The 122,888-nt window shown below is 46.5% G+C and overlaps 2 protein-coding genes and 1 pseudogene across 2 annotated transcripts; 2 read left to right on the forward strand and 1 right to left on the reverse strand.

Annotated features, from left to right (window-relative positions):
- Positions 1–6,464: 6,464 nt before the first annotated feature.
- CD84 (CD84 molecule) lies at positions 6,465–33,113 on the forward strand. The gene is made up of 8 exons (XM_043567849.1): positions 6,465–6,675; positions 18,044–18,391; positions 24,822–25,073; positions 25,444–25,563; positions 26,214–26,246; positions 27,289–27,386; positions 28,007–28,066; positions 29,966–33,113. The coding sequence occupies exons 1-8, from the start codon at positions 6,609–6,611 to the stop codon at positions 30,029–30,031; spliced, it is 1,044 nt and encodes a 347-aa protein (XP_043423784.1). The 5' UTR covers positions 6,465–6,608; the 3' UTR covers positions 30,032–33,113.
- Positions 33,114–48,288: 15,175 nt separating this feature from the next.
- SLAMF6 (SLAM family member 6) lies at positions 48,289–70,152 on the forward strand. Its single transcript, XM_043567845.1, has 8 exons — positions 48,289–48,594; positions 60,507–60,839; positions 65,138–65,401; positions 65,842–65,961; positions 66,188–66,226; positions 67,219–67,298; positions 68,708–68,782; positions 69,146–70,152. The coding sequence occupies exons 1-8, from the start codon at positions 48,546–48,548 to the stop codon at positions 69,290–69,292; spliced, it is 1,107 nt and encodes a 368-aa protein (XP_043423780.1). The 5' UTR covers positions 48,289–48,545; the 3' UTR covers positions 69,293–70,152.
- A 12,823-nt stretch (positions 70,153–82,975) lies between these two features.
- Positions 82,976–83,830, reverse strand: LOC122475936 (annotated as a pseudogene).
- Positions 83,831–122,888: the final 39,058 nt, after the last annotated feature.

The following is a 122,888-nucleotide window of genomic DNA, read 5'->3' on the forward strand; positions in this document are numbered from 1 at the left end:
AGAAAATTTCCAGCCAAAGATGAAACACTGCAGCTCAGAATTAAAAAAAAAAAAGAATCAAGATATCAGAGTTACCTTTACTGCAGTCACACTTTGGAGTTGAGAATTAGATGAGAGGGGGGAAAAAAGCATAATTTATGCAAATATTTATGCAAATAGTCAACACTAAATGTGTGCAATTGTTCTGCAAAATTTTTTTTCTTTTTTTTTTTTTTTTAATTTTTTTTTTTCAACGTTTATTTATTTTTGGGGCAGAGAGAGACAGAGCATGAACGGGGCAGGGGCAGAGAGAGAGGGAGACACAGAATCGGAAACAGGCTCCAGGCTCCGAGCCATCAGCCCAGAGCCCGACGCGGGGCTCGAACTCCCGGACCGCGAGATCGTGACCTGGCTGAAGTCGGACGCTTAACCGACTGCGCCACCCAGGCGCCCCGCTGTTCTGCAAAATTTATACTCTTGCTGACAGTACATTAAAGTTCCTTCTTTCCCTTTCCTCAATAGCAATTGATATTAGCCAATTTTCTTGGCCAATCACATATGTGATACAACACAGTTGGGTGTGGGTTTTTTTCAATGTTTATTTATATTGAGAAAGTGCGTACGCATAAGACAGTTGGGGAGGGGCAGAGAGAGAGAGAGAGGACAGAGAGAATCCCAAGCAGGTCACGAGACTCAATCTCATGACTGTGGGATCATGAACTGAGCCAAAATCAAGAGTCAAATGTTTTCTGGCTCTTGATCTCGGCTCAGGTCATGGTCTCACAGTTTGTGAGTTCAAGCTCCTTGTCGGGCTCTGTGCTGATGGTGAGGAGTCTGCTTGGGATTCTCTCTCTTTCTCTCTCTGCCACTCATTCTCTCTCTCTCTCTCTCTCAAAATAAGTGAACTTAAAAAAAAACTTTATAAAAAATAAAAAAAAAAAGTCAGACATTTAACCAACTGAGCCATCTAGGTGCCCCATAACACCATTGTTTTAATGTTCATTAAAATTATGTCTAATTTTTAGACATGAATTTATGTCTCTTTGTAGATTATAACCTCTTTGAAAATATTTTTAAACTATTTTTCCAGTTCACCATTATAATAAAAATCAATTTGTCATCCAACGTATTAATATTTCAAAAAATCACAAGGTATTAATTAGTTAAGTGCCCTTTAAAATTTTTTTTAATGTTTATTTTTGAGAGAGAGACACAGAGTGAGTGGAGGAGGGGCAGGGAGAGAGGGAGACACAGAATCCGAAGCAGGCTCCAGGCTCCGAGCTGTCAGCACAGAGCCCAATGCGGGCCTGGAACTCACCAACCGTGATCATGACCTGAACTGAAGGCAGACACTTAACTGCCTGAGCCACCCACGTGCCCCAGTTAAGTGCCCTTTTAAATCTCAAACATTCCTTGGCTTAGATGATAAGTTATATGATTATTCCAGAAATAGGAGAGTCAAGGATTGTCCAGTAGAGTTCACAGTGTGGAGATCATTCCAGCTTACTGAGAGAAATAAATGCTACTATTTCATTTTGTTAGGCAGTAGGGATATCAATACTAATTAATTCTTTTTTTTTAATTTTTTTAACTTTTATTTATTATTGAGAGATAGAGAGAGACAGTGTGAGCATGGGAGGGGCAGAAAGAGAGAGGCAGACGCAGAATTTGAAGCAGGCTCCAGGCTCTGAGCTGTCAGCACAGAGCCCGACGGGGGTCTCGAACTCACAAACCACCACATCATGACCTGAGCTGGAGTCAGCTGCTTAACCCACCAAGCCACCCAGTTGCCCCAACACTAATTAATTCTTATTACTGATAGAAAAATACAGCTTTGGATACGTTTCTTCAAATGCAACGTGTAGTCACTAACAGAACCGATTTGTTTCAGGATTTAGGCCACGCTGTTAAGGCAATACAACGTATTGGCAAGAGAAAGAATTTTGCAGTAGAAGCAGTGACGTCTGGCTGACCGGTTTGTGGGATGTAAAGCAGGTAGCTCCTCCAAGAAGAAACTAGAAGGAAACAGTGCAGTGAGCTGGCCCAGATGCACCCTCATGACCGTGTTAAGCGGCCAGGTTAATTTGAATAAAAAGAAACACTGGCCATCCTTCCGGCAAATTCCAATTGTATTTCAAGCGATCTTTGTTTCATGAATGCAAGTGCTGTGTTGTTACGTGCCTAAAAGTTTTTGATCACTTTTAAGCAGATTGTGTGTGCCTTTTATCAGACCACACGCTACAGTGTGCTTTTTTTTTTTTTTCCTTTTTGGAGAAAGAGAGAGACAGAGCACAAGATGGGGAGGGACAGAGAGAGAGGGGGAGCCGCAGAGAGAGAGAGCGAGACACCGAATCCGAAGCAGGCTCCAGACTCCCAGCTGTCAGCACAGAGCCCGACCCGGGGCTCAAACCCATGAACCGTGAGCTCATGACCTGAGCGGAAGTCGGAGGCTGAACCGACTGAGCCACCCAGGTGCCCCACCACTGTTTTCTAATATCGTCTTAGCCCATTCGGGCTGCTGTGACAAAATACTGTAAACTAGGTGGCTTATAAACAACAGAGATTGCTCTCTCGTGGTTCTGGAGGGAAGAAAGTGCCAGATCACGGTGCCAGCAGATTGGTGCGGGGAGGACCAGATTCCTGGTGTGAATGGCTGTCTTCGCACCATGTCCTCACATGGCGGAAGGGGGAGGATGCTCTCTGGGTCCATTTTTATAAGGGCACAATCCCACTCATGAGGGCTCCATTCAAATCACTTTCCAAACCACCCCCCCCCACAACTTCCCACCTGATAGCATCACATTGGCGGTTAGATTTCAACATATGGATGGTAGGGGGACATGAACATTCATCCACAGCCGCCATTTTCGGTCCACATACACCAGCAGCATTGCAAGAGTTTCGGTGCTTCCGTATCCCTGCCAACACGTGATGTGGCGAGTCAGGTTTCTCCAGAGAAACAGAACCAATTGGATATATACACATATAGCCAGAATGGGGTTTATCCTAAGGATTTGGCTCATGTGATGATGGAGCCTGAAAAGTCTTACAGCCTGCTGTCTGCCAGTCAAAGAGGCGGGAAAGTTGGTGCTGTACCTTCCAGAGTCCAGGAGCACCGATGTGCAATCCCCAGGCAGAGGGCAGGAGGCCGATGACTCTGCCTTACTCCGTGCACCGATTCCCGCCCATGCTAACCTCCCCCAGGAACACCCTCCCAACACACTCAGAAATTGTGTCTTACCAGCCCTCCGGGTATCCTGTGGCCCGGTCAGGTTGACACATGAAATTAACCAGCACAGTGAGTTGTTGTTTTATTTATTTTTTTCATTTTACCCATTTTAAAGGATGTATAGAAGTACCTTACTGTGGTTTGACTTGATTTCCCTGATGGCTAATGACGTTGAGCATCTTTTCACGTGCCTGTTGGCCATCTGTGTGTCTTCTTTAGAAAAATGTCTATTCAGATCTTCTGCCCATTTTCTTTAAAATTTTTTTTAACGTTTATTCATTTTTTTGAGAGACAGAGTGTGAGTGGCAGAGTGGGAGGGGCAGAGAGAGAGGGAGACACAGAATCCGAAGCAGATTCCAGGCTCTGGGCTGTCAGCACAGAGCCCAATGCGGGGCTCGAACTCAAGAACCATGACATCATGACCTGAGGTGAAGTCGGACGTTTAACCGACTGAGCCACCCAGACGCGCCCCCCCCCCCCCATCATTTTCTGTCTGGATGATCTATGCATTGATGTAAATGGGGTATTAAAGTCTCCTACTGTTATTGTTTCGTTGACAATTTTTTCTTTTAGGTTTTTTTTTCGTATTTACTTTATGTATTTAGGTGCTCCTATGTTGGACGCATACATTTTTATAAATGTTATATCCTCTTGCTGGATTGTCTTCTTTATCATTATGTAATTTGATGTCTATAACTTAAGATGTAAAGGCATACACAGATGGAAGGTGAAGGGATGGAAAAAGATATTCCATGCAGGTGGAAACCAAAAGAAAGCGGAAGTAGCTATACCTATATCAGACAAAATAGTTTTTATTTTTTTAATGTTTATTCATTTTTGAGAGAGAGAGAGAGCACGAGTGGGGGAGGTGCAGAGAGAGAGGGCGGTGAAGGATCCAATGTGGGTTCAGCGCTAACAGCAAACAGTCCAACGCTCGAACCCATGGACCGCGAGATCATGACCTGAGTCAATCAATGATCAGACGCTCAACCAACTGAGCCACCCAGGCACCCCGGACAAAACGGACTCTAAAAACAAAAGATAGTGTATATGCAGGTGTAATATTTTTTACTCTATTCTGCTTTGCTTTATTTATTTTCCTGGGAATGTAGCCCCTTCCCTCTGCATGGCAGTGTGAGGGAGAAGCTGGAGCCTGCTTCAGATTCTGCGTCTGCCTCTCTCTCTCTGACCCTTCCCCACTCGTGCTCTCTCTCTCTCTCTCAAAAATAAATAAACATTAAAAAAAATTAAGCTGGAATAGGATTCATCTGTAATTAACCTAACCCCTCACCTCCTTCACCACCCGTGCCTTTTAGATCTTGCTGATATTTGAGGTGGGACAATGTTGGGTTGCAGTTTCCATACTTTTTTGTTTTCTTTTGTACTAAAACTCTGGAATCCAACTATTATGAAATACGCGATACCATACTACTTGCCTCTGATTTCCAGCCCCTCCTCAGTGCCACTTTCTCAGCAAAATTCCGGAGGGGATGGGACTCGTTGGGCAAGACAATTTGGTCTTGCACTGGGGGCTTCCAAATTCCAGCCTGTCTTGCCAGCCCACACCATCACATAAATTTCATCTCATTTGTCCTTCTCCTCAAAGTCTCTGTTTTCGGCAGACTCTCTCTTCTGCTGGTCTGTACCCCAGACCAGATCCTGCCCCAAGTCTTGAGCTGTTTGGCTCTCTGCTCAACTACGAAGGGCATATTTTTTCACCGGAATTCAGTCCATCAAGGTTTTTTTGCATACCTTGTACGTCCCGTAGAAAATCTTGATTTTTATTTTGTTGTTGTTGTTGTTGTTGTTATGGGATGGAAGGACTTGTGTATCTTTCTGCATCATATCAAGAGACGAAGTCTCAGAAGTTAGTATCTTCTTGATAAAAATAGCCTAGTTGTCAGGCAATAAGGCTGAAACACAGAGATAAGACACCGGTCCATGCCCAACAGGAGATAAATCCCTGAGTAATGTACCACTCTAGGATTTTTGAAGACATAGACATGAGACCAAGCAAGGGCTGTGCACTGTAAGGGAAGATTGAGCATCTTACAGAGAATGAAGACGGAAGAAAGAGACTACAAAGTCGGCTTTTCAGCAGCTCTTGGCAACTTCATACCCTTTCTTCTTTCTTCCTTCTCTGTGCCACGAATACGTGATTGATGTGTGTTTTTGCACGTGCAGCAATTACATATTTCAGGAAGACCTCTTGCGAAAAATATGAAAGTAATATGGTTCAATCTTGTGAGTGAAATACTCAATTTGGGAAGTTTCATTTTTATTGTCAATGTTTCTTCACTGCCAGACAGCTGCCTAGCTCCGCACGTGCTACCTTTATGTAGATAAAGGAAACCAACTACTCGATTTTGGCCAAGTATGTATGAAGAATGAGGAGGAGGATAGGTCGATGAATGACCCTGAAGGCCCAGGAAGGGGCTAAGGACTCCTCTCCATGGGAAAATCTTTACTTAGGTCTCAGGGGCCATGTCCTCTGTTTCCCCAGCACTCTCCAGAACTGCTGCGTTCGGGTTTAAACTGCTTGGCTTCTGGGCCCCAATATTTATTCCCACCACCGCTCCCTGACACCCCACACCCCTACGAGGTCCCTGATATTCTTCTAACAGGGAGTGGGAGGTCTCTACCAGAGAACAGTCAGTCCTGTGTTACATCTGGCTCGATCATAATGTAATTATATTCATTATATTATATAGTAGATGCATTGTGTACATAATATATAATGTATATAATCAACATAACTATACACAAAACAATTATATATAGTAGAATTATATATAATCCTATTATATATGATTACATATAACTATAATTACATAATGTGAGTTGTTACCATTTTTAGACTCCTATCGTGTCAACACATTCTTCCTATTCCGTCTTCCCCTACCGCCTCTCGCCCAATAATGCGAACTTGCTTTCCAGGTCTGCCCCAGCTGGACTCTCAGCTCCTCTAGAAAGCCTTCCCCACACTCACCTTGCCTGGGTTAGAGACCCCTGCTGCTCTCCCAGTCCCCCGGATTTTCTCTATTGCGACACTTACCATCCTCTGTGGGAATTGTGTGTTTAATGGTTGATCTCCCCAGCAAGAACCTCGAGCTCCACGAAGGGAGAGACATCCGCTGCTTTGTCGCTCTTTATATTGCCCACGCCCAGAAGAGTGCCTGGCACGCAGCAAGCATCCAATAAGCATTTGTTGAACAAATAGTTAATTAATGCTAGGCATTTTGTGTTATACGATGGGAAAAAAATTATCATCGTAATACATGGGCCAGTGTTTGCCCAATCCGCTAGCTCACACTTCCTTTCTTAGTCGGGGCTATAAACCGAGCAAGGGAACTTCATGTGAAACTGTCTCTTTGCCGGAGGAACGCCTTCCTGTCCACATATGATTACACGCTGGAAGAAGATGGGTCAGCACTACCTGTGGACCTTGCTCCTTTGCCTGCAAACCTGTGAGTTCTGACCTTTGTTGATGCCCTTCCTAGACTTCCATTAAGTTTGAGAAATCGCCCTTGAGGAAGACTTTGACTTGCCCTCTTGGTCTATGTTAGTGCGCACACCCTGGGTCTCAAAAGGTATCCAACTGGCTGGGGAGAGACCTAGGATCCAAACGTAACTGTCCTTCAGCTTTAGAGTTTATATTTCTGAATTTCATCTGTGCCCGGTGTCCAACAGTTTGAGACAAACCCCTCTGCTCCAGAGCGACAGCACTTGGTAAGCCCACCCAGAAAGCCATCTAAAACCTGGAATAACTTAAAAGCATTTCTTTTTGGCCTTAGATTCTGGTGCATGGTTTTTGACAGAGGTGTGCCCTTCCCGGGGATGTGTCCTTGCTCCCCCAGGTTAGAGTAATGCATGCTCGTAATTATCATCGTGGACACTTTATCTCTCTTAGCTCCCTTTGTTTTCAAAGCACATTCAGAGCTATTATTACTCTGCTTCTGTCTTCCAAAACCCTCTAAAATAATGAGGAAGAGACTGGTATTTCCATTTTGCAAGTAAGTTAGATCTCAAAAAAGAAATGGAGAACTCGAAATACTGTTTTTCTTACCTCCGGCTTAACAGTAACCTACAAGGACACATGAATATTTGTTGTTGTTAGTACAAAGAAAACTATGCAACATTAACGCAGCTCTGGGAGTGTCTTGTCATTGCCTGTATTTTCTCAGTAAATTCAAACAATAGCCTTCTGTATATAAAAATTGACTATGCTCGACATTTCTATTATTCTATTTTTTTTTTTTTTGAGAGAGAGAGAGAGAAAGAGAGCTCATGTGCACATGTGTACCTGTGTGAGCAGGGGAAGGGCAGGCGTAGGGGGAGAGAGAAATCCAAGGCAGAGCCCAATGCGGGACTCGATGTCACGACCCTGAGATCACGACCTGAGCCAAAATCAAGAGTCAGACACTTAACCGACTGAACTATCCAGGTACCCCTGATGACATTTCTAAATCTACATATAGTCTCTCCTACCCCCTTGGGAAAATGGACGAGCAAATTCCTGGCATGTGTTAGAACACAGAGAATCTGGTGGGTTGGGATTTCCTAAAAAGGTAGAAATCAATACACTTTGCTCTCTCTGGTTCCTTTGACCATTTAAAACTGTGGCTCCTTTCATCTGAGCTCCATGGAGATCGCCACTACCAGGAATAGATATTGTTAATCCCGTTGCATACAAAAAAAGTATAAGCTAAGATCAGATTAAACAATGCACCTGAAGTTTCACAGCCTGAAATTTATAAGGCTTGAAAGGGACATTGGTTCCTCCAATCCCAGAGCCAGAGATCTTTCTGCTACCCTCTTTCTGGCCTCCTCTCATTAAGTTTTCAACGTCTTAAAAAAAAATTTTTTTTTAATGTTTATTTATTTTTGAGAGACACAGAGTGCAAGCTGGGGAAGGGCAGAGAGAGAGGGAGACACAGCCTCGTCAGCAGGGCTCCAGGCTCCAAGCTGGCAGCCCAGAGCCTGACGTGGGGTTTGAACCCACAAACTGCGAGATCACGACCTGAGCCAAAGTCGGACACTTAACCGACCGAGCTGCCCAGGAGCCTCAAGTTTTCAATTTCTTGATGCTCTTTGAAGCGCTCGCAGATTTACTGTGATCCCTATCAAAATACCAAGCGCATGTTTCACAGAACTAGGGTAAACGATCCGAAAATTCAGACGGAACCACAAAAGACCCCCAATAGACAGAGCAATCTTGAAAAAGAAAGAGAACTGGAGGCATCACAATCCCTGAGTTATCCTACAAAGCTGTAGTAATCAAGACAGTATGATACTGGCACAAAAATAGACGCATAGATCAATGGCACAGGACAGAGAGCCCAGAAATAAACCAATGATTATATGGTCAATTAATGTTCAACAAAGAAGGCAAGAATATGCAATTAAAAAAAAAGAATGCTCTTCAACGAATGGTACTGGGGAAACCGGACAGCCACATGCAAAAGAACAAAACTGGACCACTTTCTAGCGTCATGTACAAAAATAAACTCAAAATGGATTAAAGTCCTAACTGTGTGATAAGAAACCATAAAAATCCTAGAAGAGAGCACAGGCTGTAATTCTAAAACATGGGCCGTAGCAACATTTTTCTAGATACCTCTTCCGAGGCACAGGCAACAAAAACCAAACACAAACTATGTGGACTGCGTGAAAAGAAAAGCCTTTTGCACAGCGAAGGAAACCGTCGAGGAAACTAAAACACAACCTACTGAATGGAAGAAGGTGCTCGCAAATGACATATGCAAAAGATTCCTCTGAAATCACTGAAATAAAAGAAGTCTGGGCGGGCAAACTCATGACTCTTCCATGTTGGAAAACTTTTCTCAAAGAACCAAGACTCACAGTCTTATGCTTCGAATGCCACTCTCTCATCATGACTTGTGACTATGATCCTGACTGACTCTGCACGTGTCTAGCCGCTCACCCTCTTGCGTAGAAGGCGGAAAAGTCCCCCACTTCTGCTCCGTGCCCGTTTCCTTCTCTGTGTTCTTTCTCGTGCTCTTTTAATTCTTCCTTTTCTCTACACTTGCTTCTGTTTCTTCAACCCCTCGCCCACCTTGCCTTTCCTGCCCTCCAGCGATAATAGTAATAACGAATCACTTATGGATCATTGCTCTACATTGTCTATAGGTATTATTTAGCTTAATCCCCACAATAGCATACGAGACGAGTATTATCCATACCCCAACTTTGCAGATGAAACCCAGAAAACTAGAGATCGTTTAGCCAAAGCGTGGAGGAAGTAGGATTTGAACGCCAAAGTCTTTAGACTGAACCACTGAACAAGACTGCCTTTGCCCACTTTGACGCTGACACGGAAGAAAATACTGCCCCCACTGTTGATCGTGATTGCATTTTGGGACTTGTCAGTGGAGAGTGGTGATTTATTCCCGCAAAGACAGGAATATTCAGGCAGAGAATGGGGCTGGTGGGCAAGTCTTTGACAACCAACAGAAGTGTAGGCAGGCCACTGAGGCAGAATATCCAAGGAAATGACCATATCCAGACATGGTTCAAGTACCAGTCATATCCATATGATGTGAGTTGACTCAAATTAGCTTCTTCAAAGTAAATAAAGAGAGAGGCTGCTAACTTTCCCAAGGTCTCATGGCTGTCCCATATCAACAAGGTCTTGATGTCCTGTCGAACGTATAACACAGTGAGTGGGAGCATTTCCGAAGTCGATAGAAGTCTAAGAGGTGAGTGGACCCACTGGGTATCTATCTGTCCACAGATAAGTCCCAACCATCATCCTGGGGGTTAGACACAAGACTTCGTGGCTGGAGAGTCCTGTGAGATCCCACTGGTCACTAGTCCAGAGTCCTTGTAGAGAGCGACTTTTGAGATAAAGATAAAGCCTCTGTTCTAGACAGAGGTTTGGGCAGGTTGTTGCCACAATCAGAAAGGCTTCCAGAGCAGAAGCCCAGTTATAGAAAAGAAAAAAATATGTATGGGGAACACTGGATATCAAGATATCAGCTCAAAAATCCAGTCTCCAAATAGAGGCTGGGAAGCTGCGTCTGTGTGCCAACATGAAACTAAGAGGAGGCGGCCCGATGCACTGAGGCAGGCCTGGAGATCAGCATGGTGACTGACCAAGCAGCCAACGTGTCTTCGCAATAGGAGCTCCAAGTTCAGTGCTAGGCCACCCAGGCTATTCAGGTGTTTCCTAAATCAAATCTTTCCTGTCCTGAACCTTAGAGACAAATGAACCTGCAAATCTGGGGTTACTAGGCTTACCTATGCGGAAGCTGGAAAAGAAAGAGGTATGAGCAATCAGTTGGGGGACAGATGTTGGTGGCACGAGGCACCCATGTTTTCTTCATTATACTCAACTTTTGATTGTACGCCACAGAGGCAAGTGGTGATAGAACAGTGGTTGGCCAGGATCCCAACCCGGGTTTGAGAATTTGTGTGCGTGTCTGTTGTCGCTTGTTTGTTTTGAAGAAATGGATCAAGTCAACCCAGACCTCAAAGAAGATGAAAGAAAGTAAAAAGAATCCAGCCGACAATAGTAGAGTATCGTGTGGGGGTGTCGGTTCCTTTTCTTAAAGCCTCGTGACCGAGGACCTGCCACCCTCATGGAGAATGACACAAAACTGGCTGCTCAACCCTTTGCTTCCTCTCTGGTCTCTGCTTCCCTTCACTCAGTGTAATCTGCTGGAGCGCACTCTCTTCCGGGGGCTGTAGGGCGCAGGCACCTCCAGCCCCCCTTCCGGGGCTGCAAAATCGGGGGGGGGGGAGGTTCTCCCCCGACTTAGTGATCTAGGAGAGGCAGTGGGTGGGAGGAGAGGAGGGGATGGTTAGTTAGAGCCTAAAAAAGCCCAAGAAATGCTTATTTGAAGGATCCTGGAGATGCCAGGGCACGCAGATGGGCGTTAGGCAACAGCACACTCTTCCTCGTTGCTGCTCTCGGTGGCAGCTCTGTTCTGGCCTTCTCCAACGTGTCTCCTTGTCCCTTTGGAGTTGCCTGGGGTGTTATTTTCATCCCTGTAACCACAGCTCTTTGCTTGATATAACAAACGCATACGAGCGCCTACTATATGCCAGGCATTGTTCTAAGAAATTTCCAAACATTAACTCATTTAACCCTTGTAACACATCTACGGGGTAAGTGCCACTAGCCGCTTCATTTTAAAGCTGATAAAACTGGGGCACAGAGAGGTTGCTAACTTTCCCAGGGTCTCATGGCTGTCCAGGCTCAGGCAGTCTGGTTTTTCTTCACTAAGGGGACCCCCAAGCCCACACCCCAGGGTTCCAGCCTTTTCTTGCCTTTGCTTCTCCTGTAGTATTGCTATGCTCTCCCCTCCCTTCTGTGGTCTGGTGTAGGAAGTCAGGAAGTCACCCTCATCGAGAGATGTTGTAAATACGGGTCACCTCTTCTTCACTGGCCTCCCAAGGCTGGTCAGCAACCCCTTTATCCTTTTTTTTTTTTTTTTAATTTTTTTTTTCAACGTTTATTTATTTTTGGGACAGAGAGAGACAGAGCATGAACGGGGGAGGGGCCGAGAGAGAGGGAGACACAGAATCGGAAACAGGCTCCAGGCTCTGAGCCATCAGCCCAGAGCCCGACGCGGGGCTCCAACTCACGGACCGCGAGATCGTGACCTGGCTGAAGTCGGACGCTCAACCGACTGCGCCACCCAGGCACCCCCCCTTTATCCTTTTAATCAATGTGTTACCGACTCTCTAGGATGTTCCTTATAGTAACACTTCCTCAACATTTTTACATTCATCGAAATAATAACGGCAACTACCATTTATGTGTCCCAGGCATTAAGCAGAGTACACATCTTCGCAATTGCATTTAATAATTATCCACATTTTAGGGGTGCCCGGGTGGTCCGACTTCAACTCAGTTCATGCCCTCATGGTTCGTGAGTTCAAGCCCTGCGCCGGACTCTGTGCTGACAGCCCGGAGCCTGGAGCCTGCTTTGGATTCTGTGTCCCCCACTCTCTCTGCCCCTCCCCTGCTCGCACTCTGTCTCTCTCTCTCTCAAAAATAAATAAACATTAAAAGATTTTTTAAAATAATTATCCACATTTTAGAGGTAAGGAAACTAAGAGAATTTCAATAATTTTCTCAACATAGCACAGCTAGGTTCAGATAGACTGGATTCAACACCCGTGCTCCCAATCTTTACATTTAGCTAGACCCGCCCTCCCCTCTTTCCTCTTAGCAGGTGGCCATACCTTCTACATTTCTAAAGAGATGCAGGCTATGGAGCGTGGCTATCTTCTCTTTTATCCTCTCTACTCCAAAATGTCTGCTATGTATTAAGCACCTGTGGGTGCCCCCCAAACAATTCTGTGAGGTGGGTGTTTTTACATCCCATCTTGTAGCAAACGATAAGGGTCTCAGTAAATGTCAGGGATTGAACTTGAATACAGCCCCACCTGGCTCAAACCTGCATTCCCTCCACCCCCCCCCCCAAGCGGCCTCTCTTCTACCCCCACACCTACAACAATGTACGAAATGCCCCGCCCTTTCAGGTATCATCTCCTTTTTCCACACTAAGACATGACCCTCCTCTGATTGAAAACCTCTGCGTTTCCACTGCCCACCATTTCCATTCTATCTTTTGTTCAACGGCAAGTGTTAGTGGTCTGTGTCTCTGCACTGTCCCGGGTCTGGGGATTTGAGGGTAAAGTCCCTGCACTCAGGTCATTCACAGCATCCAGAAACACACACAGGTTCACGACTGCCACATAACAGGGCACACATACCGTGAAGGGAAAACACAGAGCTTCAGAGAGCCCATGAGTAGGAAGGAACACCCAACCTAGAGTGGGGCCGATCGGGGAAATCTTCTTCTTTATGTGAAGACTCTTTGTCATCTTCTTCTCTACCACCTACCCCAACTAATCTCTTCTCTTCTGTCTTTTTTTTTTTTAGATAAAATTGGTATATAGCATTATATAAGTTCCCAGGGTACAACACTATGATTTGACATCTGTATACACTACAAAGTATCACCACCGGAACTCTAGTTACTGTCCATCACCGTGTCGTTGACCTTCACCCATTTTGCCCACCCTCCAACCCTTTATGGGAACCATCAATCTGTTCTCTATATCAATGAGTTTGTTTTTGTAGTATTTGTTTAGTTGTTGTTGGTTTTTGTTTTTTTTTTAGATTTAATATACGAGTGCAGCCATACGGTATTGGTCTTTCTCTGACTTACTTCACTTAGCATAATACCCTCAAGGTCCATCCATTGCAGACGGCAAGATTTCATTCTTGTTTATGGCTGGGTAGTAATCCATCACCATTCATATCCATTGATGGACAATTAGATTATTTCCCTATGTTGGCTATTGTAAATAATGCTGCAATGAACAGAGGGGTGCATATATCTTGTTTGAATTAGCGTTTTCGTATTCTTCAGCTAAATACCCAGAAGTGGAATAGCTGGACCGTATGGTAGTTCCCATTCTTAATTTCTTGAGGAATCCCCATACTGTTTTCCATAGAGGCTGCACCAGTCTACATTCCCACCAACAGTGGATGAGGGTTCCCTTCTCTCCTCTTCCTCTTCAGCACGTGTTATTTCTTGTCTTTTTGATAATAGCCATTCTAATAGCTGTGGTTTTGATTTGCTCTTCCCTGATGATTGGTGATGTTGAACATCTTTTCACGTACCTATGGCCATCTATGTCTTCTTTGGAAAAGTGTCTATTCAGATTCTCTGACCATTTTCTAGTCAGGTTGTTTGTTTTTTTCATTGTTGAGTTGTATGAGTTCTTTATATATACTAGACATTAACCCCCTATGAGATATATGATTTGTAAATATCTTCTTGCATTAGTGGGTTTCCCTTGTGTTTTGATGATGGTTTCCTTCACTGTGCAGCAGCTTTTTAATTCTAGGTAGTTCCATTTGTTTATTTTTCCTTTTGTTTCCTTTGCCTTTGGTGTCTCATTCACAAATACATCACTCAGGCTGATTTCAAGGAACTTGCCACGTATGTTGCCTTCTAGGTTTTATGGTTTCAGGTCTTACATCCAAGACTTCGATCCATTTTGAGTTCATCTTTATGGTATAAAATAGTGGTCCAGTTTCATTCTTTTGTGTGTGGCTGTTCAGTTTTCCCAGCATCATTTATTGAGGAGATTGTCCTGTCTCTATTATATGTCCTTGGTTTCTTTGTCCGAAATTAATTGACCATATACATGTAGACACCTCTTCTATTTTAAGACAAAATCAAATAAATTAGTTTTACCTAATTCTGTAGCTACCATTCTATTTTATCCCCTTTCTTTCATGATCAGGATTTTCCACTTTTTACCACTTATTCTATTCTCAGTCCTCTAGACTCTGGCCTCCAGTTGAATCATCTTACTTGCACTACATTCTTAAAGGCCATCAACAACCTGCTAATGGACAAACCCAAGGTCTATTTTCAGTCTTTATTCCACTTGAACACTCTGAATCACTAAACATCTGTTCTTGAGACTCTTTCTCCTCTCGGGTTCCATGATACTGTCCAGTATTGGTGCCTCTCTTGCCACTTGGTCTATTTAGGTTTTTTTGGTAGTGCCTCCTCTATGGCTGTGAGCACTGTTCACAAAGCAACCTTGGACTTCAGCCTTACTCTTCCTGAGTGGCTCACCTCTCCTTCCATCCCTTCCTCTTTGCGGATGATTCCCAAACCACATAGATTTCAGTTTAATGGCAAGTGACAGTTCTCAAAAAGAAGGGCGGCTTAAAGAAAGAAGTTTATTTCTTGCTCATATGAAAAAGTCTGGAGCTGGCAGTTCCATTGACTGAATAGTTGACAAAGTTGTGAGGGATACTTTTTCAGCCTTCCTGATCCACTGTCCTCAGCACTTGGCTTCCTCTTCTTGATACAAAATGTGTGTCTAAGATCTGGCTGTCATAACATCCCAGCCTGCAAGAAGCAAGGAAGAGATGGAGAGAGCAAAACGCCCTCTTCTTAAAGACACAGAAGTCGTATACGACACTTCCACTCTCATCCCCTCGACCTGAACTTAGTCATATGACCAAAGTTAGCTAGCAGAGCACCGGGCAATGTAATCTTTATCCTGAGTGACCATATCCCCTGCTAAAAATTAGGCATTCTCTTGCTAAGAATGAGGGAGAGAACACATATTGGAAATGATGGGCAGATTCTGCCATAGTCCCCAGGCAATACTTTGAGCCCATTCTCCTTCCTTACCTTCCATCCTTCCAACTACTTACTGAGATGGTCCACCATCATCTCAAATTCAATACTTCTGACACTAAATCTGTTTTCTCCTTTGGACTTTTTTCCAGCACAAACTTAGCGTTCCAGTATCTATCAGTTTTCACTGACACAAAGTAGATGCCCACAAACATATTGTTGAGCGGTTGAATTCTCTCAGATTCCTCCTTATTCCTTGCCTTTCTTTGCGTTATCTCTCAAATTCCGCACTTCCTTTCCATTCGCATTTTCACTCTCAGGTTCATGTGCAGATGGCTACAATGGCCTCCAGGAGGGTCTCTCAAGCCCAGCTTCTCTTTCCTCTTATTCTTCCTACACATCATTACTGTAGTACCAGGACGCAAAAATATCATTTTAATCTTCATTCTCAAAAACTTTAATAGTTCCCCTCTGTGGTATAAGCTGCCTCATATCTAAACCAGATATATATCTCCACCTTATCTCTTTCTACTCCGTTATGCAAATCCATATTCATGCAACCCACACGCATGTTTTTCTGCTTCAGAACTTTTATTCAGGGCCCAAAGACCTGAGACACCCACCCTTCCCCTTTTTATGCAGTAAAATTCTATTCCCTCTTTCAAGGTCCTCCTCAAATTCTGCTTTCTCTAAAAGGTTTTCCCTAACCTCTGTAGCTCAGTGATCTCTCCCTTCTTTAGATTCCTACTGTAATTACTGTCTCTACCATTCACTTGAATTTACCACTTACTACCTCATTTTTCAAAGGAGAGTTATGTATATCTGTGTGTCTGTGATCTGGTTTGCTGATCGCTAATTAGGTAGCACAGGTTCTAGGGTTATTATTTCCATTCTATGGAGGAAGCAACCGAGACCCAGAAAGGTTTTGTGACTTTGTGAAGGTTGTCCGGCTGATAAGCTGCAGGGCCAGCGCCTACATCTTCAGCCTCCTTATCTTTCCACTCCATGCGGTGCGCGGTGGCCACCTCTCTGAGACCACAGCTGGAGGGTCTGAAGGTGGCAGAGGCCGCGTCGGGTGCGTGTGTGAGCCCTGGGCCTTTCCTTAGCGAGCCTGGGGTCCTCACCAGCTCCACCTACCTACCCGTGCGCCTGCCTCATCACCATATGATACACCGGCATCACTTCCGGAGCAACTTGCTCTGGGGGCGAAATCGTGTTTGAAAAACAGCATCACACACCCTCCGCTCTGTGGTGGCACAATTACCATGAACTCTAGCCCTGGCTCGTCTTCACAAACTGCCTCCACACTCCTGGGGTTGGAAGAGAGAAACCACATCCTGTTCTCACATGTAACTGGAATCTACAGACCAGACGAGCACTTGGGTGCGAGGGCTTGACTTTAAAAAGGCCATGGGATATCTGGCCCCAAGTGCAGAACCCAGTGCAACCTGGAGACATCCACGCCCTTCCCTTGTTCAAATCATATTAAGAATTTCAAGGTTGGGGCGCCTGGGCAGCCCCACTGGTTGAGCGTCCAACTCTTGATTCCGGCTCAAGTCATGATCCCAGGGTCGTGGGATCGAGTCCCAATTCTCTCTCTCTGTCTCTCCCTCTGCCTCTCTCCCCAGCTCATGATCTCTTTCTCTAAAATAAAAAGACAACAAGGAAAATCATAACGAAGAGAAAATACATCAACAAGACTGGACTGCATTTATGGAAAGAATGGATGTATAAGCGGAGCCTCACAGCTCAAATCTGTATTGTTCGAGAGCCCACTAAATATTTTGTATCTGAGCATCTGTGGGTCTCTGATCAACACTGATCTCTTCCTTTAACTGTAAAAAAGAACAGGAACTTTATCAATTTTTACTCGCCACTGTATCCCCCAGCTCCTTACATTATGGTCAGCAAACATGGGTATAGTAAATGTAATTAATGAATACCTGCTGTAGTATCTAGAATAAAGCTGACTTTGAATAAATACATGCATTCGTTCACAAATGTATGAATGAATAAATGAATTTTGCTTACTTCAGAAGTGGTTCCCAGAGATTCCAGGCAACACAGAGGTGAATTCCATTTATTAATTCATTCCACGAATATTTTCTAAGCACCCACTACATGTCATGGACTCTTCCAGAGACTGGAGATTTAGAAGTGAACAAAAAAGACCTCCCCCTATCACCAGCCTGGGGAATATTTACTCCAGAGCCTCTAAAGCGCTCTCTGCCAGTATCTTCCCAGAATAAAGGCATAAATGTAACTTTCTTTTTGCAGAGACCACAGCAGCCAGGCTCTGTGTCGCCTCTTCCGTCCTTGGCAATATGATCTGGGGAAAGAAAGACGTTTAATTCTCGAACCTTCTGGAGGTTTATGGTCGTCATCCCTCAAATCTCTTAGAGATGTGGGTCTGTAAGTCTAGACAAACGTTTCTGATGAACTAGATCCCTTGAAACTCACTGGAAACTTAGTTTTTGAATGAGAACCCTTTAGCCAATTTAGCCATCATAACATTATATGCAGAGTAGAATATCTAAAAAAAAAAAAAAAAAAAAAAAAAGGAAGAAAAACTTCCAGAAGCTGGATGAGCTGTATCTGGGGCGGATCCTCAGGGAGGCTCAAGTCTGGGGAGATAGGGAATTCCCAAAGGTACAGTCAGATGGCTATGGTTTTCTTTGTATGTCCCCAGGTCTGGAAGCAGCTGGGAGTGACACAGACATCCTGCCGGTGACTGGGATCCTGGGGGAGTCGGTCACTTTCCCCCTAAACATCCAACAACCGCAGCAAGTTATCAACATCGCTTGGAATTCTGAGACGTCTGTTGCTTTCGTCACGCCAGGAGACCCAGGAACAGCACCCAAAGTCACTGTGACCCACCAACATTACAATGACCGAATAAATGTCTCCCGCCAGAACTACAACCTGGAGATCAGTAATCTGGGGGTGGAAGATTCGGGCATCTACAGGGCTGACATAAATCTGAAGATGGCTGAAACGACAGTCACAACCACCAGGCGCTACAACCTGCAAGTCTATCGTAAGTTGCGGGAGCCCAGGGGGCTTGTTTTGTTTTGCAAATTTGCTGTCTATAAAAGGCCTTCATTTCTGACAATTGGCTTCCCTAAATCTTTTTGCCCTTGTACATGCTTGTATAAACACATCAATGCTAACAAAGAGGAGGTGCCTTTTCTTGTTTCTAGCCACGGAATCTTCAATCAGCGGTGTGTCCCATGGGCCTGATTTTTCTTTCCTATAAAATGTGACTAATCATACTATTCACTTCCCACAGTCACTGAGAGGATCAAGGGAGATAGGGCATGGAAAGTACTCTTTTTTTTCTTTTTTAAAAGTGTTTATTTATTTTTGAGAGAGAGAAAGACAGAGACAGAGAGTGGAGGGGTGGGTGCAGAGAGAGAAGGAGACACAGAATCCAAAGGAGTCTCCAGGCTCCGAGCCATCAGCACAGACCCCGACGCGGGGCTCAAACTCACAGACCGTGAGATCATGACCTCAGCCAAAGTCGGACGCTCAACCGACTGAGCCCCCCAGGAGCCCCACCTTTTGGTCTTCATAGGTCATTGTAACTTCTTTTTAATGCTTATTTTTGACGTGGGGGAGGGGCAGAGAGAGACGGGGACAGAGGATCCTAAGCAGGCTCTGTGCTGACGGCAGCAAGCCCAATGTGAGGCTCAAACTCATGAGCCGTGAGATCGTGACCTGAACCGAAGTCAAATGCTGGAAAGTACTTTAAAAAAAAAAACAAAACACACACTTTTTATTTTAAAATAAGTGTAGATGCATTGCGAGGTGTAAGGAACTGTACCGGAAGGTTCTGTGTGCCCTTCACCCAGCCTCTTCCAGTGGTAACATCTGACGCAATTGTGATACGATATCAAAACCAGGAAGCTGACAATGTACGTCTATGGAGCCTGTTCACGTGTGAGTATACGCGTAGCCTGCACCGGGCAACCGCTATCACAGTGAAGGTACTTAACTGTACCATGGCGACAAGACTCCCTCAGTCCTTCCTGGTCATCCCTCCCCAACTCCTGGGAGATGCCCGTCCCTTCCTCCTATCTATCCTTCTGTTATTTCACGAATATTACAGAGATGGACCTCGTGTGGCATGTGTGCTTTTGAGATTGGTTGTTTTTTCGCTCAGCATAATGTACTTCTGAGTCATCCTAATTATTACAGGCCTCAATAGTTTATATCTGTTTATTGCTGGATAGTATTCCCTTGTATGGATGTACTAGGTTGGTTCACCATTCCATCGATCAAGGGACATTTTAGTTGATTCCACTTTGGAGCGATTACGAACACAGCGGCCATGCACATTCACGTACAAGTTTCTGCATGAAACAAGTTTGTGTTTCTCCAGGATAAATGCCCAAGAATGAAAGCATATGGTAAATCCATTTTTCTTTAAAAAATGTTTATTGTGACATGGGGCGCCTGGGTGGCTCAGTCGGTTAAGCGTCCAACTTCGGCTCAGGTCGTGATCTCAGGGCTCCCAAGTTCACGTTTCGGATTCTGTCTCCCTGCTTCGGATTCTGTCTCCCTCTCTCTCTGCCCTTCCCCCGCTGGCTCTGGCTCTCACTCGCTCTCAAAAATAAATAAACATTAAAAAAATTTATTTTGATAAAATATACGTAACATTTAATATTTTAACCATTTTTAAGTGTACTGTTCAGTAACATTACCTACATTCACAGTGCTGTACAACCACCGCCATTAGCGTCTCCAGAACTTTCTTCTCTCTTTTAAATAGCTCTATTTTTAGAGAAGTTTAAGGTTCAGAGAAGAGCTGAGTAGGAAGTACAGGGAGCTCCCATACGCACCTTGCCCTCCCGGCACACACTTCCCCACCCCCCACCCCTGGCACACACACATTACCTCCCCCATGATCAGCATCCCCGCCAGCGGTGCATTTGTTACAGTGAAAATGTACATAAAGTCACCATCACCACCCAAAGTCCAGAGTTTACATCAGGGTTCACTCTTGGTGTGGTACATGTGACTCTTGAGTATTTGAAATGTGGTGAGCCCAAAGTGAGATGTACTATAAGTGTAAAAGGCACACCAGATTTCAAAGTCTCAGCACCAAAAAAAGAAGCTAAGATACCTCATTAATAATTTTATGTTGGGGGCGCCTGGGTGGCGCAGTCGGTTAAGTGTCCGACTTCAGCCAGGTCACGATCTCGCAGCCCGTGAGTTTGAGCCCCGCGTCGGGCTCTGGGCTGATGGCTCAGAGCCTGGAGCCTGTTTCCGATTCTGTGTCTCCCTCTCTCTCTGCCCCTCCCCCGTTCATGCTCTGTCTCTCTCTGTCCCAAAAATAAATAAACGTTGAAAAAAAATTTTTTTTAATAATTTTTATGTTGGTTAGCAGTTAAGATAACATTTCGGCTATATTAGGTTAAGGAAAATATGTTACTAAAATTAATATAATTCATTTTCACTATTAATGTGACTGTTAGAAACATTTTAATTACAAAAGTGATTCCCTTTTACAGTGAATTACAATAGTTTTGTTTCTATTGAGCAGCCGTAATTTCTAGCATGCATCATCCTTGAGCCATGTCTCAAGGATTTCACCATCCACCTGCTCACGGCAGAAGAACACAGACATGTGGCTAAGCCACACTGTGATAGATAGATACCATTCAGGTATATAGTTAAGCCACCGAATTCAAGTTCCATAAAGGCGGGGACTTTGTATATGAAGTCCATCCCTGTATCCCTAGCACCTACCCTGTCAGGCACATGGTGGGTGCTTCAGAAATATGTGTTCAATGAAAGAATGAATGACGCATAATAAATCCCAGATCCCAACACGGTGGCGGACAATTGTAAGTGCTCAATTCATACAGCATGATTGACTCAGGTTGTATCCGGATGGAAGGCATAGTGGAAAGGGCATCAATGCTGACATTGGATCTCTTGCCAGTTGTGTGACTTCAGCCAAGTTGTTTACCCTCTCTGGGCTTCCATGTGCTCATCTGTAGAATGTAGCTTATAACAGGTGTGATTAAATGAGAGAGCTCCTAGTATAGCCCATGCCTTACAGTTGATGCCTAATGACTAGTCATTACTAACTTTTTAACCCTTAGTCCTTATTTTAAATTCTAATTATGAAGGGCTTCCTAGATGGAGGAGGCTCTGGATTGGGCACGCGTAACACAAAGAACCGCACCCTGCCGTGGACACTTTAGAAAATATCTGGTTCATTCAAAAACTTTGGTTGGGAAACTAAAGAGGGTGTTCAATTTCAAGACGTTTGTTTTCATCTTTTTATGTTTAGTTTTACCCACTCGATCTTTGGAAGGTATTATGCCACCTGCGGTTAGGACAGACCACGGGAAAGTCTCGGAGAAAGTCAGATTGCCCACATACCAAAATCTGTACCTTTTAGGGAGGTAGCTGAGCAGATGAAGAGAAGGGAACTGACATTTATTGAACTCTCTGTGTCTGGCATTCTACCACCTAATTTTTAAAAATATAGAGAAATCACACATATTTAGGCAATAGATGCACAGAGAGAAAGACAATACAGTGCATTGCAATTCTTCCTTCTCCAAGGCAGTTATTGTTGCTAGTTGATTTTGATTTTCCCATAGATAATTAATGTAGATGGATAGATAGATGATAGATAGATAGATAGATAGACAGGTATGGTAGATATATAGATAGATAGATGATATGATGGATAGATATGATGGATAGATAGATAATAAGTAGATAGGTAGATAGATATGATAGATAGATAGATAGATAGATAGATAGATAGATAGATAGATGGTAGATAGACAGACATTTGGGTGTTAGAGTGTTCTTTCTTTCTTTATTTTTTAATTTTTAAATTTTTTCTCAATATATGAAATTTATCGTCAAATTGGTTTCCATACAACACCCAGTGCTCATCCCAAAAGTAGAGTGTTCTTTATATACAACAGCTCATTCAGTCCTCATGACAAACAACACTGGCAGGAACAAAGCATCCTCGTGTTGTAAATGACAGAGTGAAGGTTCAGTGAAGCTGTATGTGTCCTCACTCTAGAAAGCAGTAGAGCCTGGTTAGACACGGGTCTCCAGTGGCTTTCCCACTCGTGACCACAGCTCTGACCTCTGCCCAGCAGCTTGGTTCTGGTACCCTCTCTGTTCCTGCTGAAAAAAACGAGATAGGCTCTTATTCATTACCAGTCCTCCCCACTTCAACACCCAGCAAAAAAATTTAAAAAATGGTCTTTCTAAAAATAAGTAAATACCAAACAGAGACTTCAACATTCTTGTAAATCAAGTTTCTAAAGACACACACACACACACACACACACACACACACACGCTTATTTTTTTGCTGTATACATCTGTACCTGTCACCTTCATAGCTCATCAAGGTTACTTCAAACTTGTTGGGAGTTTTTTCGTAAGTCACCACTAATTCTGCTCTGGAATAGACCCCTCTGAGAGGACCCCTCTGCTTAGGACCAGGGTTTCTGGTGAGGTTGGAGTAAGAAGCCTTGACAGCTTCTTACTTCCCATATTCTCCCTCACATGCACAGACAACTTTAGAAACACCACATGAATTAGAAAGCTACATGCCGGTTCCTTCTGAGCCCTTCCCACGTGACTATGGTGGAAGGAAAAAACCCAGCACCGCAGCTTGGCCAAGCATGAACTAAAATTACCAACTCTGAATGTAGGCGTTTTCTTATCTGCTGGTAAAAGAGAGAAGATCTTCCCCCTTCCTTCTGCTGGCCCCAGATAGCTCTTACTTCAAACTAAATATAAATTGTTCTTCAGTTAACCCTTTCCTAGCCTACAACTTGTACAGTTTACCTTTTGAGTGCTTTGGTAAAAACATTTTTATTTTATTTATTTTTTTTTTTTAGTGAACTTTTTAAAGAGATTGTAACTGGAAGGCACTTGTTGGGATGAGCACTGGGTGTTGTATGGAAACCAATTTGTCAATAAAGTATATTAAAAATAAATAAAAATAAAAGAGGCATACAGTCAACTCCCCCCAAAAGAGAGAGAGAGAGAGAGACTGTAACTTTTCACCATGGGCACTTCAAAACAAAACAAAACAACTTAATGAAAATACACCATGAAACAGAGTAAAAAAACCTCTTTAAATGCTTACTTATTTCTTTTGAGAGAGAGGAAGTGTGAGTGGGGGAGGGACAGAGAGAGAGAGAGAGAGAGAGAGAATCCCAAGCAGGCTACTCGCTGTCAGCACAGAACCCAACTCGGGGCTCAATCCCACAGACTGTGAGATCGTAACCTGAGCCGAAATCAAGAGTCGGTTGCTTAACAGACTGAGCCACCCAGGTGCCCCCCCAAATGTTTTCAAAGACTGTTTCGTGCAGTGGGGTGCTGATAAATGTTCAGCGGGTTCTCGATGACCCGTATGTGCGTGCTCACACGCAGAGATTTTATTGACACAGAGGATGTGCGACACACAATTTCATAAATGATAATAAAATATACAGCAGTCTTTATTGTAAATCCCATAGAGCCAATTATATTTGCAGATGCTTCCACAGATTTTTGCTGGACATTTATGCCACTCAACCTACGTTGCAATCGATGAAGAAGCCAACAGGAATATTGGTTGGTATTTTCGTTACATTAACCGATAAGGAAAAAGTGATTCAACAAACTCATTACAGAGCTTCACTTGCACATCGATGTGAGCACCTTCTGAATTGGATAACAGTTTTCAGACGCCGAAAGAAGATTTCCTCGTTTTTTGGTGCTGTTCACAATGTAATGGCTGCAGACTGGAGGCATTTTTCAGCCGAATCTGCTTTAGTAATCCTTCTCCTGCTGTTTTCTTCAGTCCAGAGCGACCATCAGCAACACAGTCGGTCCAGCCCAAGTTTGTAACCTTGGCCAATTTCTGCGGTGTAAATATCCCCATTGCGCGTGGCTCATGTTAAGACAGGCAGAATTGGGAAGACTTTGTAAAGCGTGACAAAAGACAGATAACGACAGATGTGAGTAACTTTTAGAGCACAGATAATTGTAATTGTCCAAAAAAGTAGAAAGCGGTGAGTTTTGAGTATGTATTCGCTTTTTTAAAAAATGCAATGTAGTTCTTTGTGAGTTTTTATAATTTAATTTTTCACGATGGCTGTGTTTAACCGCCCTCTTGAAAAAATTTCTGGGGGCGCCTCGGTGGCTTAAGTCAGTTAAGCGTCCAACTTCGACTCAGGTCACGATCTCATGGTTCGTGAGTTCGAGCCCCCCACTGGGCTCTGTGCTGACATCTCGGAGCCTGGAGCCTGCTTCGGATTCTGTGTCTCCCTCTCTCCGTGTCCCTCCCCCGCTCCCACTCTCTCTCTCTCAAAAATAAATAAACATTAAAAACATTTAAAAAACATTTCTGAAGATTTAACAGTTGGCTCTCACAGGCTGGTATAGGCCGGCTCCAGCTTACTACAGACACATGCGTTTTCCCCTCCCAGGTCGGCTTGGGAAGCCAAAGATTACTCAGAGTTCAATGGCATCTGTCAACAGCACCTGTAATGTCACACTGACATGTTCTGTGGAAGAGGAAGAAAAGAATGTCACATATAGTTGGAGCCCCTTGGGGGAAGAGGGTAATGTCGTTCGAATCTTCCAGACCCCTGACAACCAAGAGCTGACTTACACGTGTACAGCCTGGAACCCTGTCAGCAACAGCTCCGACTCCATCTTGGCCCGACAGCTCTGTGCAGGTGAACAGCTCTGTCCGTCTCTCTTCAGCCTCCGAGCGGCGAGGCCTGAACTGGGCCTCGTTCCCCAGCGGAGTGTCCCTCCCTCACGCCAGGCCCGGTCTCCAGGGACATCTCCCCCCAGGAGGACCTGGCAAAGAGCCCAAAGCTGTCCGAGATAGGCCAGGCACTTGGGGTGTTCCGGAGGCCGCCCCCGCTTGGCCCTCTGATTCCGTGTCTAATCCTGACCTTTGATAGCAGAAAGGAGAGTTTCCCTTGGAGCTTTGGCACCCCACCCTGGAGGGGACCCCATTTTTGATAGTGCCCCTGAGTGGGGGCAAGCCCGTGGGCTTATTTCCTGAGAGCCAAGTCTCCTTGTGTCTTCTGTTTCCAGACACAGCAGCGGGCCTCCGTCCCCGCCACACTGGGCTGCTGAGCGGGCTGGCCGTGCTCTTTCTGTTTGTTGTCATTGTGCCTTCAGTGCTTCTGTGCCTTCTCTGCAAAAGAGGACAAGGTAAGATTTTTCCAGAAGGTAAAGTGTGGAAACGCACCTTCCTTCTTCCTGGGGCTGGAGTCATTTATCCAAGGTGGTGTGGAGAGGTCCTCTGTTCCAGGGAACCTGCCTTCCTCTGAGCCCCACCCCACCACCTCCAGTGATGACCCCTCGTCCTGGATGCCAGTGCCCTGAGTGCGCTTCAGAATCTCTTCCTGAGGTCGCCAGTATCTGGTGGGCTCGGAATTTGGGTTTGAGTTGAGTACTGCAGTTAAGAGGCTGTGCTTCACGGGATAGGTGTCTTTACCTCTCTGGCTCAGTGCTGTCAACACGTGAAATGAGATCTGAACTAGAGGGTTTCCAGGGTCACTTCCAATTCCATTTTGTCTATGACCTTTGGAGAGTCGTTGAGGGACATGTACTAACTTTGCATTCCATGGTCATCGCTAGGTACCTCTGGATCCTTCTGGATCCTTCTGTGAGTGTGCCATTCGCAACTCAGAAACCCTGATCTTGGGGTCCCAGAGGATCATTATACCCTCCTGTGCCTCCCAACCCCACCATCTCCCGAAACCTTCCTTCCCCACCAATCCTAATAACAAGCCTGGATGTAGAGAGGCCCCACCTCTGCCTCCATGTTCCTTGACTCTCCTTTGGGTCTGATTCCTTAGGTTCCTACCTGAAGACCTCCAGGAAGAACTCTGGTAAGTTCTCAGCCACGCAGTTCCCCCTGGATGACAACTGGGAGAGATGAGTTCACGGCAGATTGCTTAAGACTCAGCTTCTGCTTTGCAGACAGTCTGGGCGGAAGGTCCCAGGTGCTCTGGAGTATGAAGGCCCTAGATGCTGAGGCCCTAGATTCTGGCCATCTCTTTTTAACTTCACCGTGAAGTGTTCCAAGGAGAGGAACACACTGGGGTGAATGCCTTTAACAGCTCAGGAATTCTTAAGAGTAGGGACTGGTCTCTTCCGTCTTTGCCTCTCCGTGGCCTCACACACAGCCCGGAGCACAGAGGGAGCTTAGGAAGTGTTTGACCGTGTAGATCTATCAAGCAACCATGTGTGGATTTTTGTTGTTTATTTATTTGGGGGGGGGGGGCAGGGGAGGAGCAGAGAGAGGGAGGGAACAGAGGATCTGCGGTGGGCTCTGGGCTGAGAACGGAGAGCCTCATGCGGGGCTGGAACTTAGGAAGCGCGGGATCATGACCTGGGCCAGAGTTGGACGCTTAACCCACTGAGCCACCCCAGGGGCCCTACAACAGCGCATGTTTATAGAGTGTCTTCTATGTGCTTAACATTGAGGTGGTAACAGTGAAGGAGCCCAAAACAGTGTCTAACTAGAGAGAATCAATCTGGTTGAAGAACCAAGACCTCACGGGAAGAGGCAATTGGCCAGCCAGGCGGTCAGCACGAAGTGCCAGAGACGCCCTGGGAGGAGGAGGTCCTCTGCCGGCCCACTCGGGGCTGGGGAGAATGTCATCAGCCTAATGTGGACCCTAGAGCAGGCAGGGTCCCCACAGAGCCCTGGGTGAGCGAGGCCCCGGGCCAGTGCCTCCCACAACACATGAAATCCCCAGAAGACAGAGAGGCAGTCCAAGGACCCGAGCATCTGTCTCAAGACAGTGGGAGCCATTTGACCCTTTAGGGCTTTATTTCTTTATCCGAAAAAGAGAACGTTACAATAGCTCATCTCTAGACTCCAGCCACCTGTCACACCCTGCGCTCCTCTGTTTATTTGTGACACAGATGCCATCTCTAGGAAAACGATATACGCTTACGTCATGGTCACGAGAGATGCCCCACCAGCAGAGGGCAGAATCTATGATGAAATCCCCCAGTCCAAGGTGAGCTGATACTACTCATGGGCCACTCCCCCCCCCACACACCCCCAGGAGTCGGGGAACAACAGGCCAAGGATCTGGAGTCTCCAACCAAGAATCGTCATGTCAGGAAAATGATGCCAGGAGCCCCTCCACGAGGACAGGAACATGGTCAACTGTCACCCCATGGCGGCCTCCAGGGCTGGAGGCCATCAGTTTCCACATGGGGGCCTGGCTGTGGATGAGGCGAGAGGCTTCCTTAGGGATGGAGCACCTTCCATGGGGGACCTGGTGTGAGATGAGGGCTACTAGGTGGCCACTGGCACAGGAACAGGGGGCTAAGGGGCCTCCAAGGGCACAGAACTGAAAGGTCCCCTTGAACTCGACTTCCTGTTCTGGCTGCAGCACAGCCCCTCCTCCCATTGGCCATTCACCCGCCTGCCCCTCCCTCACCTCCCCATACCCGGCCCTGACCCTCGAACCAGAGCTGAGGCGGGGGTTGGGGGCCGTGAGGGGGTTGGGGGTTGGGGGTGGCTGACTAGTGACATGGGAGCAGGGGGCAGGAGGCGGGGCAGAAGCAGGAAGGGGAACTCCAGAGGCTTTCGCCTGGGCCCCTCACTGAGGGGAAGATGGGTGTTTTACAGGAGCGCCCCGCCAAGGAGGAGCCCGTGAACGGGATTTATTCCACACTGCAGTCTGAGAAGGTGAATCCTTGTTGTGTTTTTATTTCTGTGGTCCCGTACTCCGGCAAGTGCTCCGGCCACTCTGCTGTACCCTGCCCACCCCACCAGGGGCCAGCGGGTTCCCTCGGTCCCCTTCTGTGTACTTCCCGAGACTAAGTGCCCAGGGCCTTGGTCTGCAGGTATCTCACGCATGAGTCCTGCTCCCCAGGTCCACGGCCATCCGACAGAAGGCCTGCATGTAAATGCAGGAGCCTCTGAACTCTGGTGTGGAAACGTCAGCCTCTAGAGCACCTGGGGCCATACCAGCTCACAGGGTAAAAATCAGAGAAACCAGGTGCCCCCCTCTGGACAGACACAGACCCACACCAGTCACCCAGACCGGCAAGTAGAACACAGGCTGAATTTCAGTTCCACATTCCCTACATTCGGTGGACTTTTACAGTATGCAACCTGTACAACAATCTGCGACGGAGCAGTGACACTCACAGGGCCCCGGGCCTCAGTGTCCTGCTCTGGAACACACAAAGAGGAGAGGTAGGTCCTGTGCTGTGACAGGACTTCCAGTCTGGGGGATGTCACTGTCTGAGGATCCTTTTTCGCTATAGTCAGAAGGACAGATTAGAGGTCTCTTGGCGAATCAAATGTTTTGTTAGTGTGCCTGTTGAGCAGCTGGGCAAAATCATCGTAAGAGATCCGTATGAACCCGGGGAGTCTAGGGGCAAGGGAGAAGAGGGAGGCAATGAGAACAAATCAAGAGCGGGAGGAAATATTAGGAAATTGGCTAATCGGGATCGGGAGTAAGAATTAAGCGCTGAACCGGTAGGGCGTCTGGGAGTTTGCAAGAGAACTCCGTGCACGGGTCAGTTGGGGTGTAAAGATAAGCCGGTGTCCTGGAGAATGAGACAGAAGGACCTCTTCTTCCTCAGTGCTCAGGAGCAGGAAGGAGGGAGGGGGAAGGAGAAGCGGGCAGTGAGGGGCAGGGTGGCCGCCTGTTTGAGCCGGGATCGGAAGGACAGCGGGAGGACACGGGCGATGATATGGGCCAGGACTGGTCAGAGGAATCGATCAGGGCTTCCCGGCTCGCGGCATCTTGAAGCGTGTCCTCTGGACCAGGTGGACGGAGGTTAGGGATTGGTCCCTACGTCCTTTGAAAATTCTTTTTTCCTCCTGGGCCCGCTTTATTTGGGAGCGGGCTGGGGAGGGCTGCGGGTCTGCCGGGCCCAAAGCAGAGCTCACACCTGCCAGTTCCACACTGGAGCACTCTCACCGTGGCCTTAGTCCCACGCGCGGCTCACTTCCCTTGAGAACACGGGACCCTTCACGGACCAGGCAGTAGGGGAGGTCGGTGGTCAGAACGTCAGGACTAAGGGCCCGTGCCATGTTCTCTTGGGGGATCTGGGGGGGGGGTGCCAGTGGGGGAGTGGGGAGTCCTGGGAACCCCCGGTGGCGAAGCCGCCAGCCCCAAGCCCAAGCCCTACCCCCAAGGCTAAGACTCCGCCAGCCGGTGGGAAGGTTGCCTTCAGAGCTCCCTGCCATCAGACCACAGGACACTAGTGGCAGTGACCCTCCGCTGTGTGAGGTGCAATTATGGGGGTTCAGAAGGAGCTGGCGCTTCGCTGCGAACCAGGAATACTGGTAGTTTGAGCCTATGATCAAAATCAGAGGGAATACCCCCATTCCCGCCTGCTGCTTTTGTGTGGGCCACGCACTTGATTGCACAAGGGCTTCCGAGAGGGAGACTGGAGCAGAGGCAAGGGACCCAGCAAAGGGTAGAGCCCTGCTGGCCCAGATTCCGCCAGCACCAGGGAAACGGAGGCACCTCCCTGTGCCCTCTACAGAACCGTCCTGGGTGCCGCCCGGGGCTGGGGTTCCCCAGCGGCAGCTCACGGTTAACCTGTCGCTCCATCTCCTCGTACTCAGATGGGGAAGACCAGCACTCAGGACGGCAAACCTCCTGGGACTTCAACCTATGAAAATGTGATCTAGGCTCCTGGACGCCATTCACTCTACAGACACTGAGCTTCCCACATCATGTGTTCCAGCAGATGCTCCAGACCCAGACTCCCTCTGTTCGGATCTTACCTGGAGATAGCAAACCATCACCCCAATACGGGACTTTTCGTGACTGGAGGTGATGACCCTTCCCAGCAACCCCATATGTAGAAAGGATTGATGTTTCGCGCACCGCCTGGGACGCCCTGACCACGCTCCGTGTCCGGGAGGGGCCCCGGTGCACGGCCTCCACGGTCCACACAGCACCTTGGGCAAATTAGGCAAAAACCCCCTTTTCCGGAGGCGGATACACCCCCTCCCAAGTGTGTGTCTTGACAAGCAGAGGGTGGGCTGCATTTCAGCCTCCTCTTGCCCCTCTGCCCGGGAACTTTTGTGCAGGGGACAGCTGGCTGGACCAGCCCAACCAACCACATGTGACGGTGTCGCCTGGGAAGCCATGGGAGGGGTAGCTCTCCACTGCGCAGACGCACCCTCCAAATGGAGTGTTGGAAAGTGGTCTTTCTGTAGGGACGAGGTGGTCGGGGCATATTTCTTCAGGCTGTACTTCAGAAGCCTCTTCAGCTTTTCTTTCTAGCCAAGCTTTCCACGTGACTGGGCGCTTGAGTGCCCAGATATTAACATTATTCGAGGGTGTTCCGGGATGAGATTAACATTTGGACTAGTAGACCGAGTAAAGTAGGTTAATCCCCCCTCCAGTACGGGCGCCCATCACCAAATCCATCAAGAGCCTGGGTAGAAGAAGAAGGCAGAGTAAAGGAGAATTCGTTCTCTCTGCCTGACCGTCTTGGAGCTGGGACATCAGTGCTCCTGCCCTAGGATTTGGATTTGGATTTGGACTGGCGCTTTCACCATCAGCTCTCCAGCTGGCTGACTGCAGACCTGGGGATTTCTCAGTCTTCGTCACCACTCAAGCCAGCTCCTTGTTGTATATATCGCTTTCCTGTTGGTCCCGTTTCTCTGCCGAGCCAGACTAACACCTATTCCAAGCAGCCTCAGCAAGAAGAGACCATACCCAGTATCCTACTGGCCAAAAGGAATTGACTGGCTATATTTCTGGCACTTTAGGAGAACTGAGTACAACCCAACCATCGAAACAATCTCCAGTCAAATTAATCATGGCTTTTTAAAACTCCTTTCCCCCCTTGGTCCTCAGTTCTTTCTGCCCCACAGCATACGTCATTATTTGTTTCCCTCCACACTGTATACGCTTAGGGGCAGGATCCATGACGTCATGACATTAAAGAGTGACCACGAGAGATGAGAGTGTCAGTCACTCGTGCATCCACCGCCCCAGACACCATGCCTTGGGCCCTGATGTGAATAAATGTGACCGAATAGAATTGAAAATGACCAGCCAGCTCAAATGGAAGGTACACGTTGCAAGTGTGGATAGACAGAAGCCAATACGCGTGGCGGCATCCGATCGTGGCAAGCGTCAAATGTCAGAAGGCAGACGTCAGTGTACGGCCATGGGGGTGGGGGGGAGACTTTCAGAGTTAGACCAACGTACACATGAACTGAAGCAGTGAACCAGGTGTGAGGTGAGAGGCAGTCACCCTAGGGAGACACGTGAAGGAAGAAATAAAGAGACTTGTCCTAAGGATGGAGAAGCCCCAAAGTGACATTCAACAGACCCTAAAATAGAAGCATGTCTCACCCTCACCTGAGTTGAGGGACCCCTCCTGAACATCGCCCTTCTCTAACCCGCCCCGCCTCTCCCTGGTGCGCTCAGCCAGTCAAATTGCTAGTGTCCTAGAGCCCCCCTGGCGAGTGGGGCAAAAGGAAAAGAGCCAGAGGCCAGAGTCCCTTGGGTCTCCCGTGAGAACACGCCGGGAATTCTTCACGTGGCCTTTGGGACTGAGGACCACCGAGCTCCTGTCTCTCACTCTTCCCTTCCCGTGGATCTTCCGATTTATGAAGATGGAAGCTACTCACCCCATCCCTTCAGGGCTCGGTGTTCAGATTCCCCTTCTGTAAAATGGGGGTGATCTTCATTTCCACAGATTTAAGACGAACTAGATTGTGACCGACGGGTCTATGCAACTATTCCTTCGATGGAACGGAATCTCATATCACGCCCAGATGGGCCAGCTTTCCCAAATGGGTGTTGAAATTGAAATCTCGGGGCCCCTAGGTAGCCCAGTCGGATGGACATCTGAGGTCGACTCAAGCCATGATCTCCCAGCTCTTGAATTCGAGCCCCACATTGAGCTCTCTGCCATCAACACAGAGCCCACTTCGGATCCTCTGTCTCCTTCTCTCTCTGCCCCTCCCCTGCTCGCGCTCTCTCTCTCTCTCAAAAAGAAATTGAAATCTCAGGGGCAGGGCCCCCTAGTGGCCAGAGCAGGTAAGGCAGCACCTCCCCAGGGGCTTGTGGGTCCACGTGGGCCTTTTCGGTAGAGAACTTGAGAAAGAATGCAGGGAATGCCTTTCAGAAAAAGAAAGTGAAGCCGATTTAAAACGGGATGTTTTCAAAAAAGCTATAGAATGCTCTAAACTACACAGCCCACACGAGAAGAACTTGACTGGGCCACTTTGGAAAACGGGCAAAGGAAAGGCGACCGACCTGTCTGGCATTTGTCAGATTCAGCCCGGAGAAAAGACATGGCCGGGCCATATTTTCTTCCAGATGCATTACTTTTCTTCTGCTTGACTTTTCCCTGAGTTTTCCTTGATTTGAGTAATTTTTTGCAGAATCATTAGTGAAAGTCTCTACTGGCTGTAAAATGGAGTTTGAAGAAGGAGACAGAAGGAAGAAGGGTATTGACTGGTCCCAAAATGCAGGCCTCGATGCTGGAGCGCCTGCGTCGGCATCCTGGTTTCTTGGTTCTGAGACGTCGGGCAATTTAGGCTCACCTCTCTGGGCCTCAGTTTCCCTGCTTGTAAAATGGAGGTAATAATAGCTCCTACCACATAGGGTTGATGTAGGGACTAAATGAGGCTGCCCTGTAAGAACGTGCCTGCAAATTGTTCTTATAGGCCCAACACCTCCATCGGATGCTAACTCTGTACAACAGGGTTCTTGTAGCACAAATGTAGCCGATATTGTGCTAAATTAGTGTTGTGTGCCGCACTCTTAACTCTCAGCCCTCCCACATCAATGCTTGTTCCTTCCATCATTTCGCTTACCACGCTGCCCTCCTCTGCCCCCAGCTCCCCAGCCAGACGACAGAACGGGGCTGGTCCGAATAATAATAATAATAATGCAAACAGAGAACTCCTGAGGGCCAGAGACTGGGACAGTTCATTAAGGGTTTAGTTTGTGTATCAGCTGCTACACTAGATGCTTTATACCTCATTCAAAATTCACAACAACCCTGTAGAGTAGAAGTTAGTTCTTCTAGGGGCGCCTGGGTGGCTCAGTCGATTGAGCGTCCGACTTTGGTTCAGGTCATGATCTCGCGGTTCGTGAGTTCGAGCCCCGTGTCAGGCTCTATGCTGACAGCTCAGAGCCTGGAGCCTGCTTCGGATTCTGTGTCTTCTTCTCTCTCTGCCCCCCCCCACTCTCTCTCTCTCTCTCTCTCTCAAAAATGATAAACATTAGAAATTAGTTCTTCTAGTCTCCGTTAAGACAGAGGGAATAAATACTTAGCAAAATCAGTCAGCTTGGGAAGACAGGACTTGAAGTCAAGACCCTGTCACCAAGGGTGACTCCCAACACCCAGCACTTTGCTTGACCCTTCATAGGGGGACGACAAAATATTTGTTGAATGACTGCGTACATATAATCGTATTTTAAAGTCACCAAGAGCAGCTCCAAGTAAATGTATTCATGTATTAACTCCATTGTGTGGATAACCACTCAACCCCTCTATTGGGAACACCCATTAAAGAATCTTACATGGAGCTCTCCGTCTGCATTTTGGGTAGGGCTGGTTTCACAGCAAACAAGGGATCCAGGTCATAAGCACTTCTGCTGAGTTTCGCAAACCGAGAGAAATAGAGTACGAATTTCCACTATTAATATCAGAAGAATAACAGAAACAGAGGAGGAAGGCAGAATTGTGCGACACTATTTAATAGTTTAAAATCAGCTGTGTACCAGGGAGTCTGGGTGGCTCAGTCAGTTAAGTGACTGGCCCTTGATTTCTGCTCAGGTCATGGTCTCACGGTTTGTGAGATTGAGCCCGGCGTCGGGCTCTGCCCTGATGCCCAGGGCCTGCTTGGGATTCTCTCTCTCTCTGCCCCTCCTCTGCTCGCTCGCTCTCTCTCTCCCTCTCTCTCCAAATAAACAAAAACATAAAAAAAATTTTTTTTAATTATTTAAAAAACCGAGCTGTGTACCTTTAAACTTTCATGACCCGCCATAATCATAATGGCTAACATGGATTAGTACCTACTGTATGCCATTTCCCACCCTGCTGTTTTATGTGTACTAACTCATTTAAAGCCCACAAGAAACGCTGAAACTCATCGACTCCCTGAAGTGGATGCAACCCTCCTCCATTTCACAAAGGAAGAAACGGAGTCACAGAAAGGCTAAGCTCGTCCAAGTTAATATTGAAACCAGGATGCCACTCGTGGCCCGCCACGTCCCGGGGCTGTTTGCGGAACCGCTGTGCTCGCTGCCTCCCCAGCCCGCAGCTTCCCAAGGAAGAAAACGTACATTCTTGACTCCAGAGCCCCTACATCCAAAAGTCACTAGGTCTTGTCAAGGGCAACTCAACCATGTCCCCTCACACTGCCCAGCTCTCAACACACCCTCCCTCCCGGTGCCCACTCTTCCAGATCATTCCCTATCACTCAGTCCTTTATCGATATTACCTGGGCTCTCACCACATAATGAGCAATCTCCAAACCACTGGCCTTGTCCTTTGTTTTTCTGCTGAAAAATTTTTCTTGTGGGACCAGACTCCTGAGCAATCTGACCCATCAGAACTTCCAGGCCTTCCTCTTGCTTTCTCCCTCGGCTCCAGTCACACGGAAGTATGCGAGTCCATGAACCCACCAGACCCTTTCCTGCTCCACACCTTTGCCGACGCTGTGTTATCTGCCTGGGGTATGCCTTCGCCCCTTTCCATCCCTAGCTATTTCATGCTTCAAGGATCAGTCTGAGGACCCCTCTTTGTGCAGGCTTCTAAAACCTCCCACTCAAAGCTAAACATATAGCCCCCTTGTAAATTTCCATTAATAAACGATTTGTTGTGCATAAATTTGACTTTGCCAGTGCCTACGAAAGGAGACTACCTCCTCCGTGCCAGCAGGTGAACACAAACTATCCGATAATGCACGGACTCCTTCTGTGTCTTCCTTGGTTTTGTTTCTCAAGAGAAGACACCAAGCATGTAGGAAAGATACAGGCAAGACTCCGTGGCCTGACAAAGGCCCTGTAAGTCCTCCTCTTAGTGAATCAGTGAACATGGAAGTGGTCTTGAAAGCCCCTAACACACCTCCTAAGTGTTTCTGCAGTCTGTCTAACCCCTTTCATCTACCAGGCGCTGCCGCCATCTTGGTCCCCATCATCTCTTCCTGGACAACAGCGCTTTCCTTCCAACATTCACACTTGTCCCAGGCCGACCCATTCTCTACACCATAGACAGAGTGGTCTTTCCAAACACAAATATGATACCGGTGGCAGGAGGAACCAGTAGATTGCTGGTGTGTAGCTTTATATCTGTAGGAGTTCATAAGTTGAAAGTTTATAAGTAGAGGGCGCCTGGGTGGCTCAGTCGGTTAAACATCCGACTCTCGGTTTCGACTCAGGTCACGATCTCACAATTCATGGGTTCGAGCCCTGCCTCAGGCTCCGCGCTGACAGCTTGGAGCCTGCTTGGGATTCTCTCTCCTTCTTTGCTCGTTCTCTCTGTCTCTCTCTCAAAATAAATAAATAAACTGAAAAATCTTTTGAAATAAAAAAATTAAAAAGAAGAAAGTCTGTAAGTAGAGAAAAATCGGAAAAGACATTCAATAATCTAATTCCCCAAAATGTGCCAAGCCCACGTGGCCTTATGAAAGGCCACTAGTTCTACCACCTTCGGTGAAAGGATACTTTCCATGTAATTTTAACTGCTCTGAAGCATAGAAACTTCAAAGTTCATTGAACACCATTAACGTAACACTGATTCCAAACTAGATGAGGATGATTCTCCAAAAAGAAAAAAATAGGGCAGGGATCAGCCTGTGGACCAATCCAGCCTGCCAAGTGTTTTTACATGACCTGTGGCCTAAGAATAGTCTACCATTTTCAAAGATTGAAAAAACTCGAAAGAATAATATTGGTAACATGCAAAAATCGTATGAAATTCAAATTCCAGTGTTTATAAATACAGTTTTATTGGCACACACACAGCGATCATCTGTTTAGGTGTTGACTGTGGCTGTTACAACAGCCAAGTTGAATAGCTGCAGTGGAGACTGTCTGGTTGCACAATGTAAAATATTCACTATCTTGACTTTCAAAGGAAAAAATTGTCAGCTCCTGATAATCTCACTTATAAATATGAATCTTAGAAATCTCAATTCAGAAATTAAGAATAAAAAATCTTAATTTAAATTTTAGTAAATTGAACCAAGCAGTGCTCTAAAAGAACAAAAAATGCAACCAAGCAGAGTTTATCCCCAGAATGCAAGAGTGATTTAAGAAATCTTCTATTGTAATTTACTGTTTAGAAACATTAAAGGGAAGGAAAAAACTATAATAGTCTTGACAGATTCGACAAAATAGTTCTGATAAAATTCAACAACCACAACTGATTAGAGAAAAAAATAGCAAGCTAAAAATAGAAGGTGTTTCAGTCAATATCCAATCAGAAAAACTGAAACCATGTTAAATATTGAAAACCTAGAAACTGAAACATAAGAAACGGAATACAAAAGTGATAGAAGGGTTTGAGGACTAAAACAGGGAAGATGAGGTTACTTAGCAAGTCCGGGAAGCCATTACCACTCTTGGGGGAATTTTCATTCAGAACCAGTGCTGCCCATTACAGGATGCCAAAAGTCCACACTCCAACCCAAACCATATGAATCTAGGAGCCTAAATTGCCCTACTACTGTAGCTCCCAACATTGGAGTCAGAGCCCACAAATACCACACTGCCAGGACTTCTGGAATGACTGCAGGAACTGCAGTGCTAGACCAGGAACCTTGGAGCCATATTCATTTTCCATTATTACTGCCACTGCTGGGGACATTATCAGAAGCCAAGATGAAAAAAACATGTTTCCCTTCTTCCCACCTTCCAGTCTTTCACCAGGACCACCCATTGATAAAAGTACAGAATGTACAGAAAGAATATATAATTATTAGGTATCCAACCAAGTCGGATTTATTCCTGCAAGGCAAGGATGGTTCAACCTACAAAAACCAATGAATGTAACAGAACACATGATAGAACGAAGAAGGGGAAAACCACACAATCATCAGAACTTATGCAGAAAAAAAAAAGGACCAAATTCAACACCCTTTTCATGATTGAAAGCAATCAACAAATTAGGACTACAAGGAAATTATGTCAACATAATAAAAGCCATGTATTGGTTTGCTAAGGCCGCCATAACAAAGTACCAAAGACTGGGTGGTTTAAACAATGGAAAGGTATTTCCTCATAATCCTGGAGGCTAGAGGTCTGCAGTGAAGATGTCAGCAAGGGCAGTTTATTGTGAGGCCTCTCTCTGGCTTGTAGATGGTTGTCTTCTCCCGTGTCTTTATATGGTCCTCTCTCTGTGCATGGCTGTGCTCTAATCTCCCCTTCTTACAAAGACATAGGCCATACTGAATGAGCCCACCCATATGACCTTATTATAAATACATTATCTCCAAATTGGGGGTGGGGGGACACATTTCAACCTATGACATTCTGCCTTCTGCATCCCCCAAATCCATGTCCTTTTAACAGGTAAAATGTGCTCACTCCATCCCAACAACCCCAAAGTCTTAACCCATTCCAATATCAACTCTCAGTCCAAAATCTCATCTAAATCTCATCTAAATCAGGTGAAGGAATCTCAAGGTATGATTTATCCTGAGGGGAAAAGTCAACTCCAGCTGTGAATCTATAAAACCAAACAAGTTATATCCTTCCCTAATATAATGGTGAGACAAACAAAGAATAGACATGCTCACTTCAAAGGGAGGAATAGAAAAAAAGGAAAGGAGTCATATTTGGTTTTTTTTAGGCTCCATATACAAGTGAAATCATATGGAATTTGTCTTTATCTAACTTATTTCATTTAGGATAATGCCATCAGGGACCAAACATGTAGTTATGATTTCCCTTATATGTGGAATCTAAAAAACAAAAAAAAACAAAAAACAAAAGAAAACAGGGGCATCTGGGTGGCTCGGTAGGCTAAGCGTCCAACTTCAGCTCAGGTCATTACCTCGCAGTGTGTGAGTTCGAGTCCCATGTCGGGCTCTGCACTGGCAGCTCAGAACCTGGAGCCTGCTTCAGACTTTGTGTCTCCCTCTCTTTCTCTGTCCCTCTCCCACTTGCGCTCTCTCTCTTCAAAAATAAATAAACAAACATTTTTAAAAATAAAAAAAAATCAAATTATGACAATAACAACAAAAAACCCAAGCTCGTGGACACAGATAACAAATTAGTGGTTGCCAGAAGGGAGAGTGGCATGAGGGGAGGTTGAAGTGGGTGAAGGGGTTGAAAAGACAAAAACATCCAGGCATAAAATAAATAAGTCATGGGAGGTAATGTATATAATGGAAACGACAGCTATAATACTGTATTCCATATTTGAAAGTTGCTAAGAGTAAATCTTAAAAGTTCTCGACATAAGAAAAAAGAAATGTGTAGCTATGTATGTTGACCAATGATAACTAGACTTATCCTGGTGATTATTTTCCATTGTATACAAATATGGAATCATTATGTTGTACACCTGAAGCTAATAAAATTATATGTCAATTAAACCTCAATTTAAAAAAAAGAAAGAAACGGAGTCACAGGTCCCAAGCAAGTCTAAAACCTAGCAGGGAAGATTCGAGTGGATTTTAAGACATGGGAGTAATCCTCTTTGGCTCCATGCTCTGTCCTTTGGATCCACCTGGGTGGCCCTGCCTTCTGGGACCGCTAGGTTCATCCTGTCCACCTTCAGCAGTGGCCCCACACCTCTGGAACTAAGGATAAAGTAGCCCTGACCCCTGAACTGTGCCCTATGGCCCATAGAGGCAAGATCAGCCCTGCCAACCCCTGAGCCACTTTTGAGTGGCTCATTTTTTCCTCTTCTGGAAGGTCATTTTTCCCTCTTCTGGAAGGATAACACATGTTTGCAACTGGATAACTTTCCTGGTCTGTCCTGTAGAATTCCAGAAATCCCATGGCCTTCCTTCATCTAGTCCTGTCTCTGTCTCCTTCAGTCAAGTTGACAGCATTTCTGCTGGTATAAAATTCCCAAAAGCCTTCTTGGTCTCCCCTGAAATTCACAGAGGCCCATGGCATCAGACAAGAGGGTCGTCCCCAGATCTTTCCTGGATAACCCCATCTCTATCCCTGGCTTCTGCTGAAACGAGTAAAATGACTGATTGTATCATAAGTCATAGACCTGTGATTCAGCCCACAATAGGCCATATATGAAAAACCCACAGCTAATATCATACTCAATAATGAAAGACTAAACACTTTCCCCCTAAGATAAGGGAGAAGACAAGGATGCCTATTTTTACCATTTCTATTCAAAACAGTATTAGAAATTCTAGCCAGAGCAATTAAGCAAGAAAAAAGAAATAAAAGCATCCAAACTGGAAAGGAAGAAGTAAAATTGTCTCTGTTCATAGATGACACGATCCTGTATATAGAAAACCCTAAAGATTCCATGCACACAAAACCTATTAGAGGTAATAAACGAGTTAAGCAAAGTTGCAGTATACAAAATGAACACACAAAACCCAGTTGTTTTCACACACTAACAATGAACCATACAAACAGGAAATTGTGAAAACAATTCCATCTACAATAGCATTAAAAAGAACAAAATACTTAGGAATAAAATTAACCAAGGAGGCAAAAGTCTTAAACACAGAAAATTATAATACATTACTCAATGGAATTAAAGAAGGCAAAAATAATGGAAAACATTCTGTGTCCATGAATTGAAAGACTTCATACTATAAAATGAAAATAGTATCCAAAGTGATCTACAGATTCAATGCAACCCCTACCAAGCCCCAACAGTGTTTTTTTGCAGAAATAAAAAAAAACTCATCCTAATATTCATAGGAATCTCAAGGGACCCTGAATGGACAAACAATCTTGAAAAAGAAAAACGAAGTTGTTTGATTCACACTTCCTGGTTTCAACACTTACAAGAAAACTATAGTAATAAAAAATGGTACCACACAGGCATAAGACAGACCAATGGAATAAAATAGACAGCCTAGTTATAAACCCTTGATTTTTGACAAGGATATCAAAAACAGTCAATAGGGACAGGACATTCTTTTCAACAAATTATGCTGGGAAAGCTGGACATCCACATACAAATGAACGAAGTTGGGCCCTTATCTTATTCCATGAACAAAAATTAATTCATATAGATCAAAGTCCTAAATACAAGAGCTAAGACTAAAAGCACTCTTCGAAGAAAACATGGAAGGAATCTTTATAACATTATATTTTTGAATATAACACCAAAAGCATAAGCAACAAGAGTAAAAAACAGATAAATTGGCCTTCATCGAAATTTAAAACTTTTGTACCTCAGAAGACACTATCAAGTGAATGGAAGACACAGTCACAGAATGGAAGAAAATATTTGCAAATCACGTATCTTATAGGAGACTAATATCTAGAATATATAAAGAACTCCTATAACGCAGTAACAACAACAATAAAACCCAAACGAACAAATTTTAAAAGGGGCAAGGGACTTGAGTAGCTATTTCTCCAAAGAAGATACACAAATAGCCAGTGAGCACATGAAAAGAAGCTTCATATCTCTAATCATTAAAGACACGTAAAGCAAGGGATGCCTGGATGGCTCAGTCGGTTAAGCGTCCAACTTGGGCTCAGGTCATGATCTCACGGCTTGTGAGTTCAAGCCCCGTGTCAGGCTCTGTGCTGACAGCTCAGAGCCTGGAGTCTGCTTCAATTATGTGTCTCCTCTCTCTGCCCCTACCCTGCTCACACTCTCCGTCTCTCATAAATGAATAAATATTTTTTAAAAATTTTTAAAAAGGGGAAAAAAAAGAAATGTAAAGCAAACCACAATGAGATACTGCCTAACATCCATGAGGATGACTATTATATATAAAAAACACACGCGCAACACAGATGTTGGCAAAGAGGTAGATACACTGGAACTTTTATGCATTGCTGGTGCAAACGTAAAATGGTATAGCCACTATGGAGAACAGTTTCGTGGTTCCTCAAAAAGATGACTATAGAATTATCAAATGACCCAGCAGTTCCAATCCTAGGTATATATCCAAGGAATTGAAGGCAAGGACTCAAACAGATACAGGTACCCCAGCGTTCATCACAAAATTATTCACAATATGCAAAAGGTGGAAACACTCCAGTGTCCGCAAACAGATGAATGAATAAAGAAAATGTAGTATATGCAAACAAGCGAATCTTTGAAATTGTCTTATTCAGCCATAAAAAACCAGGATGAAATTCTGATACATCCTCTAACGTGGATACGCCTTGAAGCCGTTATGCTATTTGATATAAGCCAGACACAAAAGAGCAAGGGTATTTCCACTTATATGAGGTATAGAGTAGGTTAGGTTAGCGGGGGCTGAAGGAAAGGAGAGATGGGGAGTAATTGTCTAATGGTTATAGAGCTTCTGTTCTGGGTAGTAAAAGGTTCTGTAATTTCATTGTGTGTCTTTGGTAGGGGGAGGGTGTCTGAACAAAGAAGGGGTTTTCCAACACCAGCTTGGTGTCCTATAATTCAACTCCATCCTGACACCATTTACCTGGAGGTAGCATCCGTTTCTACAGGTTAAATGTTTAGTCTCACAGGCTGCTTTCCCCCTGCCCACCACCACTTTTTCAGATACCAGTCACAAATGCAGGTTGTCATCAGGGCCACTGACCCCCAGGCTATAGATGGAAGGTTCCAGCAACCATCTCCTCAGGTTCAATTAATCTGCTAGAGCATCCCCCAGAATTCAAGGAAACTCTTCACTTACCAGATTACCCGTTTATTATGAAAGGGTATAACCCAGGAATAGCCCAAGCACCCACAGGGCACGGGCTGGAGAAAGGGTGAGGAGCTTCCATGCGCTCTGTGAGGTCACCATTCTCCCAGATCTCCAAGTGTCCACCAACCCAGAAGCTCTCCCAACCCACCCCCTCCGTCTGGGTTTTCATGGAGATTTTGTTACCAAGGCATGATTGATGAACTCATTGACCACTGGTAACTGATTCAACCTCCAGCCCCCTCCCCTCCCAGGAGGTCAGGAAGTGGAACTAAAATTTTCAACCCTCTAACGATGTGGCCGGTTCCCCTGGCAACCAGCCCTCATCTTAAGGTGCAGTCCAAAAGCCACCTCATTAACATAAATCCAGTTGTGGTAAGAAAGATTTGTTATCCACATGACACCCGTTTCACTTTTAAGGCTCTGAAGAGACTTTAGGAACTGAAGCTTAGAGATCTTCAGATCTTGAGATCTTGATCTTTAGAGACCAAATATTATAACAAAAGATACCTCCATTGCTCTACTCACTCAGAAAATTCCGAGGGTGTTGGGAGCTGTGAGCCAGGAACCATGAACAAAGACCAAATATATACAAGAAATGAATGACCCAATACGTATTTCTCACAAATCACAGTATCACAGGTCATGAAAACATTTTGGACCTCAATACAAGCACACCTCAGACCTCAGAGATATTGCAGGAACATCTCCAGAACACCGCAGTGAAGTGAATCTCACAATAAAGCAAACCAAGTGAATTTTTTGGTTTCCCTGTGCATATAAAAGTTATGTTTACGCTACATGGTAGTCTATTAGGTGTGCAATGGCATTTACATCTAGAAACAATACATACCTTCATTTAATAATACTTTATAGCAGGGGGTGGTGGGTGCCTGGGTGGCTCAGCCGGTTAAGCGTCTGACTTCAGCTCGGAAGTCATGGCTTGTGGGTTCGCGCCCCGCGTCGGGCTCTGTGCTGACAGCTCAGGGCCTGGACCCTGCTTCAGATTCTGTGTCTCCCTCTCTTCTGCCCCTTCCCCTTCTTGAGCTCTGTCTCTCTCTCAAAAATCAATAAACATTAAAAAAAAATTAAATAAAAATACTTTACAGCAGGGGAGCCAGCCTGGCTCAGTCAGTAGAGCACTTGACTCTTAAACTCAGGGTCATGAGTTCAAGCCCCACATTGGGCATGGAGCCTACTTAAAATAAATAAATAAATAAATAAAATATAACAAAATAAAGGACACCTCCAACTTGATACCAAAAACCCCCAATCAATGCGATTAAAAAATGGGCAGAGAACCCAAATAGACACTTTTCCAAAGAAGACCGACAGATGGGCAATAGACACATGGAAAGATGCTCAACGTCACTAATCAACAGAGAAAAGCAAATCGAAACCACAGTAAGATGCCACCTCACACTGGCCCGAGTGGCTAGTGTCAAAAAGATAAGAAATAACAAGCGTTGGCGAGGATGCGCGGAAAAGGGAACCTTCATGCACTGTTGGTGGGAATGCAAACTGGTGCAGCCACTCTGGAAAACAGTATGGGGGTTCCTCAAAAAATTAAGAACAGAACTACCCTATGAGCCAACTATTTCACTTCTGGATATTTACCCAAAGGAAGTATAAACACTAATTTGAAAAAAAATATATGTATTTCCATGCTTATTAAGAATTATTTACAACAGCCAAGATAAAGAATTGAATGCCCACTGATAGACAAATGGATAACGAAGATGTGGCGTATATACACAAGGAAATATTACTCAGCCATAAAAACGAATGAAATCTCGCCCTTCGCGACAACAGGGGTGGGCCAAGGGGGTATGAGGCTCAGTGAAATAAGTCAGGCAGAGGAAGATCAATACCATATGCTTTCACTTACATGTGAATATAAGCGATTCCACCCTATGTGGAATCCAAAAAAACACCACCAACAAAAACAGACTTATAAATACAGGGAAAAAACTGGTGACGGTCAGTTTGGGAAGGGGCTAGGGGCCTGAGTGAAGTAGGTAAAGGGGATCAGGAAGTACAAACTTCCAGTTATAAAATAAACAAGTCACGGGCATGAAAAGTACAGCATAAGGAATACAGTCAAGAAATTGCGATAACCTTGTATGTTGGCAGGCAATAACTATACTTATAGTACACCTGAAACTAATGATACTAGCTTTATAGTCGACTGTAGTCGATATCCCCAACTATGCTTCAATTTTTTTTAAAAAAGGGGGAAAAAAAGAAAAAATATCTTGTAGTCCTTATGTCGGGTTACATTGCATTGCATGTATTCATTAACTTCATAAATATTTACTAAGTGCCTGTTGTGTTCCTAGGTGCTGTGTTAGGCTGTGGGTAAGGATGGTCATCAACACATTCCGTGTCCTCAATTAGATTATAAAGAAATAAAGGAGACAGGCCAGTGGAAACATGCTGAACCATGCGAGAAATGCCAGGATGTGAATAGTAAGAAGTCACTTCACCTGGTTTTCAGGATGCTGGGGGAAGCTTTTCAAGGTAGATGATATCTTCTCTGTAAAATTGTGCTTCATGTGCTGCAAGAGGATTGTAGACACAACCAAACATACCTCAGTTTCAAGGTGATCGTGGTTGGGGTGCGTGGGTGGCTCAGCCGGTTAAGCATCCGACTTCGGCTCAGGTCATGATCTCGAAGTTTGTGAGTTCGAGCCTCGCAAAAGGCTGTGTGCTGACAGCTCGGAGCCCGGAGCCTGCTTCGGATTCTGGGCCTCCCTCTCTCTGCCCCTGCCCCACTCACACTCTGTCTCTCTCCAAAAATAAATAAACATTAAAAAAAAATTTTTTTTTTTTTAAAAGGTGATCATGGGGGGCGCCTGGGGGGCGCAGTCGGTTAAGCGTCCGACTTCAGCCAGGTCACGATCTCGCGGTCCGTGAGTTCGAGCCCCGAGTCAGGCTCTGGGCTGATGGCTCGGAGCCTGGAGCCTGTTTCCAATTCTGTGTCCCCCTCTCTCTCTGCCCCTCCCCCGTTCATGCTCTGTCTCTCTCTGTCCCAAAAATAAATAAATGTTGAAAAAAAAATTTTTTTAATAAATAAATAATAAATAAATAAAAAGGTGATCGATCATGGTTTCGAACAGAAGATAAAAGGCAGGTCAATGAGGTGTTGGATAAAAAGTAAAAATATCCACTAGCATTCGAAGGACAAGGGGAAGCCTTTCCGAAAGAAAAGATTTTTTAATTCAAAATTTCCAGAGCTGCAGAGGGCCAACAGCGTCACTTACCAAGTTCTGGGTAAGGGAGGAACAGGGCTACCACGGCTTACTTATATGGGGACTTCGAGAGTCTCTTCCGAGTATCAGATACGTGTATACCCAGAGACAAAAGACATCGTTCAAGGTGCTCTCTCTCTGTTCCTTGACTCTCATTATCTCTGCTCGTCTGTGGTGACCTAATTCTTTTCTCCAGCAAACACCCCTAAGTCAGCATCTTTACACCTCAGCCAGCCATGCAGATACAAAATCATATCTCTTTATCTCTTAACATGCATATATCAGATTTCTCTGCCACAGCCATGCTGTTTGATAGCATCTTTTTTTTTTAGTTTTTTTTTTTTTTTTAACATTTGTTTATTTTTGAGAGACAGAGTGAGAGCAGGCGAGGGGCAGAGAGAGAGGGAGACACAGAATCGGAAGCAGGCTCCAGGCTCCGAGCTGTCAGCACGGAGCCCGACGCGGGGCTCGAACCCACGAACCAGGAGATAATGACCTGAGCTGAAGTCGGATGCTTAATCGACGGAGCCACCCAGGCGCCCCTGCTGTTTGATAGCATTTTACCCGCAGCAGAACTTCTTTCAAAACTGGAGTCAATTCTCTTCATCCCTGCCACTGTTTTTTCAACTACGTTGATGGGATAGTCTCAATCCTTTGTTGTCATTTCAAGGATCTTCATAGCATCCTCCCCAGGAGTAGATTCCATCTCAAAAAAAAAAAAAATTTTTGTTTTCTTTTTCTCTGCTCCTCCATGAGAAGCAAAGCTTCATCCCTGAAAGTTTTATCCTGAGATTGAAGCAATCCATCCCGTCTAGAGACTCTGCTTCTGATTTTAGTTCTCTTCCTGTTTCCACCCCATCCGCGGTTACAGCCTCCACGGAAGTCTTGAACCCTCAGAGTTATCCGTGAAGGGCTGTGATCCGCTCGCTCCAGTTCCTGTGAGTGTTGATGTTTTGACCTCTTCTCAAGAACCATGAACGTTCTGGATGCATCTAGAATGATGACTCCTTCCCAGAAGGTTTTCAGTTTTGTTTTCAGGTTTGCTTTGTCCAGCTCCATCAGCAGAATCATTATCTAGGGCAGCCACGGCCTCACAAAATGCGTTTGTCAAATAATGAGACTCGAAAGTCGAAATGATTCCTTGACGCGTGAGCTGCAGAACGGGTGTTGTGTCAGCAGGCACGACAACAGCACTCGTCTCGTTGTCCATCAGAGCTCTTGGGTGCCTGGATCATGGTCAAGGAGCAGTGATATCTTGAAAGAAATTTTTTTTCTGCACAGCAGGTCTCGACAGTGGGCTTGATATTTGGTAACCCGTGTTGCAAACAGATGTGCTGTCATCCAGGCTTTGTTGTTCCGTTTCTAGAGCACAGACATGGTATATTTAGCGTAATTCTTAAGAGCCCCGGGATTTGGGAAAAGGTCAATGAGTCACCAGCTGCGTTAGCCTCTAACGAGAGAGGTGGCCCATCCTTTGAAGCTGGGGAACAAGGCATTGGCTTCTGTCTAGCCACGAGAGTCGTAGATGGCCTCCCCTTCCAATATGAGACTGTTTTGTCTACACTGAGAATCTGCTGGTGAGCGCGGCCACCTTCTCTTTGCCGGATCTTCCGGAGAACTTGCCACAACTTCTACATCAGCACTGGCTGCTACTCCCTGGGCTTCGCTGTTCTGGAGGCAGTTTCTTTCTCGAAACCTCACAGACCGGCCTCTGCCAGCTTCTCGCTGTGCCTGCACAGCCTCCTCCCCTCGCTGGGCCTTCGCAGAATGAAGACAGTCCAGGCCTTGCCCCGGACCAGACTCTGGCTTACGGGGACGTGGCGCGTGTGATGTTCCGTCCAGACCACTCGGACGTTCTCCACGTCAGCAGTAAGGCCATTTAGCTTTCTCATCATCTGCGTGTTCCCTGGAATGGCACTTTTCCTTTCCTTCAAGAACTGTCCCTTTGAGTTCACAACCTGGCCAACCGTCTGGCGCAAGAGACTTAAGCGTTCAGTGTATCTCAGTTTTGGATGCACCCTCCCCCCTGAGCTGAATCACCGCCAGCTTCTGATGTAAAGTGACGGGCACGAGACTCTGCCTCTCACTTGCACACTTACCGGCCGTTGCAGGGTCCGTGATCTGCCTAATGTCACTGCTGCCCTGTCTCAGGGAACAGGGAGGCCCGAGGAGAGGGAGAGAGACCGGGAACAGCTGTCGGTGAAGCATCGGCACACACACAACATCTAGCAAGTTCGCCGTCTTATAGGGGCACAGCTTGTGGTGCCCCCAAGTCATCACAATGCTGACATCAAAAATCACTGATCACAGATCACCGTAAAAATATAAAAATATGGGGCGCCTGGGTGGCTCCGTCGGTTGAGCGTCCGACTTCGGCTCAGGTCACGATCTCACGGTCCGTGGGTTCGAGCCCCGCGTCGGGCTCTGTGCCGACAGCTCGGAGCCTGGAGCCTGCTTCGGATTCCGTGTCTCCCTCTCTCTCCGCCCCTCCCCGGCTCGCTCTCTGTCTCTCTCTGTCTCAAAAATAAAGAAACCTGAACAAAAATAAAATAAAATAAAAATAAAAACCGTGACGAAGTTTGAAGGACTGGGAGAATTGCCAAAACGTGTCACGGAGTAAAGAAAGGTTGGAAAATGACACCAACAGTCTGGCTCGACCCAGGGTGGCCACAAAACCTCAGTTTGTAGAGAAACACGATGTCTGCGAGGCTCAACAAGGCGGAGCGCAACAGAACGAGGTAAGCCTGTAATATTGGCCTCGAATGCCATTCATGCCACCGAATGGGACGGTTACAACAGTGACTCTTGGGTCACCACACCACAACCTGTCATTTGGGCCATTCCGCGCGCCCCCCCCCCCAAACCCGCCGGCAAAAAAAAGTCAAAAAAGGAAAAAAGGAACTAGACAGAAAATGAAAATTGCAACTCACGTCGCACTCTTAAGAGCGTTGCACTCCACTCAGAAAAGAGTAAACAGAATAGTAGGCAAATGAGGACTGTCAGTGCGCAGGAAGGCTTACCACACCTCCGAGAGGAAGGAGAAGTCCGGGTGAGAATCACTTTCAGTTGATGACAGAAAAGTGCCAAGGGTGGACACCGGCCGCAGGAGGCCACCGGCTCCCGTCTGCCCCGCCGTCATGCTCTGTCTGCTCCTGCCTCTCACGTTGGTCTCCTGCCTCGGCCCAGGTAAATGCGGGGGTGGGTGGTCGCGCAGCCCCCGGAGCGACTCTCTGGTTTTGTGCAGCTCGCTCAGTCTACACCACTCATGCATAGGTGTCTGTCTGTCCCCCGCGGGGCCGGGTGGGTGTCACCGCCTCTCCACTTGGCACACGAGGCGCTGCCTTGGAGCTGACAGCTTCCCCTGTGTCTGCATTTATCTGCGGGGCATGGGAGGTGAGCTTGTTCTAAGAGCAGACGGTTTGGAGTTTACAACCAGCATGCTGTGAAATACAGAGTTCTGCCGTTAGGAAAGTGAGTTCTCTCCCCAAATGAGCTACTCTCTTGCTGGGTGACCTCAGGTGGGTTCCTTATGCCTCTTGAGTTTCAGTGTCCGCGTCGAAAATATTGACAACCCTATGGTCCAGTGTGGCCAAAATTTCTAGGCACAGGGCAAACGCTGGAAATAGCCCTATTTTATTACTGTGATCGCTGGCTCTCCCTTCCTGTGATTCATATCAGAGGCTAGCTAGGCTGCCAGAACTTTATATGGCCACAGAAAGTCCTGGCCCGTCCTGCCTCCCCGTTCCCCACTGACCAGTACGTGGAAAACGGGAAGGTTCGCGTCATGTTTGGGGAATCGCCGGTGGTAATTGGAACCAAAGTACAGGCTTCAGGGACAGACGGGGCAGGAGACGAGACAGAAAAGCTAGGCCAGATGGGGCACCCGGGTGGCTCAGTCGGTTAAGCGTCCGACTTCAGCTCAGGTCACGGTCTCAGTCCGTGAGTTCAAGGCCCGCATCTGGCCCTGTGCTGACAGCTCAGAGCCTGGAGCCTGCTTCGGATTCTGGGTCTCCCTCTCTCTCTGCCGCTCCCCCGCTCACGCTCTGTTTCTCTCACTCTCAAAAATGAATAAATGTTAAAAAAAAAAAAAAAAAGTTAAAAAAAAGAAAAGAAAAGCTAGGCCAGGGTAGCGGATGAAAATAGCGAATACTTCCTGACGCCTTCTGTTCAGGGCCCTGGGCCAAGTACTGTGCACGCATTATATACATAAGCCTCAGTACAGGTCTCGGGAGCTTGTGCTATATTGACCGCATTTTACAACGAGAATTTAAATAACTGGCCCAGATTTCGTTAGCCAGCAGGTGGCAAGCTCTTGTAACAGTTCTGAGAAACAGTGACCAGTGCCCAGACACAGCCGCAGTGCAAGAGAAAGGGCCGCGGTGACAGTCACCGTGGATGCAGAATTAACAAGGAGGGTGGGGGAGGCTCTGCTTGTCTAGCTTCTGGGGACACATCGTGAACAGAGCGGGTGAAAACTGTTCCCCGTGAAGCTCACATCTGAGCAGAGGAAACAAGTTACCTAAGTGAAATGGCATAGTGGACAGTGACAAATGATAAGGAGGAAAAAAAAATCAAGCGGGGAATGGGGATGTGAAGGATGGTGGAAGGAAGGGGCAGGGAGATTTCAGACAGAGTCGCCAGAGGTGATAAAGTTGGGGGACGAAGGGAAGGGAGGCGGGGAGTTCAAGGTCGGATCTACTGATTTGAAGACATCAGGGTGATATCCGTGAGATTTCCGGGGAGCGGCTGGAAATTGAGGACTAGAGGCTGGAGGCGCGGACATCACGGCAGAGAGATCATCACCGAAGCTAAGAGGAAGTTCAAGGAGAACAGAGCCGTGGGAGATAACGTGTCCGTCCTGTCCCGTCTTTCTAGAGGCCTCCAGGTACAGGGCATGGCCTCCACGTGATGTCCCCAGCTCTGTCTATCCCAGACGTGACCTTTGATGGGAAAGTCAATGCATTATCACTTTGCAGCGACCTCAGTAGCCCAAATCAGGGGAATATCCATTCTGATAAGGGCCTTTGTTACCTCATTTGCCATTCCTGCCCCACAGGGAGAGGCCTCAATCCATCTAGTGAACGTAACTACAAATATCCAGTATTTGAAACCCCCAGGGGCTGCTGGCATGACGGTAAAACCCGTTTGCCAGTCTTCCGCAGGCAGTGTCCCCCTAGCCTGACTTGCCTCGGCTAATAATAATAATCTCTTTCATCCCTGGACCGTATATTGTCTCTGCTGACCACAGGCATGAAGCTTCTCTGCCACCGTCAGTTGGATCTTGTGCACTCTTTAAACGCTTTTTTGTAATGTTTATTTATTTTTTGAAGGAGAGAGAGGTAGGGACAGAGAGAGAAGGGGCGGGGCAGAGAGAGGAGACCCAGAATCCGAAGCAGGCTCCAGGCTCCAGGCTGTCAGCCCAGAGTCCGACGCGGGGCTGGAACCCGGGAACCGTGAGAGCGTGACCTGAGCTGAAGTCGGATGCTTAAGCGACGGAGCCCCCCGGGCGCCCCTAGATCACGTGCACTCTTAAGAAGCCCCCAAGAAGTCTGCTTGGGCCCCTGGACTTTCCCACTGCTCTTTGTCATCTGATTATCAGGGCCCATCCTCAGCCCGGTTTTGCTGCCTCCTCTGTCTCCACATGGGGGTAGGTTGGGGCGGACTGATAAGGAGGCAAGGAGGTTATCGCTGTGCTGCAAAATCTCCCGTGACCTAGCAGCCCTTCCTGTGGCTGCGGCCGCCAAGCTGCCTGCCTGTACGACTTCTGAATTTCCTTTCTGGTGGCACTCGCAATGCACCATGGGCACCTTGCTCGACTTGTGCGCGGTTTCCAACACCCCGCGGGGCTCTCTGCCGAAGCTGGTTTCTTTATATCCAGGTTTCGTAAGCCTTTCCTTCCATTTGGCTCCATGGGCATGGAAGACAGAGAAGGTGTATTTAGAATCTTTTATGTAGAATAAAGTGCCAATTGGTAGCACTTTATGTCTGCCTTTCGGGCCGAGGGGCCTGGGGTCGGCCTCTTGGCCTCTACAAGAGCATTCAGGGACACCCCGTCCCTGCCTTTCTCGCCCATCTACAGATTGGCCTTCCTCCGCCCTGGCCGGGGATCCACTTGGGAGATCTCTGCGACTTGAGACTTGACCGGTTCCTTCTGGGCAACTGTGGGGGGTGGAGGAGCGAGGTCAGGAAGCAGGGTAGCTGGGTTTAAAGTGTGATGTGGCTTCAGCCGTAGCTGAGGGGGATCTGGCAGGCGGCTTGATATTGTCGTGTTCTGTGTTGGGACAGCCACAGATGTCCTTTGGTTTCTGATAAACCGGAGACCAGGTGCAGGGTCCAGACTGTCCTAGGTGGACCCATACTTTCTCTTTACCTCTTTTATCAAAAGGCACGTGGCTGCCCCAGCTCTCAGGCAGGGACACCAACTCCTGGCCACCATGTCCGGATGTTCAAAGAAATCAGCCACCACGCTCTTATTTAAGGGCCCCAGCATCTGTGTTAACACCCCGACAGCCACGCCTTATCTTTCACGTCCATATAAATCAAATGCTTTTCAAGGTCTGGTAACGCTAAGGTTGGGGCTTCTGAACACAGGGGATCTCTTACCTTTCTACAAAATAGTTTCCATTGCAATGTGCTGTTGAGTTTTAAAGTTCCATTTTCGGGGGGCGCCTGGGTGGCTCAGTCGGCTGAGCGTCCGACTTCGGCGCAGGTCACGATCTCGTTGTCCCTAAGTTCGAGCCCCGCATCAGGCTCTGTGCTGACAGCCCGGAGCCTGGAGCCCGTTTCAGATTCTGTGTCTCCCTCTCTCTCTCCCCCTCCCCCAGTCTTGCTCTGTCTGTCTCTCTCTCTGTCAAAAATAAATAAACATTAAAAAAAATTTTTTTAATAAATAAAGTTCCATTTTCTGACCATTTTCTTCCATCCTCTAAAGTCTATTGTGGCCAGGCTGCTGCAAAACAACATCACTCGCTTTCACATCAAAGGGGAGTATCCAAAAGCCTTCCAGGGGCGCCTGGGTGGCGCAGTCGGTTAAGCGTCCGACTTCAGCCAGGTCACGATCTCGCGGTCCGTGAGTTCGAGCCCCACGTCAGGCTCTGGGCTGATGGCTCGGAGCCTGGAGCCTGTGTCCGATTCTGTGTCTCCCTCTCTCTCTGCCCCTCCCCCATTCATGCTCCGTCTCTCTCTGTCCCAAAAATAAATAAACGTTGAAAAAAAAAATTCAAAAGCCTTCCAGTGCTGGAGGCTACAGGCTACAGGCTGTTGTTCAGAATGGAACTTGTCCCATGTTCTGGGAACCTTCCTTAGAGCCTCTGAACTCCCAAAGGTCACATACAGTGATTAGGGGTGACACAAATGCCACACGATCTTGCTCACAGAATATTTAAGCCTCGAGTGGCTTGTCCTTAAGAAAAAGGCCATGGGTGGCTCCGTCGGTTAAGTGTCCTACTGCGGCTCAGATCATGATCTCGCGGTTCGTGAGTTCGAGCCCCGCCTCAGGCTCTGTGCCGACAGCTCAGAGCCTGGAGCCTGCTTTGGATTCTGTGTCTCCCCCTCTCTCTGGCCCTTCCCCTCTCTCTCTCTCTGTCTCTCTCTCTCTCAAAAAATAAACATTAAAAAAAAATTTTTTTTAATTGTAAAGAAAAAGGCTAGAGAAAGAAAGGTCTTGGGGACTGCCGAGGACTCTGGGCATCTATCTTAACTGTTAGTAAGCGAAGTTACACCGGAGAACTGGGGGCCTTACTTACAGATCGCCAGTACCGAAAAGAAGGGAAGGACAAGGTATACAACGGCCAGGCACTCAGGGTGGAGATTCAGACAGTCGACAACACTCAATTGAGTAAAAACATACTCACAGATACTAGACCAGCCGGGACGGAGACGTCCGGCAAATCTCCCGGACTCTAAGCACGAGACACCAGCACAACAGGGTCCAGTGTCCCCAGCGAAGAGGTCAAGTTTACCCTCTAACTAGTCTCAAGACGATCGCTCCCGTTCCGCCAGGCTGGAGCATCCAAGCCTCCCGGATAGCCAGGTTGTGCAGTCTTCCTAATGGTCTTTCCCAGCTCACCCAGACTTTGTGAGACACTCTCTAAAATCTGTGCCGTAGACCCGGCCTATGCCAGCAGAGAGCCTTCCGAATAAAAACACTCGGTGCAGCCGCTGGATCTCGGGGGAGGTCCCAACACCGGTGGTCGTTACAGGCACCAAGGAGGGGGAACCCCGCAAGGAATCCACTTCCAGCCCGGCCCCGGGAGCTTGAATGGGTTAGCCCAGGACGAGGGGACACTGCCCTCTACTCCATTCACCAGACACCAGGGAATCGGAGGGCAGAGTCGCAGAAGGACAAGAGTCCCACCTGGGTCACCAACATGTGTTACCCAGCCAATGTGGGTGGGCCCCTCGGTGAGTTACAGAGAGAAGCTACGCCGGCCGGAGCTGCCTTACCAAGTCCTCTATTTGCAGCAAATACGGAGAACACGGAGAATAATTCCCAAGGCGGTGACTGCCCAAACAGGAGTGAGCGGACTCCTTTTTTCCTTTTTCAAACCAATTTTTTAAAATTCAAGTGTAATTATTTTATTTTATTTTTGTTTAATTATTTTCTTCGTGAAATTTATCGTCCAGTTGGACTCCACACAACACCCAGTGCTCATCCCCACAGGTGCCCTCCTCCATGCCCCTCACCCACCCTTCCCTCCCTCCTACCCCCCATCAACCCGCAGTTTGTTCTCAGTTTTTAAGAGCCTCTTCTGATTTGGCTCCCTCCCTCTCTAACTTTTTTTCGAGTGTAGTTACCAGTGTTACATTCGTTTCAGCTGTACGACGTAGTGATTCAACAATTCAATACATCACTCAGTGCTCATCACGATAAGTGTGCTGTTCACTCCTTTCACCTCTTTTCCCTATCGCCCTACCCAGCCCCAGCTCCCCTTTAGTGCCCAGCAGTTTGTTCTCTGTAGTTAAGAATCTGTTTCGTGGCCTGCCTCTTTTTTTCTTTGTTTTATCCCTTAAATTCCACACAGGAGTGAGACCATATGTATTTGTCTTTCTCTGCCTGCCTTATTGATTTCACTTAGCATTATAGCCTTCAGGTCCACCCATGTTGTTGCAGATGGCAAGATTTCGTTCTTTTTTATGGCTGAATAATATTCCATTGAACGTACATGCCGCATACTCTTGGTCCATTCGTCCGTCGATGGATGCTTGGGCTGCTTCCATATCTTGGCTATTGTTAGCAATGCTGCTGTAAACACAGGGGTGTGTGTATCCCTTTGAATACACACGTTTTTGTATCTTTTTGGTAAAGACCCCGTAGTGCAACTGCTGGGTCGTAGGGTGGTTCTATTTTTCATTTTTTGAGGAACCTCCCTCCTGTTTTCCACAGTGGCTGCACCAGTTTGCATTCCCACCAGCTGTGCACAGGGTTCCTTTTCCTCCACAACCTTGCCAACACCTGCTACTTCTTGTGTTTTTTTTATTTTAGCCATTCTGACGGGTGTGGGGTGACATCTCCTTGTGGTTTTGATTTGCATTTCCCTGATGACGAGTGGTGTTGAGCATCTTGTGTCTGTTGGCCATCTGGATGTCTTCTTTGGACACTGTTCATTTCTTCTGCCCATTTTTTCACTGAATTATTTGGTTTCGGGGTGTTGCGTTGTAGAAGTTCTTTATATATTTTGGCTACTAACCCTTCACCTGATAGGTCATCTGCAAGTATCTTCTCCCATTCAATAGGCTGTCTTTTTATTTTGTCGATGGTTTCCTCCACTGGGAAACAGTTTTTATTTTGGCATAGCCCCAACGGTTCAATTCTGCTTTTGTTTGCCTTGCCAAAGGAGACGTATCTAGAACAATGTTTCCATGGTTGACGTGTTTTCTTCTAGGAATGTTATGGTTTCAGGTCTCGTATTTAGGTCTTTAATCCAGAGAGTGGTCCAGCTTCTTTCGCATGTAGCTGTCCAGTGTTCCCAACACCATTTGTTGAAGAGACCTTTTTATTTCCCATGGCATGTTCTCGCCTCCTTTGTCAGAGATTAATTGACCATATAATTGTGGGTTTGTTTCTGGGCTCTGAGCTCTGTTCCTTTGACCTGTGTGCCTACTGTGTGCCAGTAACGTGGCGTTTTGATTACTACAGCTTTGTGGTATAACTCAAAATCTAAAATTGTGATACCTCCGGCTTTGTTCTACTTTTTCAAGATTGCTTTGGTCATTCAGGGTCTTTTGTGGTTCCATCCAAATTTTAGGATTGTTTGTTCTGTTCTGTGAAAAATGCTGTTGGTATTTTGACAGAGATTGCATTACATTTGTAGATAAGCAATCAGTCAGAGAAAGACGCTATCACATGACTTCACTCACATGAGGAATTTAAGACACAACACAGATGAACATCAGGGAAGGGAAATACAAATAATATAAAAACGGGGAGGGGGACAAAACATAAAAGACTCTTAAATATAGACAACGAACAGGGTTGCTGGATGGGTTGTGGGAGGGGGGGATGGTCTAAATGGGTAAAGGTCATTAAGGAACCTACTCCTGAAATCATTGTTGCACCAAGTCAGTTGTAAATTAAACAATAAATACATTTTTAAAAAGGGAGTAAAAAGGCAATCCACAAAGTGGGAGAAACAGATTTTCGAAATATATTTTGTATCTAGAATACACCAAGAGCTCCTAAATAATAAGGAAAAAAACTGAGAATCCGTTCAAAAGTGGATCAAAGATTTCAACAGACAAGTGACTAAAGTAAATATTCAAATGGAAATGGCCAATAAATATATTAAAAGGTATTGAATGTAACTGATCGTAAGAGAAAGGTAAATTAAAACCACAACAAGCTACCAATATATCCGCATCAAGCATTGGGACCTTTATAAAAATCTGGGTAATGGAAAAAAAATGGTAGATAAGCAGGTTCCTCTTACTGGGGTCTGGGATGGATACGGAGAGGGGGAGGCCTGATCATCACGTGTCATGGGCAGGCATAGACCTTCACATGCACACCCAGAAAACGTGCCTGTACATATATTATACGGTATGCTAATGAAGTTTATGCCCGTCCCAGGGCAGGGATTTTAATATTGTCCTAGAGCTGAGGTACCTGTCTGGCACTTTATGACTCAGCTGCCCAGGCATGTCCTGGGGGGTCCTACTCAAAATGTTTCTTTTCCTGTTCCATCAATGCATTAGTTGGTTTCTAAAAGATAAAACCGATAGCTGGGCAGAGGCTTTGAGGAGTTTCCGGAGCGGAGGGGTTCTCCCTGCTGACAGAATCACATCGCCTGGACCCCAAAGCAGCTCTCCTTGTGCCAAAATTCTCACAGAAGGGCTTTTGAACATTTCCTGTAACTTCTGACCTTCCCCTTCCCTGAGCAAAGCGCCCTAAGCCTTTTTCTTCTTCTTAGACCTTCAGGGGACTAATTCTCCTTCCCCTTCTCTACCTTCTTCCCCTTGGTCTCTTTTTCAGCCAGACTCTTTTCTCCTTCCCCCGAACCAAAACAAACTCCCCACAAATATAAGCAGAGGCAAACAGATATTTGAGCCCCTCCTTGAAGGATAAATAGGGACTCAGCAGGTGGAAAAAGCGACAAAGGGCATTCCGGGCAAAGGGAACAACGGGGCAAAGAAAGAGCGGGGCACTCTTGGAAGAATCACAAATAGTTGGGCCATAGGAACCCCTTGTTTTTATTCAGAACCCTGCTGTGATGTTATCGCCCCTGTGAAGGGTTCCCTGACAACCCCCAGCTCCCCCAGCCCCGGATGCTCATTTATTTGGGCTCCTCTACAGCGCGTACCTCTGTTGGGTCAACATTTATTGAGCTAGAAATTGTGTTCAGTGCTAGGAACACAGAGATAATAAGCACAGTCTCTATCCCCAAGATGCTGGAAAAGAGAGGAAAACAGTCTCATAATTACAACAAAAAGAAAGAAGTACTTGGTGTTGAGTGTACCGGGTACAATTGATGGTCCGTACAAGGTCAATGCAGAAGTCAGCCCCTTCCTAGCTCCAGACCCAGCTCATTGCACTGAAACTACTCACTTGCCTGGTAGGCTCCTCTTCGACATGGTGAGCCCAGAGGACCAACATTTCTTATTCATGTTCCCAATCTTCAACCCAGAAACTGGTCCATAAAAGGGATCTGGTCCATATGGTCTGAATGCCGTGAGTTCTAAAGCTCTACTCACTGAACTGGCATAGAACTGAGCAAACGGTAGAAAGAATGACTTGTTCAATGAATAGTTGCCATCTATAAAAAAAAAAAAAAAGGAGGCGTCAAGGAATGTGCTAGGCAGGAGGCAAGAGCTCCTGGGGAGTCCTTGGGCCCCAGGGTATACCCAGGCTCCTTACAAAAGAGAAACTGCTCCTTAATATCTTGGACAGAAAACCTCCAAGAGAAAGAACGGAGTGTCCAGTCACTCAACAGATACTCACTGGATGAATCCTATGGGCCTATGCTGTGCCAAGCAGTGTTCAAGAGTGATCACAACAATGAAAAAGACAGACGGAAACCTTTGCTCTCAGGGAGCTTACGTTCTAGCAGAAGGGAGAGAGAATTTTTTTCTTTAAGGCAAATTATAAAGTAGGCTAGGTGGTAAGTATTACGGAGAAAAAGAAGTCCAAAAGCAGCTGAATGTACAGGGGTGAGGGGTGGTGATAAGGGAAGAGCGGTCCTCTCTGAGAGGGAATGTGTGCATTAAAGACCTTCTAGAGGTGAGAGAGTGAGCCACATGCACACCTGAGAGACAACACCCTTCCAGGCAGAGGGAACGGCAGGTGAACCAGCCCTGGCTTGCTCCAGGAATGGCCAGGCCAGCGTAGTTTGAGCAAAGTCAACTGGTCTGGGGAGAGTTATAGAAAAAATAGGTCAAAGACACAAACATGAGCAGATCATTTTGGTCTTTAAAAAAAAAAGTTTTCTTAATGTTTATTTTTGAGAGACAGAGAGAGAGAGAGAGAGAGAAACAGAGGAGAGCAGGGGAGGGGCAGAGAGGGAGACACAGAAACCAAAGCAGGCTCCAGGCTCCGAGCCATCAGCACAGAGCCCGACGCGGGGCTCAAACTCACGAGCTGCGAGGTCATGACCTGAGCCGAAGTCGGACGCTCAACCGACTGAGCCACCCAGGCGCCCCACCTTTTGGTCTTCATAGGTCATTGTAACTGTTTTCGTTTGGTTTGGGTTTTGTCGTCATTCTAACATTTTTTTAACTGAAATATACACATGATGAGAAAGCTGTACAAATCCTAAGTGTGAACTCAATGAATTATCACAAAATGAATAAATCCGAGTATCCAGACCCAGGTCAAGAACTAGGACATTTGCAGCACCCCAGAGTCCCCCTTTTTGCTCCCTCCTACCTGCTCTCTCTCGCTCCTCCTCAAAGGTAACCACTGTCCTGACGTCAAGCAACAGATCTGTTTTGCCTGTTTTTAAACTTTCAGTAAGTGGGATCAACAACAGGAAAAGGCAAAATACATCTTTTGCTCAAGACTTTGCTTGGGATCGTCCCCCATGGCGTTCCTAGAGGGAAAAGAGGTTAAGATGAGAAATCTTCCCCATCACGTTAAACCCCTGATGGGAAAGATGGGGTGCGGGGCGGGGGGGGGGGGGTGGGAATGGCCGGCGGCGTTCAGTGCCTGGCTTCTGCACGACCATCAAGGAAGGAGAGAGGCAGTGTGAGCTCGCCCAAGAGCTGAGCGTCAGGATCCCGAGAGGTAGTTCCTCCCTGCTTAGATCTTCTCCTGAGAAGTAAGAGATCTGGAGAAGGTTGGGGGTCCCGGTTACAGTTACATATTCACCGACTCACTCAAACATTTCCAGATCCTCCTTCATGTTAGACACAGTGCCGAAATAGAAAGATAATCAGGGCACGGCCAGTTAGACAAACAAGCAAACACAGGACCACAAAATGGTGTGATGCATGCTACGTATTTGCAGAGGATGCTCGGGAAGCATCCTCTTTAAAAATCGTTGTGACCAGGGGCGCCTGGGTGGCTCAGTCGGTTAAGCGCCAGACTTCGGCTCAGGTCACGATCTCATGGTTTGTGAGTTTGAGCCCCACTCTGGCTCTGTGCTGACAGCTCAGAGCCTGGATCCTGCTTCAGATTCTGTGTGTGTGTGTCTCTCTCTCTGCCCCTCCCCTGCCTATGCTCTCTTTCTCTCTCTCTCTCTGTCAAAAAAGTAAATAAACATTTTTAAAAATTAAAAAAAAAAAAGAATCATTGCGACCATTTCACTTTTTTTGCTCAAACATGAATGGCTCTGAGATAGGCTCACGAGAACAGGACTACCGTCTATTCCTTTGAAGTTATATTTATTGCTTCTGTATTTATCAGTTTTAGCTCCTCCACTTTGAGAATAGAAAAGATATTTTCTGGTATCACCAAAAGAGCAAAAAGCAAGTGAGGTCAAAATCGTTGGGTCTGAATCCTGACCCTTATTCTGTAGCTGTGTGGCCCTGGGAAAAAAAAATGAGTTAAACAATCTGTGCCCCCGCTCTTTTATGTATAAATGGAGATGATAATATCCATCCGATCTGCCTCCCAGAATTGCACCAGCATCGAAGGAAATAATGAATGTAAAGAGCTATAAATTCCTAGTATCAGTCCTCTAACCACCACCCCACCCACCCACAAACCTACTATGTTGGGCACAGCAGATAATCAGTGAGTGTTGAGCTTTCATTAAACTTCATCAGCAAAGACTTGTGATTGCTGGAGTCTATGCTAAGGAGCTGACGCAGTTCCCTCTCTCCCTCCACCTCGGGCCCAGAGAACTCAGAGGCTGGAGTCAGATATTGTGGTCATGACCCAAGAGTGACCAGCCAGGATAGGAGGGTGGACTGGGCCAGAACCATCTGGGCCAACTTCCCATTATCCAAGAACACCAGACATTTTGTTGGGGGTGGGGGCCCTGTGATTGTCCATTTCCACACTTCTCCTAACCCTGTGTCTCTTCATCATATGTCCGGGCATCAGTATCAGAAGGCTCTAACAGATGGGCAGAGGTAGGGAAAGGGTGTGGGGAGCAAGGGGTGAGCCGGCGGGGGGGGGAGGGAGGGGCGCGGTGAAAGCAATTTCTCTTCTGTGTTTACAGGGAGCACAGCTTCACAAGCCAGCTCAACCCCCCTGATGGTGAATGGGACTCTGGGGGAGTCGGTAACTTTCCCCTTGAAGCTTCCTATATCTGAGGATACACATTCCATCACCTGGCTTTACAACGGAACATCTATAACCTTCATACAACTAAGCGATCCTTCAGATCCCCGGATCATACCGACGAATCCAAAATGGAAAGACCGACTGCAATTCACCAGGAACTACTCCTTACAGCTCAGCAACCTGACAATGGCTGACGCAGGATCTTACCATGCCCAGATAACCACACAAACCTCTACAGTGTTTTCCAGTTACAAGCTGAGGATCTTCAGTGAGTGAAAGCATGGGGGTTAATTGTGTATGGACTGAAAGGTAGGACGTATGTCAATCCTATGTGACAGCCAGTATCCACCATAGCCCAGTGGTAAACAGCCGTAGTAATTCGAGTCAGACTGAGGTCCAGCAGTAAACAATCTCAATGGCATTGCTCGGCCAGTGAGTGACAGAGTGGAGAATAGAACCTAAGTCTTGTGACTCCTGGCCCCCAATCACATCACTCTCCCTCACCCAATAAAATAGTCCCTCTTGGGGCACCTGAGTGGCTCAGTCAGTGAAGCATCTGACTTCTCATTTCGGCTCAGGTCATGATCTCAGAGTTGTGAGATCGAGTTCCACGTCCAACTCCACGTAGACATCACGGAGCCTGATCGGGATTCGCGCTCTCTCTCTCTCTCTCTCTGCCCCTCCCCTGCTCTCGCTCACTCACTCTCTCTCTCTCAAAGTAAATAAATAAACTTAAAAAAAAATAGTCCCTCTTGACCAGAAATGTAATGGAAGTGGGGCACCTGGCTGGCTCAGTCAGAGGGGCATCACTCTTGATCTCGGGGTCACGAGTTCAAGCCCCACATTGGGTGTAGAGATTACTTAAATAAATAAAACTTAAAAAAAAAAAGAAATGTAATGGAAGTAACAGAATTGAAATAGCTGTGACTCTGTTACCACGTGCATTACCTGTATCTGTTGGGTAATCTTCACCAAACTCCACGAGGTAGATACGAACCCTTAACCCTGAGGCACAGCGTCAGTCACAGCAACCTGCCTACAGTCACAGAGGAAGCAGTAAGTGGGAGAGTTTCCCACATGACTAGCTGGCATGACACGTCCCTTTACACAAAGGCTCGTCTGGCTCAGTGGAGAATGATCAGTATACAGAACAGTGGTGTACCTAGAAAGTGCTCTGTAAGGATGAGTTGATAACGAGAAAGATCTTTTCTACAAGGTTATTTAATTTCCAAGAACATTTTCCCCAGACGGTTCACGTCCTCAACATAAAATTATGGAAACCATGAGACAGCTTGCCAATCAGTATCAGAAAAAAAAAAAAAAAAGATCCTTCTGGCAATCAGTGGTGTTCGAGATGCCTTGAATGCCTTTAAGACCATCTCTTAGCAGGAATGTTGTATAGGAGATTCAAGCTTGAACTGGCAACTTTGAAGGTCACCGAGATTCCGTACGTCTCATCTACCCGAGAGCCTACAGTGTCTAAAACTCACCCAGAGCCCTTTGGGTTAAGACGTGGAATCCAAAAAAGCACTTCAGTTAAAGTAAGATGTCACCACAAATAGGTTACTTGTGAACCTTTATAATCCCCTAAATATTTGGCAGATGTACCGTGTTAGATTGGTCAAAGTCATGTCCCTAAAAGAACAGGACACAGAACAGGTAAATATGATAGGAAAGAGAGGTTGTCTAGAAAAGTCTGCCACAGGAATTCCAACCAAACGGGCAAAATCACCCTGGGACAGTCTATTGATATCTTGAAGCTGTTAAACAAATCACCACAAAGTCGGTGGCTAACATCAGAAATTTTATTCTCTCACAATTCTGGAGGCCCAAAGTCCAAAATCAAGGCGTGGGCAGGGCCACCGTCCCTCTGGAGACCCTAGAGGGCAATCTGTTCTTGGCCTCTTCCAGCTTCTGCTGGAATGCTGCTGGCACTCCTTAATGTTTGTTGGCCTGTGTCTGTGTCACACGAGTCTCTGCCTCCCTGTCACATCGCCTCCTCCTTTCCCTATGTTATCTCCTCTTCTGTCTCAAATATCTCTCTGCTCTCCTCTTGCAAGGACACTTATCACTGGATTTAGAGCCCACCCAGATAATCCAGAATCATCTCTTCATCTCACTTAATTACATCTACAAAGACCCTTTTCTGAATAAGATTCTGGGAATTAGGACGTGGAGATATCTTTTGGGAGGGTGTCATCATTCAACCCACTACAGGCAGAATCACTCTGGGTGACCAGAGGTCATCAAGTCAGTGCTAGGACCCTGGAGAGAAGAGAGACATCCGGTGGAAAGTCTGAGAACAGACCCCGTATCAGTCTCCATCACACTGTTGAGATAATGTTCTTTAGCCACTGGTCAGAAGACAAAGCATGACTTCTGCAATAACCATACTCATGAGGTTCAACGCCAAACCCTTCTCAGGACCTTTTGGCATCAGGAGTGACAAGGAACAGAAGTCATTGTTAAATGGAGTGGTCATGGGGTGCCTGAGTGCCTCGGTCAGTTGAGACTCCGACTTTGACTCAGGTCACGATCTCGCGGTTCATGAGTTGGAGCCCCGCGTCGGGCTCTGTGCTAACAGCTCAGAGCCTGGAGCCTGCTTCAGATTCTTTGCCTCCCTCTCTCTGCCCCTCCCCCATTTGCAGTCTGCCTCTCTGTCTCTCTCTCTCTCTCTGTCTCAAAAATAAATAAATATTAAAAAAATTTTTTTAATAAATGGAGTGGTCATAATAGGCTGAGAAGATAGCATTTGAGCCAAGAACTGTTGGAGGTGAGGGAGTGAGCCATGCAGATAGTTGAATGGAGAGGCCTCCCCTGTGCCTGGCAGGCTCAAGGAACGCCAAAGAGGTCAAAGGCCAAGGAGCAGAGTGAGGGGAGAGGAACAAGAAACAAGGTCAGTATGGAAATAGAGGCCACATCACGTATGGCTCTGAGAGCCTTCACAGGGGCTTTGGTCTCTACTCTTGGTGAGACTGAGAACCATCAGAGGGTTTTGTGAAGTGCTTGGATTCTGGATATACTTTGGAGGTGAAGCCACCAGGGTATCCTGATGTGGTGGTGTGAGACGAAGATGTAAGTTTGTATAAGGCGTGGAGAGATTTAAAAATGTCTCCACGGTCACATAACCAGGAAATGACAAAGCCATAAGTCTGGCCAAGGTCTTCCTAACTCCAAATCCAACACTCTCCATTCCATGAAATTCCTTTCTGTCAGAATATGTCCCACCTCTACTCCACTAACTAAGCTTAGAGCATTGCTCAATATCTTCCCACCAGACAGTCGGGGTCATTCCGTTCTTTACTGGGTCATCGTTACCTCAGGCCAAGCCCCGCTCAGTGGCCTTTTTCTGTACCACTCCCACATCCCTACTGATTCGCAGCTCCAGACATTTGTTAAAAATATCTTTTGGGGCGCCTGGGTGGCGCAGTCGGTTAAGCGTCCGACTTCAGCCAGGTCACGATCTCGCGGTCCGTGAGTTCGAGCCCCGCGTCGGGCTCTGGGCTGATGGCTCGGAGCCTGGAGCCTGTTTCCGATTCTGTGTCTCCCTCTCTCTCTGCCCCTCCCCCGTTCATGCTCTGTCTCTCTCTGTCCCAAAAATAAATAAATGTTGAAAAAAAAAATTAAAAAAAAAATATCTTTTAATGTGTATTTATTTTTGAGAAAAAGAGACAGAGCCCAAATCGGGGAGCGGGGGCAGAGAGAGAGAGAGGGAGACACGGAATGTGAAGCAGGCTCCAGGCTCTGAGCTGTCAGCACAGAGCCTGATGCGGGGCTCGAACTCATGAATCACAAGATCGTGACCTGAGCCGAAGTCCGATTGAACCACCCAGGCACCGCGCTACTGACGTCTCAATAGCCAATATTTTCTAATCTTTGCTCTTAGAAATTTCTCAAATGCCTGGATATATTGTACTTCTTGGTTCTCCAGAATTACTTGCTCGTTCAGTTCCCTCACTTCTTTCTCTAGTTTTTTGGCTCTCGACATTTCCCTTTCCGTCTTGCTGACATTCCGCATCAGGATCTCTTTGTCCTCGCTGGAGCCAGCATCTGATACAATGAGGACCGGCATTCCTGCAGATTCGTGAGAAGTACAAGTCCCCAAGGACACCGAGCTTTTATCTTCCACCCCAGCTAGGGAACTCTGATGGTGGAGAGAATAGGGCTCTTGAGTCTGGTTTACTGGCTTCTGCCCTGACTAAGGGCCAGTTGGCCCTCAGCTGAATTCCCCAACGTCTTCACACAAGGCCAGTGTACAAGGCTGGAAAGGATGCCAGGAATACACTGGGGCCCAGAAAGTAAATTGAGCAGCCCAGTATCACGCAACTAGTTGGTGATGGCCGTCGTGTGTCCCCACTCACTTCTCCCCCTGGCTGCTCTGTCTCGTGCTGATGTCCCTCATCACTTGGCAATACAAGCCAAGTTACTTACAGAGTAGACAGGCCATAGCATACAGTAGAGTGTTGGGAGGAATACAGAAGCATTTTGCGGTGGGAAGGGTATTTTTCACAATGGCCTGAAGACCAAGCCATTTGGTCTCAGGCCGGGCCTTTTCCCCACGTGCAGGACCACTGAGGAACTTAGAAGTGGCCAACCACACTTGGCGATCCGAGAATGGGACCTGTGAGATCCACCTGACCTGCTCTGTGGAGAATATGAATGACGACAACCTAGTAAGGTGGGAGGTCGCAGGAAGCATATCTATAAGAGAAGCCAACCTCACTCTGTCCTGGGACCCCAAGCACTCCAGCGAAGAGAAGTACACCTGCATAGCTGAGAATCCTGTCAGCCAACTGTCCTTCTCTGTTTCCACCCAGAGTCTCTGCAAAGGTAACAGTCGGTCTCAGGTCTCCCCGAGAGCCTTGAGCAGCTGTGGGATGTGGTATGTCCCTCCTGTCCAAGGTGACTTCCCAAAACAGGGGCTCAGGGGGAGGCCACCCAACACTGCTGGGGTAGGACTAACACCGCCCCCCCCCGCCCCCCGCAGCTCTGTACCTCTCATTGCCTCCAGAGGCCTCTCCTCCCTCCCTCCCCCTAGTCCTCCAGCCCACTCAGGGCCCCGGGGCCAAGTCCTTGAGAAGTCGGAACTGCTCCCCACACCGGCTCTACCAGGCTCCTGCCCCGTCCACCACGGGGACTCCCACTCCCAGAAAGGCTGCCCAGAGCCGGAACCCACCCAGCCCCCAAAGGTGGCCTAGAAGAGGCTCAGCAGAGACCCTCAGGAGGGGTCTTTTCAGAAGAAAGACGCTCTTCTCTTTTCCTTTTTTCAGATTTTTTGAATGATGGGTCCATTGGTACCCTATGGATTGCACTTGTGACTATTATTTTGATATGTCCAGTCATCGTGTTACTTGTTGTTTGGAGGAAGAAATACTGTTTGTGCAAGAGAGGTAAAGGGAGGGAGGAAGGTCCACTGGGACGGCCCCTGGGATGTGACCGCACACGTGCTAATTTTCTCCAGAAAATGCATGACCAAGCCTCAAGGCCTGGCTGCCCTTCCCCTTCGGGTCCCCCTGCACCACATCCTCTAGAGAGACACCTGTGGGCGAGGGGTAGGGCGTGGGGGCCTCTCACACTGCACTCACAAGTTTCCATTTCCCTGATTTTATTTTTCAGGCATCTTTCATTTCTCTGCTCAGCAAACCCAGACTTCTGGTGAGCTTGTAGACTCTTAGCTCCCAATCCTAAGACAGAGGCGGAGTCCTAGTGAAGGAGGAAAGGGGCCAGTCAGAAGGCTGGGTAATGAGAGAGGAGGGAGTCAGAATACCATTACTCAGGGGGACCAGATGGTGAAAGAGAGGTGACCCATAACTATGCATGTCTGTCCCTGAAGGATCTCAGGCGTTGGGAAGAGGGTGGCTCCCCACCCCGTTGATGAGAAACCAGGTACCGGTGAAAGGCTCACTGTCCATTATCAACCAGCAAGTCCAGGGCAGGGACAGGGTTAGAGCATCAAAGGTCCAAAGACAAACTGCCTGACCCTGTCACTCTTTCAGCCAGGGGATTTGAACACTGAGTAGACCCAGTCCAAAAAGAACACAGGCTCTGGACTCAGACTGGCTGTGAGTCTCATTTCAGGGGTCAGAGATACACGACATCGTGTGTAGAGGACGAACGTGAGGTTCAGAGTCAGAAGCCAGGCATCCGAGTTCCTGTTCCATCACTTCCTCTTTGACTTTGTGCCAAGTTAATTGAGCTTCCTGAGCCTCCGGTTTCTCATCAGTAATAATAAATATAATATAATATAACTATCCATAGTACAACCATCTGTAATAGAGTCTGAGAAGTTTCCTAATACTTTATATGTGACATAACCCGGCTCCATTAAACTTGCCAGTGGCGTTCCCTGGCCCCTGTGGAGGCAGTGCTCTTTGGTCCCGGGAGCTCACTGGTCCACATGTGAATCCAGAGGGAGATGCTGAAGCTTTAGGACACCTCAAGACCACGTCCCCCCAAGAGATGAGGTCAGAAATAGAGCACACAGCTGAGAAGGCTCTAGTTCAACCCAGAACTTCAAAGAGTGTCAAAAATGAATGAACCCTAAGGAAGGGCATTGCCTCGACCAACTGCCTCTTTGGGGCCACAAAGTGCCGTGGAGTGGGACACTGAGAGAGTGGGACACTGACTGTGCCTTCCTGTGTTAACAGCAGAGAACATGAATAACTTAGAGTATGTCTCCATCTCTTCGGGGAACACCGTGTATGCTCATGTCACTCATCCAAAGAGGGTGAGTCCCTTCAGCTTTATATTCCATCATTGGCACGGTTTTTAGAGTCTTCGTACGCAAACTTGTCACCATAGTCATCTCTTTAATCCAATGACCCCCCACTGTGGAGGAGAGGAGAGGCAGTGGCAGCAGCGACGACGTTGCATGGGGGACCTTGCCAGCCCTCAGGGCTCTCGGCCCATGATGTGTTTGCTCACGCCCTACTTTACATGGTCCTCTAACTGCGTGACGCATCAGTAAGTCTTGTCCCTTGGCAGCTTAATTACGAGCTGCCTGGAAGTGAAAATGATGTTTTCCTCTCTGTTCCCTGAGCACGGTTCCCAGTAAACACTTGCTGAATAGATCGGAATTCAATGAAATTTGAGAGTTTCCAGAGAGCACAACTGTGTGGCAGGGGGGTTTCTTGCCCTGGATGGAGTAGAAATAGAGGAACTGAGAAACACTCTCTCAAGGGGGGGAGGTGGGGCAAGGATTCGCAACAGTAGAAGACGGTAAAGGCATGAGCAGCCTTCAACGCTCCCCTCCCCTCTGCAACATAGCAGATGGCCTTGGGCAGCCACCAGGAACTCCTTTGCCACACATCAGCAATTTCCCACCACCCCCAAAGTAAAGCATCCGCAGGTCGACCCTTCTAAATAACACCATCCACCTTCTGAAAAGTAAGCCAAGATAACTCAGCACTCACCCACTGATGGAAGCGATGATCCCGCTAGAAATCTTAGGTTCCCCAAGCAAATGTCCCTTCACACAGCTCCTCGTGGTATTTCCAAGGTAGGCTCCTCGAAGGGAGGTGACAAGAAGGGTACTCCCCCTGGTCCAAATATCTCTGCTGCCTTTCTAATTCTCTCTTGGGGACAAGATGCATCACCCTCAACAACCCAATAAACGGCTCTCCAGCCAACTTGCTCACTTCTTCAGAAAAAAAAAAAAAAATCGCACTCTGGAGAGTTTCAGAGGTTTTCTCCATGCCCTAAATATTCCTTAGTTCGTTTTAAATGTCAAAACCCATGAGCACGGGGGACTTCTGCCGAAGGAGCTAAGACAAAAGATACAATACTCCTATACACTCTGGCATAAGGTGGACGAAGGACAGCAGAGTCCGATGCAGGAAAGAACGCTTCCCTTTCTTCACACACCCGCCAACAAGGTTGCCCTCCTGTCCCTCTCTGGCTCTCGAGCCCACTGGTTTGCCGGGGTGTTGTGCTTCTTGTGTGGGCCTCGGGAAATGTCACTCAACTTTCTCTGGCTTGAGAGCTCGTGGTGTTTGGTCGCCAGCCCCTCTTGCTACATACTCTCTTACCCTTTCCTCCTGGAGGATGTTGACATCGCCCCTCTGTGTTGCGTTGTCTTTCTCTGCACAAATATCTCTTTGTCTGTGAGCCGAATGTCTATGATTATTTTTTTTACAGCAAACAAGTAACCCAACGCCTATGAAAACCACTGATTCCTCCACAATTTACTCCACGGTTCATCAGTCCAAAGAGGTGAGCCAGTGAGTGTGCCCTGTTCTCACAGCTTACCTCTCTCCTTAGACTTAGAACTTTATAAGGGAAGTAAAAGTAAAGGGGGCCACGGGATAGATGGCACAGACACCAGCGGAATGTAGAAGGTCTCAGGGCATCACCAAAACGTAGAAGTTATCTTGTAGGAGGCCCGTCACCCATCACTGAGTTTCCAACCTACCTGAATTCAGTTAAATTGTTTAAATTAAAATTTTAAGTCAGTTTTGCCTTAGCTCCGTATTCCTATCTGTCACTTAGTGCTTTCCAGACCTCCTCTATAGCCACGAGAGATAGCCCGAGACACTGGTCCCCATTAACCTGCTTGATTTTCCTTTTTGCCATTAGAGTAAGCCCATTTCTCCCCGGACGACTGCCCTCGGCAACGTCATCCAAGTGGCTGAGGGGTCTCAGCAGGAATGCAGGAAGCACATGGCTTCTCCTGATCCCTTGGGAGAGAACAAACACAGCGTGGTTTCTGCCTGGAGAACTTGAATATCTAGGATCCTCACTTCCAGTTCAGAGGACCGGAACCTGTTCGCCTACGTCAAATATCGAAGGAATGACATCGTTTCCAACATGGGACCCAAATAACATTTTCTAATGTGCTCCGGGTCAAAACACACCTCGGCGAACAAGCCTGGATATTGACTTTCTCTTTGGCAACGGATGGGGTTGCGGTTGACAGGGACTGGTAATTCAGAAGACAACGACTTCTCTCCTTGTAGAGAGCAGCAGGACTGCGATTCGCTGGGAGAGAGTACCGTGTGTTACGTATGTTGTCTCCGGAATCGGACGGACCCATCCCCAAACCCTCACGCATCGTTTACTAGACATACCTCCCGGGACCCGTGACGGAACCTCTTGAGCTCTGGTCTGCTAGACTGAAAAATGGGGATCAGCCTGTTAACTCAAACCAGGAACCGGAGTTATCCTTGACTTCAGCTGTTTCGTCACCAGGCCCTTTGGACTCTACCTCCACACATGTATGTCAGATCAACCCGCTTGTCTCCAAACCTTCAACCTCCATCCTGTATTAATTAACCCACCATCATCTCCAACCTGGGCTACAACAGTAAACTCCAAACAAATGTCCCCCAGGTTTGCTTTATCTCCCTCCAGTCCATTCTCCACAAGACAGCTGGAGTAATATCTTTAATATAAATCAGACCCTTCACTTGTCTGCTTAAGATGAACCCTGCGGGACTTCCCGGTCACTCAGAAAGAAACTGAGTCTCCGTGGCTCTGGATGGCCTGGCGCCTCTACAACCTCGGCCGTCACCACTCACCCCTCTCTCTCTGATTTGGCCTCTCTGATTCTCTTTCAGCTCCTCGGAGGAGTTTGCTCACATCTGCCTCCAGACCCTTCTCTGCCTGCCTCCTTCCTCCTCATTCTATAGGTGTCGGTGCATATATGTCACTCTCCAAGAGAGACCTTCAGACCATTCTATCTGAAGTGCATCCCCTGGTATTCTGTCACACTTTCCATGTCGTCTATCACATGCCATCGACTATTTATTATATTTAACGTCTCTTTCTCCGACTACTCCATACGCTCTCGGGGAGCAGGGACCACAATGATTTCATCTCAGTATCCTGACCACCTAGCACAGGATCTAGCACCTAGAAAATGTTCAGCCGAGCTCCTGGGTGGCTCGGTCGGCTAAGCGACTGACTTCGGTTCAGGTCATGATCTCGCGGTCCGTGAGTTTGAGCCCCGCGGCGGGCTCTGCGCGGACAGCTCGGAGCCTGGAGCCTGCTTCGGAGTCTGTGTCTCCCCCTCTCTCTGCACCCCCCACCCCCTGCTCATGCTCTCTCTGTGTCTCTCAAAAATAAACAACCGTTGAAAACAGTGTTCAATGATACTTTTTAAATAGATAAACGAGCATCTAGTGGAGTCCTGGAAGAATTAAAGACAATGTGCCTGCAGCCCTTGGTGTATTCACAGAGCCCGATAAACGTGAGCGTCAGTGTTGCGTTGTTACCATTCCTGTTGTTAAATTGCGTCCTCCTGAATTCTTACAGTCTTCTCACAAACCCTCACCACAAGAAAGGAGAAGGGATACATTGTCTGGGACCCACTTCCCTGCCGGTTTGCCAGTTTACATCATTCCTTACCAGTCTATTCGGCTCAGATTTTAAAACTTCATTCTTTTATCCCCAGAGCAGAATTCTCTGACGTTTTTGTGCGTTTGAGATCTTCAAGATAAGAATTTTTTTTTACAACACTCTATGGAGGTGTGATCGACATACAAGAAGCTGGACGTCCTTCATGGCACACAACTCGATGAGTCTGGAGAGAAGTATGCATTCGTGAAACTGACCACAGTCGGGACTATAAACATAACTGGCACCATGAGAGGTGTCCTCTAGCTTCTTTTACTTTCAATTTTTAGTTTTTGGTGGGACGCGAACACTTAACATAAGACCTACCCGATTAGAAAAATGTTAAGTACGATATTGTTAATTATAGGCCCTCGGATGTACGGTGAATCTCTCTAGGACTCGTTCCTCGCTCATAACTGAAATTTTATCCCCTTTCTCCCAACTCTGCGGAGCCACGCCAAGTGCCGAGGCACCGGGTCTATCTTCCCCAGGGCAGCACACAGGTGTGCCAGGATAATGGGTGCCAACTCCTACCTCTCCTTCCCTGGTGAAGGAGCAGTCGGGGGTAAGGTGCTTTCTCCCCCTCCTGTAGAGCCAACGCCAACTGCTGGGATCCAGGCTGGCTGCCGAGCTGTGCATGCGAGTCGTGTGGCTCCCCACTCTGGGGGACCGCCTGCAGGGGTGGATGCGGGCCTGCTGTGGGGGTCCACTGGTGGACCAGCTCACTGGCAGGGCCCCTAGGCTGGTTTCTGAGACCCACACGTCAGTTGCCCTGGGCCCCAGCCCCCTTGCTTTGTTCTTAGCTGCCCCCCAATGAGACAGAAATGCAACGTCCCTATGCATTCCGGGGGACAGAAGCAAGCCTCCCGGGCCCATTGCGAAAGACCGGGGAAGGAGGATGCTCATTTCATGGGGTCTCCTGTGGGAAGAACCAGACTGAGGGAGTCTCTCTAAGCACTGAGCTGTGCCAGCTTGGGGTGATGTGAGTAAAGTGAAATTGTTCTCACCCTTTGCAATGTGTCCGTTCTCGGATTCTGTGCTCCACTCAGGCGCTAGGACCTCTCAACGGGACCCCGGAGCTCTCGTAAAAGTGTATTTGTCCAGGAATGGCTGTTAAATCAGGGTTCCCCTGGGAGGACCAGGGCTAAGGCCCTCGTATCCACCATCTAGCTGATGTCACTCGAATACACCATTTTTCAACGTGTCTCCTTCTGATCACAAAAATAATAAATACATGCTCCTTATAAATGATTCAAACATTCCATAAACAGAAATTCCATACAATCCCCAACATAACTACCACAAATCGTTCCCTATCAAAGGTATAAGCTTTTTACCAAAATGAAATGTTTTTTACAATTTTTCTGCTTCAGAATATCTCTTCAGGGGTCCCTGGCTGGCTCAGGTGTTAGAGCATGAAAGTCTTTGTATTTATTTATTTGTGTATTTATTTATTTATTTAGAGAGAGAGAGAGAAAGAGAGAGAGAGGAGTGAAAGAATCCTAAGCAGGCTCTACGCTGACAGTGACAGAGACAAAGCCCCAGGTGGAGCTCGATCTCACAAACTCTGAGATCATAACCTGAGCCAAAATCAAAAGTCAGACGCTTACCCGACTGAGCCACCCAGGCACTCCTAGCGTGCAGCTCTTGATCTTGGGGTTGTGGGTTCGAGCCCCACACTGGGTGTAGAGATTACTTAAAAAATGAAAATAAACAAACAGTTTTTAAAGAAAGAGTATCTCTTAAACAAGTCTCCAATGTCAGAACATGTAGTTGTGCTACATTTTTTTTTTGCTTTGGATTAATTTTCATTAGTTTTATCTACAAATAGTTCAAATAGTGCTTTAAAATGCATATAACAACTGGGGTGGCTGGGTGGTGCAGTCCGTTAAGCATCCGACTCTTGACCTCAGCTCAGATCATGATCTCACAGGCGGTGAGTTCGAGCCCAACATCGGACTCTGTGCTGATGGCATAGAGTCGGCTTGGGATCTTGTCTCTCCTTCTCTCTGCCCCTCCCCTGCTTGTGCGCTCGCTCTCTCACCCACGCACTCTCTCTCAAAATAAATAACTACACGTAAAAATTTTTTTACATGCATGTGACAACTAACTACAGTCTCTTGCTTTATATCTGCCTCTCCCATACTGTCCTTTCTACACACACACACACACGCCCCACATTATCTACTGACATCTTATCTGTTTAGATTCATTCTTTCCTTAATCCATCCTCCTAATATGAAGGCATCTCAATTTTGGCTAGACACATATTCAGATGCTTTCATCATTATGCCTGTAAAATACTGCTGATTACTGAGCCAAGAAGCGACTATGATTGCATTTCCCTTCTTGCACAATATTTAGTTTTTCTTAGAGTTAATTTCCTCATTTTCCTCTTTGCTTTGTTTTCATTAAACATCTATATTCCCATGCCCTCCATTATCTCTGTCAATGTGATTCTCAATATAATTTTCCACTTAGTTAAATCTGTTAAATAATTTATCCGCTTTACGTTCTTCTAGAGGCATGCCTGTTGGAGCATCTGACCCCATATTCCACCCTGAGCTGGTTATTTTCTATGCCTGACACAGAGCTATTGTCCTGGGACTCCCTCACTGTCACCTTTGACAACGCTTTACCTGTCTCCTCTGTGAGATGGTCCAGCTTTTGTACCCTATGATTTCCTTTATGCATTTCTGAATTATTTAAGTAGCAACAGGAATAGTGTATTGTTTTGTAATTTTAAACCAATTCAATTCTTCTAAAATTTTCAATCCATTTTTATTTTTTTTAATTTTTTTTAACGTTTATTTATTTTTGAGACAGAGAGAGACAGAGCATGAATGGGGGGGGGGGGTCAGAGAGAGGGAGACACAGAATCTGAAACAGGCTCCAGGCTCTGAGCTGTCAGCCCAGAGCCCGACGCGGGGCTCGAACTCACAGACCGTGAGATCATGGCCTGAGCTGAAGTCGGCGGCTTAACCGACTGAGCCACCCAGGCGCCCCTCAATCCATTTTTAAAGTTACATGCAAAATTTGGGGGCACCTGGGTGGCTCAGTCGGTTGAGCATCCGACTTTGGCTCAGGTCATGATTGCACGGTTCATGAGTTCGAGCCCCGCGTCGGGCTCTGGGCTGACAGCTCAGAGCCTGGAGCCTGCTTCAGATTCTGTGTCTCCCTCTCTCTCTGCCCCTCAGCTCCCTCACTCTGTTTCTCTCTTTCTCTCTCTCTCTCTCAACAATAAGCAAACATTTAAAAAGTTGATTAATTTTAAAGTTATATGCAAAATTTTAAACAGACCAGGACTGTTGGAGAGAGCCCATGTGCTAGAAACTATGTAATGGAGACCAGCTTTTAAGACCTCAAGATTCAGTGGGGATGGGTGGGGGAGTCCAAAGGGGGAATAACAGAGATGATGGCTGCAAACAACAGATGAGCCAAGCAGAATTCATCAAAGTTAAACTAATCTCACATAGTGGCTATCAATTACATTAACAGTGGAATAGGACAGGACTGGAGAAAAAATTTGATCAGGAAAAGGAAGAACTTCTAGGAACAGAGTTGTGGAGACATGAAAGCAAAGAGAAGAGGGTTACTACCGTGCCCATGCAAGATGGCCTCAAGCTCAGAGGAAATCTCTTTGGGCACCAAAGGGCATCAATCAAAAAAAGTAAGACTTCTAAGGGCCTTCAGAGGGGAAGCAGGAATAATCTGTGACGTCAGGGCAGGTAGAGAAATGTTTTTCAACATCTAGGATGCCAAAGCCCCGTCAGAAAATTAGAGATCGTGTCATGGCAGGGATGCTAATCCATCCAGAGCAGAAAATCTACGAGAATCTACCTTGAGTCGGGACAGCACTGAGGAGGGTCACCTACCAAAACAAGAATTAGAAATGTGTCCACGAATATCTGACAGGTGAGTGAGAAAAGAGCTTATAAGAAAAATTAAGCTGGGGCACCCGGGTGGCTCGGTTGGTTAAGCGTCTGACTTCAGCGCAGGTCATGATCTCACAGTTCGTGGGTTCGAGCCCCACGTCGGGCTCGGTGCTGACAGCTCGGAGCCTGGAGCCCGCTTGGGATTCTGTGTCTCCCTCTCTCTCTGCCCCTCCCCTACTTGCACTGTCTCCTCTCTCTCAAAAGCAAAAATTTAAAAACATTTTGAGAAAAATTAAGCTTACATTTCACTATAGACCAGGTAATAAAATATAGACTTCTTGAGTCTTATGTTTCCTTAAACCTTTTAAACATCCTCATATTTATTATCGGTGCCACCCTCTCTTCTCTTGGCTTCTGTGACACCACGTTCCACCTAGTTTTCCTCCTTCTTTGCCAGCTGCTTCTCAGTTTCCTTCTGAACCTCCTTCTCCTCTGTGGGACCAGTAAACACCGGAGCTGAGGCTCAGACCTGGGCCCCTTTCAACTCTTCCGTCGACACGGTCTTGTACAATGTCAACCAAGCCCATTGTCCTAATACTATTTATATGCCAGCGGTTCCCAGATTTCTATCTCTAGCCCTGGCCTGCGGGCTTGTGTCACTAACTGCCTACTTGGCACCTCCCCTTAGATGTCCACCACACGTGTCAAGTTCAGGATGCCAAAAAGCAAAGAAAGAGAAAAGCATCAGATTTCCTTCTCCAAGTCTTTTCTGCCACCACTCTTTCCCATATCAGTCAATGGCACCATTGTTATGGGACACGGTCAGGTCTCCTCTACAGGCCCGGAGACCACCCAACGCTCACCATATAATTAATCATTTTTTTTTCCCTTTCTGGGGGGAAACAAAAAGAATTAGCCAACTGTAAGTAATCCATTGTTATGAAGGTAAACACATTAAGACCTGGATGCCCCATTCCCAAGGGATAGAAAACGCATTTTGCAGCGGGGTGGGGGAACCAGGCAATGCCTGCATGATTCCTACAAAAGGAAAACAGACATCTTTCTTTGGCCAGAAAGTAAGCTTGTTCCTCAATGTTTTCATTGTAGAATGAAGAAAAGAAAAGGGCACCGCAGTTCAACTGCTTTCGCTGAGGGAAGAAGTCTGTGATTGGCTGTCCCGGGAAGATAATGGAAGGGAAGAGAAACACTCCCCCCTTTTGAGCAGCCCCCCCCAGTCACACCCACCGGCGGTCCCACACCTTTGGCGTGACCTGCGAGAGCCTCTCCACCCTTTCGCAGCATCTCAGCCACACTTGTTTTCATCCGCTCCTGGACTAACGCCAACCCTCTTTCTTGCCTCTGTGCCTTTGCACATTCAGTTCCCTCTACTAGTCTGCGAACGCACGCATGCGCACGCACACACACAAGCCAGCTCCTAGGCATCCTTCGGGACTCCGCTTCTACATCATGTCTCCAGAGAAGCCTTCTCTGACATATTCTCCGTCGCTATTCCCGTGATGTGGTCTCAGAGCCCCGTGTGTTTCTCCAACCATTGGTACAAATTCAAATTTTATGAGCATTTACGTAATTTTGTGTTTGATGCATCTAATATATCTCATTGCGTTCAAAGTTCCAAGAGAATAGTGACTGTGTCCCAGGAACCTCACGTGGTCCCAAATCTATCGAAGTAGACATTCACTAAATAGTTGTTGAATAAACAAGCAAACAATAGATCAGAAGTAATTTGGTGGCTGGAGGTGGAGGAGGGAATTTAAAGGCTAGAGGAAGGAGGGGCACCTGGGTGACTCAGTCAGTTGAGTGTCTGACTCTTGATTTCAGCTCAGGTCATGATCTCACGGTTCATGGGTTCGAGTCCCGCATCAGGCTCTGTGTTGGCAATGTGAAGCCTGCTTGGGATTCTCTCTCCCTCTCTCTCTGCCTGTCCCTCACTTATTCATTCTCTCTCTCCCTCTCTCTCTCTCTCAAAATAAATAAATAAACATTAAAAAAAAAAAAAGACTAGAGGAAGGACCGGGGTACAGAATGAATGACAGTAAGATTGTTAGAATACAGGGCAATTCTGATATTGGGTAAATCAGTCAGTTAACTGTAAGCCTCTTGATTTCAGCTCAGATCATGATCTCACTGTTCGTGGGTTCGAGCCCCACATCGGTTCCATGCTGGCAGTGTGGAGCCCGCTTTAGATTCTCTGTCTCTTTCTACCCCTCCCCAGCTTGCATTCTTTCTCAAAATAAATAAATAAACTTCAAAAAAATTGTTAGAATACAATGAATTTAGGTGAATGCTGGAAACACCAGAGGGGGTTCCTTGTATACAGAGGGACAGCTCTCCAGTCAAGTCATGCCCGGATGACAAACCCCAATGTCTCTCGTCACAATGCCCTGATCTGCCTCTGACATCTGAAATTTGAAATCACCACTCTTCCTTGTCCTTATATTTCCCCTACACTCACTGGTGTTTCCTCCCCGCTTCACTCATTGTGAGTCACCAAGACCCTTGGTCCCTATCTGAATATCCTTCATTCCCTGTCCACAGATCAATAAAGTCATTATCAACACTCTATGTGCTCTCTTCCTTAGCTTTCCATATTGCTGGGCCAGCATCCAATCCAAAGGATTGCCTGTCCTCCATCTTGATTCCCCAGTGCAACCCGCAAAGTCCAGAGGAGAAAGCCCATGAACCATGCAGCACATCACAAATCCACACAATTCCTCTTTGGACCTTGGCTCTACTCAGTGACGCTTTTACTCCCCCAGCGAATCCAAACTCCCCCAACCTTCAGTATTCACCTATCCAGTGGTTAGGTGCTTAGGTGAATATTTTCAGTATTCACCCATCTGGTGCTTCTTAACCCTTGACTGCTCACTAGAACCTCACGAGGAGCTTTGAAAACCACCAGTGCAGGAACATCCAGAGATACTGATCTAATTATTCTAGACTGGGATGCAGGTAAGCAGTTTGTTTGTTTGTTTGTTTGTTTGTTTGTTTGTTTTTTAACTCTCTGGGTGACTCCAGTCTACTTAATAGCAGAAACATTTTCCTGTGCATGGAGACTACATGGGGCTGTCTTTGAGAGGAGAGTGATCCTCCTGGGGAGGTAACGTGTTGATCTTCAGGTATTCTAAGAGAACGCCAAAGGCATGCTTGCGGACTTGAGAGACTGAGCTAGAGGTCCATAGACCACTGCCCACTTGCTCTGTCCCTCAGAGCCAGCACAACATACAGGAGGAGAAAACAATCTCAGTCGGTGAAGGGTTGAGGAAAGGAGCATGGGAACCATGACGGGGGTGTTGGGGGCTGGGGAGGAGTCGGTAATGGAGCAAGGAAGGAGGAAAGTAGACCTCGGCATATTTTCTTAAGTCCTACACCAGAAATCACAAACTGGCTGCTGGAGACCAGGATCCTATCCACAGATATTTGGCCCCACAATGCTCTAATTTTGTTGTCGTTGTTATTGCCGTGCTGTGCTCACCACAAGGGTAGCCACCATTTGTCGCCGTAGAGCACCATTACAGCACAATTGACCATATGCTCTATGCCACCCCCTTCATCCCCATGACGTAGTCATTCCACAGCTGGAGGCCTGTATCTCCCACTCCCCTCCACCTTAATTTTAAAATTAGTAACATGAGAAATTGAGGCAATTTACCTGGAGATCCTCATTTCTCACTCTTCCTTAAAAATGTTTTCCAGATACCTGACTACATTGGGACCACATGCCTACAGGGCAACAATGTCTGGTGCTGAGGGACATTTGTCCTGTTCTAAACGGGGCCCACACTCTACACTTCATCCTTGGCCTGGCCTGCCTACCTCAGTCGTTTATTTGATCTGCCTGATATCTAGAAACATCTAAGCTGTCAAACACCGGCCTAAGCCATGAAGCTTTGCCCCATTCCATATTGGTCAAAGAAGCAAATCAGCAAGTCAGGCAAAGTCATAATGCCTGATCTCCCTTGCCCACTCCCATCCCCCCCCAAACCAACAGTTGGACCCTGTGCGGCTTTTCTAAACGTTTTTCTAAAGCTCTTAGTAAAGAACCACTGAACGTCCACCAGGGTCTAGTGTATCTGTCGATAGGAGGAAGATCGTCACAGATGGACGCAGAACAGAGAGAAGGCAACTTTGCTCCAGAGTCTCAAGGCAGACATCTCATTCTAAACTTCACAGTGATGAGGGGCACCTGGGTGGCTCTGTCAGTTAAGCGTCCAACTTAGGCTCAGGTCCTGAACTCATAGCTCACGGGTTCGAGCCCCGCGTCGGGCTCTGTGCTGACAGCTCAGAGCCTGGAGCCTGCTTCGGATTCTGTGTCTCCCTCTCTCTCTGCCCCTCCCCTGCTCACACTCTGTCTCTCTCTCCTTCAAAATAAATAAATACTTCAAAAAATTTTAAATTTCACAGTGATGAGAATGAGCTGAGAAGTGACTTCTCAACTAGAGAGAGAGAGAGGAAGTCTGAACCCCTGATCCCCCTCTTCCCAGAGATTACCTAAAGACACTTCCTGTGGGGAAGAAGGAGGGGGACATTGTTACTGACCTCTGACCACCAGACCATACCATAAGTGACTATGCCCAAAGCTTTCACTTCCTCCTACTTGGTCCAACACTCTTCTGAAGTTTCCCTCTTAAAAGCACCAATGTCCAGGTACATGCTGGTGCCCCCTGTGGCATTTGACATTACAGAGTCCCCTCCACCCCTAAAGTTTCTCTCTTTGGCTCTCAGTATATCTTGCCATGCTAGCCCTCTCCTCTGTCTTTCTGGCTCCTTCTCACCTCTCCTTGGCTTGGCTTCCCTTACAATTCTTGTCTCATAAATAAATTTGTTTCCCTAGATCCTGCTGACAGGATACTTCCTGGATGTCCAATAATCACCTTAAATTCTGCTTCTCTCCCGCCCTTTATTTCCATAGACTATATATCATAAATATTCCTGGTAACTCCAAGAAAGGAGAAAATCCCTATCAAAGCCCCTCTCGGGATCTGATAACAATCCCAATCATAGGATGAGTTCATGGCGATCTAAAACAAAGGGGAAGGTACCTTAAATGTTGAAGCTCTCACAACAGAGATTGTTGAGAGAAGAAGCGTGCAGGAAAGGAGTCTGCTTCTGACAGAGGGCAGAATATGCTAGTTTGCAAAGGTGTAGTCAGTATTACATTCAGGGTTTACATTCCGAAAACAAAATGCACCTCTTCAACAGCTAATCCTATAGATGATCATATTTACTAAGCAGTTGTTACCTAGTTATTTATTCATTCAGTAAACTTCCCTCTTCCCTGTGGGCCAGGTACTAGGTGCTAACCTTTAACAAGACGGGGCCTCGGTCCTCGGGAATCGCGGGGATAACAGGCGCTAAACAAATGTATAGTAGATCCAGGTAGATAAACACAAATACACGATTACCTCCAAGGTAAGTGCTATAAACGAGTCCTTCAGAGGTACTGGCGGTATCGTTGAGCCCACCAGGCTCTACCACCTCAGGGCCTTTACACCTGCTACTCTCTCCATGCACGTCTTTATCCCCAGGTCCTGGCGTGGCCAGCCCTTTCTCACTATTCATTACAAGGAGCTTTTCTCTGATTTTCCTACCTGTGCTATAGAAAGGGAACCTCTAACCAACTAGATGTTCTAGACTTCCATGAAGCTGGGAAGTGCCTTTCTGTTTTTCTTCACCAACTTTTCATTGCACAGATATAGGTTTGAAGGAGGCAAAGGGCCAGACTCAATCAGGGTTGACAAATCAGATTTAGAACTCAGAGTTCAGAAATAGAATTCACGGAATTGGCGACTTGCCTATATATGGGAGACGAGGAAGAGAAACATGACCGTGATGAGTCAAATACATCAGTGATTGATTGAAATTCAAAAACAAAGAGAAGGAAGTTTGGAGAAGATGATTAATTTAGTCTTGGATGAATTTAAGCTGTCCGAAGGACATCCGAAGTCTCTTCAGTGAACAGTCAGAAATCAAGGACTAGAACAAGAGAGCACAGTCAGGGCTGGAGCTACAGATCCAGAAGCCTTTGGGTGGCGGCCAAAGCCATGGGATTGGGGGGGTGGGGGGCCACCCAGGAAATGTATGTACAAAGAGAACAGAGGAGGACACATTGGGACCCCTGGGTAACTGAGACGGAAAATCCAAGAGATGACAGCAGAAGGAATTGACAGAGAGAGACGGCAGAACCAAGAGATCTCAGAGTCACAACAGTTCAAGATAAAAGAAGTTCAAAAAAGTGGAAGCGATGACAAATTCTGCAGAAAACTTAAGATAAAAGTTGGGTAAACAGGAGATCATGCATGACCGGACAATGAGTAATTTTAGCTTCGAATCTAATGTTGTAAGACTGGAACGCTGTCATCCTTCCTATTAGAGTCACCTGCTATCCTCGGGTCACTGCCCCCCAACTTCTTGAAGAGTTCAGCTCCTGGCTGACTTGTACGCTCTCCGACCCTACTCCCCTTGAACTTACATCCATGTGCATGGTCCTTCCATTAGCCTCACTCTTCAGGTCTCTGACCTCTTCACCTCCAATGAGCTTGTCTTCCACTCCTTTCAGTCCATTAGCCTTTCGGTTCCTCCATCTGGGTTTTCTCCTCTGTCTTCCTGGCTCCCTTTTACCGCTCCTTGGCTTGGTTCCTCTTGTGTGCGATTCCTGCCCCTTAGGCTGATTTGTTTCTCTAGACATAGCTGATTAGACATCTCCTATAGTCATGCTCTAATGCCAAAATCTACAATCTTTCTGTAATCTTAGTTTTAAGCATCCCACTCTCTCTAATCGCCATCTTCTATCTTTCCATTTCCCTCCGCTTTTACCCCAACTCCGACAATCCCTTCACCTCCGTGCCCCAACCAATAGTCCATTGATCCAACTACCTCTCGCTATCTCTCCTGACCCTTGTGGCAACACTCTTCTCCTTACCCAGTTTAATGTCCATGGTGACTCATTACCACCACTCCCTCCGATACGCCCTCACCTCCCTTGTTCCATTTTGAATTGTACTGCCCGGCCAAAAGCCAATTTAAAAAATCAATACTGCTTAATTCCAACTGGGGCTCATTTGTACCTGAATTGGCACCACTAGCTGGAAAAAAAGCATGCAACCATGCTATGACCAGTCTCACTTAAATGTATGATCCTTAACTCCAATGCTGCCAGGCAATTATAACTTTATTTCTCTCGTTCATTCTCTTACTCTCCTGAACGATCAGGAGGTGAGAGCAGACAAGCTGTAGAGGGCATTGCCTTTCAATACTTCTTCCACTGTCCTCACTCTCAGTTTCCTCACTGAAAAGACAGATGCCATCTGAAAAGTATTTCCTCATGCTTCCATTGTAACATCTATCCACCCCCCCTTCCTTTGTGTCCTGCTCTGTCTTCTCTTCCTCTCTGCATCTTTCTCCATTCTCCTGTTACTCTGGACGAATTGAACTGTGTCAAGTAAGGGACAGCTTCTCTACTTATGCACTAGAACCTAGCTCCTCTCACCTGCTCGAGGACATTGCCCCGGTAATTCTTCCCGTTTACACTTGACCTCAGCCAAAAGGCCAAGAGGCAATGCAGTTCTTCCCTTTTAAATCTGCTCTCACAAATTCCCTCTCTGCTAGATCATCCCCATCAGATTACAAACACATTATTTCTCCCGACTAATAAACAAAACAAAATTCTTCTGATCCTACTTCTCTCCCTAGCTACTGTTCTATTTCTCTCTTCATTTACAGCAAAATTCATACTTTTCTCCTCCCACTCTCTTGACCCATTGAAATATTCCGTCCTCAAAGTACATGACCTATCAGCATCATTCGATTTGGTCCATCCCTCTCTCCTTCTTGACATATTTCTGAAGTCATCCCCCGGGACACCACACTCTCCTGATTTTCTTCCCACTTCCTTCCCGCTCTCCCAGCTCCCTCACTGGTTCATGCTCATCTTCCCGGCCCATTAACATTAAATTACTCCAAGGCTCAGCTCTTAGAACACTTATCTTTTCTATTTAATCTCATCCCAATGATGATCTCATCCATCCTCATAAGTTTACATCCACCCGCAGGATGTTGACTCCCAAATGCCTATCTCCAGTCCCTCGACAGCTAAACTCCATTCTTTATCCAGTTCCCTCAAGACTTCATCTACAACTGAATGTCTTCTAATCACCATCTTATATTTCATTGGTACAAACCCTACCTATCTTTCTTTGTGTTGTTTTGGTTTTTTTTTTTTTTTTTTGCAGCTTTATACTTTTGTTTGACAGTCAGCAATTAGTTCTCGTCCACATTAACAGTCTGTAGATTTTGAAAGTGGTGACAGGTACGTAGATAACCAAGGTATAGAGTTTATTTGATGAATCTCCATCCTCATTACATTTTCTGAACAATCACACACGGATATGGTATGGAACATTTCTTATTCCTTTGGCCCAGACAGGTTTTTTTTTTTTTTTTGATGTTTATTTATTTTGGAGAGAGAGAGAGAGACAGAGCGTGAAAAGGCAGAGAAAGAAGGAGACACAGAATCTGAAGCAGGATCCAGGCTCTGAGCCATCAGCACGGAGCCTGATGTGGGGCTCGAACCCACGAACCATGAGATCGTGACCTGAGCCGAAGTCAGATGCTCAGCCCACTGAGCCACCCAGGCACCCCAAGGGCCCAGACAGCGTTGTTGAGCCTGGGGTCGAGGTGCACATTTGGAGTTCCCATCTCCTTCATAGCAAATTTCCAGATCTCCTCGAGTGCCCGAGGGGCACGCTTCTTGAAACCCACTCCATGGATGCGCTTGTGAATCCTGATGGTGTGTTCTCGGGTCACTACCTCGTGGATGGCAGAACGGCCCTTCTTCTTCTTGCCACCCTTCTTTGCAGGAGCCAGGCCCGGGTTGGAGAGAAGTGCGCCAAACCCTCTCTCTTAATCTCTCCCCCCAACCTACTTTTCCCACGGTACTCCCCAGCTTGGGAAACTGCAGCTCCGTCCTTCGGTTCCTCAGGACAAAAATCTCTGCGTCCTTATTTCTCAGACCCCACATCCCACCTCTTATCATGGGTTATCGGTTCTTCCTTCAAAATAGATCCATAACAGGTACTTCACTGCCACCTCCCTGATCTAGGTCACCATCATCTATCATCTGAATTATTGCAACAGCTTCCTAACTAGGCAGGCCCTGCTTCCTTTCTTGCTCTTTTCAATCTATTCTCGACACAGGGGGATCCTTTTTATCTTGTTTTTGAACCCATTTCATTTATTTTGGACAGAGACAGAGACAGAATCTGAAGCAGGTTCCAGGCGCTGAGCTGTCAGCACAGAGCCTGACACGGGGATCAAACCGACAAACCCTGAGATCGTGACCTGAACCGAAGTTGGAGGCTTAACTGACTGAGCCACCCAGGGGCCCCCAGAGTGATCCTTTTAAAATTTCAGACAGAACGTATCACTCCTCTGCTCAAACCCCTCCAACAGTTTTCCAGTTTACTCACAGAAGTTGGGGCCATTAAGATGGTCTAAAAGGCTTGACGTGACTTGACCCTCCTCCTCTCCATTACTTCTCTGACCTCAACTCCTGCTCATCTTTCCCCTCACTCTCAGCTCCAGCCACACTGGCGTCCCGGCCATTCTGAAAACATACCAAACGCTCCTACGTGGGGCCTTTACACTTGGCTATTTCCACTCCCTAGAATGAGTGTGGTGAGTAAGACATCATCAGGGACCTTAGCAGGGGCAGTTTCCTTGACACGATGGGTGAAACGAGTGAGAAGGTAGTTGAGAAATGTTTGGAAAACGTGGAAATAGAGACTGAGATTGGTGGCTACTATTTCAAGAAGCTCGACTCAGTAGAGAAAGAGAGAAATCAGACGGTAGCTAGGGCGTAGATGCGGGGACATGAGAAGGAAGATTTTTGTTCTTCTGGGATTTCTGTGTTGGTAGGTGGGGGGTGGGGAGCTTGAATTTGTTTATAGGCTAAAAGGAGGTAGTAGAGGGAGAAGTGAAAGATGCGGTAGAGGATCATCGATCCAGCCCAGTCCTGCAAAGAAGATTCGATAGCATCCAACAAATACTACTAAATGATGCTGTGTTAAGATATGATGACGCATGAAATCAACATCAAGCGGCACAAATGGATGTGAGCAAGGTTAAAACCACAACTGTAGATTCTGGTCTTAAAGCTGAAAGGAACAAAGAAAGGAGGAAAGGATTGCTTATAGGAAGTTGAGAAACTTCTTCTATTATTTTTACAGCCTCTCTTTTCTCAGCATGCAAGAGACTGCAGTCTGTTGTCAGGGAGGGGAAGGTGAGAACGGGGCGTAAAGAAGGTATTTTGGGTCAAAGATCCACGATAATAAAGGGAATAGGAGAGGAAGCTAATGAAACCAGGAGGAAAAGAAAGATCAAGCAGCTCCGAATGCCTACATGAAACTGACTGCCATTAACTCGTAGAGGATCCATGCTCTCCAACCGTGTCATTTTTATCCATTAACCCTCAGCACTCAAGTACAGAATGGCTTGTAGAACCAGCAGGTGGTTGGTGGCTTCCGGGGCAGGGAAAGAGGTCAGGTGTAGTGCTAAGATCCCGGAAACAGCCAGCTGAGTTGTGTATTTCCAACCCATCTGCCTCTAATAAAGAGACAATAAATGCCAAACACTTAATGCCCCAGCTCCCCTACAGCTAGGGGAAGCCATGCGTCGATGAGACATGGCAGAAGTCTACACACGATGCCCTTCTGTTTTCCTTTCTAGTGTCACCAGCACAGTCATGAGGCCTAGAGAGGCAGCAGCCATTTGGTGACCTTGAGGCCACAAGAAGGCGCATAAATCCAGCATAGTAAGGACGTCAGGGCAGAGAGGGGGAAGGAACATGGGTTCCCGATGGCGTTCAGGGCTGCTGTTAGCTCCGTTGCCTATGCGGAACAAATAAACCCTTATTTATGTAGGACATGGGTGGTATGTTTTCTGGTCGTTTGCAACCCAACGGGTTCGTAACTGAAGGTTAGGTAAGTACCAGGCTAGGTAAGTACCAGGCTAGGTAAGTGTGTTAGTCACGATGCTTTTGGTTGTAAAAAAACATTAGGTAAATGTGGAAGCTTCTTTTGTATCCCAGGCGTGGGATACAAAACAGACCAAGCTGCAATTCAGTATTGACCGGAGAGAGCCGCTACGTCAATGACGTCTGTCTCAAGATGGCTCCAAATGATTTCCGTACTGCAAAATGAAGCCAAACTCGGGATGGGGGTGGGGGTAGGGAGGGATATTATAAAATAATATAAGGGGAAAGAAGTGGGAGAGGATTTAATGAGTCCTATGGCTGCAACAGGCAAGAGATAGAATTGGCTTCAGGTCCAGGAGGATCCATAGCTCAAATAATATCCTGAGAAAAATTATCTCCCTTCATCTCTCAGCTCTGCTTGCCTCTGTTTGACTCGATTCGTTCCCAAATCTCTCCAAGTATGCACAACTTCCAGCAGCTCTGTTTTTACACATTCCTTAGAGCTCATGACCCCATAAGCTGACCCCGACCCTTTCTCTGACAGTGTCCGTATCAATCCCCAACAAGCATTGCTTGGACGGCCTGGGTCAGGGGCCCACGTCTATATGGTGGAGGTGGTTAGGCTACATGACCACCAGCCCCACCAGTACCATGTGAAATGGAAGAAGGGTTCCCAAAAGATACAGGTGTTCAGCATACTAAGAAGCAATGGGCCAACTATGGCGGGAAAACAAAGTGAGGCCGGGAAGGAGACGAATAAACTGGGGGGAAAAAAATGAGTGGGTTATTGGACTAGAGCGATTGACCAGGCTTCTAATTTGTATGGAGAAATGACACAAGAGTTGGAACGATAAAAACTTGTGGTCACACAGTAAGATACAGACGTTCAGTATTTCAGACAGGTAGAACAGTCCTAGATGATAATTGGCAAGGTGTGCGTAGTAGAAAGTAGTAGAAGATAGTGATAGAAATGAAGATCTGAGTCGGAAAAACAAAACAAAAAAAAAGATCTGAGTCGACGACATTAAGGTCGTAGATCAAGAATCAAGATTATCAAGGATAGATTTATATCTTAAGGCCTTAAACTAGTAAAATATTTACGGTACCTGTGTTCATTACATATTCTTATGTAACAGGTTCCCCCTGGGCTCAACCCCGTTGTAGCTTATGACAGAATTTCCTACCTTGTTAAGGCTGCGTATCCACTGAGTTTTTCATTTCGGTGATCGTATGCCTCGTGTCTGGAAATTAAATTTTATGAAATCTTGCCTTTTGTTTTACTTTTTGTTTTTAATGATTGACGTATAAATATTTTACGATCTGTTATAGGATGTCAACCTATTATTTTAAGTGCTTGAGGGTTCAAATTTTCCCGTTTTAAGTATGCTGAATTTTACTCGTAATGAATTGCTCCCTTGTGTGCTTTGAATTTCCCATCAAAGGAAAAATGGGAAGTTGTTTGTCAATGAGTATAGTTTCAATTTTGCAAGATGAAATAGGTCTAGAGATCTGTTATACAACAATGTGAATATAGTGAACACCACTGAGGTGTATACTTTAAAAGGGTTAAGAGGGTACATTTTATATTATGTATTTTTATTACAATTTAAAATTTTATTTAAAAAAAAAAACTAGCCATGGAACGCCTGGGTGGCTCAGTTGGTTAAGCATCTGACTTTGGCTCAGGTCATGATCTCATGGTTCATGAGTTTGAGCCCTGCATCAGGCTCTGTGCTGACAGCTCGGAGCCTGGAACCTGCTTTGGATTCTGTGTCTCCCTCTCTCTCTGCTCCTCCCCCGCTCATGCTCTGTCTCTCTCTCTCTCAAAAATGAGTAAACTTAAAAAAATTTAAAAAAAACCCTCAGGTGCTCCTGGGTGGCTCAGTTGGTTGAAAGTGACTTTTTTTTTTAATTTCTTTTAAACGTTTATTCATTTTTTGAGAGACAGAGAGAGACTGAGTGGGGAGGGGCAGAGAGAGAGGGAGACACAGAATCCGAAGCAGGCTCCAGGCTCTGAGCTGTCAGCACAGAGCCCGACGTGGGGCTCGAACTCATGGGCTGCAAGATCATGACCTGAGCTGAAGTCAGACATTTAACTGACTGAGACACCCAGGCGCCCCTGAGCATCCGAGTCTTGATATCAGCTCAGGTCATGATCTCTCAGTTCACGGGATCCAGGCCCCTGTCAAGCTCTGTTCTGACCGTGTGGAGTCTGCTTTGGATTCTTTTCTCCCTCTCTCTCTCCCTCCCCTACTCAGGCATGCTCTTTCTCTCTCTCTCTCTCTCTCTCTCTCTCTCTCTCAAAATTAAAAAAAAAAAAGAGCATTTTTTTCCTGATTTGAATATATTTTATTTATTTTTTTTAATTTTTTTAATGGCAAACATTTTTAAAAAATAAAAATTCAATAGACATGTCCACCAAGATGAAGTTGGCCTACTTTTTTATTCTTCCCACCGAGTACAACGTAAAACCTGAGACGTCATATATAAAACAAACCTAAGATGCTGAAGGTGGAGAGAAGGCAGACAGGCTAGGGAACCCAGGACCCAAGGAACAACTCAGAGGTGAGTTTCCTGGGTTTTAATTTTCGTTTCATATATCCCAAACTTGGACCTGAAGAAGTCAGTGACCTAAACATACCAGTGGGTATAGGCAACTTATACCTGGAAATCACCAACACGTGGGTAATACTTTAAGGCACGAGACAAAATGTGGTCCCGTGGAGAGTTAGTATAGATTGAACAGAGGAGACGCAAAGCGGACTGTTGCCTCTGGAAGAAGAAGACATAATAAAGGAGTCTGACAAGGAGCCGTCAGGTGGGAGAGAAACCATTTACGTGCCAGGCATCGGACTCCTATTATACACAAATTGTCTCACTTAATCCTTACAACAGCTCGGTGGTTTAGGCACTATTGTTGTTTCCCCTTTACGGATGAAGAAACGGAAGCTTAGGGACTAAATTTCCTGCTCAAGGTCCCACAAAAGAGAGAGGTAGCGTTAGGCCTAAAATCCGAGACGAAAGCAAATCCCACGCTTTCCATCAGTACGTAGCAGAAAGCAGTGGGTTTCAAAAGCCTCAGGTGACGACAGTCAGTGTATGGGATAGTCTGGAGAAAGGGTCGGGACGCCAGAAATCGTTACGGTGAGAGAGCTAAGGAATAACTTAGGTGTCAGAGGACCAGGGCTAACCAGGGGGGTAAAAATGGGGGCACAGAGCCTTACCAAGGAAACACTGGGCAGAACTTTAAAACTGATGACACATGGGAAATAAGGGTTCTTCAGAGAGGAATCCAAGGCCTCATCTCATGCTTGGTGATTGTGACATTGAGGTAGAAACTTGGTAGGTTGGAGAAGTCAGCTTGAGAGACTAACGGTGTTTCTCCTTTACTCCCTCCACTACCACATTGGCCACACCCTTGACACGAGCTTCGTAGGGGCGCTTTCCACACACCAAGCAATTCTGGGACACCAGCTGGGATCCCCACAATGCGATTCAGTCCTGGCACGACCCGAAGTTCGTGTCACATCCCACAGGGTAAGGGCTCAGTCCCACAGAACTGTCCCCACCCCAGCTCCAGATACCAATTGAAAGCCCCAGCTTGTCACCCGTACTTCTGACCAATTGACTATCAGTTGAGGTGCCCACGCCGCCCTCACTGAGTTTCATAATTTGCTAAAATGGCTCACAGAACTCAAAGAAACTTAGTTACATTTGCTGGGTTATTATAAAAATATATTACTTATTATAGGAATACAGATGGACTTCCAGACAGGGGAGATACATGAAGGCAAGGAGATGTGGCGGAAAAGACGTGAAGGTTCCATGCCCTCGCCTTGTGTGCTGTCTTCCCAGCACTCCATGTGTTCAGCGGCACGAAAGCTCTCCAAACCCCATACTTGGGAGGTTTTTATGGAAACTTCACTACATAGGAATGTTAGGTCATTAATTCACTCTCCAGCCCCTGCCCCACTCTTGGAGGTTGGTGGTGGGGCTGAAAATTCCAAGTTTCTAATCAAGGCTTGGTCTTTCTGGTGACCAACCCCCATCCTGAAGCTATCCAGAAGCCCACCCAGAGTAATTAGGACCAAAAACCAACCCTATCACCCAGGAAATTCCAGGACTCAGGAGCCCTCTGTCAAGAACTGGGATCAAAGACCAAATATGACAACAAAAGATGTTCCCAGTGCTCTCCACACTTAGGAAACCACACGGATTTAGGAACTCTGTGTCAGGAACTGAGGGAAGAGACACATATATGTATATATTTTCTGCCATTTCACAGGAGAATCTATGAGTTTGGTTGTAGACAAGTTGAGCATTAGATGAAAGCAGAACATTCAGTGAAAAAGAGTAGTCAGAGGCGTAATGTAGCCAGAGGCATAATTAACTTGTTAATATTCAAACACACAACTCTGACAAATGAGGAGAGTGGTTACAGATGGGTTTTTATTAACTAAAAATGAGATAGTAAATCTTAACTTAAGGAACAAAGTGATTTGCATCCACGCATTTTTTTTCCAGATAACTGAAGTTTACATCGTCAAGTAACTTTTTTGTTATAAACATTTTTTACAGAAATGTCTAGAATATTTCATTAGCACCCTTCCTCTTAAATAGATGATAGTAACTATCAATTCACCGCCTCTTGATTAATCATGTTTGTCATTATAGCTATGAATTACAGTAGTCTCTTCGGTTCTTCTACAATCTCCTAACCTCCGGGAGGAACAGTAGTTACTTCTTGTGTCGTAGAGCCTGTCTCTTATCAACCGGTCCCTTCTAATCTGTTGTTGCATTTTTGCTGTGGTCTGAGAAATACAATTACCATCAGTTCCATATGAATTAAGAGTTGGTGGCTCTGATGGTTGGCCTCCCACCCCGGGCTTTGGGACAAAGACATGGTGGCTGCCATTTTGATGGGTTAGCTCCTCTCTGCGTCCAGTTTCTCCTGGCCTGGTAATCGGTTGTTGAAAGTTTCTGGTAAGCTGACGATCTTCCATAATACTTTTTGCTGGCATAACTTTGGGAACTTGCTTTTAGTACAGTCACATGACTAAACTAAAACTAAAAACGGGTTGGATGTCCTTTGTTCAAAGGCAAGTGGTCCAGGGATGGGGGAGCAGTTGGAGACTCTTCCTGAGGGATTTTGGCCAGAGCGAGTTTTATAGAGCGTTAGAAAAGGCAACGTGGAAACAGGCATGATTGGCTAGGAGGTCTGAGACTTCCCAATGAGGCTAATGGTCCTCTTTTCTAGAGTCAGGTAAGCTACCCAAAGCTGAATTAGAGGATCTCGATTGGTGTATGCGAGGTTTCCTTGACAGGTGTTTCCCTAAGGCACAGGCTGACTTGGGTTTAGATTTGTGACGTGGGCCAGGCCACTGGGAAGGGCGGCGGGGGCACTCATTTTGTGGGTCCCGCCACACAAACCAACTTCATCAGTACACATTGTCGGGCATCCCTGTTGTCAAGAGAGAAATGAGGATCAGAGTGGCCCCTCTAAATTGGAATAGCTCTTCATGTATCCAGTCTCCAAAGAAAATCATCAAGCTTCATTCATCTCTTTGTGTCATGCTGATTCATTTAAACTATTTTTACAATGAAGTGTTTTTTTAAATGCCTTAACCAAATGTCTCTAAGCCCTGTAGCTTTCTAGGGTCACCCTTTTATTTACTATCGCAATAGGACAAGCCCATCCTACCCTCTGCAGACTACCCCTCTTTGTGAGGAGGGCGGGGAGGCAGGGAGCCCCTGATGGGCTGGGAGGGGCTTGGAGCTGGGGCTTTGGAGTCCCCACCCCTCGTGTCACCTCCCCTCCAATTGCTGTGTCCCTCTCCCCGCCACTTGGTCACCAGCGTGGCCCCTGACCCTCGAAGCGCCACCAAACACGAGTCTGTGTGACTATCACTCCCTCGCATGTTGGAATAACCGTCGAGGCCTGAGGCAGCCGCCCTGCCGCCCCCCGCACCCCCACCCCCGCACCACATCAGCCAGCCGAAGGGGACGAGGCTCACGTCCCTGGAAATGCTCCACAGCATGTCCAGTCACCCGAGCCCCATCCCCAGGCCACCCCTGGGCTCTGGGCCAGTTTTCTTGCTCCTCATTCTTTATCCTATAAAGGCATCCTGCCTCCCACCCCATTTTGCAGGGCTCCCAACGGAGACTGCCCGCTTCATGAAGTGTTAGATAACGTTTGTTTGTCTCATCGAAATGGTCTTTTTAACCGTTTTTTAAAACACTTAATGATTTGGGGCTCCTGGGTGGCTCATTGGGTTAAGCAGCCTGACTCTTGGTTTCATCTCAGGTCATGATCTCACAGTTCGTGGGATTGAGCCCCGCATCTGGCTCTGCCCTGAAAGCACAGAGCCTGCGTAGGATTCTCTCTCCCTGTCTCTCTGCCCCTCCACCACTAGTGCTCTCTTGCTCTCTCTGTCAAAATAAATAAGCCTTAAAGAAATTAAAAATTTTAAAAAAAAACACTTAAAGATTTGAGGGAAAGGGCCGGAGTCCACAGAACAGCACAGAATAAGAAACAAATTAAAACTGAGTCCTTCAACCTTAGCTTGTACTACAGAGCTGTGATCATCAAGACAGTAACAGACACGTAGACACGTAGACCAAAGGAATAGAACAGAGAACCCGGAATCGGACCCACAAATCTATGGCCAACTAAAAGCTATGGCCAACAAAGCAGGAAAGAGTGTCCAATGGAAAAAAGACAGTCTCTTTAGCAAATGGTGCTGGGAGAACTGGACAGCAACATGCAGAAAAATGAAACTGGGCCACTTTTTTACACCAGACACAAAAATAAACTCAAACTGGGTGGAAGACCTAAATGTGAGACAGGAAACCATCAAAACCCTCGAGGAGAAAGCAAGCAACAACCTCTTTGACCTCAGCCACAGCAATTTCTTGCTCGACGTGTCTCAAAGGCAAGGGAATTAAAAGCAAAAATGAACTGTTGGGACCTCACCAAGATAAAAAGCTGCTGCACAGCCAAGGAAACAATCGACAAAACTAAAAGGCAACCGACAGAGCGGGAAAAGATATTTGCAAGTGACATATCGGATAAAGGGTTGGTATCCAAAATCTATAAAGAACTTCTCAAACTCAACACCTGAGAAACAAATAATCCAGGGAAGAAATGGGCAGAAGACATGAATAGATACTTTCCCCAAGACGACATCCAGATGGCCAACAGATACATGAAAAGATGCTCAACCTCACTCCTCATCAGGGAAATACAAATCAAAACCACACTCAGATATCACCTCACGCCAGTCAGAGTGGCCAAAATGAACAAGTCAGGAGACTATAGATGCTGACGAGGATATGGAGAAACGGGAACCCTCTTGGACTGTTGGTGGGAACGCAAACTGGTGCAGCCGCTCTGGAAAACAGTGTGGAGGTTCCTCAAAAAATGAAAAATAGAACTACCCTACGACCCCGCAATAGCACTGCTAAGAATTCACCCAAGGGGTCCAGGAGTGCTGATGCATAGGGGCACATGCACCCCCGTGTTTATAGCAGCGCTTTCAACAATAGCCAAATTATGGAAAGAGCCTAAATGCCCATCAACATGAATGGATAAAGAAGATGTGGTTTATACATACAATGGAATACTACTCGGCGGAGAGAAAGAATGAAATCCTGCTATTTGCAACAATGTGGATGGAACTGGACGGTATTCTGCTAAGTGAAATAAATCAGTCAGAGAAGGACAGATATCATATGTTTTCACTCATACGGGGAATTTGAGAAACTTAATAGAAGACCATGGGGGAAGGGAAGGGGGAAAAAATAGTCTCAAACAGAGAGGGAGGGAAGCAAACCATAAGAGACTCTTAATACAGAGAACAAACTGAGGGTTGATGGGGGGTGGGGGAGGGGAAATGGGTGATGGGCACTGAAGAGGGCACTTGTCGGGATGAGCACTGGGTGTCGTAGGTAAGCGACAAATCACGGGAATCTACTCCCGAAACCAAGAGCACCCTGTATACACTCTATGTCAGCCAACTTGACAATAAATTATATTTTTAAAAATAATAAATAATAAAATAAAAAAATAAAATAAAATAAAATAAAATAAAACAAAACAAAATAAAATAAAATAACATTGAGTCCTTCAAATCACTGCCCTCGGAATCCCTCGGCCATCCGTGGAGACTTTCTCCCTGGTGACGTTCTCCTTAGGCTCTAGTGCCTTCTTGGGAGCTCTGACTTCTTGGAAAGTGGCCTTCTTGGGAGCTCTGACTCAGTCTCTCCCTGCTCCTCTCGCAAAGTCCCAGAGCCCACAAGCCAGAGGCTGCTCGTACAGGTTCACATAAGTCAACCGGTAAAATTTCGGGAATTTTGCAAACCCATTGCTCAACACAACCGCTGTGAGCGACCGAAAGGTACCAGCTGGCATTTAAATACATTCGTTTTTGAAAAGGTCGTAAGTACCCAAAGGGCATCGCTTCCTAATTATTTGGCTACACGTTGCCACTCTATGGCCCGGCGCTGACTTACGTCTATGGTACCCGTAGGGTGGAAATAGCGTAGAAAGGTGCGCGTGTCTACGCAAAGGCTACCAGGGGCCAGGGCTGGGAGGGGGGGGGTTGTTGTTGTTGTTGTTGTTATTGGACAGGTGGTTGTTAAACTTCCTGGCACCCCCTCCCCTCCTCCCCCTTCCCTGCTCCCTGGAACACACCTGTGATTCCAACTGCAGCCCAATTTAAGCTCCTCTTGACCCAAGTTCCCTTTTCAGAGCAGCCACCAGGGCCCAGAGCTGAACACAGGCGGCCTCCCGAGGAGCTGGAGGACCTTCCACCTCTCAGATGGATTTTTCCGTCCGTAACGTTTGCACCTGCCATTGAGGGTTGTCTACACGGTGCGTTTACGAATCTTTGATGAGTCCTGTCTCCTCTCAGCAAACACAGAACACAAGCATTCGGTTTCAAGACGGCTCGCGAGAAACGCATGAGAGAAGACCCCCAGGAAGCGTGTCAGGACTTTGGAAAAACTGAATCTCCCTCACAGGAGGGAGTCGGGAAGGGACTGTGTTGTTGTTGTTGCTGGGGGGGGGGGGGGAATCCTAAAAGCAAAGCGAATGGAAACACGGCTCTCTGTGAGGGGGAGAGTAAGAGGGAGGGAAGCGCCCCAGTCTATGGTCTATGAGTCATTTCCTGTTTGAATTCTTCCTGTTTGTCCTTGGTTTTTCCGCAAGTAACCGTTGAGGCTTGACCTTGCACCATCACCTCGCCTCCCAGGGCACGACCAACACAGTCCTGGTGATCAGCAAAGGGCTGGGGACTCTGAGGCACTTTGATGTTCAGAGCTACTGGGGGGGTGGGGGGGAGTGCAGAAATGACTTCTCAATTTGCAAACTTTCCGGTGGCTGTGAGCCTCTATTTGATCGAACGTGGAGATACGGGCTCCAGATCAGCCCCAGCCTGGACACCTTCTGTCTGTCTGTCTCTCTCTCTCTCTCTCTCTCTGTCTCCATCTCCCTTTCTCTCCTTTCTTCCTTCCTTCTCTCTGTCTTCCCCTCTTCCTTTCCCTGCCTCTCCCTCTCTCTTCCTGACCTGTGCCCCTCCCCCCACTGCCTCCTTTCTTCCTTTTTGCTTGGCCGTTGCTCTCAGTACTTCAGATGCACCTCGATGGGGGGGGGGGGGGTTCTATCACGAGGAGAGAAAAAAGGAGTCTGAACATGCGATTTTGAGGCTCCTAACTGAACTACCGCTCGTCCTGGGAGGCGTGGGAAAGACACAGATAAGACAAAGGAGAAAAACACTGTTCCTTTGAAAGAGGAAATGTAAAAACGAAACTTACAGCCCTGTTTACCTTTTTCCAAAATAACATGAGTACTGGCATCTGAGAAGAATAATAGTTCTGCCGCTGTGTGGCTGCTTTCTTTTGAAGTGTTCTTTGCAGTAGCTGGAAAGAGCTTGGGCTTTGTTGTGGGACCGCACTTGGGGGGGGGGGGGGGGGCCGGCCCCCTCGCAGGCTGTGTGACCCGTGTGGCGGTGTGACCCGCGTGGGCTGCCAAGCCGGTGTCCTCAAGGCCCCCGCATTCAGGCTGTCAGTGGCCGGCGTGGTCCTGATTGGTGGCTGACTGTGTGGCGTCCCTTGCTGAATGAGTCTAGTCGATCCCGATTTGACAGTGCGCGTAAAGGACCGACTGGAGCCGAGTGTGGACGTTCAATAAATTTTAGCTCTGTCGATTCTTTTCCTACCCAGCCACCCCCAAACATTTTCACCAACACAGTTCTGTTAGGAAGCAGTAAAAAATACACGTAATATATTACCATGATGTTCCGCAGCTTCCGTAACGGAAAGCAGAGACCCAGAGGTGAGTGGGTTAAGAGCACCAATGGTGACTCAGACACGCCGACACCTGACCACGGCTCCTCACACCCAACTCAGACCATTGATGGCAAGACTCGAGGCCTCCCTGGTAGTCAATTAACAGTTTTAAAGTGGAAAGAGCACAGACTTGGGAGTCGGAAAAATCTGCGTTCAGACTCTATCCCTGTCACTTCCTATCTGTATGGCCGTGAACAAGTCACATAACCTCACTAAGCCTGTTTCCCCACCTGGGCAATGGGACCAATGTGCCTCAATGTTTCAGTGGGATCATGTATGTGTGAAAAGAACTTAAAATGGGGATTCTTTCTTTTTCAGTGTGGGCTAAGTCTCCAAGAAGCGTAAATAAAACAATAGTTGCTAAACTCGGCACGCGTTACAGAGCTGGCCCACTTTTTCGGGAACCTACAAAGACGACGCGCAGAGGCTGGCTTTGTGGCCCTTAGCACCTCCCTCCTATCGGGAGCCGACACCAAAGAGGAAGAAAAGAAAAGAACTTCTGCAAAGAGCCCACGTTCTTCACAGCATGGGACAGACGACGTGCCCTCACCTCAAGCCGGTTGGATGGCCTCCACGGAACCATACGTGGCAGATCCCTTAGAGTGACACGTGTCCTCGAGAGTTTGGAGTGTGTAAGGACTGTGAAGAGAGGTTGAGGTTAGGTGAGCCTAAGGCCACAGAGCACAGGACTGACCACCCGCAGACGGTGGCACAAATGTAGGAGCGTTCCCTCAGACAAGACATCAGCTCCTAGAGGTGGTGTTGACCTGGAGCCAGCTTGAAAGCTCATCACATTGGGGCACCTAGGTGGCTCTGTTAAGCACCCGACTTCACGGTTCATGGGTTCGAGCCCTGCATCGGGCTCTGGGCTGACAGCTCAGAGCCTGGAGCCTGCTTCGGATTCTGTGACTCCCTCTCTCTCTGCCCCTCCCTTGCTCACGCTCTGTGTGTGTGTGTGTGTGTGTGTGTGTGTGCCAAAAATAAATAAACATTAAGAAAATAAGAAAGAAAGCTCATCCCTCCGTAGAGGTCCCCCATGACCAACTTTGGGAGGCTCAGCCCTGAGAGTTGAAGTTCAAACCAGCCAATCAGATAAGAGGCATCACCCACAGCATCCCGGGAATTACAGGTAAAAGATTCCCAGCAGGGGAATCTTGGAAGGCTTTACAGAATAGTCAGTAATGTCAATCTTCCCCAATCCGGGTCACAGGGATAGAAAGATGGGCTCCAACCTCTATCCTACACCCTTTGTCAATACAATGCCCTCTTTCGCTGCATTGTCCTTATGGTCACCTTTGGCTCTAAACTCTTGCTTCTGCTAACTTAGTGCACTTTATGAATCGTTGGAGCAGCCGTGTGTATTTCCCTATTCCCTACCACCTTAAACCCAGAAAAGATCTGGATCATTTCCAGAATGTCTGCCTACAGAGCCCCACTCACACAAAGCTGTTGCATGGATAGAACATTTTCACTGTAAGGAAGGTTTTAGAGGGTGAGGGGCCTGGCTGACTCATTTGGTGGAGCGTGCAACTCTTGATCTCGGGGTTGTAAGTTTGAGCCCCACGTGGGGTGTAGAGATCACTTTAAAAAAATAAATCTTGGGGCGCCTGGGTGGCGCAGTCGGTTAAGCGGCCGACTTCAGCCAGGTCACGATCTCACGGTCCGTGAGTTCGAGCCCCGCGTCAGGCTCTGGGCTGATGGCTCAGAGCCTGGAGCCTGTTTCCGATTCTGTGTCTCCCTCTCTGTCCCTCCCCCGTTCATGCTTTGTCTCTCTCTGTCCCAAAAATAAATAAACGTTGAAAAAAAATAAAAAAAAATAAATCTTTGGGGCATCTGGTTGGCTCAGTCAGTTAAGCACCAGACTTCAGTTCAGGTCATGAGCTCATGGCTAATGAGTTTAAGCCCCGCGTCGGGCTCTGTGCTGACAGCTCAGAGCCTAGAACCTGCTTCAGATCCTCTGTCGTCCTCTGTCTTTGCCTCTTCCCCACTCGTGCTCTGTCTCTCTCTCTCTCTCAAAAATAAAGACACATTAAATAAATAAACAAATAGATAGATAGATAAAATCTTTTAAAAAAGAAAGGATTTTGGAAGAAAGGTTGGTTTACACTGAAGCAACAGACTCAGCTGTTATTTTTATCTTCCCAGAAAGCATTTCTATCCCCATTCTTCTGGTAATAGACCCTTCCCCTACCCCAGGCAAAAATGCAGTCACATGACCTGCGTTGGATGATCGGCACCCTATTCCATCAGTACTGATGATTGGCACAAGGAATGGACATAGAATCCAAACAAGGCTAATTAGAACATGTCTCTGGAATTGTTACATGCATGCTGGGACCCCCTCCCACAAAAAGCTCTCTCTTTATGGTTGCTGAGTTGGGTCTGGCAGCAACCAGGCTTCTTGCCACATGGTCAAGTCCTGTCTGCGGTAGGAAAGAAGGAATTCAAAGAGGAAAAGAGTCAAAGAGAGGAGCAAGGCCGGAAAAGAAGGAAGGGAAGAAGGAGAAAAAGAGAGAGAGAGAAAGAGAGAGAAAGATCAGGTACTGTTAACCCAAGACTCTGCTTAATTCTCTGCAGCACTGGTTTCCGCCATTGTTCCTTAGTTGCTACAAACCCACCTAGTATCTTTCCAAACTCTGTAACCCACTAAGATCCCTTAAAAAACAATTTTTTTTTAACGTTTATTTATTTTTGAGACAGAGAGAACAGAGCATGAACGGGGGAGGGTCAGAGAGAGGGAGACACAGAATCTGAAACAGGCTCCAGGCTCTGAGCGGTCAGCACAGAGCCCGACGCGGGGCTGGAACTCACAGACGGAGAGATCATGACCTGAGCCGAAGTCGGACGCTTAACCGACTGAGCCACCCAGGTGCCCCTAAGATCCTTTTTAAATTTAAGCTTCTTTGAATTGGATTTGTGTCACCTTCAAACATAAGAAGCCTAATGAATACAGCAAAAACCTTCCAATTAAACGCTGGGTATCTCTGGCCTTAAAAAGCCCTTTTCCTACTCCGCCCCAGAATGTTCACGCCATGCAGGTCTCAGTTTTGTACATTTCTTATCGCTCCACTCCCTTCCTTTGCTCTTCCCCTTCTGCCTTCTCATTTCTGTTGCCTCCTAGAACCAAAAGTAAATTCCTTCCTTTTTGTAGGCCAAACAGTTCGACCACTTTTTTCATTTCATTTCATTCGGTCCTGAAATCCATAACCTCAGATCATATCCTTTACCCTAAGTGGTTTATCAAGGCATTTTCCTAAATACAGTTCAACACACACACACACACACACACGCATAGAGACTTGGGCCATTTGTTGGCTATTAGGAAAAAAATCCAAATCAGATATTCCGTAACAACTTTTTGGACGATTGGCCAGGTAAATTACTTAAGTCTTCTCATCTACAAAATTACATGTCAGAGCTAAAGAGGCCGTACAGTTGAGCTATCCTAACCCCTTTAATAAACTTAGAGAAGTTAAGTAACTCATCCAGTACCAAAAAGGAGTTAGTAGTGTTATCAGGGCTCCTGATTCATTGTCCAGGGCCCCAGGTCACCAGGCAAAAGAACAAGCCCTTATGATTTTGACAAGGGTCATAACATAGGCTGGTTTAGGTTTGCACATTCGGTGTTCAGAAGGCACCTCCCAGCTACGGTCCCTCAACTATAAACGACGTAAGACAGACCACCAGTTCTCAAACACTTTTCAATCTGGAACTTCTTCTTTAAATGAAATCATATACTGATTGCAAATAAAAGCAAAATATAATCATAATCATAATCAATACATTAGTTCAAATGCTTCGAGAATCAAGGTGCCAAAGATATATACTCTCCAGGCCATGATGCAGATCTGACCCTTGGGAAAAAGAGAAGAAAGGAAGAAGGACTGAGTAGAGTCTCAGACTTCTATACAGTTCTATGAAAGTTCCATCCGGGCTGATGAGTCCTCAGGCCAAAGTCACCCATCAGAGGTATCTGCACCTCCATTAGCATTCATATCACATTCAGTCCATGGCTAGGGGCAGCCCATCAGCCCATGAAAAGGGGGGCTTTAGGACAAACACAATGTTGTGTTCAGAGCACGCTGCTGGAGTCATTTATCAATTAGGCTTTCTACAACAAAAGATCTGAGTGTGTGCTTCCATGGCTCCCTCCAAAGGAAAAAAAAAATTTAAACAGAAGTTGCATTTGGTTCTTTTCTCTATCTTCCACTTCTCTCCTTATTGTATTTACGTGGAAATAAATGGGAGATACAGGAAAGAACCAGATGGGAAGCTATGGAGTTGAAAAATACAATATCCGATTGGACAATTCACTAGCTGGGCCTGACAGGTGTAAAAGAAACGATCAGCAAACTTGGTGGCCTAGTAGGAGAAACCATGCAAACCAAAGAGGAGAGAGAAAATACTCTTTTAAAAAAAGAGAGGGGCGGGGGGGGAGAAGGAAGCCCCTCAGTGAAGTGTGGCTGTTAAGCAGCACAGCACGAATGTAATCAGAGACCAGAGAAGGGGATGGCTGAGAAATATTCCAAGGAAAATGATCTAAAATACTTCACATTTGCTACAACGATCAACTCACAGAATCCAAGAAGCTCAATGAACCACAAGCAAGAGAAACATAAAAACCACCCAAGTAATTTCATAACCAAATTGTTGGAAGCCAGTGATAAAAAGAAAATACAAAATGTACACAAAGAAAAAGGAACATTACAAACAAGGAAAAAAAGATAAGAATTATCGCAGTCTTCCAGTAAAAAAAAATTTTTTTTTGAAGTGCAAGCCAGCAAACAACATCTTTAAAGTGTCTCAAAACAAAACAAAACAAAAACACTAAATCTAGACCTCTATCCTGAGAAAAATACAGTTCAGAAAAGAAAGCAAAATATAGACTTTTTAGGAAGAATAAAAAGGTTAGAAGAATTCATGGCTGGAAGAACTAAACAACAAGAAATGTCTTTTTTTTACTTTAAATGTTTATTTATTTTTGAGAGAGAGACAGAGACAGAGCATGAGCAGGGGAGGGGCAGAGAGAGAGGGAGACACAGAATCGAAAGCAGGCTCCAGGCTCTGAGCTGTCAGCACAGAGCCCGACACAGGGCCTGAACCCATGAACCACGAGATCATGACCTGAGCTGAAGTCAGATGCTTAACTGAGTGAGCCACCCAGGTACCCCAACAACAAGAAATATTAAAAGAAGTTCTTGGAGCACCTGGATGGCTCAGTCAGTTGAGTGTCCAACTCTTCATTTCAGATCAAGTCATGATCCTAGGGTCACATGGGGGTTGAGCCCCGTTTTGGGCTCTGTGCATGGAGCCTGCTTGAGATTCTCTCTCCCTCTGCCCCTCTCCCCTGCTCCTGCTCCCTCTCGCTCTCTCTCTAAAATAAAATAAATAACAAATTTAAAAAGACGTTCTTAAGGCTAAATACAAAGATTCCAGATGGAGACCTGGATACACACAAAGGAATAAAGAAGAATGGCTCTCACCTCACCTAACGAAACTTGAAAGCATGCCTCAAAACATCAAGCAATTCCCAAGTAAATTAACCTCACACACAACTCAAAATTATTTAAAAGAATTCAAAGAATTCCAATAACCTAAAATTCACTGTATCTGGAACCCAATAAAAAATTACCAGATACTGCAAAGAGGGTAGAAAATGTGACCCATAATGAAGACAAAAGCAAATTAAATATAAATAGAATTTTTAAATGATCCAGATGACAGAACTGGTAGAAAAAGACATTTAAACAGTGATTGGGGGTAGGAGGATGCCTGGCTGGCTCAGTCGGTAGAACATCCAACTCTTGATTCCTGGGTAGTGAGTTCAAGCTCCATGTTGGATATAGAGCCTACTTAACCAGTGATTATAAACACATTCTGTATGTTCAAGAAGCCAGAAGAAAACACAAGTATATTAAGGAGAAGCATGGAAAATATAAAACAGCCCAAACTGAACTTCTAGAGATAAAAAATATAATGTCTGGCATCAAAAAATACACTTGGTAGAATTAAGAACTGATTAAACACTGTAGTGTTTAAAAAAAAAAAAGTTTAAAAAAAAAGACATGAACTGGAAGACACAGCACTAAAAACCGTCCAAAATGACACATAAAGAAAAACTGGGAAAAAAATAACTAGGAATCACTTACTTTCAGGGCAAGTTCACATGGACCAATATGCATGTAACTGGAGTCCAGAAAAAGGGAGGAGAGGGGCAAAAGGTTTGAAACACTAATGGTCAAATTTTCCAAGTTTAATGAAATTATAAAAGACAGATCCAAGAAGCTCCATAAATCCCAGCCACAAGAAACTTGAGAAAATGATGCCGAGATCCATCATAACCAAGTTGCTTAAAACCAGTGATAAAGAGAAGAACTTAAAGGCAGTCAGAGAGGGTGCCCGAGTGCCTCAGTCAGTTAAGCAGCTGACTCTTGATTTCGGCTCAGGCCGTGATCTCACGGTTTGTGGGTTCGAGCCCCAAGTAAGAGCCTACTTGGGATTCTCTCTCTCTCCCCCTTTCCGTGCCCCTCCCTCACTTGTGCTCCCTCTCGCTCTCTCTTTCTCTCTCTCTCAAAATAAATAAACATTTTTTTTAAGTAGCCAGAGGTAAAAGACACATTATATACAGAGGAATAAAGATGAAATGGTAACAGGCTTCTCAGTGGAGACAGTGCCAGCCAGCAGACAATGCCACAACATCTTGAGAGTGAGGAACAAAAACCGTCAACCTGGAATTCTATACCTAGTGAAAATAGCCTTCAAAAACAAAGCTGACATGAAGAATTTATCAGACATGCAAAAGCTGAGCAGACCATCACTGTAAGAAACGTTAAAGAAAGCCCTTCAAGTAGAATGATAATGATAGACTTTACCCCTTATCGCTCTACTGAGATGCCCCAGCTGGGGACTCTGGAGATGACTCAGAACCACCTCCAATGATTTCTAAGAGCCCTTCCAGTTCTCACCTTTTAAAATGACTTGATTCTGGATTGTGTGTCCTCCTGGGTACTTTCCCTAATAGCAGAAGGAACAGCCATCAGATAAATGTTAGTGAGTGTGTCATAGTTTTGTGTTGCAAAGAGTCAGAAATGAACTTAATGAGGTGATTACCCAAAAAACATCCTTTCTTCTGATATTAGTGATATATACCGGTATTATTTTGATCATCAGCCATCAGGGGTGTGGCAAAGAGGCAAGGTCTGTGCTAGAACTGACAGTCAGACAAAGCCAACAAAAGCAGGCACAGTACAGAGGAACTGCAAACACACTGAGGCTGACTCCTAAGAAACTGAGTGCTAGGTCCATAGAGCAGGTGGTTACACAGACTTGAGACCCACTCTTCCCTTCGCGACCTCAGTTTCTTCCTATCTACAATTAAGATTTTGGTTAAATGACCCAGAAGTTCCTCCCGGTTCTAACTGCCTGGGAGCCGATACGTGTGGCTGAACTCAGACAAGTCTCATCCTGTCTGTGACTGCCTGGCCCTTCTCAATCTGACTCGTTATCAGCAGGGAAATTCCTGCCACCCCGAAGTGGGCATTATTTTTATAATTCAAAAATGTAAACCCCACAACACGGATGGACCTTGAGGGAATATGCTCAGTACAATAAGTGGGACAGAGAAAGACAAATACCGTCTGATTTCACTTAATGTGAAATCTAAACAAAATGAAACAAAACAGACAAGCCGATGGATAGAGAGAGCAGATCGGTGGTTGCCAGAGACGAGGGTGGGCAAAATGGGTGAAGGGGCCCAAAGGTCAAAACGCTGCTATCAAATAAATAAGTTACGGGGGTGTGCTGTGCAGCACGGTGACAACGGTTAATTGTATTTTTGAAAGTTGCTAAGAGAGTGGATCTTAAAAGTGTTCATCCTGAGGGGGAAAAACTTTGTATCTATCTATCATCTATTAGATAGATATAGGTATGACTGTGAAGTGATGGATGTTATCAACATACTGAGGTGATCATTTCACAATACATGCAAATATCAGACCATTATGTTGTACACCTGAAACTAATATGATGTGATCTGTCAATCATATCTCAACTTTACAAAATAAAGTGGATAATGGTTACGTTGGAAAATCTTTCCAAAATTTATATATCATATAATGTCCTTGCAAAGGCACGGAGACCAAGTCAATGATTGCCAAGGTCCGCAGGTGGCGAGAGGAGTTGACTGTACTTGAGCAGCACAGGGGGAGCTTCAGGAACGACGGAAATGTTCCTATCTTGACCACAGTGGTGTTTCCATGATTGTATTCATGTGTGAAAACCCACAGAATGATACACCCTCAAAATGAATTTTGCTGTTTGTTCATTTAAAACTAAGTGATTTCTGGGGCCTGGGTGGTTCAGTCAGTTGGGCATCCCACTCTTGATTTGGGCGCAGGTCATGATCTTACGGTTCGTGGGTTTGAGCCCCGCATCAGGCTCCGTGCTGACAGTGCGGGGTGTGCTTGTGCTTGGGATTCTCTTTCTCTCCCTCTCGCTCCGCTCCTCTCGTGCTCTCTCTCTCTAAATAAATAAATAAACTTTAAATTAAGTGATTTCTAAAAGAATAAGCTATTAGTCCCAAGTTGATTCATGTTGTTTAAAGTTTACATCATTTTAGGGGCGCCTGGGTGGCTCAGTCGGTTGGGCGTCCGACTTCGGCTCAGGTCATGATCTCTCGGTCCGTGAGTTCGAGCCTCACGTCGGGCTCTGTGCTGACAGCTCAGAGCCTGGAGCCTGTTTCAGATTCTGTGTCTCCCTCTCTCTCTGACCTTCCCTCATTCATGCTCTGTCTCTTTCTCTCTCTCAAAAATGAATAAATGTTAAAAAATAAATAAATTAAAAATAAATTTTAAAAAAGTTTGCATCGTTTTAATAGATACTAAATGATTTTCTAAGCAATTACATTTAACTTCATATTTGAATCCTAAAATCTCTTAAAGTCTCTTCAAAACATCCCAATGCATAGCTTATACTTTAAACCATTTAACGTATAATGTAAAATAAATACGTTATTTTTAAAATATGACACTTTGAATAAGAAACTTTGAATAAGAGACTTTGAAGAAACAGATTTATTGAGGTATAATATATACACCATAAATTCATCTATTTTAGGCATACAGTTCAATGATTTGGGGTAAACTTGCAAAACCGTGCAACCATCACCAATATCCAATTCTAGAACATTCCATCACCCCCAAACGTCCCTTTACACCCATTCACAGTTTAAGAGATTTTCAAACAGTGGTAAAGGAGGAACCAATCTGATAATAATTTGCAAACATAGAATCACCGGATCTCAGAGTCGTAAAGCTCTTAAGACAGACTAGCTCAAACCTGCACCCACATTCAAATGCCTCTCTCACACGTCTGATGGATGATTAGTGAGCCCGGTTAGACAGCATGCAGTGACTAATTTTACAATCCATTTCATCCTTGGCCCATTTCATCCTTCAGCCAGGCCTATTTATTGCAGTCAGTCCTTCCTTCAAAGCCTTGAAGCCTCACACGCCTCCCCCTGCCACCGCTTGCCGTGTGCCCTAACCTGCGGCTGAATGTTGGGAAACCCCAATTCCAGCCATCTTAGGAAAGTATCTCTGTTCTAGGGACAAGCTGGGAATCTTAGGGACTGAGAAATAAACTAGTATCCAAGGAAGGTACCAGGAAGAGTCTAAAGGAATGGTTCTTAAGCACTCAAGGTCCAAACTGTGGTGGGCAGGGAGAAGGGATGGGCACACAGGATGTGGCCCGCAGAGCGAGAAGTCAGCTCACACCCATGGAGGGCCCCAGGGACTGTTCAGAACCGCTCGAGGCAGAAATTTGAAGTCGGTCAAGTCAAGAGGACCCATCAGTAAAGTAGACCAAAAACATGACTATCCAATTAAAAATGAAACTAAAACAAAGATCATTTATATTTTGGTATGTTGCCCCATTCCACGAGCTCCCTGCTTCCTGAGTGGGTAAAGCCTGCGTGACTGGTCCCCGTGGATTGCGCTGGACGAGTAAAAAGAACAATGGGGAGGTCACAATCCTACAGACCTCCATGGAATGCCAGGAGAGCAGGTGTGCTGGCAGCCTGGGAAATCACAACACCACCAGGGCTTGGCTCCGTGGGCTGGGAATCTGTGCCATCACACAAAGCCACACACCCAGATGGTCCCTGCACTTGGTTCCATGCTCTGATGTTGCCCTCTTCAAATTTTTTTTTAATGTTTACTTATTTTGGGGAGAGAGAGAGAGAGGATGAGTGGTGGAGGGACAGAGAGAGGGGGACAGAGGATCCGAAGCAGGCTCCAGGCTCTGAGCTGTCAGCACAGAGCCGACGTGGGGCTCGAACTCACAGACTGCGAGATCATGACTTGAGCCAAAGTCGGACGCTCAACCGACTGAGCCACCCAGTCGCCTCCCCTCTCGCAATTCTTAATAATTTTTTAACAGGGGGCCCAGGTTTCATCTTGCGACGGGCCACATAAACTACACAGCTTGTCCTGAAACCCACTCACCCCAGGAGTGAGGTCAGGGGAGACATAAGAGGCACACGTCACAGTCACGCGGCCCCTTAGTATTTCCACGGCCTCTTGCACATCCCACTTGACCTTGACAATGACTCTTTCAAGGAGGCAAAAAAGATGAGGTCATTAGTTGTAGTCTGTCCAAGGGCACAGAACCGGGGACTTTTAGAAGAGATCTTATCTGCTATGTAATTTATCTTTCCGCACCTCCTTCCACAAATAAAAAGCTCGGGCTCAGAGGAGTTACAGGACTTGTCCAAAGTCACACAAGTGGATTTACCGGGAAGCGGGCTTCGCGCCGTTGTCTCTGGAAGTTCTGGACCGTGAGCTCTGTGAGGACGGGCGCTGATTACGTGCTCCTTGTTCGCAGGCTCAGAGTAGGTACCCAGTGAATGCACATCTAACTGCTTCCGCTTTTAAAATACTTTATTATTTCTATTTCATTTGACCTTCCCAACACGTCTAGAAAGTAAATGAGGTAGGTATTGTATCCTCGTTCGCAAGTGAAGGAAACCATTTCGAAGGGGCACGGGTATCCTTACAGAGCTATAGAGTGACGAGGACAGGGAGGGGCGTGTGCAGACTGGATGGGCCTTCACCCCTCCTCATCACCTTTTCACCAGCTCTCCCCACACGGGAGACCTTCTTTCCGGTTCCTCCTCCAGGGTAAGAAATCAGTTGTCTATTAAGCACTGCACCCGTCCAAATGGGCACTGAAAGAAACCCTGGACCCAGAGGAAAAGAGACTAAAATCCACATATGTGTGATACGGATGGTCACATAGAAAGATGGTGGTGGAATCCCACTGAATTCTAGCAGAGGATGCCCATAGTCCAACAAATCAGAACACAAGTCAGCCTGGGGTCCCGCAGGACGCAGTTACAGAAAAGACTTGGGCCTTCTTGCTTCTGGGTAGAGCTGCTATGGTTCATTCTCCATGACTTGAATTATCCTTCTGTTCCCTCAAAGTATCAAAACCTTGAGAGGCAAGTATTGGGGGCGGTCACCCACAGGTGGCCCTGAACTGTGTGACTTGAGCAAGGCAGCAGCTGGGGCCACGGCATCCCAAGGAACTTACAAGGCACGAATGTGGCAGTCTGCTTAGGACTGACTCAAGGAATACTCAATACTGATTGTACTTTAGTATTTTCATAATACCACAAGGTAAAATAACCACATGGAAACCATCAATGGGAAGAGGAAAGAATGGCTATCCGGAGTCAACAATTCCATTGTTCTCAGGGGCACCCCGGTGGCTCAGTCGGTTGAGCATCCGACTTCGGCTCAGGTCACGATCTCACAGCTCGTGAGTTCGAGCCCCATGTTGGTTTTTTGTGCCGGTTCTCTGTCTCCATCTCTCTCTGCCCCTCCTCCACTTGTTTTCTCTCTCTCTCTCTCTCTCAAAAGTAAAAATAAACATAAAAAATAAATAATAAAAACAACCAACAATAAAATGAAATAAATCACAATGGAGCAACCACACCCCCACTACCTGACCCTGTAAACAAAACTCAGTTCCTTGATTATTAAAGACCCGGATGCAAGAGGCAAAAATATAAAGATCTTATAAGACAATGTAGTAGAAAACCTTCATGATCTCGGTGTAGGAAAGGACACGAAAAGCATGAACAGTACTCATGTGTTAAACATTTTTAAGTCTGTTCACCTAAAGACATTATAAAGAAAGTGAAAGGCCAAGCCACGAACTAAAACCCATATATATGTGATGCATAACTGACAAAAGAATAATATCCAGAAACATTTCGTGAATTCCTGTCAACACATATGCACATAAAGAGAGATGGAAAAAATAAAATAAAATAAAATAGTGGCAAAGACACGAACAGGCATTTCCCAAAGGGCAAAGGGGAAATCCACATAGTCAATAAAGACACACGAAATTGCTCAACCTCTTTAATAACCAGAGAAATGTGCATTAAAACCACAAGGACGTACCATTGCACACCCTCAGATAACAAAAATAAAAGAGATAACAAAAATGTAAGAGAGAACGTGGAGCAAAGGAAATTCAATATGAGTTATGCTTGCCGAGTGCAGAGTCGTTTGGCAAGTTGGTCTTTTCTTGCCCTCAGCAATTCCACCCATAGGTGCATACCCTACACTTGAAGGGGTTCCAGTCAAGTGCGCCGTGAGACAGGCAAGAACGTTCACAGAAACCCCGTGCTTGTTAGCTCAAACCCAGGAACAGCCCGAATGCTCTTCAATAGTAGAATGGATAAATAAACAGTGATTTCTTCAAATCGTGTACTATTATACAACAACCCCCCGAAACTGTAACCGGGAGATCAATCTAGCTCAATCGCACCAACAGAGTAATGAATAAGAGAAGCAACTCACAAAAGAACAGGTGCAGTGTGACCCATTTATATAAAGACACAAACGAGCAAAAATAAGCTCTATCCTTTAGGGATGCCAACATAAGGAAAAGGAATGAGCACCACAAAACTCAGGGTGGTGTTACCCAGGGGGGCAGGAGGGACATGTCACGGAAGGGGCGTGCGGAGGCCATACTCTATTCTTTGACCTGGCGGGTGTTCACACTAGCGTTTGCCTTAACTTCACCAGTTCATTGAACAGCACGTAGCATGGGAAATCAGGAAATCGTCGTTTCTATGTGTCAAATCTGAGCAAATACTGACAACTTCAAATGGTTTGATATAAAATATATGTGTGTGTTTACACAGTATGATCTGTGCATGCTACACTTCCCAATTAAAAAAAAAAATGAAAAGAAGAAGGAAAGAAAGAAGTATTGAATAGGAATCAGGAAACCTAGGTTTCTAAGGTGACTAACTGGGTTCCAAACTGCGTTCTAAGACCACACAGAGCTCTTTACCTCTGTTTCTTTTTTTTTTTTTTTAATTTTTTTTTTAACGTTTATTTACTTTTGAGACAGAGAATGAACGGGGGAGGGTCAGAGAGAGAGAGGGAGACACAGAATCTGAAACAGGCTCCAGGCTCTGAGCTGTCAGCACAGAGCCCGATGCGGGGCTCGAACTCACGAGCCGTGAGATCATGACCTGAGCCAAAGTCAGACGCTTAACCGACTGAGCCACCCAGACGCCCCTCTTTACCTCTGTTTCTACAAAGAAGCAGTGTAGGGCAGTGATTATGTGCGAGGGCCCTGGGGACAGGCAGCTCTGGGTTTGAATCCTAGCCTTACCACTTAGAAGCTGCATCTCAGTGACTCGATTAATTTACCGAGCCATCGACCTCATCTGTAAAGCCGCTGTGGTAGTTGTACCTATAGAGTTATTGTCAAGTGCATGTGTAAATTTAAATGAAGCAGCTGTAACCGTGTGTAGCTAGCTTAGAACAATGCCTTGTGTTTTGTTTTTTGTTATTGAGAGAGAGAGACAGAGTGTGAGCAAGGGAGGGCAGAGAGAGAGAGGAAGACACAGAATCCGAAGCAGGCTCCAGGCTCCAAGCTGTCGGCACAGAGCCCGAGGTGGGGGGCTCAAACTCACGACGGACGCCTCACCGACTGAGCCACCCAGGCGCCCCAGTGCAATGCCTTGTAAATAACTGATCAATGGTAGTCCCTTCATTTGGTCTCGTTCTCTTCCCTCACATTCCTTCACGAGTTTCAGAAAGGTACCAAAGAAAAACTTATGCGAGCACGTTCTGGAAATGCACACGATTCTGTGCAAAGCCCCGCGGCTATTTTTGATCCTCCAGGAGTCTGTTCTCAGACTAACGTCCGAGAACTTTAGTCTGTTCTCATTTATCACAAAGGTAGCACCATCACCGCGACCACCGGGAGTTAGGAAAGAATCAGCACTGTCTTTCACACACGTCCGACGTGATCACAACACTTGTGTTTCTGCACAAGGAATTCAACCGTGCTCCTCCTAACCCCAACCTCCTAGTACAAAACTGATTCTTGAACTCCGGATTACAAACTTAGGTCCAAGGAGATGAAGACAGAAGCAAGACTTTCTTGTAAACAAATGGGCGGGGTGACTACCGTCCCCCCGGAAATTGCCTTCGCCAGGGGTCACAGCACGGAACTTCCCTGCAGCGGGTCTGGGAAGTGTTTGGATTCTATAGTCAGGATTACGTAGAGGGTCTCCCAGCCGTCCTTAGGCCTCAGGAGACCATTCCAGCTTTGTGTAAGTTGCCCATGAGCCTGAACCCCAGGGAAGGGGTGGGCTGGTTGTTAAGTCTCAATCAATGTCTAAGGAAAAATGGAGATTAATAACAAGTGGTCGCTCAGACGAGTAGGGATGATATTGCCTTACCATGACACGCACGGATCTGACACAGAGGCCTGGTGAACAGCTTGACTTGGTTAGACCCCTCTCCGCAAGGTTCAATGTCGTCTGAGAACCCACCTTGATGTGAACGCACGGAATCACAGTCTCCTGAACCTGTGGATGAATTGCCTTTAGCACTTATAATAAGTTACCACAAACGTTATCCACCCCGTGGATGCTTCACCAGTACCTGGGCGTTAGTGACCAGACCGCTCAAGAGCCTACTGATTCATATTTCATGTGGGAAGAGTCCTTGCGTTCTGTCTGCTCTAACGCTCGTGTTCATTACAATGAAGGACAGCCCATCTGGCCACTGTAGTTTGGATAAATAGACTGGCATAACCCTCGGCCAACTTGGTTTCTTCAAAGTCTATGTGGGTGTTTTATTGCCTCCCTTTAAGAAATGGACAGGGAAAGCATTGAATCCCGAGGCAGTGAAGGCACAGCGAGGTTTTCAAATTTTATAACCTCTCCCATAAAATATGTGCCTTGATTACTGCTCATAGACAAAGATATTGCAAACGAAGAGATAACGTCTTTCAGAAGCCATTTGCCGACCGTCACCGGTCACAAGCAGTTACTTATGAACTCGCCAGAAAGATGTAAGCGTTTACACAGTCACTAAAGCGCAAGCAGGTAAACAACACTTTGCTTGTATAAAATCAACCCAAGTATTTAGCAAAGCCCCCACGAGGAAAGGCTGTGCCTTCTTAACCCTCTCCTGATAGCAGAGAAGTGCATACCATCGCATCAAACAACTCTGGACACACGGAGCAAACCAGCCAGCCCTAATAATTCGTGGAACCCTTTGTTTGTTCAGGGATGCGATAAGCTACCCAAGCTTGGTGTCACCCAGCAGCCGCCAAGGTGCCTCAAAGGTGATATGGGTGCGAAACAAACAAACAAAACAAAACAGCACGTCAGCCTCCAAGAACTCTGAACGCGGGATTTGATTTTGGAGAAGAGCGGTGATAGAATGGCCAGGGGAATAGAGTGAGATGTTAATGTAAGAGTGAAGAGAACTGTTTACAGAAATGTCCACAGCCCCGGAGGTGTCATGGACCAAGCTAACCGTTTTATAACAACCAAAACAGAAAGTAAGAAAAGAACCTGGGAAATGCTCATTGGTTCAGAAGTGAGAAACGCTTGTTTTTAGAATTCAGGAGGTACCCCAAACCATAGCTGGAGTCGGTCTCAAGAGCCCCGGCTCTGATGGGGCGGTGTTTTCGCTCCCCGGGCAGAATACGCAGAAACAAACCAACAAAAAGACTCTTAACCGCCGCACGGTGAGCAGAGACTGCCAGCCAGAGGCGAATTTTCACTTCCTCGTCCTCTAGTTCTCTCCAATCAAGTCTACACATTAAAAAAAGGGTGGGGGCCTGGGCGGCTCAGTGAGTTAAGCGTCTGACTTCAGCTCAGGTCACGATCTCATGGTCTGCGAGTTCGAGCCCCGTGTGGGGCTCTGTGCTGACGGCTCAGGGCCTGCTTTGGATCCGCTCTCTGCCCCTCCCCGACTCATTCTCATTCTCTCTCTCTCAAAAAGAAGTGAAAACATTTTTTAATTAACATTAAGATTAAACAAGTGGGGGTTGGCGTGCCTGGGTGGCTGTTGGTTAAGCTTCTAGCTCTTGATTTCCACTTGGGTCGTGATCTCACGGTTCATGGGTTCAAGCCCTGTGCGGGGCTCTGTGCTGACAGCGCTGAGCCCACTTGGGACTCTCTCTCTCTCCCTCTTTTTCTCCCTCTCTCTCTGCCCCTCCCTTGCTCTCTCTCTCAAAATAAATAAACTTAAAAAAAATTCAATGTACTTTGTAAAGGAAAAACCGACTCCTACCGTCTGTGTTACTCACATGACCACCACATTCCACGAGACTTCCCTTCTGACACCAGTTGTGTGGGTTTTCCACCCGTCGAGCAATCCTCTGAGACATCAGTGGTTCAAAACAACCCACCAGTTCAGGACCGACACGAACCTGGGTTAGCAGTGGATTCTGCATGTTAGGGGCTGCGTCCCCAAGATTGTCCTCACATCAGGCACCAATCACAAGCCCACGTTTGCACCTGTGCTTCTGGCCAATCACCTAGAAATCAGGGTCCCCATGACTCCTTCTTTGGGTTTAGTAATTTGCTCTATAGAAAGAGACACAGGACTCAGAGCAACACTTGATTACGTTTACCACGTTATTATGTAATATAGGATACCATAAAGGATACAGATGAGCAGCCCGATGAAGAGATACATGGGGGCGAGGTCTGGGAGGGTCCTGAGCACAAGAGCTCTTGTCCCCGCAGAGTCGGCGTGCACCATGAATGGGTTCCCGAACCCAGAAGCTCTGTGAACCCTGTACTTGGGGATTTTTTTTTTAATTTTTTTTTCAACGTTTTTTTATTTATTTTGGGACAGAGAGAGACAGAGCATGAACGGGGGAGGGGCACAGAGAGAGGGAGACACAGAATCGGAAACAGGCTCCAGGCTCCGAGCCATCAGCCCAGAGCCTGACGCGGGGCTCGAACTCACGGACCGCGAGATCGTGACCTGGCTGAAGTCGGACGCTTAACCGACTGCGCCACCCAGGCGCCCCTCTTTGGGAATTTTTATAGAGGCTTCATCACGTAGGCATGATCAGTCATTAACTCCATTTCCAGCCCCTCCTCCCTTTCTAGAGAATGGGGATGGTGCTGAAATTCCAAGCTTCTAATCAGGGCTCTGTCTTTCTGGTGACCAGCCCCCATCCAGGAGCCCACCCAGAGTCACCTCATTAGAACAAAAGGCACTGCTGTCACCCAGGACACTCCAGGGGACTTGGGAGCCTGGTGCCAGGAACCAGAGTCAAAGAGCAAATATCAGAAGAAGGCAGGCCCCTGGTGTTCTTACTACTTAAGAAATTACAAGGAATTTCAGGAACTCTGTGCCAAGAACAGGGATGGGAGGGGCAGAGACCAATGAATATATACACATTTTTTTTCTATTATTTCACAGCCTTGGTATGACATTCACATTATTTGACAGTCAAAACAATATTTTTAATGACAGTAGTTATTTAAGCCTTTCAAACTGTCCCTTCCGAAACACAATCTCATCAAGTATTTTATAAGAAACTACACTGATTGGGGCGCCTGGGTGGCGCAGTCGGTTAAGCGTCCGACTTCAGCTCAGATCACGACCTCGCAGTGTGAATTCAAGCCTCGGATCTTGTGCACCCTGACAGTGCAGAGCCAGCTTTGGGATTCTCTCTCTCCCTCTCTCTCTTCCCCTCCCCGACTCACGAGCATGCTTGCGGGCTCTCTCCCTCTATAACCCACAAAGATATATTAACTAACAAATTCAGTATTACAGCGCGAAGTCAATTAAGAACCTGAGAAAAGATAATTAATATTCGGATGCGATACAATAACTTAATATTAAGAAATTACCAGAAATACAGTCATTTCTTAAAGCTTTACACAGACGATAAACCTGGGTTAACTCCATAGGGCCGCGCAATGTGCAACATTGCCTAAAGTTAAAAAAAAGGACCGACCTAAGGGCGCCTGGGTGGCTCAGTTGGTTAAGTGTCCGACTTCAGTTCAGGTCATGATCTCACAGTTGGTGAGTTTGAACCCTACGTCGGGCTCTGTGCTGACAGCTCGGAGCCTGGAGCCTGCTTCCGATTCTGTGTCTCCCTCTCTCTCTGCCCCTCCCCTGCTCATACTCTGTCTCTCTCTGTCTCTCTCTCTCTTCCTCTCAAAAAAATAAAACATTTTTAAATTCTTGTTTATTGATTATTTTGAGAGAGACAGAGACAGCGCTAGTGGGGGAGGGGCAGAGAGAGAGAGGGAGAGAGAAATTCCCAAGCAGGCCCTGCACTGCCAGCCCAGAGCCAGATGCGGGGCTCAAACCCATGTAGCCATGAGATCATGACATGAGCTGAAACCAAGAGTCGGAGACTCAACCGACTGAGCTGTCCAGGCTCCCTTAAAAAAAGTTTTTTTAAAAGAACGAATATAGACGGATACTACATATCTAAATTATAATTCAATGTGGTGGCATATAACTATGCTTATATTTACATACTTTTAAACAATAGAATAAGGATTTGACCTATAAGACAAGTATAAGAAATTTAGATAGTTGCATACAATCTAATTTTTTTTTTTAATTTTTTTTTTCAACGTTTATTTATTTTTGGGACAGAGAGAGACAGAGCATGAACGGGGGAGGGGCAGAGAGAGAGGGAGACACAGAATCGGAAACAGGCTCCAGGCTCCGAGCCATCAGCCCAGAGCCCGACGCGGCCCGGACCGCGAGATCGTGACCTGGCTGAAGTCGGACGCTTAACCGACTGCGCCACCCAGGCGCCCCACAATCTAATTTTTTGTGAAAATAGAAACAAAAGATTTGAGCTGGCTAACTGCTGCGTTTGTATGTGAGTTTCATGCTGTGGCGAACACACGAGAAAAAAAGTAGCCATCATTTAAGCCCACAGCCACAAAATAATTTTATGTGTCGCAAGGGTCGTTTTAATTAGAAGCGTAAGTAAAAGTGAATTTAAGTTCAGCTGTCTTGTGTTTATTTTACCAAGTAATACCAAAATTTGGTAGAGCTTGGTAGAAAAGAACTTCTCCGAACCTCTTAAAGGACAAATAAGCCTTTTTGTCATTTTTACCTGTTTTACAAAATAAACAGTTGGGCCCAAAGTCTCTTGATGAATCCGTAATCAAGTTTAGATTGATGTTTTCCCCCTTAGGAGTCTGAGATCCCTAGAGATTCGCTGTAACCTCATGCCCCTTGTGCTGCTATCCTTTCTCCATTTGAAGAGCAGTTCCTGGTTTGCTTCTGGAAGCTGGTGGACCCTGAGTGTTAGTTACCATGGGACACCTGAGTGTCGCACAAATGGCCCAGCATGAACGGGGTGTTGTCTGAACCACCAAGGATACACCTGCAGAAGCGGGTGGGGTGGCTCAGAGACGGCTCCACACTTTCCCATCTCTTCCCCTCACCCCCACGCCTACAGCCTCCCGGTGGGTTCCCTCTGAACCATCAACGGAGGAAGAAAATGTACGGTCTTGGGTCTGTGCTCCGGCCCAGCTCTAAAGGGAAGAGAATGGCCTCTCTCCTACAGCCCACTCAGTGGTGGCTTCCAAGTCACGGATGAGCAAAAATCTCTCCAGTAGGAAGCACCCCAAGGAACACACCGAATCATCCACTTTGGTTGGAAGGAGATTGCCTGAGGTACATATCTGCGCGGCCCGTGAGCCACATCTAACAGGCTGGCCGACTGACCGGAGACTTAAAAGAAAAAACAAAACATGAAGACCGGTAAAAGGAAAGTCTAGGGAAGAACTATGTGAAATGGCCAGAGTGTGAAGGTATTTGTGCCCCATGTAAGTGTTCTTTAAAGTACCGGGGTTCCTCAGCTGTGACACAAAACTGCTACATGCAGAACATTCACCGGGCTTCTCAGCATCAGCCAGTGGGAGCTGGAGGCAAGGCGAGCCAAGGCAAACATGAATTCTGGCCGCTTGCTGGGCCACGAGCGATAAAGTCCTTTGTCTCTGACCCAGGGCTCTCGTGTCTTCTGCCAGCGTCCAGGAAACGGCGGCAGGCAAGCTTGTTAGCCTGCAAGTGGGACACGAATCTCAGATCCTTGACAGTTGTTAACAGTGTGGACACTGAGAATGAGATGCTGACAGAAACACGGCTTTCTGGAAGAGGAAGTACAAGGGCCCTTTGTGGGCTGGGTTGGGAGACAGGAGAGGCTGCCTGGGATCTGGTAGCAAATGCTCTCATCCAAGTAACGGGCAAGAGGTGGGGAGCAAGGGTCCCCACTGTTCCACCTGTCAGTGAGGCCGAGGGGTGAGAGTTAAGATTGAAGCGAGCTGCCCGGTGGTGTTCGGCTGCTCTTCATCTTCTGGAGTGGGAGGGGGAAGGGGTGTCAGGCCGACAGGTGTACCAGGGAGCCCCACGGCAGCGGCCAATTAGTCAAGATACCCCCAGAGCTAACACGCGTGGTGTCGGCGATGTGGGAACCACAGGCAAACGAAAAGTGAAATGTCCCTACTGCCTACAGCCCATCGACAAGTCCTTGAGACAGGCTGAGGGACCTTCGTCTGAGAGGTGTCAGCTGCCTCGCTGTTGACACGTCGCTAAGGGCAAAAGGCAATCTCAGCCCAGCCCCCCCAGGTTCCTGTAAGTCAGCTCGAACATAGAAAGAAAAGTTCCTTTGGAATTTTTGGAATTCCTTTGGAAACCCTCCACCCCCGCCGCCCCAGACACATGCTGATAATCAGAGTCCAAGCTTACGCCCTCCTGATACACATCTGAAGGGTCTCACGACAATTTTTACTGAACAGTAGTAAATGACCTGTTCGCGGCAACAGCTAGCCCCCTCAAGGTCCTGGAAACCTTGTTTCCAAAATACCTTAGAGACTTCTGCTACCGCTAACCCCGTCCCAGCTTGAAGGTCACTCCTCACGACCCCAGTGCAGGTCTTTCTGGCCCCAGTCCTGTCCCCGTGCTTTAACAAGCCACCTTTTCGTACCGACGGTGTCTCAAGAATTCTTTCTCGGCCATCGGCTCCGAAGCCCAACATTTTCCGCAGCATCAGGGGCTGAGAAATAGAGTTGGGGCTAGACAAAACCAGAAGTCTGTCTAGTTGAGCCTGGGCCACCAGCGGTCACTTGACACTGAAAAGAGAGTGCAAAGCCTTGCTTCCCGACACAGAGCCGCACTCAAGGATCTGGTTAAGTCACTGCCATCTGCCCCAGAGAGAAACACGATCTTTATCTTCCAAGGCTATGACAGTTGTTTATAGAAAGCCTCTCTGTGAGGTGACATTAAGCTGACATCTGAATGACGAGAGCCTGGTAAGTGAAGATCAAATGGTAAGCATTCCAGGCAGAGAATGCCTGATGCAAAGGTCCTTGGCCGAAAATGAGCATGGCATGTTCCGGAACAGAGAGAAGCACTGAATGTGGGGAAAGAAGGCAGGGCAGGAATGAAGGATAATTCCCATGTTTTTAGTTTGAGCCAGGAGGTGGAGAGTGATGCGTTTAATGAAACATGATCACCAGGGAAGAAGCCAATGTAAACAGGGAATCGGTTCTGTTGGGCCGTATTGAGTTTGACATGACTCCTAGATGTCTTTGTGAAGAAAGCAATTGGATTTCTTCTTGGATCCAGGTTCTGGGTAGAAATCAGGACAAGGAAGAGAGACTTGGGAGTACTTGGCATACGATTAACATTCATCAGGTGCTTCCAATGTCCCAAGCACTCGCTGAGCAATTTATGAATATTTCCTTAGTTATACTCTCACAATCCCTGTGGGGTTGGCCCTGTACTATTATCTTCATTTCAATGATGAGGGAGCAGAAAATTTCCCCATGGTTGTTCAACCAGCAGTGGTAAAGCCAGAAGAAAATCCCAGGCAGGCTGACACCAGAGCCCAAGTTCATTACCGTTTGGCTGTGCTACCTGGGGCACAATGGCATTTAAAGCCACGGGACCAGAGGCACCTGGGTGGCTCTGTCAGTTGAGCATCCGACTCTTAATTTCGGTTCAGGTCACGATCCCGGGGTCATGGGGATTGAGTCCCAGGTTGGGTTCTGTGCTCAGTGTGGAGCCTGTTTAAGATTCTCTCTCTCTCCCTCTGCTCTTCCCCCTGCTTGCTCTCTCTCTAAAATCTAAATAAGTAAATAAATTTCCAAAAAAAATAAATAAGGCCAGGGGACCAGATGAGTTTCCCCAAGGACGGCGTGTAGATAACAAGAAAAGGACACAGAGAACAGCCACATCCAGTAATGTCTCTTTGGAGCTCCCAATTCCCTGTTTGCTTTTGTACTTATCAGACAAGTCGCTGATAAGTTTCCATTTGATCCGTCTGCTCAAAAATGTGCCCATACAGATGACGAACCCCACTTCCCAAACCAGATCCACTGGCTGTTATAAATGAACAGAGTATCATTCTTACCTGTAATTACTCTCTCGTATATAAGGCTGGTTCGATTCTATCCCCCAAACATTATTTCCCTTTAGTTAATTGATAAAAATGTAACATCTGGACCCGCCACGACCTTCCGGGATGCCAACACTCTGTGGGAGCCTACCAGAAGCACCCAGCAGGCTTTCCTGGGCCTCTCTTTACCTCCAATATGTGCCATGCCAGGAATTCTGGAAAGCAGAGTTTCTATGTGGCTTACTGAAGAATTCAAGGGGAAATAAAATTCTGAACTGAAAATGCTTAACTCAGAATTTTCCTCAAACGATATATACTGTTTCAGCAACTATGCACAAGCTTTGGCAACTCAGAGACTCCCCTCGGGAAGAACCATGGCCCTTGAGCAAGCACCAGGCATGGGCTGTGTGGTCTAACCATCAGGGATTTCCACAAAGTTCCTCCTTTCTTTAGTACTGAATAATGGGTGTGTGTATCAGCAGGGCATGTTAGATGCTCCAACTCTTCCTCTCTCTCTCCTTTTATTTTATTCTTTAAAAAAAAAATGTTGTTAATGTTTATTTATTTTTGAGGGGGGGAGGGGCAGAGACAGAGGGAGACACAGAATCCAAAGCAGGCTCCAGGCTCTGAGCTGTCAGCACAGATCCTCACACGGGGCTCGAACTCATGAACCGTGAGATGGTGACCTGAGCCGCAGTCGGACGCTTAACCCACCGAGCCCCCCAGGCGCCCCTTTAGTTTACTCTTAGAACGAAGGATTCATTTGTAACTTTTATTTCGGTTGCCGTATCTGTTTGTGAACAAAGACCACATCTGTACTCTTCCCTGCCATATACCTAGCACAGCTCTGGGCACAGAGAAGGGCTCAACAAGTGTTTGTTGAATGACTAAACGAGGAAAGCACGGGACACAGATGAGGCAGCTCCCAGCAACATCAGCCATAGATCATAATGATCTTGAAGCCTGTGTAGCGATCACAACGATTTTGACAAAGAAACTTGAGAAGGTATCTCTAGGGGCACCTGGGTGGCTCAGTGGGTTAAGTGTCTGACTCTTGATTTCCACTCAAGTCATGGTCTCACGGTTCGTGAGTTTGAGCCCCACATCAGGCTCCAAGCTAATACCTCAGAGTCTGCCTGGGTTTCTCTTTCTCTCTCTGCCCCTCCCCTGCTCGCTCTCTCTCTCTCTCTCTCTCTCTTTCTCTCTCAAAATAAACAAATTAACTTTAAAAATAAATAACCATAGGGGCGCCTGGGTGGCTCAGTCAGTTAAGCATCCGACTTCAGCTCAGGTCACGATCTCATGGTTTGTGGGTTTGAGCCCCGCGTCGGGCTTTGTGCTAACAGCTCAGAGCTTGGAGCCTGCTTCGGATTCTGTGTCTCCTTCTCTCTCTGCCCCTCCCCTGCTCATGCTATGTGTCTCTCTGACTCTCAAAAATGAATAAACATTAAAAAAATTTTTTTAATTGGGGAGCCTGGGTGGCTCAGTCGTTTAAGCATCCGACTTCGGCTCAGGTCACGATCTCGCGGTCTGTGAGTTCGAGCCCCGCATCGGGCTCTGTGCTGACAGGTCAGAGCCTGGAGCCTGCTTTGGATTCTGTGTCTCCCTCTCTCTCTGCCCTTCCCCCGCTCATGCTCTGTCTCTCTCTCTCTCTCTCTCTCTTTGTCAAAAATAAATACACATTCAAGATTTTTTTTAATTAAAAAAATAAAGTAAAACAAAAAATAAATAACCGTAAGAGTAATAATTTTAAAAAGGTATTTCTAAATTATGGATACATATTTCATTCTGTACCTGTTGCAATTAAGATAAATACTGAAACACATTAAGGCATCTTATCTGAAATTCCACACTTGGTAAAACTGAATTTCTTCTGTTTTATTGATCATGTTGGCAAGATATTTGTGGTCAGCGATAATTTATATTGGAAGCTGGTCCTTTAATTTCTAAGGCCTTTAATAATAAAATCTCACCAGCTTGGCTCTTTTTTTTTTTAATTTTTTAAGTTTACTTATTTATTTTTGAGAGAGAGACACAGTGAGCAGGGGAGGGGCAGAGAGAGAGGGAACGAGAGAATCCCACGCAGGCCCCACACTGTCAGCACAGAGCCCGATGCGGGGCTTGAACTCACAAGCTGTGCGATCATGACCTGAGCCGAAACCAAGGGTCAGACGCTTAACCGACTGAGCCACCCAGGCACCCCTGCTTGGCTCTTTTTTAGGTCATTACGAATGTCTCATTGAATCAGTAAGCTTTTGCATAAATTCTACACATCAGGCCAACCTAGAAGAATCTGACAAATAATGTATCTTAGTGGTAAGTAAGGCAAGTTTGGGCCCCTCGAAATGTCACAGGAATACAAAAGCTTCCTTTAGGGTCTTGCCGCTCCGAGTAAATTCTACAGAACAGTGACGGCGACAACTGTGCTGTGGACTGAATTGTGTCCTGCCCCAAACACCTACGTTGAAGCCTCTGTGATGGTTTTGGAGGTGGGACCTTCGGGAGGTGATCGGGTTTAGATGAGGCCATGAGATTAGTGTCCTCCTAAGAAGACCAGGAGACCAGAGCTCTCTCTCGCTGCCAAGTGAGGCTATAGTGAGGGGGCAGCTGTCTGCCAGCCAGGAAGAGAGTCCTTACCAGAACCCAACAGTGCCAGAACCTCCATCTGGGGCTTCCAGCCTTGAGAACTCCCAGAAGATACATTTATGTTGTTTAAGCCACCCGGTCTATGGTCTTTTTTATTTTGACGGTAACCTGAGCGTCTCAGACACCGGGGAGCTTGTGAGGAATGCTGACTCTCAGGCCGTATCCCAAGCCTGTTGCATCAGAATCAGAACCTGCCTCAAGACAGAATAAAAACCACCTGATCCTTCCAATCCCAGGAGACCGGTTCCCCGGTGTCAAACTCTTCAAGAGGCTCCCCGAAGTGCGGAACTGCCGACCGGTCCTTGAAAATGAAATCGTCGGGGTCAGCTTCCTGGGCAACAGGGCTTCATCTTTGGGGTCTGAGGCTGCACGTTAGGATGAGGGTCCACAGGCAGACAACAAGACCTTCGACCGCTGGGCTGTTTTGCACTTTCTCGAAGTGTAACGGTCAAACAACATTTTACACAGTTTAAGTGTACCGCGTTTGGCACACGTACGCTTTGTGAGACTATGTTACCACGGTCAGGGTAATTAACACATCTGTCACCTCACATAGTCACCTTGTGTGTGGTGCGCACGCACGCGCGCGTGTGTGTGTGTGTGTGTGTGTGCGCGGTGAGAACACGGAAGGTCTACTCTCCTGGCAAATTCAATGGTACACAACACAGCGTCATTCACTATGGTCCCCACGCTCCCCGGCAGACCCCCGCGGCTCACTCATCTTGCAACAGAAAGCTTGTACCTCCAGCAATCCTTTCTTACTGCAGTAAAAACTATCTCAGCCAACGTCACCCTAAAATCACACATCCCTATGTCAAACAGAACAAACACCAACAGGAACTTGAAAGAAGTGAAAACAGCACCTAAGTGAAACCGCCTCTCTCTTGACACGTTCAAGCCCGTTCATGCAAATTTCTAGATGTAACGGCACCGATGGACCACCAGACTCTCCTTTTCTGGGGGTTTTATCAGTTCCAAGTTCTATGACTCCCTTTTGGGGGTCCGGAGGAAACAGCATACACTTTCACAAGTGCCTATACTGTTAACTTTCATTACTGGATCTCTGTCTACAACCAAGTAAGGTCATGCTTGGTTTGGGTTTGTTTTTTTAGCAGGCTTCATTGTTTTTGTTTCAGTTTTACTGAGCTCTAGTTGACAAATGGCCTATGGAAAAGTTTAACGTGCACAGCAGAATTACTAGGCCTCCGATATGCTGTGAAATGATGACCACAGTGAGTCTGGTTGACATCCATCATCATCTCATACAGATACAAGAAAAAGAAGAAAAGAGGAAGAAAAATGGGGTTTTTTTTCCCCTTGTGGTGAAAACTTTTAGAATCTCCTCCCTTAACAACTTTCAAATACATCATACGGCAGCGTTAATTATGGTCACCATGTTGTGATT

Source organism: Prionailurus bengalensis, chromosome E4, assembly GCF_016509475.1.
Source record: "Prionailurus bengalensis isolate Pbe53 chromosome E4, Fcat_Pben_1.1_paternal_pri, whole genome shotgun sequence".
NCBI classification, from domain to species: Eukaryota; Metazoa; Chordata; class Mammalia; order Carnivora; family Felidae; genus Prionailurus; species Prionailurus bengalensis.

Coding starts and splice junctions, on each gene's coding strand:
- SLAMF6 (XM_043567845.1), top strand. CDS start 48,546: ATGCTCTGTCTGCTCCTGCCTCTCACGTTGGTCTCCTGCCTCGGCCCA. Junction 60,840..65,137: donor TTACAAGCTGAGGATCTTCA/GTGAGTGAAAGC, acceptor CCCCACGTGCAG/GACCACTGAGGAACTTAGAA. Junction 66,227..67,218: donor TCAGCAAACCCAGACTTCTG/GTGAGCTTGTAG, acceptor CTGTGTTAACAG/CAGAGAACATGAATAACTTA.
- CD84 (XM_043567849.1), top strand. CDS start 6,609: ATGATTACACGCTGGAAGAAGATGGGTCAGCACTACCTGTGGACCTTG. Junction 25,074..25,443: donor GGCCCGACAGCTCTGTGCAG/GTGAACAGCTCT, acceptor TTCTGTTTCCAG/ACACAGCAGCGGGCCTCCGT. Junction 28,067..29,965: donor CCACACTGCAGTCTGAGAAG/GTGAATCCTTGT, acceptor CCTCGTACTCAG/ATGGGGAAGACCAGCACTCA.